Source organism: Hypanus sabinus, chromosome 23, assembly GCF_030144855.1.
Source record: "Hypanus sabinus isolate sHypSab1 chromosome 23, sHypSab1.hap1, whole genome shotgun sequence".
Classification (NCBI taxonomy): Eukaryota; Metazoa; Chordata; class Chondrichthyes; order Myliobatiformes; family Dasyatidae; genus Hypanus; species Hypanus sabinus.
The window spans coordinates 61,013,957-61,158,135 of NC_082728.1; the positions used below are offsets into that span (position 1 = coordinate 61,013,957).

The window sequence follows — 144,179 nt, forward strand, 5'->3', positions numbered from 1 at the left end:
AAGTGTGAGGTTATCCACTCTGGGAGTAAGAACAGGAAGGCAGATTATTATCTGAACAGTGTAGAGTTAGGTAAGGGAGAAATACAAAGAGATCTAGGAGTCCTTGTTCATCAGTCACTGAAGGTGAATGAGCAAGTGAAGGCTAATGGAATGTTGGCCTTTATTAACAAAGGGAATTGAGTACAAGAGCCAGGAAATCCTCTTGCATTTGTACAGGGCCCTGGTGAGACCACACCTGGAGTATTGTGTACAGTTTTGGTCTCCAGGGTTAAGGAAGGACATCCTGGCTGTTGAGGAAGTGCAGCGTAGATTTACAAGGTTAATTCCTCGGATGTCTGGACTGTCTTATGCAGAGAGGTTAGAGAGACTGGGCTTGTACACGCTGGAATTAAGGAGATTGAGAGAGGATCTGATTGAAACAAGATTATTAAGGGATTGGACAAGATAGAGGCAGGAAATATGTTCCAGATGCTGGGAGAGTCCAGTACCAGAGGGCATGGTTTGAGAATAAGGGGTAGGTCATTTAGGACAGAGTTAAGGAAAAACTTCTTTTCCCAGAGAGCTGTGGGGGTGTGGAATGCACTGCCTCGGAAGTTAGTGGAGGCCAATTCTCTGGATGCTTTCAAGAAGGAGCTAGATAGGTATCATGGATAGGGGAATCAAGGGATATGGGGACAAGGCAGGAATCGGGTATTGATCAGCCAGGATCTCAAAATGGTGGTGCAGGCTCAAAGGGCCGAATGGTCTACTTCTGCACCAATTGTCTAATTGTCCAAGTCTTTCTGCAGATTCCCTGCTTCCTCAACATTACCTGCCCTTCCACTTTATTATCTGCAAATTTCCATTCTTTGCCTTCTGCCGGTCGATCTTCTGTTAATGCTAGTACTGTATCTTTCCTGTAATACCATGGGGTCTTGTTTAGCAGCCTCGTGTGCAGCACCTTGTCAAAGGCCTTCTGAAAATCCAAGTAAACAACATCCACCAATTCCTTTGTCTATCCTGCCTGTTATTTCCTCAAAATATTACAACAGATTTGTCAGGCAAATTTCCCCTTAAGGAAATCGCTTTATCGTGTGCTTTGAAACCACATCCTTAATAATGAACTCCCAACATCTTCCCAACCACTGAAGGCAAGCTAACTGACTTATAATTTCCTTTCTTCTACCTCCCTCCCTTAAAGAGTGGAGTAACACTGACAATATTCCTGTCCTCTGGAATCTAGATATTCTTTAAAGATCATAACTAATGCTTCCACAATCTCCTCAGCTACTTCTTTCAGAACCTAGAGTGTAGTCCATCTGGTCCAGGTGACTTAAACTACCTTCAGAAATTTCAGATTCCCAAGCACCTTCTCATTAGTAACAGCATCAACACTCACTTCTGCCCCCTGACACTTGAATTTCTGGCATACTGCTAGTGTCTTCCACAGTGAAGTCTGAAGCAAAGTGCTTATTAAATTTGTCGGTATTTCTCTATCCCTCATTATTACCTCTGTGGTGTCATTTTCCAGAGGTCTAATATCCACTCTCGCCTTTTTATATACTCTATATATCTGAAAAACTTTTGGTGTTCTCTTAGATATTTTTGGCTAGTTTACCTTCCTATTTCATCATTTCTCATTTTTTTAGTTGCTTTCTGTTGGTTTTTAACAGCTTCCCAATTCCCTAACTTCCTACTAATTTTTGCTATATTTTATGCCTTCTCTTTTGCTTTTATGCTGTCACCTGCAGCTGCCACATTGTCCTTTTAGAATACTACTACATCTTTGGGATGTATCTATCCTGCACCTTCCGAGTTGCCCCAGAAGCTCCAGCCATTGCTATTCTGCCATCTTTTTTTAAAAGATTTTATTTTTTAACCAACAGAGCCACATCACCCTACCACATTTGGTAGGTCAAATGTGATGGCAGAATATAGTATTAATGGTAAGACTCTTGGCAGTGTGGAGGATCAGAGGGATCTTGGGGTCTGAATCCATAGGACACTCAAAGCGGCTGCGCAAGTTGACTCTGGTTAAGAAGACATACGGTGTATTAGCCTTCACCAATCATGGAGTTGAATTTAGGAGCCAAGAAGTAATGTTGCAGCTATATAGGACCCTGGTCAGACCCCACTTGGAATACTGTGCTCAGTTCTGGTCACCTCACTGCAGGAAGGATGTGGAAGCTATAGAAAGGGTGCAGAGGAGATTTACAAGGATGTTGCCTGGATTGGGGAGCATGCCTTATGAGAATAGGTTGAGCCTTTTCTTCTTGGAGTGAAAGTAGGATGAGAGGTGACCTGATAGAGGTGTATAAGATGATGAGAGACATTGATCGTGTGGGTAGTCAGAGGCTTTTTCCCAGGGCTGAAATGGTTGCCACAAGAGGACACAGGTTTAAGGTGCTGGGGAGTAGGTACAGAGATGTCAGTGGTATAGAGTGGCGAGTGCATGGAATAGACAATAGGTGCAGAAGTAGACCATTCGGCCCTTCAAGCCTGCACCGCCATTTTGAGATCATGGCTGATCATCCACTATCAATACCTGGTTCCTGCCTTGTCCCCATATCCCTTGAGTCCCCCATCCATAAGATACCTATCTAGCTCCTTCTTGAAAGCATAAGACAGTCCTGTCATCCCAGGAATTAACCTTGTGAATCTACGCTGCACTTCCTCTACAGCCAGGATGTCCTTCCTTAACCCTGGAGACCAAAACTGTACACAATACTCCAGGTGTGGTCTCACCAGGGCCCTGTACAAATGCAAGAGGATTTCCTTGCTCTTGTACTTAATTCCCTTTGTAATAAAGGCCAACATTCCATTAGCCTTCTTCACTGCCTGCTGCAGTTGCTTATTCACCTTCAGTGACTGATGAACAAGGACTCCTAGATCTCTTTGTATTTCTCCCTTACCTAACTCTACACTGTTCAGATAATAATCTGCCTTCCTGTTCTTACTCCCAAAGTGGATAAACTCACACTTATTCACATTAAACATCATCTGCCCACTCACCCAGCCTATCCAAGATCTAAATTGTAAACAGCTGTGGTCCCTATACCAAGCCCTGTGGCACCCCACTAGTCACCACCTGCCATTCCGAGAAACACCCGTTCACTGCTACCCTTTGCTTTCTATCTGCCAACCAGTTTTCTATCCATGTCAATGTCTTCCCCCCAATGCCATGAGCTTTGATTTTACCCACCAATCTTCTAAGTGGGACCTTATCAAATGCCTTCTGAAAATCGAGGTACACTACATCCACTGGATCTCCTCTGTCTAACTTCCTGGTTACATCCTCGAAAAACTCCAATAGATTAGTCAAGCATGATTTACCCTTGGTAAATCCATGCTGGCTCGGCCCAATCCTATCACTGCTATCTAGATATGCCACTATTTCAACTTTAATAATGGACTCTAGCATCTTCCCCACCACCTATGTCAGGCTGACAGGTGGATAGTTCTCTGTTTTCTCCCTCCCTCCTTTCTTAAAAAATGGGATAACATTAGCCATTCTCCAATCCTCAGGAACTGATCCTGAATCTAAGGAACATTGGAAAATGATTACCAATGCATCCACAATTTCCAGTGCCACCTCCTTTAGTACCCTAGGATGCAGACCACCTGGACCATGGGATTTGTCAGCCTTCAGTCCCATCACCGTTTCCTTCCTAATGTCAATCTGTTTCATTTCCTCTGTTATCCTATGTCCTTGGCCCATCCATACATCTGGGAGATTGCTTGTGTCTTCCTTAGTGAAGACAGATCTAAAGTACTTATAAAATTCTTCTGCCATTTCTCTGTTTCCCATAACAATTTCACCCAATTCATTCTTCAAGGGCCCAACATTGTTCTTAACTATCTTCTTTCTCTTCACATACCTAAAAAAGCTTTTGCTATCTTCCTTTATATTCCTGGCTAGCTTGCGTTCGTACCTCATTTTTTTCTCCCCATATTGTCTTTTTAGTTAAGTTCTGTTGTTCCTTAAAAACATCCCAATCATCTGTCCTCCCACTCACCTTAGCTCTGTCATACTTCCTTTTTTTTTAATGCTGTGCAATCTCCGACTTCCTTTGTGAACCATTGTGGCCCCTTTCCCCCCTTTGAATCCTTCCTTCTCCGGGGGATGAACTGATTTTGCACCTTGTGCGTAATTCCCAAGAATACCTGCCATTGCTGTTCCACTGTCTTTTCTGCTAGGCTATCCGTCCAGTCAACTTTGGCCAGCTTCTCTCTCATGGCTCTATAGTTTCCCCTGTTCATCTGCAACACTGACACCTCCGAGCTGCCCTTATCCTTCTCAAATTGCAGATAAAAACTTATCATATTATGATCACTACCTCCTAATGGCTCCTTTACTTAAAGATCGCTTATCAAATCCTGTTCATTACATAACACTAAATCCAGAATAGTCTTGTCCCTGGTCAGCTCATGTACAAGCTGTTCCAAGAATGCATCCCGTAGGCACTCTACAAACTCCCTATCCTGTGGTCCAGCACCAACCTGATTCTCCCAGTTCACCTGCATGTTGAAATCCCCCATAACTACTGCGACATTACCTTTGCCACATGCCAATGTTAACTCCCTATTCAACTTGCACCCAATATCCATGCTACTGTTTGGTGGCCTGTAGTCAACACCCATTAGGGTCCTTTTGCCCTTACTGGTCCTCAGTTCTATCCACACAGACTCTACTTCTCCTGACCCTATGTCCCCCCTTGCAAAGGACTGAATCTCATTCCTCACCAACAGGGTCACCCCACTCCCTCTGCCCACATTTCTGTCCCTCCGATAGCATGTATACCCTTGTACATTCATTTCCCAGGTCTGATCTCCCTGCAGCCATGTCTCCATTATCCCAACAACATCATTGTTACCCATTCGCACCTGGGCTTCAAGCTCATCTGCCTTATTTCTGGCACTTCGTGCATTCAGATATAGAATTTTTAACCCATTTCTCCTCTCTCTCTTTGAATCGCTGCCTATTGTGCTTAACCCAGCTCCCCGAACTCCCATCGGGCTATACGCCCCGAGAATTTTGTTGTCCTTCCTGAATTTACTTATTCTTTCAACACATTTAACTCCATGTTCCATCAGACCATCCCTCTGTACATGTGTCCTCCTTATCACTTGTTCCACCTCACCTTTCTCTACTACACACTTAATATTCCGGAACCGTGTAGTCCTCACCTGTCCTTTATTCTTCCTCTCGCTATCCTCTCTCCCATTCTGGATCCTCGCCCCCTGCAAATTTAGTTTAACCACCCCCCCTAAGAAGCACTAGCAAACTTTCCTGCAAGTATGTTAGTACCGCTCCAGTTCAGGTGTAAACCGTCCCTTCGGAACAGATCCCACCTTCCCTGGAACAAAGCCCAATTATCTACAAACCTGAAGCCCTCCCTCCTGCACCATCCTCTCAGCCACGTATTAATCTGTATAATCCTTCTGTTGCTTGCCTCACTTGCACGTGGCACAGGTAGCAATCCTGAGATTGTTACCCTGGAGGTCCTGCTCTTTAGCTTTGCACCTAACTCCCTACGCAGTTGATCATCACCAAGTCATAGGTATATGGACAGGACAGGGGTGGAGGGTTATGTGCTGAGTGCTGGTAGGTGGGACTAGGTGGGATTAAGAGTTTGGCATGGACTAGGAGGGCCGAGATGGCCTGTTTCCATGCTGTGATTGTTATATGGTTATAATAGACTCCCGATAAAGTGCTGTTTAGATCTACCATCTCCATGCTCACCATCAGTGCAGATCAAAGGATCAGGCAGCCTCTTCAACAGGTCAATTAAGTTTTAACAAGAATAAATGGAGATGCATTCTTTGATCAGATCCAGAGTTACAGATTTTATGATTTTAGGAGTGTTTTTGTAATTGCTCAAACTACTATGTTTTTAACTAAATAAGATGACATGTCCATTGTTTATCATAAATGCAAGCAGGCCTCTAGTGATCTGCTGATGATTGGTGCATTTCAACATTCAGTGGAGGAAGGCAAACTAATGTTTGTACAATACCTAATGCACTGGTTACCACTCAGGATAATTCCCAAGAATGAGAAGCAATGACCAGCAACAGGAGGTGACCCTCAGCTCCAGCAACACGCTCTCTGATCCACACTCTCCCTGTGACCACCTGGATTTACAGGTTACTGAAAATTACAGTTAAGGTGGTAAGAAAACCTGGGTATAGTTGCTGGGAATGAGAAAGGAAAGGTTGCAGTGGCATTCTTGAGATGATGGAACCTACCATAGAATCAATAGGCCAAGAAGACTATGAGAAAGTTAAATAAACATGCTGCTGGAATCGGCACTAACATTATACCTAGAGGACAGCTCTGGTGCACCAGGACATTGGACTGATGTTCACCCAGTGTGAGAGCTGATGCTGGGCAGCTCCATGCAAGTGTTGGGGGCTCCTGATAGTGCTGAGTGCAGGCCGGTGCTTCCCACCCTTCAGTTCTCCTCAACTCAAACTACTTACTCCCTGGTAGCATGCTCGATAACCACCAGCAGGAGATAACCAAGACATCCAGGCAGTTTAACATGTTCTTTTTTATATTTAGATTCAGCAAAGTAACAGAAACAGGCCTTCCAGTCCAATGAGCCAGCACTGCTCAATTACACCCATGTGACCGAGGAGGAAACCAGAGCTGACACAGTGAGAACGTGCAAACTCCTTCCAGTGGCAGAATTAAACCTGGGTTGCTGGTGTTACACTAACCACTATAGTAAGTGCACAATGCAGCCCAGAGCCACCACTTTGCACAACATACCTAGCTGGGAGCAGTCTGGCCAGGAACCCTGCGGTTCTCTCCACACTAAACTGTACTGCAGTAAAACTCAATTCATTATTGGGTAGTGCTGGGTTACCAGCCAAGAAGTGTAGAACTTTAAATTTTAAAAAGACCTTGATAACAGGCTGCTATTCTGAAACATGTCAACATTAAGGAAAAGAATATGCTGGAACTTTGGGAAAACAATAGGGCTAGGTGGGATTCCAATAAGAGAATAGTTTGCTGCACCTTCAATGATCTTTGCATCCTTGTCAAAGGGTGGCAAATGTTATTCCTTTGTTCCAGAAAGGGGATAAGGATAACCCTGGGAATTAAAACCCAGTCATAGACAAGTATTCCTAGAGACAGGAACTATGCATGTTTGGAAAAGCCTAGTCTGGTTAGGGACAATCAACATGGTTTTGTGAGGTCATGCTTCACAAGTCCAATTGACAAAGTAACAAATTGGTAAAGAGAGCAGTGGATGTGGATCTCAGCAAGGCATTTAAGGTTTCCCATGATGGGCTCACTCAGAAAGTTAAGAGGCATGTAGCCCAGGGAAACTTGGCCAAGTGGATACAGTTGGTGCCGCCAACATGGCGGCCTGTCTCCCAGATCAGCTCAACTGCTTTTACACTGTTTGATGTCGCCAACTCTGAGCCTCCGAGGAAAGCCACCGCTACAACCTGGTCATCTGAGGCTGAGATATGCAGATGTTTCCAATGAGTGGACAGTGGCAAGGCTGTGGGACCAGATGGCATCCCAAGGCGGGTACTCAGGATGTGCGCAGCACAACTGGCAGTTGTTTACTGACATTTTTAATCTCTCCCTCCGCTAGTGTAGAGTGCTGTCCTGCTTCAAATTATCCACCATTGTCCCTGTATCAAAGAAGTCCATGGTATGGAGTTTAATGCTGAGAAGTGTGAGGTTCTACATTTTGGCAGGAATAATCCAAATAGAACATACAGGGTAAATGGTAGGGCATTGAGGAATGCAGAGGAACAGAGAGATCTAGGAATAACTGTGCATAGTTCCCTGAAAGTGGAGTCTCATGTAGATAGGGTGGTGAAGAGGGCTTTTGGAACGCTGGCCTTTATAAATCAAAGCATTGAGTACAGAAGTTGGGATGTAATGCTAAAGTTGTACAAGGCATTGGTAAGGCCAAATTTGGAATATTGTGTACAGTTCTGGTCACCGAATTATAGGAAAGATATCAATAAATTAGAGAGAGTGCAGAGACGATTTACTAGGATGTTACCTGGGTTTCAGCAATTAAGTTACAGAGAAAGGTTGAACAAGTTAGGTCTCTATTCATTGGAGCGTAGAAGGTTGAGGGGGGATTTGATCAAGGTATTTAAAATTTTGAGTGGGATAGATAGAGTTGACGTGAACAGGCTGTTTCCATTGAGTAGGGGAGATTCAAACTAGAGGACATGATTTGAGAGTTAGGGGGCAGAAGTTTAAGGGAAACACAAGGGGATATTTCTTTACTCAAAGAGTGATAGCTGTGTGGAATGAGCTTCCTGTAGAAGTAGTAGAGGCCAGTTCAGTTGTGTCATTTAAGGTAAAATTGGATAGGTATATGGACAGGAAAGGAGTGGAGGGTTATGAGCTGAGTGCGGGTAGGTGGGACTAAGTGAGATTAAGGGTTCGGCACAGCCTAGGAGGGCCAAGATGGCCTGTTTCCATGCTGTGATTGTTATATGGTTATATGGTAACACGCCTGAATGACTGGCATCCTGTTGCACTCTCCTAAATAAAAAAGATCTGCTCTGGGACCCCTCCCTTTGTGATTTTTATAAATATCTTGATGAGGAAGTGCAAGGGTGGGTTAGTAAGCTTGCAGAAGGCAAAGTTTTGTAGTGCTGTCAAAAAGGTCACAAGTTACAACAGAATATTGATATACAGCTGGGCTGAGAGGTAGCAGACATCTGGATTAAACCAAGGACAAACAAAGGCAGCGTAAAGGATTAATAGCAGAATTCTTAAGTGTAGAGAATGGGGTTCACATCCATAGATCCCTCAAGTTGATAGGGTGGTTACAGAGGCATGTAGTGTATTGGCCTTAATTATTCAAGGGACTGAGTTCAAGTGCCATGAGGTAATGTTGCAAATCTTATAAAAGCCTGGTTAGACCATACTTTGAATACTGTGCTCAGTTCTGGTGGCCTGATTATAGATGGATGCAGAGGAGATCGACCAGCATGCTGTCTGGTTTGGAGACCATGCCTTAGGTTGAGCAAGACAAGGCTTTTCTTTGGAGTGAAGGAGAAAGAGGTGGCTTGATAGAACTATACAAGAGAAGAGCATAGATTGAATGAACTGATAGTAGCCAATAAAAAGTTATGGCCAAGTGGAGTGGCCATTATCGGAGTGAGTGTAACTTATGAACTGAGGTTTTGTTGTGAAGAGGCAGAATAAGCTGACCACGTATGGAGAGAGAGAGCAGCTTTTTAGCTGGTTATGATGGTGCCAAGCTGCAGTCTGAGATCATGGCACAGACTTCGGTGTTTCTCATTTTTAATTAAGTTTGTAGGGATGTTTTTGGGATAGAAAGCGACAGAGTTAGGGGGAAGTTAGAGGTCAGATTACTTGATTCATCCATTTAGATGGAGAGTTGGAGGCCTTTCCAACCATTCTGCCAGCAACCCACTGATTTAACCCTTGCCTAACAATGGGACAATCTACAATCACAAACGATTTGGAGGAAACAAATTTAGAAGAGATTTCAGAGGCAACAAAGGGTAGTGAGCATCTGGAACAAACTGCCAGACGATGTGGTTAAGTACAATTACAACATTAACAAGTACATGGAGGGAAGAGGCTTGGGTTGTGAGCCAAATGCACAGCATGGGATCACATTTACCTCGGAACACGTGATTGTGCCATTCTTGTAGGCCATTATCTCATCACAACTAGAACAGGCTTTTAAACCCACAATTTACTTTGACTGCACCCATTGCCTGCCACATGCAGCCTAAGTACAATAAGACTATGCTCACATTTGTTTAGTTTGTGCACAAAGGTGTGAAGGATGAAGGCAGTTGTATTTGGAGTATTTTTATTTGCATCACAAATCACATCCAAATACAAAGTCCAAAATGCCAGAATTAAGTCTGAAGTCACAAGAAAAACAAACACTCAGTACTTTACATCACAGGGACTAAATGACGCGTGCCTTTTCCAGCAGGCCTCATGTTTTGAGCACCTATGGACCATTCAAATGTAAAGTGCCAATACAAAATGGTGAAGCTCAAAGTTTAATTTTACAATAAAATCAACATTTATTCAATCTGCAGCTGAGATAATGAGGTGAACAGTGGATTTACCCCAGCACAAGGCTAGACACTCCACCAGGTGGGACTTTCTTGGGCCTTAATGATTTGGGTTGAGCAGACTCTGCTGGCCTGGGCACACTCTCTCCTCTCTTTCCCTGGGCTTCAGTTTGGGTTTCAGTTTCAGCTGGAGAAGAAAAACAAAAATTAGACTGAGAATTTGTAGTTCTACTTGAATTAGAAAACTTTCAATCCTATTTATTAAACTATGTGAACGGTTATACCATCATAGCAGTGCAAAATGAGAAGGCAATACACAGCATTCAGGAAGGACAATGCAGGGGGAATTCTACAGAAAAACAAAACCAACAGCATCCACATCCGCTTCAATTTGAAAATCCTTTGGGATTTAGGTATAGTGATATGATGGCACTTCACAAGACAGGTTTACAGAGCAGGAGCTAGCAGTGAGAACTCAAAGTTAAGGAGCAAAAGGAGAGGTGACTTGATAGAAGTGTACAAGAGGCACAGATGCTGTGGAAGCCAGAGACCTTCTTCCAGGACAGAAATGGCTAATGCAGTGGTGATTGGAGGGAAGTATCAGGGTGGGGGTGGATGTCATAGGCAAGTTCTTAACACAGGGTGTATGTGGAACACCTTGCCAGAGGCAGATACATTGGGAGGTGATTCCCAACATGGGGTGGTTACCTGTCCTAAGGGGGCATTAGGGAAACTAGGTCATTGGGGGCATTCATGAATCTTGGGGGGGGGTGAGGGGGAGAAAAAAGGGTTGGCAGTATGCAGCACCCCAACTTGAGACATGAGACCTAATCAACTATTCATAGAGCAGGCACTTTCAAAAAGCCACCAGAAAATAGAAAGAACCATAGCTCTGCAGACAGCGAGCACTCCTCACAACGTCTGAAACTCAGCAATCTCATCTGACCTTACCCAACCCAACAGACATTATGGGGATGCATAAATTAGTAACCAGGGTGTCCAACAGTTCATCTCAACTCATGCAATTTAACAGTTGATAATTTAAATACACCCTCTCAACTTTCTCTACAAATCTACAGAAAACAGGCTGTGCAATGATACAGCGCTGGCGGTAACCCAATGGTGAAACAGAGCCAGTGAACCTGTTGACCCAAGGATTGAGGTGTCCAAAGTGACCCTTCTTCATACGTGTGACCAAGAACCATCTTTGGGAATTATGAGACCCCACATGATTGGTCAATCGTGCTAACTAGACTAGTATAAAGGTAGTTTGCTGAACACCAACCAGACTAACAGATTCCAATCACAAATCCTTGTCATCTTCGCCTCACTGCCCCTTTGCATGTTGCTATCATTGTTCCATCCATCACTGCTGCTGTCAATATTTGATAGGCATTCCTAGTTAGTGTTTTTATTTTAATTTAGCCCTGTTAATGATGGATAAATATATACAATGCTATCTCCGAGTCTGGAGGCAGTGAGGCCTTTGATTCTAATCCTGTTAAGAAACAGGAACTACAGAAAGTGTGTCAACACGATTTTACACACCTGGGGTATGGTTTTACTCTGTTTCTGTTGGATCGGTGATGCCCCATGTGTCTTACTTGTCATACTGCACGAATGAAGCCATGAAACCATCAAGATTGCAGGAACACTTCTGTAAAAGACACCCTGAAAAAGCTACTTCTGGTAATACTGTTCCAGAAGATGAAAGCAATGCTTGAAAAGCATTGCACACAAGTCTTTCCCCAAGAAAGCAAAAAATGACTTTGATAGTGGTCTCATTGCTTCTTATAATATTTCCAAAGTGATAGCAATGTGGAAAATATCAGAATTAGTGAAGGATTAATAATGTCTGCTGTATCAGAAGTGCTCATCACTTCACAAAATGAATTCCAGTTTTTTTTTAAATCAATTCCTCTGAGTAATAACTCTACAGTTTGTTGCATTGATGAAATAAGTGAAGTCACTGAGAATCAACTATGCACAGAGCCACAAAACAATTTGAAATACCACTGGACAAGTCAACTGTGCAAGACAGCAAGTCATTACTGATGGCATAAATACGATTTATCAAAAATGGAAAAGTTTTAAGAGATTCTCTTTTGTAAAAAGAGAAAATCAGAATCAATTTACAATGAGCTCAATATACTGAGAATAGAAGTCTGATTAGGAACATTTCTTATGCAACAGACAGAGCACCATATATGACAGGTAACCATGCGACTTCAGTGGCATTTATGACAAAAGTCCCAAGTCCATTTGCAATCCATTGTGCAATTCATCTTCAACATCTTGTAGCCAAAAACCTGACTTTTTTCCCCCAAGCACGACCCTTGCAATATCTATCAAACTTAAAGCTCATCCATTAAATAGCAGACTATTTCACCAGTTAGGCCAAGATAATGATGCAGAGTTTGAATGCTTGCTTCTTCACACAGAAGTGCATTACCTGTCAAAAAAAAGCCTGCTGTTTAAAGTGTTTCTTTGATCTTTTTGACACTAGTTAACTGAGCAAAAATTCAACAAGAGCTTGGGAAACAAGACTGAACTTTTATGTGAAGATATGGCATACCTAGTCAATCTGTATGACAAAATGAATGTTCTAAATACGAAACAGCAGGGTGGGAATTTCTATTTAATCCAGGCAAAAAGTGCAACTGTCCACCCTTATCAGAAATTTGGAAATATAAAGCAAAACATTGTAGAATATTCTCAGTTTCCCTGCATGGAAAGTGTGGTGAACTACATATAACTGTTTGGATGCGCCGCCCCCCCGCCCCGCTGACTGCTCCTGTGGCTCCTCCCACAGACCCCGGTATAAAGGTGATTGTGGTGAACTACATATACCTGTCTGGACACACCCCCCGCTGACTGCTCCTGTGGCCCCTCCCACAGACCCCTGTATAAAGGTGATTGTGGTGAACTACATATACCTGTCTGGACACACCCCCCGCTGACTGCTCCTGTGGCTCCTCCCACAGACCCCTGTATAAAGGCGATTGAGGTGAACTACATATACCTGACTGGTCACGCCCCCCGCTGACTGCTCCTGTGGCCCCTCCCACAGACCCCGGTATAAAGGCGATTGAGGTGAACTACATATACCTGTCTGGTCACGCCCCCCCCCCCCACTGACTGCTCCTGTGGCTCCACCCACAGACCCCGGTATAAAGGCGATTGAGGTGAACTACATATACCTGACTGGACACGCCCCTGCTGACTGCTCCTGTGGCTCCTCCCACAGACCCCGGTATAAAGGCGATTGAGGTGAACTACATATACCTGACTGGACATGCCCCTCTGCTGACTGCTTCTGTGGCTCCTCCCACAGACCCCGGTATAAAGGCGATTGAGGTGAACTACATATACCTGACTGGACACGCCCCTCTGCTGACTGCTCCTGTGGCTCCTCCCACAGACCCCGGTATAAAGGCGATTGAGGTGAACTACATATACCTGACTGGTCACGCCCCCCCCTGCTGACTGCTCCTGTGGCTCCTCCCACAGACCCCTGTATAAAGGCGATTGAGGTGAACTACATATACCTGACTGGACACGCCCCTCTGCTGACTGCTCCTGTGGCTCCTCCCACAGACCCCGGTATAAAGGCGATTGAGGTGAACTACATATACCTGACTGGACACGCCCCTCTGCTGACTGCTCCTGTGGCTCCTCCCACAGACCCCGGTATAAAGGCGATTGGAGACACAGCCCCGGTCTCAGTCTCCAGGATGTTGTGTGGTGGTCACTTGCTGCTTGTTCTTTCTTTCAGCCAATAAAAGCCTATATCTCGCCTCACTTCTCCGAGAGTTATTGATGGTGCATCAATTTTATTGGCTGGAAGTTTTAAAACATGGAAAGTATTTTACGTCCGGAAAAATTAGATGTGGACCCCCAAGTTACAGAAGCAGCTCTTGCCTTTGAACTCTGACTTGCATGCTTCCAATCATACTTGGAAGTGATTCCAGTGACTGAGCCTGCCACAGTGTACAAAATCCTCCTATCCAGAGTCAGTCCAAAAGTATTCTCCCTCATCAGGGACCTGCCGACCTACCAAGGGGCACTGGACGCCCTCAAAAGACAGTACCTGCGGCCAGTGAACACAGTCTACGCAAGACATCGCTTAGTGATGCAGCGACAGCGAACCGACGAGTCGAGCGGGGAGTTTCTCCGAGACACACAGACACTCGTGCGGGCCTGCGACTGCAGGGGACTGACGGCGGAACAACATGCGCAGCTGCTAGTACAAGACGCCTTCGTTACGGGGATCAGGTCAGTGTACGTGCGCCAGCGGCTGCTGGAAAATGCCGATCTTACCTTACGCTCAGCGATCGAGATGGCCGACACGCTGGAGGCTGCTCTGAACAACACTGACGCTGTCCAGCCGTGCGATCCCCCGGCGGTTCTGTGGACGCTGCAGACCCCACCACCCGCGAGCGAATCTACCACTGCCGCTGCCAGTCGCGAGTCCACGAGCTCCCCGAAACCAACCACAGCTGCTGCCAGTCACAAGTCCGTACAGTGTTACTTCTGCGGACTCGAAAAGCACCCCCGAAAACACTGCCCGGCCCGAGAAGCTACCTGCTCCAGCTGCGGGAAGGGCCATTTCGCCAAGGTCTGTAAGTCGGAACTACGAGCGGGGTTGGGCAGCGCTGCGTGTGAGGCATGGGGGCCGCCATCTTGATCGTCGCCATCTTGCCTGCCTGCCTCGTGCGAGACATGGGGGCAGCTATCTTTGTCGGTGCCACCTCGCCCCGCCCCCGACCCATGGGTGCTTACTGGGCACCAAGACGGTGGTTCAACTCTGGCCTCTGTAACCCTTGACCAAAGCGCCCCACACCAGCTTGCAAGGTCCATGATGGACATCCTGGTGGAGGGGCACAGGACTAGCTGCCTGTTTGACATGGGCAGCACGGAGAGTTTTATTAACTGGGACACGGTGCAACGCTGCGGACTCGTGACACGGCCGGTAAGCCAGAGGGTCACCATGGCTTCTGGGTCACTTTCCACAGACATTACTACAATGTGTAGCAACATTGGTGGTGCAGGGCACAGAATATCGGGAGTTTGTGCTACTGGTCATGCCTCAACTGTGCGTGCCTGTGCTATTGGGGCTGGACTTCCAGAGCCACCTCAAAAGTGTGACTATGGCATATGACGGGCCCCTCCCACCACTCACCATCAGGAACCTTCAGTTTTGTGGGACTTCATCATATACCCCGCTACTAACCACACACACCGACCCACACATCCCACCCAACACCATGCCAACGGCCGCGCTACTGACACCACTTGCAGTCTCTCCACCCTCAAGATCCCTCCCCCACTGCTGTTCGCCAACCTGACCCCCGACTGTAAACCTGTGACAACTAAAAGCAGGAGGTACAGCGGCTGCTCAGGGAGGGGATCATTGAGCCAAGCACAGGTCCTTGGAGGGCCCAGGTGGTTGTTGTTCAGACCGGGCAGAAAAATAGGATGGTCGTGGACTATAGCCAGACCATCAATAGGTTCATGCAGCTTGACGCGTACCCCCTACCCCGCATCGCAGATATGGTCAACCAGATAGCTCAGTACAAGGTGTACTCGACAATAGATCTGAAATCCGCTCATCACCAGCTCCCCATCCGCCCAGAGGACCGCCCCTACACCGCCTTTGAGGTGGGCGGCAGGCTCTATCACTTCCTGCGCATCCCCTTCGGTGTCACGAATGGTGTCTCTGTCTTCCAGAGGGAAATGGACCGGATAGTGGACCAGTACCAACTGAAGGCCACGTTCCCATTTCTGGATAACATCATCTGTGGTCACGACTGGCCGGATCACAACACCAACCTCCAACGATTTTTCCAAGTGGCCAAAGCCCTGAACCTTACTTATAACAGGGACAAGTGTGTGTTCGGAACCACCCGACTTGCTATCCTTGGGTATGTCATGGAGAACGGGGTCATTGGCCCTGATCCCGACCATATGTGCCCCCTGTTAGAACTCCCTCTTCCCACCACCCTCAGACGGTGCCTGGGCTTCTTTTCCTATTACGCCCAATGGGTCCCCCATTACGCAGACAAGGCCCGCCCCCTGGTCAAGTCTACCACATTTCTCCTCTGCGGAGGCCCACGCGGCCTTCAGCCGCATTAAAGGGGACATTGCCAAAACAACGATGCATGCAGTAGACGAGACCATTCCCTTCCAAGTAGAGAGTGACGCCTCCGATTTCGTGCTGGCTGCTACCCTCAATCAGGCAGGCAGGCCAGTAGCATTCTTTTCTCGTACCCTTCAAGGCTCTGCAATTCAGCACTCCGTGGTGGAGAAAGAAGCCCAGGCCATAGTGGAAGCTATTAGGCACTGGAGGCACTAACTTGCTGGCAAAAGGTTCACCTTGCTGACCGACCAGCGCTCGGTTGCATTCATGTTCAGCAACCAACAGCGGGGCAAAATCAAAAATGATAAAATTTTGCGGTGGAGAATAGAACTCTCAACCCACAACTATGATATCCTGTACCGGAAGGCTCAATGAGCCCCTTAATGCCCTATCCCAGGGAGCGTGTGCCAGCGCACAGCTCAACCAGCTATACGCCCTCCATGGAAATCTTTGCCACCCGGGGGTCACCCAATTTTACGAAAGCCCGGAACCTGCCGTACTCCCTGCAGGAGATCAGGACAATGACCAGGGACTGCTAAGTCTGCGCTGAGTGCAAACCGCACTTCTACTGTCCTGAAAAGGCACAACTTATCAAGGCCACCCGCCCCTTTGAGCGACTGAGTGTTGACTTTAAGGGCCCTCTTCCCTCCACCGACCGCAATGTATACTTCCTCAACATTATCGATGAGTACTCGCAGTTCCCCTTTGCCATTCCCTGCCCTGACACCACTGCCACGTCCGTCATAAATGCCCTGCGCCAGCTCTTCACTCTGTTCGGATATCCCTGCTATATCCACAGTGATAGAGGGTCCTCCTTTATGAGTGACGAGCTGCGCAAGTACCTGCTGGCTAGGGGTATTGCTACTAGTATGACCATGAGCTATAATCCCCGGGGAAATGGACAGGTGGAGAGGGAGAATGCCACAGTGTGGAAGGCCACACTTTTAGTCCTCAAGTCAAAAGGGTTGCCGGTCTCTCGCTGGCAGGAGGTCCTCCCCGAGGCACTCCACTCCATCCGCTCCCTGTTATGCATGTCCAACAATGCCACCCCTCATGTGCACCTATTTTCTTTTCCCAGGAAGTCTGTCACTGGGACCACCCTGCCGGCTTGGCTGACATCCCCAGGGCCAGTGCTGCTCCGGAAACATGCGAGGAGCAATAAGTACTCCCTGCTGGTCGAGAGGGTTCACCTACTTCATGCGAACCCCCAGTATGCCTACGTGGTCTTACCTGATGGGCGGGAGGACACGGTCTCCATCCGCAACCTGGCGCCTGCAGGAGCAGCAGACCCCTACCCCGAACACTCCACAGTAACTATGAACCCTGTACCCGAGGTGACACCGTGCACACCAAGCCCAACACAGACTCCTCATGACACTCCTATACCGGGCGTCTCACACATGCATATACTGGGTGCCTCGCACACGCATGAGGGATCACTGACGCCTAGTGGGCTGACACCTCCAGTCAGGCAGGAACCAGCACAACCACCGTCTCCGGTGCAATCACAGCCGGTGCTACGTAGATCTCAGTGACAGATTCGACCACCTGATAGACTTAACCTGTAAATATACTTGTAAGAAACTTCGCCCCATGGGGACTCTTTTAAAACAAGGGAGGGGGGTGAATGTGGTGAACTACATATACCTGTCTGGACATGTCCCCCTCTGCTGACTGCTCCTGTGGCTCCTCCCACAGAACCCTGTATAAAGGCGATTGGAGACACTGCTCCTCCCTCAGTCTCCAGGATGTTGTGTGGTGGTCAACTGCTGCTTGTTCTTTCTTCCAGCCAATAAAAGCCTACATCTCGCCTCACGTCTCCGAGAGTGATTGATGGTGCATCAGAAAGTATGGCACCATCTTTCACAGATGGTGATTTGCTAGAGTAATGCTTATACCTACAGCTACTGAAGGATTTTCAGAATTGATTTAAGGATTTGAATGATCTGGAAATTACAGACTGGGTAATTAATCCAACTCTTTGCAAAGTAGAACAGGAAGAGAGCTTGCAAGAAAAAGTTATTGAAGTTCAGAATGAAGAAGCAAAAATTTCAGCTTTTCTGGTATGTGGCTAGACTGCTGTATAAGTGCTTTAGGGGTGTGTTGGGCTTAAAGGTTGGGAAACAGTGCATTGGGGCATTTAAGAAACTCAATGCATTGGACGATAGAAATGGAGGACAAGTTTTTAGCGTTAGATTGATCTTAGAGTAGGTTTAAAGATTGTCTCTACATTGTGGCCCATTATCTACGTATGGAACTCTGAACCTACTGCCATAAGGGGGACACATGGAGTTTTAATAGAATCTTTCCCCCTGAGCAAAGACTGGAGTGTCCAGGATATAACTGTTACAATTTTTTTTTTAAATCATAGGCCCTCTGGAGATTTTGGGCCATTACTGCACCACATCCTTCTGCAACTGGGACAAGTTGAGAACAGAAACTGTTTGGACACTTGCACAAGAACTGAACCAGCCATGGATACAGAACCTGGGGTAAAATGTAGAAAGTGTCCTAAAGGCACATTGGCAACAGCTTGACTGGATTTTGTCCACCATTTCCAGGAACTGGAGGTAAAACCATCTAGTTTAAGTCACAGTCAAAGCAATCACTTGGTTGAATGTGCTTACTTTGGTTAAGATATCCAAGTGTGCATCTAGCTAAACACTTACTAGGCAATGCATTTGGGATTACTTGGATCAGTGAGTTTAAAGGATTACGACTGTGCATACTATTAGCAAACAGGATTGTTGAATGAGATGGTACTTTTGGATTAAAGAAATTTAGTCAAGTAATCTTGTCTCCCGTTCTCTCACCCATCCAAATCCACAGAACTTATTGAATTGATAATGCTTAATATACAATACAGACTCACAATGAATGCACGATGGAGAAGGAGAACTTGCTTCAATGTCAGATGTGGGTTTGGCTGATTATACACAAGCTAGTGCAGAAAGTTGATCGGAATTTCATCAGAACTTAAAAGTTTTTAAAAGTATGGTTAAAACTTTGGGGGGGAGAGAAGGGGGCAAGGATGGAAATACAAGGCATAAATAAAGATGAGGTGTGAGAGGGAAAAGTAGTCTGTGATAGGCTTGGGACCAAGATTGTGCAGGTTGGAAATGCTGACAGGAGCCCCAAGAGCTACTGGTGAATGATAGTATGATAGTCAACCTTGCCTGTTCTGTCCTGGAAAGTATAAATCGAGGGAGGTGAATCAGGCTAGCAGAGATTAGCACTGGAATGGGAGCTGAAGAACCAAGCAGCTGCTGTTAATCTGTCGAGCGGTGATCACAAAGTGGGGAATATCAAATATGGAGTGGGAAGTCTCACCTGAGCAAAGGATCCAGAGAAACTGGGAGAATGAAACAGATTACTTGCAAAATGCAAGGTTGGAGATGGTGTAGTCGTGTTGTGGGAATCTGTGGGCTTGTATGGCAGCCAGAGGTCATGGTATACATTGGTACCAATGACACTGTGCAGGACCTCTACCCCTCTCCTGCCTAGAAGTTTAGGGAGTTAGGAAGGAAGCTGAACAGCAGGACCAAGATGGTAATCTCTGGATTACTCCCAGTGCCATGAGATAGAGAAGGTCAGAACAGGAAGATAGAGCAGATGAATGAGTGGCTGAGGAGATGGTGCAGGGGCCAGGGTTTCAAGTTCTTGGATCATGGAATTTTTTTTTAGGGAAGGGGGAAGTTTGCTAATTCTATTGGGGAGGGTTTAAACTAGGTTTCCAGGTGGGTGGGAACTGGTGAAGAGGCAGAGGATGGGTTGGCCGGCATACAAATAGTGACAGCTTGTAGGCTGTTTATGAGGAAAGATAGGGCAGATGATAGAGCAAAGAAGCACTCAGCCAGATGGTTTGGGGTGTCTTATTTTAATGCAAGGAGCATCGTGAGCAAGATGGACCAACATAGAGCGTGGATCAAAACGTGGAACTATGATGTTGTGGCCATTACAGAGACTTAGATGACTTGGGCAGGAATGGTTTTAGGTGTTTTAAGTAGTACAGAAAAGGATGTAAAAAGGTGAAAGAGTGGCATTGCTGATCAGGGATAGTATCATGACTACAAAAAAAGGAGGCAGTCATGGAGGGATTGTCAACTAAGTCACTCTGGGTTGAAGTCAGAGGCAACAAGTACTGGGTGTTTTTTTTCTTAAATAGACACCCCCCCCCCCCATAGTAACAGAGACATTGAGCAGACAGGGAAGCAGATTCTGGAACAGTGCAATAATAGGGTTGTGTTATGGGTGACTGGCATTTCCTTAGAGCAAGGGTTTTAGATGGAGTGTAGTTTGTTTGTGTGTTCAGGAAGGTTTCCTGACACAATATGTAGATAAGCCAACTAGGCTGTACTTTATCTAGTATTGGGAAATAAACCTGGTCAGGTGTCAGATCTCTCCATGGGAGTGCATTTTGGAGGTAGTGATCATAATCTCCTTTACCATAGTGCTAGAGAGGGATAAGAGCAGAATTTGGGAAAACATTTAATTGGGGTAGGTAGGGGGAGGAACTTGGGGGACACAAACTGGGAGCAAATGTTCTCAGGGAAATGCATGGCAAGAATATGGCAAATATTCAGGGAATATTTGCATGGCATTCTGCATAGGTATGTTCCATTGAGGCAAGGAAAGGATGGTAGGGTTACAGAACCATGGGGTACAAAGGATGTAAAAAAATCTATACAAGAAAAGCTTACAGAAGGTTCAAGAAACTAGATACTGTTAGAGCTCTAGAAAAATTACAAGGATGCTAGGAAGGAGCTCAAGAATGAAATTAGAAGAGGTATAAAGAGCCATGGAAAGGCCTTGGCGAGCAGGATTAAAGAAAACCCCAAGGCATTCTACAAGTATGTGAAGAGCTAGAGGATGAGCTGTGTGCGAAAAGGACCAATCAGGAGCAAGAGTGGAAAAGTGCATAGAGTCGCAGAGGTACTTAATGAATTCTTTGCTTTAGTGTTCACCAGTGAAAAGCACCTTGACAATTGTGGGGACGACTTAGAGCGAACTGAAACACTTAAGTGTATAGACATTAAGAAAGAAGATGTGCTGGAGCTTTTCAGAAGTATCAAGTTAGACAAGTCTCTGGGACCGGCTACTGTGGGAAGCAAGGGAGGAGATTGTCGAGCCTCTAGCGATGATCTTTGCACCATCAATAGGGACAGGAGAAGTACCAGAGGATTGGAAGGTTGCATATGTTGTTCCCTTGTTCAAGAAAGAGTAAAATAACCCAGGAAATTATGGTGAGTTGGCCTTCATCAACCAGGGGATTCAGTTCAAGAGCAATGAGGTAATGTTACAGCAATACCAGATCTCAGTTAGACCCGACTTAGAGTACAGTGTTCAGTTCCGGTCGCCTCATTACAGGAAGGATGTGGATGCTATAGAAAAACTGCAGAAGATATTTACAAGGATGTTGCCTGGATTGGAGGGCATTCCTTATGAGAATAGACTCAGTGAACTTGGTCTTTCCTCCTTGGAGTGATGGAGGTTGAGAGGCATTGATCATGGTCATAGCCAGAGGATTTTTCCCCCAGGGCTAACATGAGAGGGCATAGTTTTAAGGTGTTTGGAAGTAGGTACGGGGGGGGGGTGGTGTCAGAGGTAGATTTTCCCCACACAGAGTGGTGGGTGTGTGGAATGCACTGCCAGCAAAGATGGTAGAGATGGATACAATAGGGTCTTTTAAGCGACTCTTAGATAGGTACATGGAGCTTAGAAAGAGCTCTGTGCAGTAGGGAAGTTCGAGGTAGCTTCTAGAGTAGGTTAGATGGTCAACACAACATTGTGGGCCAAAGGGCCTGTAACGTGTGGTAGATTTTCTATGTTCAGAGTCAGGTGGGAACTGAGCAGGTATGTTTCAAACCAGCCCAGATGGACTGAAAGGTCTGGTTGGCCTTTATTAAAGTGAACAGCCCTCAGACTATTCTGGTGTGGGATTGAGGTGGTCAAGCACTGGATGGATACATTGATAATGAGCAGAATGGAAGCAAGAACCTTCCAGCAACTTTGGAAACTGCAAAAGGCAGAGGAAAGGAGTCAAGCACGTAAACAGGAAAGGGCAGGGCAAAAGGAGAAACCAGAGTCTCAGAAGGACAAGTTATGGGACAAGAGCAGGCTGAAGCAATGAGCATACCAGGAAATGAGGATATGAAGAGGGGGACATTTTTCAAATAGAATGTAGATCATTATAGCACAGTAACAGGCCAATCTGCCCAAAATGTTGTGCCAAGCTAGCTGAAAAGCAAATCAAAAACACCCAAACACTAATCCCCATCTACACCATGTCCATATCCCTCCATCTTCCTTGCATCCATGTGCCTATCCAAACTTCACTTAAAAGCCTCCAATGTGTTGCCTCTACCACCATGCCAGGCGGTTTATTCCATGCATCCGCAACTAGAGTGGAAAAAAACAACTTGCCCTCACATCCCACTTAAACCTACCCACTCTCACCTTCAATGCATGCCCTCCAGCATTAAGATATTTCAGCCCTGGGAAACAGATACTCTCTGCCTCTCAATCTGGTAAACCTCTCAGATCTGCCATCAGCCTCTGGTGCTCCAGGGTAAACAATGTGTTTATCCAGCCTCTCATGATAGCACATGCTCTGTAAATCAGGTATCATCCTGATAAACTTCTTCTGCACCCTCTAAAGCCTCAATATCCTTCCCATAGTGGGGCAACCAGAACTATATGCAAAACTCTAAATGTGGCCTAATCTAACCAAAGTTGCAACATAACCCACTTGACTTTTGAACTCAATGCTTCAACTAAAAGCAAGCATTCTATAAGCTTTCTTAATCGCCTTCAATGAACTATGAACTTGGATCCCAAAGATCACCCTGCTCAGCAATACTGCCTTCTTGCATTTGCCCTACCAAGGTATAACATCTCCCATTTATCTGGGTTAAATTCCATCTGCCATTTCTCTGCCCACTTTTGTAACTGATCTACATCGTGCTGTATTTTTGCCAGTCTTCTACACCATCTACAACTTCACCAATCTTGGTATCATCTGCAAATTTACTAACCCATCTAAATTTTCATCCAGGTCATTTACATACATCACAAACAGCACAGTTCCCTGTGGAACATTACTAAATACAGACCAGCTTGATAAAGTCCCTTCAACCACCCTGTAAAATACATGAGCCAGTTCTGAATCCAAAAGCCAATTTGCTGCACATCCCATGCATCTTAATCTTCTGGACAAAGTCCTGTCAAATACCTTACTAAAATCCAAGTAGACAATATCCACTAGTATACCCTACCCTCAATCTCCATCACCTTGTCAAAAAACCAGATCAAGTTGGTAAGGCATGATCTGCCATGCACAAAGCCACGCTGGCTCTACCTAATTAGGCCATGGGTTTCCAAACACTCATATATCCTATCCCTAAGAATATTCATTACAACTTCCTTACAACTAACGTGAGATTCATCAGTCTATGCAAAGGGTCTACGTGAGATGCAAAGGGACTAGGGCAGGGGTCGGCAACCCGCGGCTCCGGAGCCACATGCGCCTCTTTCATCTCTGTGCTGCGGCTCCCTGTGGCTTTGGAAAATAAATGATGAGTATTTAATTAAAATGTATTTTATGTTAGTTTGTTAGTTTTTGAAATGTAATTCTAAATTTGAAGATTATGGTGATCTTGTATAATCTAAATAAAACGTGTTTTTTGTCGCTATTAATATACGTCACCACTGCCGATGCCTGACTCCCGCCAGTGCGCGATTTCTTTAATTTTTTGATCCAAGGTAGGCTAATTATGGAGAATTCGAAAAAAAGAAAAGTGACTGAAGAAAACAGAACATTTAATGATACATGGGCAGATTCATTTGCTTTCAGTGCTGACGAGACTGGTTTACCGGTATGCTTAATATGCAATGAGAAACTAGCAAACAACAAAAAGTCAACAGTCGCAAGACATTTCCAGAATAAACACGCAGCCTTTGCTCAAAAATATCTGGATGGAGATGAGAGAAAAAAGCCGTTTCGGAACTGATGCGGAAGGTTGATCTGAGCAAAAATCATTTCAAGAAGTGGATGAAGTCTGGAAAATCAACTACATATGCTAGTTTTGTTGCCACTCAGGAAATAGTCAGGCACGGGAAGCAGTTTACAGATGGTGAATATATAAAAGAATCTTTCATTAAGATTTCAGAACATCTATTCACGGACTTGAAAAACAAGAGTGAAATTGTGCAGAAAATCACGGATATGCCCCTCTCTGCAAAGACCGTCAATGACAGAACCATAAAAATGGCAGAAGACATCACAAGACAGCAAATTAAAGACATCAATTCAGCTGAGGCCTACTCAATTGCCTGTGACGAGTCTAAAGACAAAGGTGATATTGAACAAATAGCGCTGTTCTGCCGGTATGTAAACTCTGCCAGGCCACAGGAAGAAATGATTGAGTTGATACCTCTAAAAGGCCAAGCACGGGGGGAGGACATCTGTGAGGCTGCCTTGAATTGTTTAAGAGCCAAAGGAATAAAGACCACCCACCTGGTGTCAGTAGCTACTGATGGGGCACCAAGTATGACAGGAGCGCACAAGGGATTTGTGGCTTTACTGCGGAAGTCGCTGGACAGAAAGCTGCTGACTTTTCACTGCATCTTGCACCAAGAGGCACTGTGCGCTCAAACATTTCCTCCGGAATGCACAGAAGTAATGGATGTTGTCATTCAGATTGTCAATAAAATAATGGCAAAAAGTTTAAATCACCGTCAATTCCGTTTGTTACTGGACGAGCTGGAAAGCGCATATTCTGATCTCCTGCTACACAACAAAGTCTGGTGGCTGTCAAGAGGGGAGGTGCTGAAACGCTTTGTCGCGTGTCTGGAAGAAGTGAAAACTTTCCTGGGCAGCAAAGGGCTCACCTTTCCTGAGCTGGAACAGCCAGAGTGGCTGGAAAAGCTACACTTCATGGTAGACATGACAGCGCACCTGAACACACTGAAAACAGCTCTTCAGGGGAAAGCACGCACAGCCCTGCACATGTTGGAGGATGTTTTGGCATTCGAGCGCAAGTTGACAGTGCTTGCCAGCGATTTACAGAAAGGCACATTGACTCACTTCCCCAATTTGAGAGAGTTCAAACAAGGTCATGACATGATAAATTTGGAGTATTTACATTCTGCAATCATCGCAATGCAAACATCATTTGGGAAACACTTCTGTGAGTTCAGAGAGGAAAAAAAACACATTATCCTTCCCGGTCACTCCCCTAAGCATCGATCCATCCCTACTGAATACGACTGCATTGGCAGGTGTGAGTCAACCTGATCTTGAGATGGAACTGGCCGACATAGCCGACAAAGACATATGGGTGTCCAAGTTTAGACGCTTGACAGCAGACCTTGAAGATGTTACCCATCAGAAGGCCGTTCTTGCTCAGAATCACAAATGGAGTGATATTGAAAACCTCCCAAAACCGGACAAACTTGTGTTCGAAACGTGGAATGCTATCCCCGACATTTATGTAAACATTAAAAAGTATGTGCTTGGAGTCCTGTCGATCTTTGGATCCACATATGTATGTGAGCAGGTGTTCTCCAACATGAACTTTATTAAAAACAAACATCGCGCACGCCTCACAGATGACAGCTTGCGATCCTGTGCAAAGATGAAGGTGATGTCATACAGCCCTGATGTGCAGACGCTGTGCGCCGAGGTCCAGGAGCAGAAATCCCATTAACCAATTATGATAAATATTTCAATTGCCTATTATTTTACATATATTCATATTTTTTCATTGTTCAGTGAAATAGTCCTTTTATTTTTCAGGTTGACAGCTAGCTGACGTTATTTTTGGTTTGCTGCTGGTGGACAATTTAAGTTTGGCGTTTTTCATAAATACAAGGACTCAAATAGACATTGAGTATTTTACTTAAAAGTAACCTTCAACCCAACGTCTTTACAGAGTTCAAAATAGTTTTGTTGCATGCAGAAATGTAATTTCGTTTTCTCTGCAAGAGTTCATCGATTTCATAAATGCAACACATTATAGTTTGTTTATACATAGCATAAAGGCAAAAAAAATGTTGTATGCAGTGTTATTTCATTTTAAATGTCAAACGGGTTTTCTGGCTCCCAGTGTTTTCTTTTCTGTGGGAAACGGGTCCAAATTGCTCTTTCAGTGTTAAAGGTTGCCGACCCCTGGACTAGGGAGTCCTTGTGCAGAACACCCCAAAAGTCAACTTGCAGGTTGAGTCAGTGGTGAGGAAGGTAAATGCAATGTTAGCATTCATTGCAAGAGGTCCAGAATACAAGAGCAAGGATGTGATGCTGAGGCTTTATAAACTACTGGCAAGGCCTCACCTCAAGTATTGTGAACAGTTTTTGGCTCCTCATGCAAAAGATGTGCAGGAGGGTCCAGAGGAGGCTCACAAGAATGATTCCATGAATGAAAGGGCTATCATATGAAGAACATTTGATAGCTCTGGGTCTGTACTTGCTGGAAGAAGAATGAGGGGATCTTACTGAAACCTGTTTGAATGTTGAAAGGCTTAAACAGAGTAAATATCGAAAGGATGTTTCCCCATGCTGAGGGAGTCTGGAACAAGGGGGCAAGGCCTCAGGACATAGGGGCTTCCATTTAAAACAGAAGTGCAGAGAAATTTCTTTAGTCAGAGAGTGGAGAATTTGTGGAATTTGTTACCACAAGCAGCTGTGGAGGCCAGGTCTTTGGGTATATTTAAGGCAGAGCTTAATAGGTTCTTGATTGGACATGGCATCAAAGATTACGGGGAGACGGCCGAGTGGAGCTAAGGAGGGGGAAAAAAGGATCAGCTATGATTGAATGGCAGAGCAGACTCAATGGGCCAAATGGCCCAATTCTGCTCATGCCTTTTGATCTATAGTTCCCAGGATTTTCCCTTGCTCCCTTCTTAAATAGAAATACATTAGCCATCCACTAGCCCTGCTGCAGGGAGGTTATAGAAAGAGCTCATTTAATTGTGCAATTCCAGATGACTGCTCCACAAGAAATGTTCATTTATAGTGCCTATAAAAAGTATTCACTCCCCCAGAAGTTTTGTTTTTTAATATAAACACTATCACAGTGGATTCAATTTGGCTTTTTTGACACTGATAACAGAAAGACTCATGTTTTCACTTTGACAACTCTACAGAGTAATCCAAATTAGAAATATAAAACAAATTGCCAAGTACTCACACCCTTTAATATGACACCAAATCACCACTTGTGCAGCCAATTGGCTTTAGAAGTCACATAATTAGTTAAGGAGTCATATATATTTTTTATATATATATCTGTGTGCAGTTGTGTTTCAATTGCTTGTAGTAAAAATACACCTGTATCTGGAAAGGTCCAACTCTGATGAGTCAGTATCCTGGCAAAAACTACACCATGAAGCCAAAAGAACACTCAAAGCAACTCCACAAAAAGGTTATTGTAAAGCATAAGTCAGAAGATGGTTGCAAGAAAATTTCCAAGTCACTAAATATCCTTTAAGTACAGTTAAAGTCAATCACGAAGTGGAAAGAATACGGCACAGCTATCAATCCCCCTCTAAAGCAGGGCATCCTCAAGAACTGAGTGACTGTGCAAGAAGGGGGACTAGTGAGAATTAGAATTTTATTTATTCTATCCATCTCACAAGGGAGAGAAAAAACCTTTATGTTGCATCTGTCACTATGTACATGCAGTAAGGAAGTGGGAGGATATTGCCAAAACACTAAGATTGTAACATAATTGTTTTGTATTCATGTATGTACAGTTAGATATGTACTCAGATCAATGTGTATTAACAAATCTGATACTCTGGTAAAAGAAGCTGTTCCAGAGCACGTTGGTCCTGACCATTTGCCAGATGGAAGCAGCTGAGGTAGTTTGTCATTGGGATGGCTGGAGTCCCTGATGACCCTTCGGGCCCCTTTTAGGCACCTGGTGCAGTAAGTGTCCTGAAAAGAAGAAAGTTCACATCTACAGATGCACTGGGCTGTCCACAGCACTCTGCACAGTGCCCTGCGATTGAGGGCAGTACAGTTCTCTTACCAGGCAGTGACGCAGGGGCCAGGGTGGTCTTAATGGTGTTCCTGTACAAAATCCTGAGAGTTTGGGGACTCGTGCCAAACACCTTCAGCCATGTTTGAGGTGAAAAAGCTGCTGTTGTGCTTTTTTCACCACACAGCCAGTCCAGGTGATCCTCAATGTATATACTAAGGAATCTAAAACTACTCACCGTCTCATCTACAGTCCCACTGATGTCAATAGGGGCTAGCCCGACTTTCTCCTGTAATCCATGAGCACTTTCTCCTCCCCAACACTGAGGGAGAGGTTGCTTTCTTGGCACCATGTCTGTAGACTGTCTCATCATCGTTGGAAATAAGGCCCATCAGTGTCATCTTGGAACTGTGCATGGATGTACCAGGGAGTAGAGGAGGGCTCTTGTGTTGAGAGTCAGAGGGACAGAGGTGAGGGTGCCCATCCTTACCACCTGCCAGCGATCCAGCAGGAAGCCCAGGATTCAGCTGCACAAGGCAGCAGAGGTCTCTGATCTTGACAAGAGGAACGATGGAGTTAAATGCTGAAATGTAGTCTAAGAACAGCATTCTAACACAAGCATCCCTCTTATCCAGGTGAGCGAGGACATGTAGAGTGCTGTGGCTATGGGATCTTCTGTTGACCAGTTGTGTCAGTAGGTGAATCGTAGGGGGTCCAGTGTGGGTGGTAGTCCTTGACCAGCCTCTCAAAGCAACAGGGTGCCATTCATTCAGGCATACCACCTTGTGTTTTTTTTTGGTACAGGGTCAATGGTGGTTGAAGCAGAAGGGCATTAGACACCACAAGAGGGAGAGATTAAAATGTCTGAACACGCCACCCAACTGTGCCACAGAGTACTTTGAGGGAGGCCACCAAGAAACCTATGACATCTCTGGAGGAGTTGCAAACTTTAGTGGCTGAGATGGAAAGACTGGGTGCTTCATGGGAGCAGCAGAGAAAGCCACTACTGGGAGAAAAAAAAATCTCATGAAATCTCAGCTAGAGTTTGCCAGAAGGCATGAGGTCAGCAAGAAGGTTCTATGGTCTGATGAAACCAAATTTGAATATTTTGGCCAGGCTGTTCGGCATTAGCCAACCACTACAAATCAGAAACATACCATTTCTACTGTGAAGCATGGTGGTGGCTATATCAAGCTGTGGGGATGCTTCACTGCAATAGGCCCTGGAAGGCTTGTGAAGGTAGAGGGCAAAATGAATGTGGGGAAATCCTGGAGGAAAACCTGATGTAGTCTACAAGAGAGCTGCAACTTGGGAGAAAATATGTTTTCCAGCAAGACAATGACCACAAGCATGCTAATGCCCTGGAGTAGTTAAGTCAGAGTCCAGATCTCAAGCCAATTGATAATTCGTGGCTGGACTTGAAGAACCCTGTTCAGTCACGATCCCCGTGCAATCTGACAGTTTGAGTAGTTTTGTAAAGAATTGGGGGGGAGGGGGGAGAAATAATTGTACTGCCCAGATGTGCAAAGCTAATAGAAACCTATCCACAGACTCAAGGCTGTAATTACTGCCAAAGGTGCATCTAGTAAATACTGACAAAGTTAATAATTGTAATAAATTTAGACCAATTTGTAGAAATTTGTTTTCACTTTGACACAAAAGTGTCTTTTCTGTTGACCAGTGTCAAAAAAGCCAAATTAAATCCACTGCAATTCAATGTTGCTAAACAATAAAACATGAAAACTTCCAGGAGAGTCATGAATACTTTATAGGCACTGTACAATTCCAATCCATGGAAAGGAGTGCAGGGACAGAATTGCAGTCACATACCTTCCCGCAGAAAGGAAAAGAAAGGCTTACATTGCAGACTGTACCTCGACACCACCCCCAGGCTTTACAGCAATCCTAACTCAGTGACCACCATGACATACCACAAGGTAGTGCTTGTCATGGGGAATTTGACTGAGGCAAGATTACCAGATTTGTGCAAAATAGGTGAAGGACCAGAGAATTGGTTAAAAATGAATGGAATGGACCGGGGGGGGGGGGGGGGGGGTGGAATGGAGCCATAAGGAATGGAGTGTATTGTTAAGGAACAGCTTCTGCTCTGAATAACATACTGATATCAGAATGCAAAATACCTGCTCAGGAATTTAATATGTCAAGTTAAGGGTTTGATAAAAGTCATTGACCTGAGAATATCCCCACCTTTTAGGGATGCTGCTATGTTGACTCATTAACAAGGAATACATTACAGGCAGTCCGAGTTATGAACATCCCATTTACAGACAACTCATACTTACGAACTGAGGGAGGAGAACACCATTCCGCCATCGGATCACGACGCTGTCCACCATTTTAAGTATTTGCCGTTAACACTGTTGTGTGTAACTTTGTATTTGGCTTAAATATTTCTTAGCAAGATTCACCCTGACCCCCCCCCCCTTTCCAGTCGACATTGCCCACACTTGTCCCATTTAACCTGTCTCAGTGCGGTGGAGTTTAGCACCCGGAGCAGCACAAGACCTGCCACCCGCGGCTGCTGCTGTATTTTTCTTAATTAAGTGCAATCGTGAACAATAGCCAGATCAGAAATGCTGATCAAGTCAACTAGTTCCTAAATAGAACTCTGATAGGCCAATTAGATGGTTCACTGCTGCTCAGTGATAGAACATAAAATCAGCAGTTTTCTGTTCCATTGACGGAAAATGATCGTGTTTGAAAATAAAGTGGAAATAATAAAGCCATTGGAAAGAGGTGAAACACCATCGATAATTGGAAAAGCTTTGGGCTACAGTCAGTCAACGAATGGAACAATTTCAAAGGATACAGGTAAAGGATAAAGTGAGAATAATGAAGCATGTGAAAGGCCCGATGAAAGCTACAATTATTACTAAGCAGCGTAGTGGTTTAATTGTAGTGTTTTATATGCATAGAAAGGTAAAATATATACTATATACCAAAACAAATGTTTGACGCTAAATAATACCGGATGTACCTGTTCCGCTTACATACAAATTTGACTCAGGAATGGAACAGTTTGTAACCCGGGGACTGCCTGTACCCAATTATTCTACATGGAGAACACTGGTGCACAACAGGAGATAACAATTCTCACCCAAATACATGGCCCAAGTGAATGGAACCATATGGGCAGGCTCCAGACCTGATCAGATGCCACTGAGCTCAGGGTGTGAGCTTCCTTATCACATGGTGTGATGTGTACGCCAAGGGTGGGTTTGATTAGGATGGGACAACATGAGATACCTTTTCACCTAGAAGGGTCTTGGCAGTGGTGAATATCTGACATGCAAATTTCCATAATTCTATACAAGTATCTGCACAGTTCAAAACTGTATAATGCTTAACCAAATTCCTTGACAATAAATTTTAGATAATGATTTGCAATGGAACAGATCTAAATTTTTAGAAAATTCTTGATATATCACCATTATGTTTCATAATGTGTTGTCAGGGGCAAGTAGAAAAGAGATTGTAAGCAACAAACTTATGCAGATTGATGAAGCAGGAAATGGTTCTCCAGAAGAGTTATTGAAGCAGTTATACCTTTGAACATATTGGTCATCAATTACAAATACTTCTTCATATTTTTCAGACAATTCAGTCAGAAGGAAGGTGTAGTTACTGGATATGGCAATACAACTTGTAGATATGCACACATGTAGCAACAACTTTAATACAACCAGAATAAGGTAGCCACATTCCTCAGAAAAATGAAATGGGCAAGACTTAAATCAGAACATATGCAAATATTCAGGACTGGTTAGAGAAGTGTCCATCACGGAGGGCCAATGAGCCATTAACATAGAAAATCTACAATGCTGTGCCAAACATGTACGTACTTGAGAAATTACCCAGGGTTACCCATAGCCCTCTATTTTTCTAAGCTCCATGTATCTATCCAGGAGACTCTTAAAAGACCCTATCATATCCACCTCCAGCAACATTTGACACACACACCACTCTCTGCGTAAAGAAGAGTAATGACCTGGAAGAGGAAAGAGGGTTGGGTTAGTAAATTTGCTGATGACACAAAGGTTGGGTGTGTTGTGAATAGTGTGAAGGGCTGTCAGAGGTTCCAATGGGACATAGATAGGATGCAAAACTGGGCTGAGAAGTAGCAGATGGAGTTCAACCCAGATAAGTGGGAGGTGCAAACACTTTGAAATCTGCAGATGCTAGAACATCACAAGCAACACACAAAATGCTGGTGGAACACAAGCAGGCCAGGCAGCATCCATAGGAGGAAGCACTGTTGACATTTCAGGCCGAGACCCTTCGTCAGGACTAACTGAAAGATAGTAAGAGATTTGAAAGTAGGAAGGGGAGGGGGAAATCCGAAATGATAGACGACAGGAGGGGAGGGGGTGAAGCTAAGAGCTGGAAAGGTGATTGGCAAAAGGGATACAGAGCTGGAGAAGGGAAAGGATCATGGGACAGGAGGCCTACGAAGAAAGGGGGAGGGGGGCACCAGAGGGAGATGGAGAACAGGCAAAGAATGATGGGCAGAGAGAGGGAAAAAAGGGGGAATAAATATATCAGGGATGGGGAAATAAGGGGAGGGGCAAGTAGCACTTGTTCCGCTTACAAGGATAAGTGCCGGGGGAGATCGGTGGGAAGGGATGGGATGCCGAATGGACAAGGAAGTCATGTAGGGAGCGATCCTTGTGAAAAGCAGAAGTGGGGGGGAGAGGGAAAGATGTGCTTGGTAGTGGGATCCCGTTGGAGGTGGCAGAAGTTACGGTGAATTATACGTTAGACCTGGAGGCTGGTGGGGTGGTAAGTGAGGACAAGGGGAACCCTATTCCGAGTGGAGTGGTGGGCAGATGAGGTAAGAGCAGATGTGTGTGAAATGGGAGAGATGCGTTTGAGAGCAGAGTTAATGGTGGAGGAAGGGAAGCCTCTGTTTAAAAAAGGAAGACATCTCCTTCGTCCTGGAATGAAAAGCCTCATCCTGACAGCAGATGCGACAGAGACGGAGGAATTGCGAGAAGGGGATGGTGTTTTTGCAAGAGACAGGATGGGAAGAGGAATAGTCGAGGTAGCTCAGAGTCAGTAGGCTTATAGTAGATATCAGTAGATAAGCCATCTCCAGACATGGAGACAGAAAGATCAAGAAAGGAGAGGGATGTGTCAGAAACAGACCAGGTACATTTGAGGGCAGGGTGAAAGTGTGAGGTGGCTCATTTTGGTAGGTCAAATATGATGGCAGAATATAGTATAAATGGTAAGACTCTTGGCAGTGTGGAGGATCAGAGGGATCTTGGGGTCCGAGTCCACAGGAAGGTTTTTCACTCAGAGTGGTTGGTGCATGGAATGCACTGCCTGAGTCAGTGGTGGAGGCAGATACACTAGTGAAGTTTAAGATGCTACTAGAAAGGTATATGGAGGAATTTAAGGTGGGGGGTTATATGGGAGGCAGGGTTTGAGGGTTGGCACAACATTGTGGGCCGAAGGGCCTGTAATGTGCTGTACTATTCTATGTTCTATGACACTCAAAGCTGCTACACAGGTTGACTGCGTTAAAGCATATGGTGCATTGGCCTTCATCAATAATGGGATTGAGTTTAAGAGACAAGAGGTAATGTTGCAGCTATATAGGACCCTGGTCAGACTCCACTGTGCTCAGTTCTGGTCGCCTCACTACAGGAAGGAGCCATAGGAAGGGTGCAGAGGAGATTTACAAGGATGTTGCCTGGATTGGGGAGCATGCCTTATGATAATAGGTTGAGTGAACTCGGCCTTTTCTCCCTTGAGCGACAGAGGATGAGGCGACTTGAGAGGTGTATAAGATAATGAGAGGCATTGATCATGTGGTTAGTCAGAGGCTTAACCCCAGAGCTGAAATGGCTAGCAAGAGAAGGCATAGTTTTAAGGTGCTTGGAAGTAGGTACAGAGGAGATGTCTGGGGCAAGTTGTTTTTATTTATTAAAACGCAGAGAGTGGCGAGTGCGTGGAACGGGCTGCCGGCTGCGGAGGTGGAAATGATAGGGTCTTTCAAGAGACACTTGGATGACTACATGGAGCTTAGAAAAATAGAGGGCTATGGGTAAAGCCAAGGTAGTTCTCAGGTAGGGAGATGTTCAGCACAGGTTTGTGGGCCGAAGGGCCTGTATTGTGCTGTATGTTTACTGCTTCACTAACTTTAAATTGCTGGTCATTTGGAGGTCAGTTAGAGCTCTGCAGAGCACCTTTTCAAAATATATACTCACCAAATGGCTTACTGAGGCAGAAATTGTTAAGGTTTTTTTGGCTACCGTGGAAATGCCGTTGCCAACTTTAGCAAAACTGCATCCCTCAAGGGAAATGCATGGGCTTCCTGAGGACCATGATGACCAAGGTAGAGAAGATACAGAAATAAACATGTCCAGTTACCTGCTGATATCTTGACAAACGTAGCAAAATACAGATAAATGTGATGTTTCACAATCATTTCCTTCATTTCCCCCAAGGAATTATTTCAGAAAGAAACACATCAATACCTTTGAAAGTGAAACTGACTTCCCCACTTGTTTTTATGAAGAATAATGTCTAACCTATGTGCACAAGCAACACACCCAATAAAAAATCCCCAGATCCATCATGTTCCACTATATTAGAGACAAGAAGCAACTATGGATCAAATGAAAAATAATGAAATGCAAAACATTATGTAGTTATTGTTACTTTTCTAAGTGCACTGAATCACCAGTTTTGTACACTACTGGTAGAGTGCAGTACGAGACAGTATAGTGATTCAATCTTATGGCAGAGCCCTTGAAAATTATATTAATTTCCTTCCTCGGATTCACAAATTACTTGAAAGGGGGGAAAACGCAAAAAGAAACCAAAGTGGATAACCTGGCATTATTTTTTGCATGACATCCCTTTCCACTAGAGTGCAACAAATGCCCAGTTAGATAATAAACTTACTAGTGCCACCTCAGCAATACCTGACAGCTAATTAACCCCAACCTAATCATGGGACAGTTTACAATGACCAATTAACCTATCTAATAGTGCGATTTAGAAAGCTGCAAGAGCCCCTCACATATCTGTATCAGCTTTGTCATGCTAATCTCTGCTACAAAATTGTAGAACTTTAAATAGATCAAATCATGAAATTTGGAGTACTGTTTCCCATAAGACCATAAAACATAGGTCCAGAATTAGGCCATTCTGCCAATTAGGTCTGCTCCACCATTCCTCTGGCTAAAGAAATTCTTCATCTATTCTAAAGAGATCTCCTTCTATTTGGAGGGTGTGCCTGCTGGTCCTAGAATCACCCCCACAACAGTGTCCTCTCCATTTTAACAATGAGCATTAAGAAAACAAGGAGCAAACTTGATCTGGCTTAAGACTGATGACTAAGGCTAGCAGCAAGAGCACTTTTCAAATTAGAGCAGAATACTACCAAACTTGTTATATGCTACACAAAATGCTACGATGTACATTACAAAATACAAAATGAAAGTTTAGTTGCATAGCTACATTTCAATACCATGTATTATCCACTTTTAAATCAACAGGTTTTTAAATTATATAGACCAAACTACAACAACCTAAAATTAGAAGTGGTAAACAGAGTGTTACATTTGAAATATGGACAAAATGATCCCTGCTGGAAATAATACTGGGTTACAGGGTCATTAAAGAACAAAAATGTTGCAGAGATGGTGCCTAGAGAAAGACTTGGAGTTCTGCCAACAACTCCAGTCTCATCCAAGGCTGAAGCTAACGGTTTCATGTTCACTACATGTTGAAAGAAAACTGCAGTAACGATGAACCGCTGCAAACTGATGCCATCTTTTTGTTGAACTTTGAGGCAGACACAAGGTCCATGGCATTGAGATACACATACCAAACAACTGACTAACAAGCTCCGTTAGAGAAAGATGTAAAGATTCAAGGATGTTCTCAAAACAGTGACAAAATGTAGCATACCTCAGAGTCCCTGGGCCATGAAGCATAATAGTACTGAGAACAAGTCTGCACATGAAGCCCGCAAAAATCACACCTCAAACAATCCACCCCCTTGCCCTGTTGGACCATCGATGCAAGAGTTCTGCAGCTCCATGTTAGCCTCCATCTTCTTCGAAGCCAAAGTGGGAGTAAATATTGCTCAGAATCAGGTTTATCACTGACATACACTTCTGCAGCAACAGTGCAGCAAAGACAAAAATTACAAATTACAAACGAGTGTAGCGCAAAGAGGAATAGAAAGGTAATCTCATTGACAGTTCAGAAACCAGACCACTGAAAAGAAATAAGCCAATCCTAAGATGTTGAGAACACCTCCTCAGGCTCCTGTGCCTCCTCCCTAATAGGCAGGATGTTAAGTGTTTGTGTCATTGTGATAAACAGGACAATTTAACACGGTTCTCCTACAATAGTTGAACTGTTTCCATCAATTGAACCACCCTGCTTTCCCAATGACATCGCAATAAAACTGATGTTTCAAAACCAAAAGCAAATTCCAAGACCTGTGCAGACCACATTGTCCATGACATTCTACTTAATTTCAGAAAACAAAGTTTACTTGGTTACAAAACAATTAATTCATGGAAATTGGAAGTTTAAAAAAAAGCCCAGCCATCTCTCTTCTCACACGTGCAGAACACAAAATAGGTTCTAATGTATAGTGCATGCAATTGTTACCTGACACTCCTAATTGCCAGTGCGAACTACAAAAGGAGAAAGAAAGTTTGTTAGCAAAGGTAGCAGCAGTTTCATGATTCAATTAAATATTTCAGGTAAACAGTTCTGAAGGAAATGGCAACCAATTTGAGAATGTGGTTAGAATCTGGCCAAATATTTACAGAATTCTAGGTTTCACCCATTATCCAAGCAAATTTACAATTACTCATGTACACCATTCATATAAACCACATGAAAAATTACAACCTTCCCACAATACAGCAAAAACCACCAAGGGTTCAAAATCAAAGAAATAGCTTCAAAGTCAAATCCCAAGACATCATAAATTGAAAATTAAGGTATTCCTCTAAGCTTCTTTCCACACATTCCTCACAGACAAATAGTTTTGTCAACATGCCTGTTAGAGCAGCAAATTAGATCAATTTGAATAGCTAGCTGTTTTGTGAGGATGTTCTACTGTTTGGAATTATCCAAATACTTGCTTAGCAGGAATGTGCAAAGTTTGGGATTCAGTACTTCTTCTGATATTCTTATAACAGGAGTTTAAGACGACAATACCAGGAATATCATTTTGACCTCAAGGAAACACTTCGGGAAATTAGTGCAGTGGAACAATGAGATATTTAAATATTTCTCATTCTTAGTACTATCAGGGGATAAAAAGATTGCAAACTATTTAAGGATATTCAAGGCCAAGATGATTAATTCTTGTGTCACAGGTTAATCCAGGCTTTATGGGCAATAAGGATAAAAAAAGAAGTGGTCAACAGCCAGCTCAACCAAGTAGCAGAACAAGCGCAAGAGGTTTTGCCATTTCTGATGCATGGTAGAGGATTCTAAAATGCAGAGTGGCCCAATTCCCCACTTATTTTCAGTTAATCCTGGGCATATTGTCCAACAGTAGGACTCGTCTCAGACTTCCAGTCAGACAGAGCTTGTCACTGTACAGCATCAACATCTAGAACTGCTTCATGCAGTTCTTAAATAACTATTTTCACCCTACTGGAGTTGGACAGGAAAACTAACATGTTCAAAGGTAGCAGATTCTCCTGTTGGTCCAGAAAATGCCCCTCACCTCTAAACTTTTTATTTTCACCCTCAAGTGGTAATTATTTTGGTCTTGAAGATGTGCTCCAATTCCTGCCAATTGAAAAACTGTTGTACAAAGGCCAACACTTTAGTCCTGTGCAAGCCTGATCTTTCCAGCGTGGAGAAAAACAAACAGTAAATCACTGTTAAATGGCATACAAAGTACAGAAGCTGTCATTCTGTCCTGAGCTTTTCTACCAAGATCACAACCAATCTGTACTTTAGCTCCATCCACGTCTTAAGTCACATAATCAAATACATTTATATACATTCAAAATGTTTAATTTTTCCAAAAACGTTCACATATCCTTTGAAACAGCTTATTAGGAATACCAACTAGCTACTAGTCCTACAGTGAAGAAAGTGGCAAAACAAAAATGGTTGTCCATCCCTCCATCCCCCAGATACTGTTTGACCCACTGTTTGTCCAACAATGTTTTTGCTTTAGATTACAGATCTGGTTTCTTGTGTCTCTAGGCAAGGAGGTAGTGCTAAAGTATATTTCCAAAAGTCAATCCATCTTTTCATTGCAATTGGCAAGTGGCTCATTAGTATTTTATTTTAAAATTAAACATCAATTGTACTTTTCTTATTTTACTTTCAACATGTACTCCAGTCAAACAGCTCAGTAATTTTGCATCTCAAATGCCTTAAAGCTTCTTATGGTTGAACCAATAGCCCTAGTGATATCAAGATGCATCAATCAAAATTATGCACTCCAAACTACCACAGTGAATACCTCATACAATGGAAAAAGCATTCTTGAACTGCACCTGCCTGATATTAAAAATGACAGGACACCTTATGAGTGGGCCCAGACATTTCTCCTACACACACTTAGTTTTACAATGAATCAGCAACTGGGACAGTAGGTGCCCATCATTGTTTAACTTTGAAAATGATAAACCTGGAGAGAATGTATGGATAAACTCTGCCATATGGAGGCTGGCCATTCAGTGTCAGATTCTGGCATTGCAGTCAGAGAGAATGTTCAATATTCAGACAATACAAACAAGATAATAGCACATCACCACTTTTTCTTGTATTTACTACTCTTGGAATCACGGCAGACGCAAAACTGCTGTGAATCCATTATTTGTGTGGAAGGTTGTTGTACAAGACAAAAACATCAAAAATAAAGTGCAGCCATGCACTGAAATGGCAGTGAAATGCATGCTCAAAGAAATAGAAAATTCATTCAGCATTCCTGGCAAGAAGCTCACACTCCAGAAAAAAAATGCACTAAGTTGGTTAGCTAAAGCACAATTGAATTCATGTTAAATACATCACAGGATTACCAGAAAACTTTTGGACAGCTCAAAATATTAGCAAGTAAAGCATTCAGTAACCAGCCAATCTATACTCGAAATGTGTATGCCTTAGAACAATTTTGTACATTTAATCCAAACTAAACAGTTCACTGTTAAAAAAATTCCTGTATTATTCTTAAAGCAGAGATCACTAATTTCTGCAAAGTAAAAAAAAAATCACAAAGCAGCATTCTTTCTGAACATGATTAAAAAAAATGCAGAAGTTATCTGTGACAGCTTCTAAGACAGCCCTAGCAACTGGAACCAAAGACGTGGAATCTTTTGCAGCAACTTAAAACATGGAATTGTTTATGTTTTATTTAGAGATACATCATGGAACAGACTCTACCTGACCAACAAGCCACATTGCCCAACCCACCTATTTAACCCTAGCCTAAACACAAGACAATTTACATTGACCTATTAACCTACTGACCAGTAGATCTTTGGAAATCGGGAGAAAACCAGAGCACCCAGAGGAAACCCACGCACTTCAATGTCCCGAGCTGTAATAGGATCATACTAACCGCCATACCCACACACAATTCATAAGACAAGTTGAATAAAATGCATTGCATTGAGCCAAGTCACAGGACATTAGAAGCCCTTTTTAAAAATCCTTCCCCTTAAAGGAAATAAGGCAAGTATTGAATGGCTATTGCTACACCCTGAAGCCTATACAGAATAGCAAACTGGAAAACTGGTTTCAGTATTTCCAGTTGAAGCATGCTGTATGCTCAGAAGCTGCAAGGCACGTCCAGGAAATGAGTGCTGAGCAACCGCTGCACTCATTGATACATATTCTTCTAAAACTTCAGTACTCATTAGGATCCTTTTACTAGCAAGCAGCCACACAATGCACAGAAACCACCAGCATTCCCTGTAAAATCCACCATGTGATGGCCAAACTCAACTTGCATTTCTTGTTGCAAAAGAACAGCTCCAAAAATCAGATTTAATTCTCAAAGTTGCCTAATACACCTCAACTATAATAAAACTGCACTCTGTTTAGCCACATTTATGTGGACATTGAGAAACAGTCTGCCTTTGAAATCTCCTTTTTCACATCCCTATCCCTTATCAAGACCTCAAACCCATAATTCTACCCCTTACTGTCACTGTTGCATTAGCTCATTTTGCGCTACTATATTTTTCATTATCGAGCTCACTGTCTATTACTTTGTACACTGTTTACTCTGCAGGCTTCACATAAGGAATTCCATTGTACCCTAGTGTTCGAGTGTAATCTGTAACGAATCTGAACCTGGCTACCCACAATGAAGGTAATCAGGCGCATTTTGACCTTCCTGTGGAATAACCCGCCAACAATCACAGGAAGTACATTATTCCATGCATTGGCTCCAACCCTAATTAGGCATAGACTGTTTTCTAAATTGGGAGAAAATTTAGAAGTCAGAGGTGCAAAGGTTCTTGGGAGTCCTTGTGCAGGAGTTTATAAAGGTTAACTTGCAGGTTGAGTTGATGGTAAGGAAGGCAAATACAATGCTAGCATTCATCTCGAGAGGACTAGAATATCTAATATGCTAACAACTATTTAATACAATAAGGACTGGAACATGGTAATAACTACGATTTAATGCTGAGGCTTTATAAGGCTGTGGTCAGACCAGACGTGGAGTATTGTGAGCAATTTTAGGCCCCTTTTCTAAAAGACGGGCTGGCATTGGTGAGAGTTCAGAGGAGGTTCATGAGAATGATCCCAGGAATGAAAGGGTTAATGTACTATGAAGCGTGATGGCTCTGGGCCTGTACTTGGAGTTTCGAATAATTTGGGGGGGGGGATCTCGCTGAAACCTATCAAATATTGATGTTTCTTATGGTGGGGGAGTCTAGGGTCAGAGGGCACAGCCCAGAATAGAAGGCTATCCCTTTAGAATAGAGATGAGGAGGAATTCCTTTAGCTAAAGGTGATGAGCCTGTGGAATTCATTGCCACAGATAGCTGTGGAGCCAAGTCATTGGGTATATTTAAAGTAATTTGATAGGCTCTTGATTGGTAACTGCATCAAGAGTTATGTGAAGAAGGCAGGAGAATAGGGTTGAGAGGGATAATAAATCAGCCATGAAGTAATGACAGAGCAGACTTACTTTAAATTTAGTTAATCTAAAAAGGTAGAAGTTTTGTATAAATAGTAATACTTTAAGTCTAAAAACCAATACTGAAGGCATTTTTACCTCCATGAACTCCGGAAGAGAACAAAGGCCTTTCGTGAGCCATTTTAGATTCAGTTATAATCACTACAACAGAAGATTAAGGGACAGTGCTGTTTACATACAAATTACCAACTGAAAATTCACAATACAGAGACTGGAACAGAACCAATACAGTTAAAGTAATATACACCAACTATACATACCTGAAGACCCACTTAAATCTGAAAAATACCCCTTGTTAGGCAAAATAAAACTGTATTAAATGTACAAAGTCTCGGTTCAGGTTGTTAACAGCAGCATCAGCTCATGCACATGCATACTTCAGTAAATTACTGCTGACTTGAGCAAAACTAAATTGATCTTGCTCGCAAATTTGCTATAATTAGGACCATGGTTGAAATTTATAAGTAAATCACATCTGAAAAAAGTAAATTACTGAAGCTGTATATTCGAAGTTAAAACAAAGCAAGTTCAGAAAACAAGCATGAATATGAGAAAGTCTGCAGATGCTGAAAATTACAAACATCTTAAAGGTCTCAGCCCAAAACATTGATGGTTTATTCATTTCCACAGATACTGCCTGACCAGAGTTCCTCCAGCACTGTTGCTCAGAATACAAGGTGGTCTGTCAGCAGAGAAAATTCATCATTCCAGGCTGATGCATTTTCATCAAGGCTGTTCTGATAAGTCATTAAACAGAAACATCAACTTCATGCAGTGAACTGTGGAAGCGTAAGGAACATACAGAAAACTCACTGTTAATTTAGAATCATACTTACAGGAACCTGGGCTATTTTCACTTTCCCCAGTTGCAATATCCTAAGTGAGAAAACAATGTTATTAACCTTAATGTCACAATTTTCAAAAAAAAAAACACCTTGTGGGCAACAATGAATTTCTAACAAGTATCATGAACGAACTCTCACTTTTAAGTAATGAAATTTACAAGTGCACCCAAGAGGCTGTGGGAGAAATGACAAATGTGAACACTACATACTGCAGATGATGGTCCAGGTCTATGCAATGTGGAGTCCTCAAATGCTACAAATTTGAGACACTGCAATAAAATTTATGCAAGGGGAAACATGGAAAGAGCCAGTTCACCTAATCAGGGACAAATGTGAGTAAAGTTTTCCCAGTACCAAAGAAAACAAACCAGAAATCCAAATGACATTAAATCAATTTTCAATAGGACTGGTACAATTGACCATAACACTATAAAAGAAAATTCCATTCTAAATACTTACACCTTTTCAGAACTACTGTATATCAATATCAATATCCCCTGGTTAAAAATATTTCCCTCCCCATCCCCTCTTCTCACCTGCCTATCATTTCCCCAGGTCCCTTCCTCCTTCCTTTTCTCCTATGGTCCACTCCACTTCCATCAGATTCCTTCCTTACCTTTCCCACCCACTTGGCTCCACCCATTACCTTTAAGCTAGTCTCCAATCCCTCCTCCCATCTTTTTACTCTGGCATCTTCCCTTTTTCTTTGCTGCCCTGGAGGAGGATCTCAACCCAAAATATCAACTGTTTATTCATTTCCAGATATTGCCTGACCTGCTGAGTTCATTCAGCATTATGTGTATTGCTTTTGATTTCCAGTATCTGCAGACTGTTTACCATATTTTAATGCAAGTTATGTTTAGTTTAAAGTCTGAAAAGACAACACCTGCAATAGAGAGATATAGGAGAGATTGGGAAATTTTTTTTTTTTTTTTTTTTTTTTTTTAAAATCGGCTCAGTGGTGTCACAACAACCAATGTCAGCAAGAGCAAGGTGTTGATTATTGATTACAGGTGGAGGAAAACCAGAGATCCACAAACCAGTCCTCATTAGAGGATCAGAGGTGGAGGGGGTCAGTAACTTTAATTCCTCAATGTTTTCATTTCAGAGGACTGGTCTTAGACCCAGCACATACATGCAATTACAAAAAAAGCATGACAAAGCCTCTTCCTCCTTCAGTCTGCAAAGATTCGACATGACATCTAAAACTTCGACAAACTTTGATACATCTGTGGTGGAATGTACATGCACTGGCTGCACCACAGCCTGGAAACACCAGTGCCCATGAATGGAAAATCCTACAAGTGGTACATCTCTGGTGAAGCCCTCCCAACCATTCACCATATCTACATGAAGCTTTACCACAGGAAAGCAGCATCATCAGGGACACCAACTACCCAAGTCATGTTCTCCTCTCACTACTGCCATCAGGTACAGGTAGCCTCAGGGCTCACCACCAGGTTCAGGAACAGTTATTACCACTCAACTATCAGGCTCAAACTAAAAGGTGATAACTTCACTTGCTCCATCATTGAAACTGGTCCCACAACCTACAGACTCTCTTTCAAGGACTCATCTCATGTTCTCAATATTTATTATTTTTGTACTTGCACAGTTTGTTGTCTTTTGCACACTTGTTGAACACCCAAGTTGATGCACCCTTCCATTGATTCTATTTTGGTTGTTATTCTATATATTGAGTATGCCCACAAGAAAACGAATCTCAGGATTGTATATGCTGAGATGTACTTTGATAATAAATTTACTTTGAACATTACTCCTGTGTCTGGAATCTGCACAACCAAGTGAGCTGATACTTGAAGCATCATATTAATTATAAAATTGTAGAAACAAGGTTAATTATAGAGACAGAATGATATACATGAAGATTACGGTATTTTCATAACTTGTCCAAGAGATAGTGAAGGCTCATCCTGGAAATGAAGTGAGGTAATAAAGATACTTCAATTAGAGTTCATAATATCAAAAGGTGGAGATATTTAAACAAATGTAAATACATACTTCGAGAAAAGTGACTTAATATAGATGAATAAGCAAAGATGCCCAGGCTGAAGCAGGCATTCAGCAAGAGCTCTCTGCACTACTAGATGCTTTATATTAAATGTACAAGGAAAAGCATAAAGAGAAAATCAAGCAGATACTGAGGCAGGTAACAGGAATACAAGTGAAAACCACGACCAATGTAAAAAGGTACGCCAAGGATACTTAGCCTTGATTGTCACAGGACAAATGTGGAAATGGAATGGTTTGAAAAGATGGCCTGGTGTATTGTGTGCATTGTTTTGCAATAAGTGGACAAAAATTTATAGAAAATTACCACTACTCAACAGGATACAAAGGGGAAAAGGCTTGTGGTCCAAAATAAAATGTAATTTCACCCGGAGAGCCCTGGCTAATTAACAGTCAGCATTGTTTATAAAATGGGAGTATTTGGACAAAAGAGCCAGGTGCATGAATAAAAACAGCAAGATACTACAGATTGCCAAAAAAAATACAATGTTGCACATGTGCCTTATGGAGGAAAAAGGTGCATGGTTTAGGCATTGCAGATACGATGCAGAAATGCATACAATTTCTCTAAATGTTCTGGATGGTCCAATAAAAGGATCCACTATACAATATGCAGTAAGCTTTGGCCACCTCACTATTACAGTTGAACTAATGATATGGCATGCTAGGGACTTCAATGTGCTATTGACAATGAGTTGTCTACCTGGCCCCAGAGGAACAATGTTTCATTTGGCTTTATTCACTTAAGGTTGAATGATAATTAAACTTGAAAAGAATGGCAGATTTTTCAGACTAAAGGATGTGATTCCTCCCCCCCCCCCAAAAAAAAAACACTTGGATGTTACACCATAAAGAGTTTTTGTAAACTATGAAATTTCATCTGCTTTCTATCCAAATGGGCCAGTCAACTGAGGAGATGTTTAATTAACATCCAACCCAATCAAGTGTACTGAGACATTGAAATACCAAGGAAACATTTCTCTGGATGAAATTAAAGATCAGGTTCTATAAATCATTGAGCTGTCCGAGATATGTCAGTTATCCCTCAAATAGGAAAAACATTCGTCATTTAAAATTGCCATTTATGGAAGTTTCCAGTGTACAAATTTGCCCAAAGAAATTTCAAGAAACTACAGAAAACAAATTGTGCAAGGATGTAAATTTCAATACTGTACTGCATTTCTCTTTCATCAAAATAATTGAAAGTTCTAATCACACCTGCCATTCCCGAACTGGAACACTTCTTGTTGCTACTTCCTGTCTGTCAATTTCCAATTTTAAATTACTGCATCCACACTTTACACTGCTTGAGGGATTTAAACAAATTTTTAAACCAAATCCACCACATCCATAGGTTATCCTACATCTATGCTAGAAGATAACTGGATTCACATTTGAAGATATTTTGTCAAATAATTAACCTTCATGAAAATCATTTAAATGCTTAAAAAAATGAAATGCAAACTGTGACATTAATCACATGTTCAATTCTCAGATAGATGACTAAAACACCATGGTATCTATAATAACCCTGCACTGTTCAACCATTGCCATGCAACTAACGGAAATCAAAGTCACCCACATCTATCTCCCCAGTGAAATAACCTGCCAACAAACCATCAAACAAGAGAAAATCTGCAGATACTGGAAATGTGAGCAACACACAAAACACTGGAGGGACTCAGCAAACCAGGCAGCCTCTGTGGAAAAGTACAGTTGATGTTTCAGGCCAAAACCCTTTGGTAGGTTTCAACCTGAAACTTCAGCTGTAATTTCTCTACCAACACCCCCCACCCCCAAATAGATACTGCTTGGCCTGTTGAGTTCTTCCAGCGTTTTGCGTGTGTAACAAACACAAACTGGCCTGGATTTTTTTTGTACATAATAGTTTAAACAGACCACTCAAATTGTACCCACTTCCACATGGAGACTCAAAACACTAGACCATGTGCCTAACCCTACTGAGGAAAATGACAAATGAACTGGTACAGCAATATATATTAGGTAACCAATATAAATGTAACAAATTAATATTGGTTAATTTAATTTACACAGGCTAAATATAACCATTTACACTGGACAATTTTCTTCAAGTGTTGCTTCCCCAGAATTTTCTTTGTTTATGATAGAGACTTAAGCCAAACACAAACATAATTTCAGACTATTTGTATCAAGTAGAAATTCGGTGAAACAAGAAATTAACTTTTATTGAATATAGTGATACATTAATTACATAATGGTGCTGTCACTTAGCAATAGTTAAACTAAGCTAAAAATATTTTGTTGATGTTTCTACTCAGTGCCTGAGGTTTCTCACTTAAGTGTCCAACAATAATCTGCCGCATCGATACATTCACCCCAATACTGTTTTTCCATGACCACAATATCCTGGCAAAACCTTTCCCTATGGTCACTGACACCGCCAAGATTTGCAGGGAATTAGTCTAAATGGAATGCTGAAAATCTGTCTTTAGTGACATGTTACACTTCATGGTTTTGTATGCTTGAAGCATTTTGTCAACCAGTTGCATGTACTTTGGTGCTCTGTATTTGCCTCAATTTTCAGTAACATCCTTGAACATCTTCCATGCGATTTTCTCCTGTCCCACTAGCAGCACTTCAAATTGATGACCTGCTTATTTGTGGACCAACAAAAATGGCTTCCTTAATTTTGGTATCAGTTATTCTGACTTGAATTATGAAACCCTAATGTTGGCACTTTTTTTTTAAAAAGTGTGTGATAGAGAAATTATAGTGATTTTCATGATCAACAGCCCAAAATCCTCAAGATATACCCAAAAGTATGTAAGCAAAATCTTGGTTGTCCAGTGTTACTTGACAAAAGCAGTGCATGATTTACAAGAATGGTACCAAGACAGATCAATCATTTTCTGAAACAGCAGACTAGTGTTATTTTAATTGAGGCCACACTGGGTATGAGCCAGTAGCAGGATTTAACGATAATCTATTTATCCAAATTTGCTTACAAAAAATTGCAAGATGTTCTAAAGTAGGAGGGCTGATACAAAACATCTGGCCAAAACAAGCACGTCTGTTTAAGGGAGGAGAATTCAAATTATAATTGCCCATACGCCACACAGGATTTGGATGACAAAGGGAGATGTGTCAAACTTTCAAATTATTTAACCTCAGATCATCCCTCATCATACACGTCTAAACACACTAGACCAGAGGTACCCAACCTTTATGCCATGAACTCCCTACCATTATCAGAAGGGCCCATGAAGCCCAGGGTGGGAGCCCTTGCACTAGACCAAGAAAACTGACCTTTCTGATGGATGCAATCTCTGCATTAATGTCATTAAAGTTTTGTGGTTATCGACCATCTGGTTTACCACAGTTTTATATTTTTCCTATCAATTCAAAAAGCTTTCATTGTTAGCCTTTTAATGTAATAAAACTTCTAAAGGCATTTGCTGTAGATTGAAAAGCACATTAGACAACAGATTCCAGCATCTGAAGTTGCGAAACAACAAATTAATCTACAAACAATTGAAGAACATCTTAAATAAGACATGGAGAAGCTTGGTATGGAAATTAATGCTTGCATTCCAATCACTGAAAACATGGCCAATGGGACAATGAAAATCCTCTAATCAGATTGATCATTGAAATACCCAAACAACTAGCATCGAATTGAACAGTGATTTGTGTAATAAATTATCTCAACTCACTTCACATACAGGAACAACCTAGAAGTGCAGTTATTGCAAGTATTCAGCATTGGTACCAAAGAATAATATTCCTGGATTATATTGAATGTACCACAGCTCTGAGGGGCTGAAGGGTGCGGGGTAGCCCCCTCCTTTGTGAGAATTGCAAGATCACTATTGATTTGAGTCAGGAGACCCAGGAAATGAGAGAGAGACGTGCAGAATGTCTTGACTTTCCCCTGGCGATATAAAGCTACGGGAAACGACCATTGTCTCTTGGAGACGGACTTGTGTATTGCAATACTGTGCTACATGGAAGCCCTCAGGCAAAGTGGGCTGGTTGAGGGAGGGATTCCATCACCCCCAACCTGAATGACATCTGAGACCCTGTGAGTCAGGATAAAAGAGGGTCTGTGGGAACAGCCCCTCAGACGCACCAGAAGAAACGCTAGCGATCCTGTAATAGCGGAAGCTGGTGGGGAGGCCACGTGTGTTCGGTTCCATTTGCCCCAGAACCGGTGCCCTTTACCACGGAAAAACGGCTTTTAGCTAACAACGGGGAAACCAACTCCCAACGACTTTCGAAGGATTAACATCATAAAAGGACTGGGCAAGTTTTAACCCGTCTTTCTCTCAAACCAAAATGCTGCAACTTGAACGAACGAACAGTGACTTTTATATTTCCAGACAATACATTATCCCCTAGACAACGATAGAGCTATTTCTTATTGATTATTATTATACCCGCGCTTTAAGATTTAGTATTGATGACGTATATTATCTGTATGTTTGCATTGATATTATTTTTGTGTATCTTTATCAATAAATACTGTTAAAAATAGTACCATCAGACTTCAACGAACCTCTCCATCTTGGCTGGTAAGTGACCCAGTTACGGGGTTCGTAACAACTTGGGATTCTCGTCTCGGGATTTGATACCAAATTGGAGGGCCAGTGAATCGGGCTTGCAAGTCCAAACTTGGATCTGGTTACGCGGGTAGCCAGACGGTAAAATAGCAAAGATGGACGTGGGTGAATTTATAGAAAACCCAACTCTGGAGGCGGCCACCAAATCAGACTTGATAAATTTGGCGAAGGGGTTAAACCTTGCAGAGGTGAGGTTGTCAATGAAAAAGTGGGAGGTGCTAAGGGCAATAACTCAGTATTATATTGGGAAGAATGTGTTTGCAGCTGAGGTATTGGAAAATATTCCTGAAAAGGTACCAGCTAGTGGGATGGCTCAGTTAGAGTTGGAGAAATTAAGGTTGGAACATGAAATTACAGTAAAGCAGCTGGAAGCAGCTGAGAAGGAGAATGAAAGAGCCGAGAGACAGGGAGCATGCACTCCAGCTAAAGGAGTTAGAGGTGAAACGGGAGCAGGAAAGAGCTGAGAAACAAGGAGAGCATGAAATTCAGTTAAAACAGCTGGAAGCAGCTGAGAAACAGAAGGAGAGAGAGTATGGGAAGGCAGAGAAACAAAGGAAACATGACTTGGAGATGGACAAGTTAAGGCAAGGGCGAAGAGATCAAGGGTCGGACCAAGAGGAGCGGTTTAATGTTAGTCGGGCGTTGAGGTTAGTACCTCCGTATGAGGAGATGGATGTTGATAGTTATTTCTTGCTTTTTGAAAAGGTGGCAGTGAATCAGAAGTGGCCCAGAGATCAGTGGGTGGCGCTGTTACAAAGTGTGTTAAAAGGGAAGGCACAGCAGGCGTATACGGCATTGGCCATGGAGGAGGAAGAGGAGGAGAGTTATGACAACGTAAAAGCGGCCATTCTCCGGAGTTATGAGCTAGTACCGGAAGCGTATAGACAAAAGTTCAGAACTTTAAAGAAAGGGTGGAATCAGACATATACCAAGTTTGCCTATGAGAAGGGTGTGCTCTTGGACCATTGGTGCACAGCAGAGATAGTGGAGGAGGATTATTGGCGTCTCAGGGAGTTAATTCTGATTGAGAAATTTAAAGATTGTGTTTCGGAGGATATCCAGATGTATTTGAATGAGAAGCCGAATAAGTCCATCTCAGAATTTGCTAGGTTCGCAGATGAATATGCCCTAACCCACAAGACAAAGTTTTCCTTGAATAAAAGTTCCCAGAGAGACCGTGGGAATGATCGAGAAAGCCCGTCGGCTGAGGCAGAGGTCCCGCCGGGAGCTAGTGGTAAGGTTGAGGGGGAAAGGCCAGACGGCCAGAGATTTCCGGGCTTGACCTGTTTTAATTGTGGAAAGGGGGGGCATATTGCATCTAGGTGCTTTGCTCCGAGGAAAGAGACAGGAAAAGAGAAAGCAGCAGTCCCTATCGGATGTGCTGTGGTAATCAGTAAATCGACAAGAGAGCCCCGGGTAGACAGAGTACGAGAAAGGTCTGAGACTTGTCTGTCAAACGGAACCGTGTCTGTGAGGGAGGGAGACACACCAGTTCCAGTACGGATCTGGAGAGATACGGGGGCTGAGCTATCGTTGATCAGCAGTAAGGTACTAGATTCTGGTCGCAAGACAGGAATGGTAGCTGTGCAAGGAATAAGCAAAGAAACGGAAATGGTGCCCTTACATAGGATCATTATGGATTGTGAGCTGGTGTCTGGACCAGTTGAAATAGGGGTGCGATCAGAATTCCCGAGAACTGACACGGACGTCCTACTTGGTAACGATTTAGCCGGTGGTAAGGTTTGGGCAGCAACGACGCTGACAAGCCGGCTGGTGAGTGTTGTGGGCCCGCCCCTAGATTCTAAGATCTATCCCGCATGCGCGATCACTCGCAGCATGTCGAGAAAGGCAGCTGAAAAAGAGAGCAGTTTAAATCCGGCCAGTTTTGATTTGGCCGAGACATTTTTACCGACCCTGTACCATGAGGGTTTAGAGGGTGGTAAGACAAAGAGTAGCAAAGTGAAAGAGTAAGGGAGAGGAGGTAGACCTGCCCTTAGCGAGGAGAAAAGTTCTAGAGTCAGAAAATAAAGATGAGGAACAGATAGAGCGGTTAAGAGGTCCAGAGTTGGACAGGGATGATCTGTCTGGGTTGGCAGAACTGTTTGAAGAAGTTGAAAATTCTAAAGGTGTTCCTGATAACGAAATGAGGGCAGTCCTAGATGAAAAGGGTGCCCTTACCTCGAAGGAGTCTGCTGGGTTGGCAGATGAGGTTGTTTCAGCCCGCGGGGTTGAGTTTACTCAGGAAGGGAGTTGCCCAGAGAGTAGCTGGGAGAATCAGGGGAATTTAGAATTTGGACCGGGTACGGGTATTGAAAGCCTGAAAGAGGCAAATGTCCCATTTGAGTGTGTCCCAGATGTGGATGCACGTGGTACTGAACCTAGTAATGAAGCTCAGAAAAAGTCGGAGGTATTTGATTCAGTTGAAAGGGAAGGCCGTCCTTGTGGGTCAGATAGACGTGGTTCAGTGAAGAAAGGGTTAACCTTGGTTATAGTGGGAAGTGAGAGTTCCCAGGTGTTTGTGCTCAAAGGTGTGTTAAAAGTTAATGCAGATATCAAAAGTGGGGAGATAAATATTATTGTTGAAGGAAACGGGAAATATGTAGTTCCCAAATCGAATGAAGAAAATTTAAAGCCTGCGGATCGCTTACAGATTGAGTCAATAGCAGAAGTAGACCATTCGGCCCTTTGAGTCTGCACCGCCATTCTGAGATCATGGCTGATCATTCACCATCAATACCCAGTCCCTGCCTTGTCCCCATGTCCCTTGATTCCCCTATCCATCAAATATCTATCTAGCTCCTTCTTGAAAGCATCCAGAGAATTGGCCTCCACCGTCTTCTGAGGCAGTGCATTCCACACCTCGGAAGATGACGGGGCCCTCCACGCTATTGTTATTCCAGAGTGTGATGTGAAAAGGCAGAATTTGAAACGCTGCTTGAACAAAGAGTTTGAACTGAAAACTCACAGCCTGAAGGGTCCTGAAGAGAAAGCTAGCAACTTGGGTAAAATTAAAGAATTGGGTGGAAATTCAGAAGATGGTCTAAGTTTGGGACACGGTGTTGATAAAATAAATCCTATGAAGCGGGCGAAAGCCTATTTCGCCAGGGTACCCAAGCTCCCCACGTGGGAACTAACCGGAAAAGAGGCGACAGTTAATGGGGATGCCATTTTTAAATGGCAAAAGCCGGTCTTACAGGATTTCGACAAAGCCTGTGAATAATAAAGACAACCCCATGGAAGCCTGCCTGTTTAGTTTGAAAGCAACAGAAAGATCAGTATTTGCATGAACTTTACTTGTTGATACACGTAAGCTAAGATCACAACTCCTTAGTTTGTTTGCTGAAGAAATAAAAATAGGTGGTTATTAAATTGAAGTCTGATGCTACAAGACTTTAGTAAGGTACAAGATATTAAGATATTAAAGGAAGTGACACTGTAATCGTTAACTGTTTAGATGCTGAATTGAATGTATAACTGTATTACTCTGTAGTGAAAAGGAAAAGCTTTTGTATTGTGTTAGATTCTAAAATCCTGTAAGACTCTGTACTACTTCGTTTTCACCGCTGGTGAAAACGCGTTGAAGAAAGGGGGTGTTATGAATGTACCACAGCTCTGAGGGGGCCGAAGGGTGCGGGTTGCCCCCTCCTTTGAGAATCGCAAGATCACTATTGATTTGGGTCAGGAGACCCAGGAAATGAGAGAGAGACGTGCGGAATGTCTTGACCCCCCCCCCACCCCACTGCAATATAAAGCTACGGGAAACGGCCATTGTCTCTTGGAGACGGACTTGTGTATTGCAATACTGTGCTACGTGGAAGCCCTCGGGCAAAGTGGGCTGGTTGAGGGAGGGATTGCATCACCCCCGACCTGATTGACATCTGAGACCCTGTGAGTCAGGATAAAAGAGAGTCTGTGGGATCAGCCCCTCCAGACGCACCAGAAGAAATGCTAGCGATCCCGTAATAGCGGAAGCCGGTGGGGAGGTCACGTGCGTTTGATTCCATTTGCCCCGGAACCGGTGCCCTTTACCACGGAAAAACAGTTTTTAGCTAACAACGGGGAAACCAACTCCCAACGACTAAGGATTAACATCATAAAAAGACTGGGCAAGTTTTAACCCGTCTTTCTCTCAAACCAAAATGCTGCAGCTTGAACGAACTAACAGTGACTTTTATATTTCTGTCGGACAATACATTATTCCCTAGACAACGATAGAGCTATTTCTTATTGATTATTATTATACCCGTGCTTTTAGATTTAGTATTGACGACGTATATTATCTGTATGTTTGCATTGATATTATTTTTGTGTATCTTTATCAATAAATACTGTTAAAAATAGTACCATCAGACTTCAACGGACCTCCCCATCTTGGCTGGTAAGTGACCCAGTTACGGTGTTCGTAACAATTACAACATCATTTAAAAATCTAGTATCTCATGATCTTGAAGTTATCGAACCAAAATGACATACATTTCTAGAGGGAAATTAATAACAAGGAGAAGCATCTTTGAAGTCTTAATGTCTTCAGGTCCAGCGTATGTTAGAAAAAGCCATAAAAAGTTGCACTTCATTACAATAGTAACCAAAAAGAAACATCAATCCTGAACATTGCTTAGTAACACTCAGAAATGGCAACTTACTGAATTTGCAGTATTCAGGGAAGATGAGAATTCTGTTACCAGCAGAGTAAATTACAGTGAAGATCACAGGACTACACTAGTCCCCCTGCTATTGCATTAGATTAAAACTCCTGACAAATGGCTCAGTAAAAAGTCAAGAATTGTACAATTGCCCCAAGACAACTTCAACCCAGTATGCACTTTAAGGTACCCTGCAGCAAAAGTTACACATCTCAAAACTTGTCAAGTGATATCACGCTTGTTTACCAGAGTTTTGGGAGGTGTTTTCACAGTGTCAAAGATGCCACTTGTCTTGCCACCAGGAGGATTTCTCCGTTGCTTTAGATCAGGTGCTTCAGTGGCAGCTGCCCCAAAGATACCACTACTTTTTCCACCTAGGAAAATAAATAACTTTCAAACTTCAAACTTAATACTTCAGAAACCTTCAGATTTCACATTGCTGAGTACCATCTATCGAAAAAACAAAGTACATGCTTAAAGGTTGGTTAATCACAAGATCAGAGAAGGAAATGTTTAGCTTGGGCACCACCCTGCTTAAAACTAGTCCTCTAGGCTTAGCCCATGATTAGCTTTAGCAGCACTACTAATCTGCTGGCAGGAAACACATATACAAATAGTGGCATTGTTTGAAGCCCACCATTAATATAGCCAAATCTTTAATGTGCACATTTACAATGATAGCTTTTCATGCACCCAAAATATCCGAGAAACACAGGGTAACAGAAACAGAGGCCATTCAGCAGTTTCAGGTCAGAAGCCTGTTCCACCATTCAATTTGATGACTGATTTGTATTTTAAACTTTATTATAAAAAGGTCAGGTGCACAAACAAACAGCAGCATCATGGCAGAGGTCATGAATAATGATCAGTCCTGATGAAGGGTCTTGGCCTGAAACACCAACCTGACTTGGCTTGAAACATTTCTGTAGATGCTGCCTGACCTGCTGAGTTCCTCCAGCATTTTAAACATCATTATGAAAAGTTACTTCAATTGGCAGATAAAGTACAGTTGCAGTGAAAGTTTGGGGCTCGTCATTCATCATTAAAGTCAAAATTGGAACACAACTTGCAGATGCTCAACTAGAATGAAATTAAGGAGCAATTAATTGACATAGATACCAAAATGCACAATGCATGATAGTATAGTGGTTAACACAACACTTTACAGTGCCAGTGACTGAGTTCATTCCTGCTGCTACCTGTAAGGCATTTGTCTGTTCTCCCTGTGACTGCATGGGGATCCCCCAGATGCTCCGGTTTCCCCCCACAGTGCAAAGGCTTATCGGTTGGTAGGGTAATTGGTCTTTGTAAATTGTCCTGTGATGAGGCTAGGATTAAATTGGGGGTTGGTGGGTGGTGTGGCTTGAGCAGCCTACTCCTCGCTGTATCTTAATCATGAGCTTGCAAAATCAATAGGCCAAAACATTTCAATTCTGCCAAGTTCAAGATTGTGTGCTTTAAGTGTTTCTATAAGGAGCCATTTTGCTCACTGTGGTCTGACCAAACCCTGTAAAACACTATTAGTCACCAGCAGCCAACCAGAAAAGGTCCCCTTTATTCCCACTCTTGGCTGACTGGCAGGAGACAAATCCTATCCACGCCAGTATCTTTCCTATAATACCATGGGACGTGGACTCACGGCTGCAGTTTCAGGCTCAATGCCCTCGTGTTTAACGATACTTGATCAAGGCGCTCTGGCACCGAACTCGATCTGCAGCTGTGGCCTGAACAAGCTCACTCAGTGGCTGTTGCAGCCATCAGCTGCAGGACCAGTTTCAATCAGCTTGACGGCTCACGGACGTAGACTCACTTTTGAGGATTATGCGGTTTGATGTTAATGTTTGTGTTATTTATTTGCACTTTGTCGTTTGCATCATTTGTTCTTTTTCCTCCCCTACGTATTTGATGGTCTTGTGTGTTTTTCAAAAAAACTGGTTCTATAATGTTTAGAAACATTGAAAACCTACAGCACAATGTAGGCCCTTCGGCCCACAATGCTGTGCCAAGGATGTACCAAAGTTACCCAGGTTACCCACAGCCCTTTATTTTTCTAAGCTCCATGTACCTATACCAAGAGTCTCTTAAAAAACCCTATTGTATCCTCCTCCACAGCCGGCAGTAGCCCATTCCACGCACTAACCACTCCGCATAAAAAAAACTTACCCCGATATCTCCCCTGTACCTACTTCCAAGCACCTTAAAACTGTCCCCTCTCATGTTAGCCATTTCAGCCTCGGGGGAAAAAACCTCTGACTATCCAAACGATCAATGCCTATCATCTTATACCTCTATCAGGTCACCTCTCATCCTCCACCACTCCATAGAGAAAAGGCCAAGTTCACTCAACCTGTTCTTGTAAGGCATGCTCCCCAATCCAGGCAACATCCTTGTAAAATCTCCTCTGCACCCTTTCTGTGTTTTCCACATCCTTCCTGTAGTGAGGTGACCAGAACTGATCACAGAACTCCCAAGTGGAGTCTGACCAGGGTCCTATATAGCTGTAACACTACCTCTCGGCTCCTAAATTCAGCCGCACAATTGATGAAGGCCAATACACTGTATGCCTTAACCATAGTCAACCTGCGTAGTAGCTTTAAGTGTCCTACGAACATGGACCCCAAGATCCCTCTGATCCTCCACACTGCCGAGAGTCTTACCATCATATATTCTGCCATCATAATTGACCTACCAGAATGAACCACCTCACACTTAACTGAACTCCATCAGCCACTTCTCAGCCCAGTTTTGCATCCTATCGATGTCCTGCTCTAACCTCTGATAGCCCTTCACACGATCTACAACACCAACTTTTGTGCCATCAGCAAACTTACTAACCCATCCCTCTACTTTCTCATCCAGGTCATTTATTTAAAAAAAAAATCACAAATGGGTCCCAGAACAGATCACCGAGGCACACCACTGGTCACCAACCTCCATGCAGAATATGACCCGTCTATAACCACACTTTTGCCTTCTGTGGGCAAGCCAATTCTGGATCCACAAAGCAAGGTCCCCTGGGATCCCATGCCTCCTTACTTTCTCAATAAGCCTTGCATGGGTTACCTTATCAAATGCCTTTCTGAAATCTATGTACACTACATCTACTGCTCTACCTTCAATGTGTTTAGTCACATCCTCAGAAAATTCAATCAGGCTCGTAAGGCACGACCTGTCTTTGACAAAGCCATGCTGACTATTCCTAATCATTATACCTCTCTAAATGTTCATAAATACTGCCTCTCAGGATCTTCATCTTACCACTGAAGTAAGACTCACTGGTCTATAATTCCCTGGACTATCTCTACTCCCTTTCTTGAATCCACAACCCTCCAATCCTCTGGAACCCCTCCTGTCCCCACTGATGATGCAAAGATCATTGCCGGAGGCTCAGCAATCTCCTCCCTCGCCTCTCAGTAGCCTAGGGTACATCTCATCCAGTCCCAGAGACTTATCCAACTTGATGCTTTCCAAAAGCTCCAGCACATCCTCTTTCTTAATGTCCACATGCTCAAGCTTTTCGGTCTGCTGCAAGTCATCCCTACAATCACCAAGGTCCTTTTCCACAGTGAGTACAGAAGCAAAGTATTCATTAAGTACCTCTGCTATCCCCTCCAGTTACATACACACTTGATTGGTCCTATTCTCTCACATCTTATCCTCTTGCTCTTCACATACTTGTAGAATGCCTTGAGGTTTTCCATAATCCTGCTCAACAAGGCCTTCTCATGGGTGCTTCTGGCTCTCATAATTTCATTCTTAAGTTCTTTCCTGCTAGATTTATAATTTTCTAGACTTCTATCATTACCTTTTTTTTTTGAACCTTTCATAAGCTTTTCTTTTCTTGACTGTATTTTCAGTCTTTGTACACCATGGTTCCTGTACCCTACCATCTTTTCCGTCTCATTGGAATGTACCTATGCAGAACACTACGCAAATATCTCCTGAACATTTGCCACATTTCTGCTGTACATTTCCCTGAGAACATCTGTTGCCAATTTATGCTTCCAAGTTCCTGCCTGATAGCCTCATATTTCCCCTTACTCCAATTAAACGCTTTCCTAACTTGTTTGTCCAATTCCTCTCCAATGCTATGGCAAGGAGATAGAATTATGATCACTATCTCCAAAATGCTCTCCCATAGAGAGCAGACACCTGACCAGGTTCATTTCCCGGTACCAGATCAGGTACAGCCTTATCTACATATTGTGTAAGGAAACCTTCCTGAGCACCCTAACGAACGCCACCCCATCTAAACCCCTTGCTCTAGGAAAAAGCCAATCAACATTGGGAAATTAAAATCTCCCACCACAACAATGACATTTCTTTGTTTTGCAGCTGTGTGCAGAAAGACAAATCTCAAGGTTGCATGCTCTATGCAAACTTCAATAAATGTACTTTGATATTGAATGAAAATTGTGTTCTTAATAAAGTATAAGTATAAGCACATATATATTGCTAGGGTGCCCAAGACTTCTGAACTTTATCTTAACTTTAACTTCTGTATATCATGTCTTTCCAGTTACCAAATAACACTTAATACTACTGAGCTAATACAAGTTTCCCAACTATCTTCCCATTTTAACCAATATACAGTACTGTGCAAAAGTCTTAAGTACCTTAATATACATGTGCCCAAGACTTCAAACACTGACATTCACCTGCAAGACGACGATAGCATGGTAGTGCAATTGCTTCGTCAGCAATCACCGGCAAGATTCCTGGTGCTGTAATTATAAATGTGATTGACTGTACTGCTTCAGAAAGCAGGCATCAGTTTTAATGGGACAAATGGCAAACTCCTCTGTGCCATAATAAATCAATACAAGGTTACAGAACTTTGAATGCAAACTATTCTTGCATGGGTAACTATTCTTACCCTTACTCATCTGTATCACCTGTTAGAAGATATTAGGATTAAACAGAATGACTGCTTGCTGAACACAATCCATTCACTTACCAAATGACATGCTACAGAAACTTTACTTACAGGCCACCACTAAGCACAAGCCAAAACAAGCACAGGTACAGTTTGGAGTGAAGTTGTCCAACTCAGACTAGTTTCAAAAGACCTCAGTGCTTAAGGTGAGATTATAAGGCATAGGCATCTCCCGGTATATTTACTATTCTGAGTACCAAACAATGCACTCACCTGGTGGGTTGCTTCTCCTAGCCACAGGTTGATTTTCCAATGGTGGCCCAAAGATATTGGATGCAGTTTTGCTTGGACGGGAATGCACTGGTTTGACATTTTCCTCCACCCCGAATGAGATACTGGATCCACCACCTGGAGGCTGCAACACCCTGCTTGCAACAAAAAAAACTTCCCATAAATGTATTATCTTTTAAATTCTTCACGAAAGACCATTATACACAGACAGCCCCTAAAATGACAAATTCCTTGCATGTGGTACACTTAGTCCCTCAGCTCAGAGGAAATATCATTTTAAAACTGAACCCTTCTGGCCCCTCTTGCTACATCAGGAAAAGAATTTGTAAAAGCATAATTTAAACAAGCTAAATATTAAATTCAACCATTCATGTTGCCAGTTTACCTCCATAAAGCAAGTAGGATAAATCCCAATTACTACACTGCTTACTATCCTTCCTTTCATTTACTTATACGAATTTGTTCTCCTTTCAAGCAGATTGCACCTTAAGAGATGTATGACCCGATCTGGTATAGGCTGCTGTAAGTCTTGGAGCAGATGGAGATTCTTGAAGAGGTGGATCCACGTCAGGTCAGCCATCACAAGGATCAGGGCCACTATTTCTTTATCCACCTTTTGTGGACTTTGAAGACAAAAGAGCATATGCTTGTTTCGCCTGATTTTACCTCATGATCTGACCAGAAACAATCGTGGTGCATGCTGCCAGATTATTGTTCCTTTGGTGAATTGGTCTGAAACACAAAGAGCCTCACCACTTCTGAGCAGCAACAAAGATTTTGCTCAGTGTCTGAGATCATGTATGTCCTTTGTTTTCTCACGCTCTTTCAAAATTTCTCACTTTGTCCAAGTCTGGCAAGTGAGGTTGGAGAAGGGAAGGATGGACAGTCTGGCTTGTTCTCAGTCTCTGGCCCATTACCAGGTCTGATGGACTGCAGCCATTCACAAGAGAAGCAGTGTGACAAGTTAGCTGTGCTTTGTAGGGGTCTTTTACCTTCAGTAGAAAACATTTAATTTGCTCTGCTCTTTCCACCTCTATTTGCCAGTGGGTATTGTAGACTGCCTGTCTGGTGATATAACTCAGTCCCTAGTAAAAGGTTTTGAATTATGGACCGTTGTTTGACACATGGTGAGTGAATAGTTTTTGTCAAACTGCCTCTCTACCAGAGGACTTCAGGTTTAGACCCAGGGAATAATTGTCAGTTTACTTAAAAGTACATGCTGTTTATTAGCAAGCTTGCATTGCTCAGTTGAACCAGAGTCCCTGCTCAGAGAGCCTGGGAAAACATGCAACCCAAGTGAGCCCCACAAGGACTGTGGGGATGGTGTTACCACATACATACTGATTGTTGATAGACATCCTTGGCAGCTTTCCCATGCAATAAGCACTTTGTTCATTAGTTATCTTTGCAACATTATTAGCCAAGCTGAAAATATCAGGTTTTAATTCTACATACAATTCCTCACTTTCAGGTGCTGAGAATGTAGAGGACAGCTTGGACATATCTGAACACTCTACGAGTAGTAACCCACAGTAAGACAGCCGTCCCTTTTCAGCTCAAAGATGTCTTTGTCGCACAATTTCCAGACTTTCCATGGCAAATTGCAGGCAGGGGGTTCAGCAAGATTTTGGTGCAGTTTTCTGCTTGCTTCACATTGCTTAACATAATATCCCAGCTGCGTTCTCAGTACAGACCACCACAGATTGGTGACATTTTTTGATGTTCTAGGTGGATTTCACCGATGATTTTGGCATGCATAAAAGCAGGGATGATGAGTCTGGAGGCCTTTAGCCACTATCAATGGTGAGCGTCTCTCTTTCAAGCCAGTAAGGTCTGAGTTCACGAGTTCCTTTTGTAACAGCTGGTCATCCATGCTCACCGTATTGATTTCCAATTCAGCACAAATTTCATCCAGTTTACTCCGATGCAGGAAAACTTTCAGGTACCTGAGCTAAGTGGATGTTAGCATCTTCCATGAGGGAAGAGTCAGCTTCTGTCCACTCATGGCATCCTCGGGAGAGTGTCTGGTGTTGTGAAAGAGTTGCCGGGGACATACACTCATTCTGAATCTTTTATAGATGTGGAGGCAAGTTATCCAAGTGTTTCAAGCTGAGGAGGCTGACAAGTGGCTTGTGGTTTGTTTCAAGTAGGAATTTAGTGCCTAACAAATAGCAGCTGAAGCGTTCACATGAGAGCCAGTGTCTGCTTTTCAATTTGAGCGTAACGCTCTTCAGTTGGAGCCAGTGCTCTTGCTGCACATGCCACCAGTTTCCATACACCACTGCAGTTTTGTATGAGCACTCCCCTAGGCCAAAGGAAGAGACCCCAGTTGGTTTGTTCAGATCAAAGCTCCACTTTAAGTGATGAGAATGCGTCCCAGGTCCAAGCATTTCTGAGAGGGGAGGTCACACAGAGGCTTTGTTTTCCCTGCCAATCTGGAACGGACTTTCCTGACTGACTTACCATGTCAAGCAAACTGCACATCTGATATATTCGTAGGTTGGTCCACGTTCTGATCTCCTGCCAGTTTGTCTGAATCAGGTTGCAGTTTCTGAGGACAGATAGGGGCCTAAGAACTTCACCTCCAACTTTGTAAATTCACATTTTTTGTTCAGGTGATTCCAGCCTGTTTTAGCTTCTCCAAGGAAAATTCCACTCATCAGGTTCCTCACTTGAGGCTCCGACAATGAGTCCATGTGGCAGGCTACTCTTTCCAGTTCCTCCAAAATGTGGTTTAACCACATCTGAAAGAGTTCGGGGCTGAAGAAATGCCAAGAGGGAGTCTCTTGAAGGCACAACATCCATGTGATGGGATAAAGGTTGCGAGTTTCTGTGATTCAGGAGCTTCCATCTAGTTTGGAGAAGAATTTGTTTCACCCAGCATACCCAATGTGTGCTCAGAGGGCAGAAACAATGCCAGCAGTTAGTAAGCCCATTCACTGTCAAGCACCTCCATTCTCTCAAGTTCAGCTTTGACTACGTTCAATGGAACTAGTATACGCCTCGCTGTGGTTAGGGAACAGAGCATCATTCCTGGCCTCAATTGTATCTTCTTTCAGTACTTCCAGGCTTGTGAACAACTCTGGATATTTCTGCCACTGAACATTTAGTGAATCCAACCTTGCAATGAGGTTCAGCTACTCTATGGCATGTTGTCCCAGTAACTACTGCAGATATTTGCTCCACTTTCCTGGTTGTTTATTTTTTCATTTATTTGGACTGCAAAATCTTCTTTCCTCTCCAAGAGTGACAATTTCTCTGCACTTCCCCAGGCGAGTGACCCACAGATTAGTGCATCATCTTTTGGGTGTAGCTTGAAGGTGTTACCTCGCAGTTCTCAGCTCAGCTTCAAGGTGCACACAAGTAGCAACTAGTGGAGGCAGTTTAGGTCGATGTACTCTGGATATTTTTCATAAATATGCAAACAAGAACAGTCTTCTTACTGGGGATTTCACTTGCTCCATATTATGACAATCAACCACTTCTGACATCAGGTTCAACACTGAGGCAGTGCAGAGCACATCACTCAACTGATAACCCAATGTGAACTCCTCACGTGGGAGCCGCTAGCTGAGCAGATTGTAATAACACCATTAACTACCACTACATTTATTATCACAAACAAGAGACTCTGCAGGTGCTGGAAATCCAAACACACACTAAATGCCAGAGGACAGTCCTAATGAAGGGTTTTGGCCCAAAACATGGACTGTACTCTCTTCCATAGAGGCTGCTTAGCCTGAATTCCTCCAGCATTTTGTATGTTGACGATATAAAAACATTTGATTTGTTTTGCCTTGTAGGAAGCAATGAATAAGGGATGAGATCTTCTGAAAAAAATCAAGTGTCCAGAAAGGGGTGTCCAAGTGGAAGGGGAGTACGGCAGGAAAATGGATGAGGTCCTATAAAGAGAATATAGGCAGCTAGGTAGAAAACTGAAAAGTAGGACCTCAGGGGTAGTAACCTCTGGATTGCTGGCTGTGCCACATGCCAGTGAGTCAGAACCAGAATATGATTTACAAATGAATGTGGCTGACGAATTGGTGCAGAGGGGAGGGTTACGTTTCTGGATCACTAACATCTCTTCTGATCTGTGCAAAAAGGACAGGTTACACCTGAACTTGAGGGTGACCTATACCCTTGAGGGTAGATTTGCTAGAGCTGTTAGGGAGGCTTTAAACTAGTTTGGCAAAAGGGTGGAAATGATGATAGGTCAGAGGATGGGGCAGTTGGTGAACAGGCACACAGAGCTTGTGAGGAAGGATAAGCAGTTGTTGGGGCAAAATTGCAGTCAGTGGAATGGGTTGAAGTGTGTATTTTTAATGCAAGTATCTGCAACAAGGGTAATGAACTTAACAGCATGAGTCAGTGGAGGAAACTGCAATGTTCTGGCCGTTATGGAGACTTGGCTATCACAAGACTGAGTGCTAATGTTCCGGAGTTTAAGCTATTTCAAAAGGAATAGGGGAGGACGGGAGGTAAAGGAGCTGGGAAAAGTGGCACTGCTAATGATGCAGAAAGGGAGGACGTTGTTTCTACTACAGGTGTTTCCAAGCCGAGGTCCATGGACCCCTTGCTCAATGGTATTGGTCCACGGCATTTATTGATGTTTTTTTGGATCGGGACAAGGGTAGCATGAGAGCTAAATTCAGAAGGAAGGCAGTTTTAAAAAAACTTTTGAGTACAAGGGTGAGACTGCGCAGGCACGTGATGTAGACAGGACAGCATGGAGAGTTTAAAAAGGAAGGGGATTTCTAACAGTTGTTTTTTGGATCAGGACAAGAAAGGCAGAGTGAGAGCTAAATTTCGAAGGCAGTTTTATAAAAAAAACTTCGAGTACAAGGGTGAAACTGCGCAGGCACATGACGTAGACAGGACAGCGCAGAGAGTTTAAGACCACCCTATACAGCGGGCAATGGAGTGAGTGGCAGCAGAGTGCAGGGCTTTGGTTCAATGGGTTTAGGTTGTAATGGGAAGAGGTGAGAGAGCGAGGCACCGACTCTTTCCCCTTGGCGAATCAGCCCAGCCAGACAGAGGAACAGCAGGGCTCACATGGCTAACAGTACGAGCTAATGGTTTAAAAAGTTCGTATGTTTGGCGATGTAAGTGGGAGAGTAGACCTATCTTTCCTTGTTTCAGTCCTGTAGAATTAGGTAGCAAGTCTGCAGGGTCAGTGCTTTGTTCAGGGTGTCAGATGTGGGAATCCTGGGAGACCTCCAGCCTCCCTGATGGCCACATCTGCACCTCAGAGACTGTGTTAGGGATCTGGAGCTGCAGCTTGATGACCTACTGCTTATTGGGGAAAGTGAAGAGGTGATAGACAGGAGCTACAGAGAGGTAGTCATCCCTCGGCTACAGGGGTCAGAAAACTGGGTGGCTATCAGCAGAGGGGAGGGAAATGCCCAGATAGTGGAGAGCACCCCTGTGGCTGCCTCCCTCAGCAACAAGTACATCACTTTGGATGCTGTTGAAGGGGATGACCTGAAAGGGACGGCCTTGGTGACCGAGTTTCTGGCACTGTTGTGCAGGAGGGAAGGAGGCAAGAGAGGAATGCAGTAGTCATAGGGGACTCCATAGTCAGGGGAACAGACAGGAGATTCTGTGAGCCTGATAGAGTTACCTGCATGGTGTGTTGCCTCCCAGGTGCCAGGGTACAGGATGTCTCAAATCAGGTCCAGAATATTCTGAAGGGAGAGGGTGAGCAGCCAGCTGTCTTGATACATGTTGATACCAATGAAATAGATAGGAAAAGGGAGAAAGTCCTGAAGAGAGATTTCCAGGAGTTAGGAAGGAAGCTGAGAAGCAGGACCTCCAGGGTAGTAATCTCAGGATGGCTACCTGTGCCACGTGCCAGCGAGGGCAAGAATAGTAGGATCAGGCAGATGAATGTGTGGCTGAGAGACTGGTGCAGGGGGCAGGGCTTCAGATTCTTGGATCATTGGGATCTCTTCTGGGGGAAGTATGACCAGTTCAAAAAGGGTTACACCTGAACCCGAAGAGGACCAATATCCTAGCGGGAAGGTTTAATAGAGATGTTAGGGAGGGTTTAAACTAATTTGGCAGGGGGATGGGAGCCAGAATGATAGAGCAGAGGAAGGGAAAAACAGAAATAAATCTAAGATAGTGAGTAGTAAAGATGTCAGGGAGGACAGGCAGGTGATGGGACAAATTTGCAGCCATTGGGATGAGTTGCAGTGCAATCAAAGTAAAAAGTACCAAATACTGGACTTGAGGAGTAATACTTAAATGCACGTAGCATAAGGAATAAGGTGGATGATCTTGTCGTACAGCTACAGATTGGCAGGTATGATGTTGTGGCCATCACTGAGACATGGCTAAAGGATGCATGTCTCTGGGAGCTGAACGTCCAAGGATACATGGTGTATCGGAAGGATAGGCAGGTAGGCAAGAGGGGGTAACATGGCTTTATTGGTAAGAAATGATATTAAATCATAAGAGGTGCAGAATCTTCATGGGTTAAGCTAAGAAATCACAGGGGTTAAAGGACCCTGATGGCAGTTATATACAGGCCTCCTAACAGCTGCAGTGATGTGGACTACAAATTACAACAGGAAATAGAAAAGGCTTGCCAGAAGGGCAGTGTTATGATAATTGTGGGGGATTTTAACATGCGAGTGGATTGGGAAAATCAGATTGGCACTGGATCTCGCACAAGATGGCTTTTTAGAACAGCTTGTTGTTGAGCAAAAATTAGTGGGAAGCCAGGATTGGGAAGTTTTTAAAAAACTTAAAAAAGGAAACTAAGAAGGTCATTAAGAGGGGAAAAGATGAACTATGAAAGGAAGCTAGCAAATAATATCAAAGAGGATACTAAAAGCTTTTTCAAGTATATAGAGTAAAAGACAGTGACAATAGATATAGGACCGATAGAAAGTGATGCTGGAGAAACTGTAATGGGAGATGAGGAGATAGCAGAGGAACTGAACAAGTATTTTGCATCAGCCTTCACTGAGGAAGACATCAGCACTCAGACACTCCGAGTCAGGGAAAAGAAATATGCGCAGTCACAATTACGACAGAGAAAGTACTCAGGAAGCTGAATAGTCTAAGGGTAGATAAATTTCCCGGACCAGATGGAATGCACCCTCATGTTCTGAAGGAAGTGGATGTGGAGATTGCGGAGGCATTAACAATGATCTTTCAAAAGTCAATAGATTCTGGCATGGTTCCGGAGGACTGGAAGATTGCAAATGTCACTCCACTATTTAAGAAGGGGGCAAGAAAGCGAAAAGGAAATTATAGACCTGGTAGCTTGACATCGGTGGTTGGGAAGTTGTTGGAGTCGATTGTCAAGGATGAAGTTACGAAGTACCTGGAGGCATATGACAAGTTAGGCAGAAGTCAGCATGGCTTCCTTAAAGGAAAATCCTGCCTGACAAACCAAGTGCAACTTTTTGAGGAAATTACAAGTAGGCTAGACAAGGGAGATGCAGTGGATGTTATGTATTTGGATTTTCAGAAGGCCTTTGACAAGGTGCCGCAAGAGGCTGCTAAACAAGATAAGAGCCCATGGAATTACGGGAAAGTTACACAAGTGGACAGAGTGTTGGCTGATTGGCAGGAAACAGAGTGGGAATAAAGGATCCCATTCTGGTTGGCTGCTGGTTACCAGTGGTGTTCCACAGGGGTCCGTGTTGGAGCCGCTTCTTTTTACGTTGTATATCAACGATTTGGATTATGCACTAGATGACTTTGTGGCTAAGTTTGCTGATGATACAAAGATAGGTGGAGGGGCTGTTAGTGCTGAGGAAACGGAGTCTGCAGAGAGACTTGGATAGATTGGGGGAATGGGCAAAGAAGTGGTAAATGAATAACAATGTTAGAAAGTGTACGGTCATGCACTTTGGTAGAAGAAATAAACGGGCAGACTATTATTTAAATGGGGAGAGAATTCAAAGTTCTGAGATGCAAAGGGACTTGGGAGTCCTCGTGCAGGATACCCTTAAGGTTAACCTTCAGGTTGAGTCGGTGGTGAAGAAGGCGAATGCAATGTTGGCATTCATTTCTAGAGGTATAGAAAATAAGAGCAGGTATGTGATGTTGAGGCTCTATAAGGCACTGGTAAGACTTCACTTGGAGTACTGTGTGCAGTTTCGGGCTCCTATTTAAGAAAGGATGTGCTGACGTTGGAGAGGGTTCAGAGAAGATTCACTAGAATGATTCTGGGAATGAGAGGGTTAACATATGAGGAATGTTTAACTGCTCTTGGACTGTACTCCTTGGAGTTTAGAAGAATGAGGGGTTCTTCTGAGGTTAGAAGACCTCAAACATTTCAAATGTTGAAAGGCACGGACAAAGTGGATGTAGCAAAGTTGTTTCCCATGGTGGGGGTGTCTAGTACGAGAGGGCATGACTTAAGGATTGATGGGCACCCACTCAGAACAGAGATGTGAAGAAATTTTTTTAGCCAGAGGGTGGTGAATCTGTGGAATTTGTTGCCACAGGCGGCAGTGGAGGCCAAGTCATTAGGTGTATTTAAAGCAGAGACTGATAGGTATCCGAGTAGCCAGGGCATCAAAGGTTATGGTGAGAAGATGAGGGAGTGGGACTAAATTGGAGAATGGATCAACTTATGATAAAATGGCAGAGCAGACTCAATGGGCCGAATGGCCGACTTCTGCTCCTTTGTCTTATGGAATCCCTGGGTGACTAAGTTAGTGTGGGGTTGGGGGAGGGTGAAAATAGTCACACTATAGGGAGTAATCTATAAACCCCCCGTGTGCCACCCCCATAGTCAGAGTCACTGAAGAACAGATTGGGAGACAGATTTTGGAAAGTGCAAAAATAACATCCTATTGTCATGGAGGATTTCAAAAGGAGGAAGAAAGTTGGTTTAGGAAACAAGGATGGTATATGGCTCTAGACAGTAACAAGATAGCCAAGTAGGAGCTAAAAGACGGGGTATGAAAAGGCGTAGAAACTTAGAAAGCATAGAAAACCTACAGCACAATACAGGCCCTTCGGCCCACAGCGCTGTGTTGAACAAGTCCTTACCTGAGAAATTACCTTGGGCTACCCATAGCCCTATTTTTCTCATCATCATGTACAGTACCTATACCAGGAGCCTCTTAAAAAGCTCTATTGTATCCGCCTCCACAGCTGCCGGCAGCCCATTCCATGCACTCACCTGTCTCTACGTAATAAAAACTTACCCCCGAGATCCTATCTGTACCTACTTCCAAGCACCTTAAAACTGTCCCCTCTCGTGTTAGCCATTTCAGCCCTGAGAGAGCCTTGACTATCCATAGGATCAATACTTATCATTTTATACACCTCTATCAGGTCACCTCTTATCCTATGTCACTCCAAGAAAAGGCTGAGTTCACTCAACCTATTCTCATAAGGCATGCTCCCCAATCCAGGCAACATCCTTGCAAATCTCCTCTGCACCCTTTCTATAGTTAGTGAGGCGACCAGAACTGAGCAGAGTACTCCAAGTGGGGTCTGACCAGGGTCCTATATAGTTGCAACATTACCTCTTGGTTCTTGAACTCAATCACACAATTGATGAAGGCCAGTGCACCATATGCCTTAACCAGTCAACCTGCACAGCAGCTTTGAGTATCCTATGGACACAGAACTCAAGATCCCACTGATCCTCCACACTGCCAAGAGTCATATCATTAATACTATATTCTGTCAACATAATTCATCTACCAAAATGAACCACCTCACACTTATCTGGGTTGAATTCCATCTGCCACTCCTCAGCCCAGTTTTGCATCCTATCAACATCCTACTGTAACCTCCGACAGCCCTCCACACTATCCACAACACCCCCAACCATTGTGTCATTAGCAAATTTACAAACCCACCCCTCCACTTTCTCATCCAGGTCATTTATAAAAATCACAGAGTAAGGGTCCCAGAACAGATCCCTGAGGCACACCACTGGTCACCAGCCTCCATGCAGAATATGACCTGTCTACAACCACTCTTTGCCTTCTGTGGACAAGCCAGTTCTGGATCCACAAAGCAAGGTCCCCTTAGATCCCTTGCTTCCTTGCTTTCTCAATAAGCCTGGTATAGGGTACCTTATCAAATGCCTTGCTGAAATCTATATACACTACATCTACTGCTCTACCTTCAATGTACATCCTAGTCACATCCTCAAAAAAGTTAATCAGGCCCATCAGGCACGACCTGCCTTTGACAAAGCCATGTTGACTATTCCTAAGCATATTATACCTCTCCAAATGTTCATAAATCCTGCCTCTCAGGATCTTCTCCATCAACTTACCAACCACTGAGGTAAGACTCACTTGCCTATATTTCCTGAGCTATCTCTACTCCCTTTCTTGAATAAGGGAACAACATCTGCAACCCTCCAATCCTCTAGAACCTCTCCTGTCCCAATGATGATGCAAAGATCATTGCCAGAGGCTCAGCAATCTCCTCCCTCACCTCCCACAGTAGCCTGGGGTACATCTCATCCGGTCCCAGCGACTTATCCAACTTGATGTTTTCCAAAAGCTCCAGCACATCATCTTTCTTAATGTCTATATGCTCAAGCTTTTCAGTCCACTGCAAGTCATCCCTACAATTGCCAAGATCCTTTTTCGTAGTGAATATTGAAGCAGAGTATTCATTAAGTACCTCCTGCTCCATACACATCCTTCCACTGTCGCACTTGATTGGTCCTATTCTCAGACGTCTTATCCTCTTGCTCTTCACATACTTATAGAATGCCTTGGTTTTCCCTTAATCCTGCTCACCAGGGCCTTCTCATGGCCCCTTCTGGCTCTCTTAATTTCATTCTTAAGTTTCTTCCTGCTAGCCTTACAATTTTCTAGATCTCTATCATTAACTAGTTTTATTAAATCTATCATAAGCTTTTTTTCTTCTTGACTAGATTTTCAACAGTCTTTGACACCACGGTTCCTGTACCCTACCATCTGTTCCATCTCATTGGAACATACCTATGCAGAACACCACGCAGATATCCCCTGAACATTTACCACATTTTTGCCATACATTTCCCTGAGAACATCTGTTAGCTTCATATTACACCTTGCTCCAATGAAATGACTTGGCAAGTAGGATATAGGAAACCCCCAAGGTGTTCTACATGTATGTGAAGTACAGCAGGTCGGCCAGCGGCAGGACAGAACTGATCAGGGATAGCATAGAAGGCGGGTAGGTCTTTAATATTTTACTTTAGTGTTCACAGGTGAGAGGGAACTTGACGACTGTGAATTTTACAAATGAGGAAGTGAAGAATAGGTTACAAGTTTGCAGATGACATGAAGGATGGTATAGTTGTGGATAGTGTAGAGTGTTGTAAGTTGCAATGGGACATTAACAGGACACAGAGTTGGGCTGAGATGCGATAGGTGGAGTTCAACCCAAAAGAGTGTGAAGTAATTCATTTTGAAAGGTCAAATTTGAAGGCAGAATACAGGATTAATGGCAGGATTCTTAGTAGTGTAGAACAGAGGAATCTTAAATCCATGTCTATAGATCCCTCAAAGTTGCTATTAAGTTGATAGGGTTGTTAAAGCAGCATATGGATGTTTGCTCTCATTATTCAAGGCACTATGAGGCAATGGCACAGCTCTAGTATTGTGGGAGAAAGCTGACGAGCTGAGGGCATGGATTGACACATGAAATTATAACATTTTAGCCATTAGTGAAACTTGGCTACCGGAGTGGCAGGACTGGCAGCTTAATGTTCCAGGGTTCCAATGTTTCAGATGTGATAGAGACAGAGGGATGAAGGGTGGGGGAGGTGGCATTGCTAGTCAGGGAAAATGTTACAGCAGTGCTCAGGCAGGACAGATTAGAGGGCTTGTCTACTGAGACCATATGAGTGGAGCTGAGAAACAGGAAAGGTAAGACATCATTGATGGGGTTGTATTATAGACCACCCAATAGTCAGTGAGAATTGGAGGAGCAAATCTGCAGAGAGATAACAGACAACTGCAGGAAACAAAATTGTGATAGTAGGGGATTTTAATTTTCCACATATCGATTGGGACTCCCATACTGTTAAGGGTCTAGATGGGTTAGAGTTTGTAAAACTTGTCCAGGAAAATTTTCTAAATCAATATAGAGGTACTGACTAGAGAGGATGCAATATTAGATCTCTTATTAGGAAACGAGTTATGACAGGTGACAGAAGTGTGTGCAGTGGAACACCTTGGTTCCAGTGATCATAACACCATTAGTTTCAACAATCATGCATGAAGATAGATCTGGTCCTCAAGTTGAGGTTCTAAACTGGAAAAAGGCCAAATTTGAAGAAATGAGAAAGGATCTAAAAAGTGTGGATTGGGACAGGTTGTTCTCTGGCAAGGATGTCATTGGTAAATGGGAGGTCTTCAAAGGAGAAATTGAGAGATTGAATGCTCCTGTCAGGATTAAAGACAAAGTGAATAAGAATAAGGAACCTTGGTTCTCTAGGAATATTGGAATTCTAATAAAAAGGAGAGATGCATGACATGTATAGGAAACAGGGAGCAAATAAAGTACTGAGTATAAAAAGAGTAAGAAAATACTTAAGAAATCAGGAGGGCTAAAAGACAACATGAGGTAAGTTTGGCGGTCAAGGTGAAGGATAGCTTCTACAGGTATATAAGAGAGCAGTACAGCACAGGAACAGGCCTTTCAGCCCACAATGTTGTGCTGAAACAACTAAATTAATCTCTTCTGCCCACGCAATGTCCATAATTTCCATTTTCCTCACAATCATATTAAAAGCAAAAGGATAGTAAGGGATAAAATTGGTCCTCTTGAAGATCAGAGTGGTTGGCTATGTATGGAACCAAGAAATAGTGGGGGGGGGATCTTAAATGGGTTTTTTGCATTTATTTACTAAGGAAACTGGCATGGGGTCAATGGAAATAAGGGAAACAAGTAGTGAGGTCATGGAACTTATACAGATTGAAGAGGAGGAGGTCCTTGCTATCTTGAGGAAAATCAGAGCAGATAAATCCCCAGGACCTGACAGGGTATTCCCTCGGACCTTGAAGGAGATGAGTGTTGAAATTGCAGGAGCCCTGGCAGAAATATTTTAAATGTTGGTATCTACAGGTCAGGTGCCAGAGGATTGGAGGATAGCTCATGTTGTTCCATTGTTTAAAAAAGGCTCCAAAAGTAATCCATGAAATTATAGGCTGGTAAATTTAACATCGGTAGTAGGTAAATTATTGGAAGGAGTACTCAGAGATAGGATCTGCAAGTATTTAGATAGATAGGGACTGATTAGGGAGAGTCAACACTGCTCTGTGTGTGGTAGGTCATGGTTAGTTAGTTAGGAAGATTCAGTCGCTAGGAATACATGGTGAGGTAGCAAATTAGATTAGACACTGGCTCAATGGGAGAAGCCAGGGAGTGGTAGTGGAGGATTGCTTCTCTGAGTGGAGGCCTGTGACTAGTGGTGTGCCACAGGGATCAGTGCTGGGTCCATTGTTACTTGTCATCTATGTCGATGAACTGGATGATAATGTGGTAAATTGGATCAGCAAATTTGCTGATGATACAAAGATTGGAGATGTAGTAGACAGTGAGGAAGGTTTTCAAAGTCTGCAGATGGATCTGGACCAGCTGGAAAAATGGGCTGAAAAAATGGCAGATGGAGTTTAATACAGACAAGTGTGAGGTATGCACTTGTCAAGTCACTTTTATTGTCATTTTGACCATAACTGCTGGTACAATACACAGTTAAAAAATGAGAATGTTCAGTGTGATGGTGTTGGAGGTACTGCTCGTGATCCAGACTGATTGAGCTCTCCCAGTCAGGAAGTCTAGGATCCAGTTGCAGAGGGAGGTGTTCAGGCCCAGTAGGCTCAGCTTTCCAATCAGTTTCTGAGGGATTATTGTGTTGAATCCTGACTGAAGTCTATGAACAGCATCCAAACGCATGTCTTTTTTTTGTGTCCAGGTGGGTTAGGGCCAGGTGGAGGGTGATGGCAATGGTGTTGTCTGTTGAGCGGTTGGGATGGTACGCAAACTGCAGGGGGTCCAGTGAGGGGGGCAGCAGGGTCTTGATATGCCTCAAGACGAGCCTCTCGAAACACTTCATGATGATGGATGTGAGTGCAACGGGACAGTAGTCATTGAGGCAGGAAACTGAAGACTTCTTTGGCACGGGGACGATGGTGGCGGCCTTGAAGCACGTTGGAACAGTGGCGCTGCTCAGCGAGATGTGGAAGATGTCAGTGAGAAGACCTGCTAGCTGGTCTGCACATCCTCTGAGCACTCTACCAGGGATGTTGTCTGGTCCAGCAGACTTCCGTGGGTTGACCCTGCACAGGGTTCTTCTCACATCAGCCACAGTGAGACACAGCACCTGGTCATTCGTAGGAGGGGTGGACTTCCTCACCGCCACACCATTTTCCACCTCAAAATGGGCATAGAAGTTATTCAGCGCATCTGGGAGGGAGGCATCACCCACACGATCAGGTGATGTTGTCCTATACAGGCAATCCCCGAGTTACGAACATCCAACTTACGGACAACTCGTACTTACGAGCCAAGGAAGGAGAATGCCGTCCACCATTTTAAGCCAGATCGCGACGCCATTCACCATTTTAAGTCATTGCCATTGTCACTGTGTTGAGTGTTAACTTTGTATTTGGCTTAAATTTTTCTTAGTAAGATTCACCCTGACCCCGCCACCCCCATTCCAGTCAGCTGATGGTGCAGTGAGATCAGCAATGGGCTAGAGAACAGAGGTTCCAGAGTTTGATTTAGTGACAGACCGCTCCTGTACCGGGTTGATTATCGATCCAGTGACTCCTGTACCATCCGTGCCAGGTTGATGTCAAGTTCACAACTCGACCTTGTAAAAAAAACACTGCCACCTCCAGTTTAAACTCCCACTCGGAGTATTGTGGAAGATCAAATACCCAAACCCAGCACAGCCCCCATTTGTCCCATTTAACCTGTCTCAGTCCGGTGCAGTTTAGCACCCGGGAGATTTAGTGCTGTTGTCCTTAGGACCCAGCAGACCTCAGGAGCCCGGGATCTACCGCCCGCTGTGTTTCTGTTCCATTGACAGGAAGCGATCACGATTGAAAATAAAGTGGAAATAATAAAGCGTTTGGAAAGAGGTGAAACGCCATCGGTCATTGGAAAAACATTAGGCTACAGTCGAACAATGATTGGAACAATTTTAAAGGATAACGGATAAAGTGAGAATAATGGAGCATGTGAAACGCCCTGCCCTGATGAAAGCTACAATTATTACTAAGCAGCGCAGTGGTTTATTTATTGGAATACATAATACATAATTGGAATATATAAGTGTTTTATATGCATAGAAAGGTAATATATACTAAGACAAACATTTGACTGACGCTAAATAACAAACACGAGGAAATCTGCAGATGCTGGAAATTCAAACAGCACACACAAAATGCTGCTGGAACACAGCAGGCCAGGCAGCATCTATAAGGAGAAGCACTGTCAATGTTTCGGGCCGAGACCCTAAATAATACCGGATGTACCTGTTCTGACTTAGGTATAAATCCGATTTAAAGACGGACTCAGGAACGGAACCCGTACATAACCCGGGAACTGCCTGTAATTGGTGATGTCCTGGATGCCCTTCCACATGCACCGTGTGTCACTGCTGTCCTGGAAGTGGCTGTGAATTTGCCGGGCGTGTGGACGCTTTGCCCCTCTGATGGCCCGGGACAGTTTGGCCCTTGCTGTTGTTAGGGCTGCCTTGTCGCCTGCTCTGAAGGCAGAGTCATGGGTCCTCAGCAGCGCATGCACCTCTGCGGTCATCCATGGCTTCTTGTTAGCACGTATAGTGATGGTCTTGGACAGAATAACATCAATGCACTTGCTGATGTTGTCGCTGATGCTGTGTACTCCTCTAAGTTGGTAGAGTCGCCACCAGTTGCAGCCTCCCTGAACATGTGCCAGTCAGTGTGCACAAAGTGGTCTTGAAGAGCAGAGATGGCTCCTGCTGGCCAGGTTTTCACCGCTTCTGAACTGGTCTGGAGTGCCTGATGAGCGGTCTGTATGCTGGAATTAGCGTAACAGATGTAGAAGGAAAAACCAAGGTAGAACATACCAGGTAAATGGTAGGGCACTGAGGAGTGCAATAGAACAGAGGGATCTGGGAATACAAAAGTTCCCTAAAAGTGGCATGACAGATAGATAGGGTAGTAAAGAGAGCTTTTGGTACATTGGCCTTTATAAATCAAAGTACTAAGTATATGGAATGTTATGGTGAGGTTGCATAAGGCATTGATGAGGCCGAATTTGGAGTATGTGTGCAGTTTTGGTCATCAAATTACAGGAAGGATATTAATAAGGTTGAAAGAGTGCAGAGCAGATTTACAAAGATGTTGCCGAGACTTGAGAAACTGAGCTACCGAGAAAGGTTGAATAGGTTAGGACTTTATTCCCTGGAGCGTAGAAGAACGAGGGGAGACTTGATAGAAGTGCATAAAATTATGATGGGTATGCACTGACTGAATGCAAGCAGGCTTTTTCCACTGAGGCTAGGGGAGAAAAAAAACCAGAGGACATGGGTTAAGGGTGAAGGAGGAAGGGTTTAAAGGGAACATCGGGGCAGAGAGCTTCTTCACACAGTGGTGGGAATGTGTAATGAGCTGCCAGATGTGGTAAATGCAGGCTCACTTTTAACATTTAAGAAAAACTTAGACAGGTATATGGATGAGAGGTGTATGGCGGGATATGGGCCAGGTGCCAGTCAATAGACAATAGACAGTAGGTGCAGGAGTAGGCCATTCTCCCATTCTAGCCAACACCGCCATTCACTGCAATCATGGCTGATCATACACAATCAGTACCCTGTTCCTGCCCTCTCCCCATATCCCTTGACCCCTGCTATCTATAAGAACTCTATCTAGCTCTCTTGAATGCATCCAGAGACTTGGCCTCCACTGCCTTCTGGGGCAGAGCACTCCACATATCCACCACTCTCTGGGTGAAAAAGTTTTTCCGCATCTCTGTTCTAAATGGCCTACCCCTTATTCTTAAACTGTGGCCTCGCCCATCAGCGGGAACATGCTTCCTGCCATGTTTCCAATCCCTTAATAATCTTGTATAACCATATAACAATCACAGCACGGAAACAGGCCATCTCGGCCGTCCTAGTCCGTACCGAACTCTTAATCTCATCTAGTCCCACCTACCCACACTCAGCCCATAACCCTCCACTCCTTTCCTGTCCATATACCTATCCAATTTTACCTTAAATGACGCAACTGAACTGGCCTCTACTACTTCTACAGGAAGCTCATTCCACAGCTATCACTCTGAGTAAAGAAATACCCCCTCGTGTTTCCCTTAAACTTCTGCCCCCTAACTCTCAAATCATGTCCTCTCATTTGAATCTCTCCTACTCTGAATGGAAACAGCCTATTCACGTCAACTCTATCTATCCCTCTCAATTTTAAATATCTCGATCAAATCCCCCCTCAATCTTCTACACTCCAATGAATAGAGACCTAACTTGTTCAACCTTTCTCTGTAACTTAATTGCTGAAACCCAGGTAACATCCTAGTAAATCGTCTCCGCACTCTCTCTAATTTATTGATATCTTTCCTATAATTTGGTGACCAGAACTGCACACAATATTCCAAATTTGGCCTTACCAATGCCTTGTACAATATTAACATTACATCCCAACTTCTGTACTCAATGCTTTGATTTATAAAGGCCAGCGTTCCAAAAGCCTTCTTCACCACCCTATCTACATGAGACTCCACCTTCAGGGAACTATGCACTGTTATTCCTAGATCTCTCTGTTCCTCTGCATTCCTCAATGCCCTACCATTTACCCTGTATGTTCTATTTGGATTATTCCTGCCAAAATGTAGAACCTCACACTTCTCAGCATTAAACTCCATCTGCCAACGTTCAGCCCATTCTTCTAACCGGCATAAATCTCCCTGCAAGCTTTGAAAACCCACCTCATTATCCACAACACCTCCTACCTCAGTATCATCGGCATACTTACTAATCCAATTTACCACCTCATCATCCAGATCATTTATGTATATTACAAACAACATTGGGCCCAAAACAGATCCCTGAAGCACCCCGCTAGTCACCGGCCTCCATCCTGATAAACAATTATCCACCACTACTCTCTGGCATCTCCCATCTAGCCACTGTTGAATCCATTTTATTACTCCAGCATTAATACCTAATGACTGAACCTTCTTAACTAACCTTCCATGTGGAACTTTGTCAAAGGCTTTGCTGAAGTCCATATAGACTACATCCACTGCCTTACCCTCGTCAACATTCCTCGTAACTTCTTCAAAAAATTCAATAAGGTTTGTCAAACATGACCTTCCACGCACAAATCCATGCTGGCTACTCCTAATCAGATCCTGTCTATCCAGATAATTATTAATACTAGCTCTAAGAATACTTTCCATTAATTTACCCACCACTGATGTCAAACTGACAGGTCTATAATTGCTAGGCTTACTTCTAGAACCCTTTTTAAACAATGGAACCACATGAGCAATACGTCAATCCTCTGGCACAATCCCCGTTTCTAATGACATCTTAAAGATCTCCGTCAGAGCTCCTGCTATTTCTACACAAACTTCCCTCAAGGTCCTGGGGAATATCCTGTCAGGACCCGGAGATTTATCCACTTTTAAATTTCTTAAAAGCGCCAGTACTTCCACCTCTTTAACTGTCATAGGTTTCATAACTTCCTTACTTGTTTCCCACATCTTACACAATTGTTTCAATCAGATCCCCTCTCATCCTTCTAAATTCCAGTGTAAACAAGCCCAGTCCTGTCATTCCGGGAATTAACCTTGTGAACCTATGCTGCACTCCCTCAATAGCAAGAATGTCCTTCCTCAAATTTGGAGACCAAAACTGCACACAATACTCCAGGTGGGGTCTCACCAGGGCCCTGTACAGCTGCAGAAGGATCTCTTTACTCCTACACTCAATTCCTCTTATTATAAAGGCCAGCATGCCATTAGCTTTCTTCACTGCCTGCTGTACCTGCATGCTTGCTTTCATTGACTGATGTACGAGAACACCTAGATCTCATTGTACTTCCCCTTTTCCTAACTTGACTCCATTTAGTCTACCTTCCTGTTCTTGCCACCAAAGTGGATAACCTCACATTTATCCACATTAAACTGCATCTGCCATACATTTGCCCACTCACCCAACCTGTCCAAGTTACCCTGCATTCTCATAACATCCTCCTGACATTTCACACTGCCACCCAGCTTTGTGTCATCAGCAAATTTGCTAATGTTACTTTTAATCCCTTCATCTAAATCGTTAATGTATATTAATGATAAATATTAGTCAGTAGGACTAGGCAGAAAAATGGTTTGGCACAGCCAAGGGCCAAAAGGCCTGTTTCTGTGCTGTATTGCTCTATGGTTCTCTACAACACGCTGGTTATGCCACACTTGGAATATAATGTTTGGTTTTGTTTGCCTCGTTATAGAAAGCTTCCACAACTTTTAGAGAGGATGCAGATGAGATTTACCAGGATGATGCTTGGACTAGAGGGCATGTCTTATGAAGACAGCTTGAGCAAGTTAGGGATTTTCTGTTTGTAGTGGAGAATGATAGGTGTCTTGATAGAGGTGTACAAGGTAAGAGGCACAGATAGAGTGGATAGGCAGAAACTTTTTTTCCCCAGGGCAGAAATAGCTAATACAAGGGAGCATAATTTTAAGGTGATTGGAGGGAATCATGGGGGTGGGGGAATGTCAATAGTTATGCTCTTTACACAGAGTGCTGTGTACGTGGAATGCCCTGTTAGGGTGATGGTAGAGGCAGAAACTCTTAAATGGCACATAGATGATAGAAAAGTAGAGGACTATAGGGAAGGATTAGATCAATCTTGAAGTAGGTTAAAAGGTCGGCACAATATCACAGGCCAAAGGAGTTGTGCTGTAATGTTCTATGCATCAGGGGATCTCCTCTCCATATCCATGCTCCATGTCGAACCCACACTACCCACTTCCATTTCTTATCCAAGATAAATAGAAAACCCCTAGTAGACCCGTTGTTTCTACCTGTGCTTGTCCTATTCAATTTGCTTCTTCAGACCTTCATTTATCCAATTCCCATCCACCTATATCCAGGATTCCTCTCACACCTTTGACCATTGAGAATTTCCAATACCCTGCCCCAACTGCCTCCCATCAGAACACTGTCTTTAGATACCTCCACAGTACATTTAGGATCTCCTGCTTTTTTCTGGGACAAACACCCAATCTGTTCCCTTTAACACTCAGCCACCTAGCAGAACGACTTTGATTACTCTTACTTTCTATAAATCATAGGAACAGCCATGGGCAATTGCCTGGGCCCTGGCTTCATGATGGCTATGCAGAACAGTCCTTGTGCCAAACATACACTGTACTGCTCCCAAGTGTCTACGAACTCCACTGCTGCCACTTCTTGGACTCATGCACAACTTGTCACTCTATTCACTTTTGCCACAAACTTTAAATTCATTGAGTATTTCTGGCACCTCCCTTCTTTTTCCTAGATCTGTCGCCAACTCGCGAAGTTAACTATCCACTGATATCTATTATAAACTTTTGGACTCTCACAGCTATCTCAACGACACCTGGACTCACCTCCTCCTACAAGAACACCCCCCCCCCCCCCCCCGGTCCTAGCTTCAGTCTCTGCTACACCCATTTGCAAGATGAAATGTTCTACCAAACTGAGGCCAGATGCAGATTAGATGAACACCACCTCACTCTGCCTTGGTAGAGTGATAGCTACTTTCCCACCCCCACCCCTTATCCCACCAGCCCCATTACCTCTTCTCTTCCCCTTCCCACCCTCTCAATCTGCCCATCACCCACACCTTTTCCCTCCTTAGACCACAAGACAGTAAGATATTGGAGCAGAATAAAGCCATCTGGCCCATCAAATTTGCTCCACCATTTCATCATATCTCATCCATTTTTCCTCAGCTTCAATCTGCTGCTTTTACCTCTCCTGCCAATACTCCTTCCCCCCCCCCCCCCACCAGTATTTCTTCATGCCCTGACCAATCAGGAATCTATCAACCTGTCTTAAATAAAGACTTGGCCTCCACAGCTGCCTGCAGCAACAAATCCCACAGATTCACCACTCTGGTTGCAAACAAGAGAAAATCTGCAGATAGTGGAAATGTGAGCAACACAAATGCTGGAGGAACTCAGCAGGCCAGGCAGCGTCCAGGAAAAGAGTACAGCCAAGGTTTTGGGTCAAAACCCTTCAGCAGGACTGGAGAAAGAGCTGACTAGATTTAAAAGGTGGGGAGAGGGGAGAGAGATAAACAAGTGATAGGTGAAAACTGAAGGAGGAAGGATGAAGTAAAGAGCTGGGAAGTAAATTGATGAAAGAGACAGAAGACCATGGAAGGAAGGGGCAAGGAGCACCAGAGGGTGGTGTTGGGCAAGCAAAGAAATAAGGTGAGAAAGGGAAAAGGGGATGGGAAACGAAGGCAGGGAGTGGGGGCATTATCGAAAGTTCGAGAAATCAATGTTCATGCCATCAGGTTGGAGGCTACCCAACTGGAATATAAGGTATTGTTTCTCCAACTCAAGCACGGCCTCATCACAACAGTGGAAGAGACCATGGATAGACATATCAAAATGGGAATGGGAATGGGAAGTGGAATTAAAATAGGTGGCTACTGAGAGATCCCGCTTTTTCTAACAGACGAAACTTAGGTGCTTGGTGAAGCAGTCTCCCAACCTGCATCTAATCTCACTAATATACAGGAGGCCACTCTGGGACCACTGGATACAGTATACAACTCCAACAGACTCACAGGTGAAGTATCACGTCACCTGGAAGGACTGTTTAGGGCCGTAAATGGTAGTGAGGGAGTTGGTGTAGGGGCAATTATAAGTGATAAGGATAAGTGCCAGGAGGAAGATCAGTGGAGAGGACGAATGGACAAGGGAGTCACGTCGGGAGTGATCCCTGTGGAAAGCAGAAGTTGGGGGGGGGGTAGAGGAGGGAAGGATGTGCTTGGTGATGGGATCGCATTAGAGATTATGGAAGTTTCGGAGAATTACATGCTGGGTGTGGAGGGTGGTAGGGAGGACAACAGGAACCCTATCCCTGGTAGGGTGGATGGAGGATGTGCATGAAATGGAAGAGATGCAGTTGAGAGCAAAATTGAAAGTAGAGGTAGAAAAGCCCCTTTGAAAAAGCAGGCCATCTTCATTCTAGAAAGAAAAGCCTCATCAGATGCTGTGGAGAGGGAGGAATTGAGAGAGGGGGATGGCATTTTAAGTATAGTCCAGGTAGCTTCGAGTCCATGATTTCTAATAAACATCAGTGGAGACAGACAGTGAGATCAAGAAAGGGGAGGGAGGTGTTGGAAAATAGACCAGGTAAATTTGAGGGCAGGATGGAAGTAGGAGGCCAAGTGGATGAAGTCAATGAGTTCAGCATGGCTGCAAGAAGCAGCATCAATGCAGTTGCGATGTAATGTAGGAAAAGTGCGAGACAATCACCAGTGTAGGCTTGGAACAGAGTGTTCCACATAGCCGACAAACAGGCAGGCGTAGCTGGGACCCATGCAAGTGCTTGCAGCTACACTTTGTTTGAAGAAAGTGGGAGGAACTAAAGGGGAAATTTAGAGTAAGGACAAGTTCCATTAGGCAGAGGAGAGTGGTGGAGGGGAATGGGGAACTCTGACTAAACAAATTTCTTCATTTCTGTTCTAAAAGGACACCCCTCCACTCTAAGGCTGTGTCTTCTAGTCTTGAATTCCACCCTAGGAAACATCCACTCTATCAAGGCCTTCCACCATTCAATAGGTTTCCAATTAGGTCATCCCTCACTCTTCTGAATTCTAGTGAATACAAGCCCAGAGTTATCAACACTTCATATGACAAGTCATTCAATCCTGGTATCATATTTATGAACCTCCTTTGAACTCCAGTTTCAGTACATCCCAAGATAAAGGGGTCAAAAACTGCTCACAATACTCCAAGCGAGTCCTCATCACTGCGGTAAAAAGTTTCAACATTACATCCTTGCTTTATATTCTAGTCCTCTTGAAATGAATTCTAACATCACATTTACCTGCATCACCACAAACAACCCCAAAATTAACCTTTAGGGAATCCTGCACAAGGACTCCCAAGTCACCTTGCACCTCAGATTTTTGTATTTTCTATTTAGAAAATAATCAGCCTTTTCATTTCTTCTACCAAAGTGAATGACCACACTTCTGGCACTGTATTCCTCTGCTAGTTATTTGCCCACTCTCCAATTCTATCCAATATCCTCCCTACTTCCTCTAAACTACCTGCCCCTCCACCCATCTTCATGTCATCTGCAAAATTAGCCAAGAAACCATCAATTCAGTCACCCAAATTATTGACATGCAACATAAAAAGAAGTGGCCCCAACAGAGCCCCTGAGGACCACCACTGGTCATTGGCAGCTAAGCAGAAAAGTCTCCCTTTATACCCACTTTTCCTCCTGCTAATCAGCCACTGCTTTATCCATGCTAGTATATTTTCTGTCATACCATGCTTGTTAAGTAGCCCTGTGTGACACCTTGTCAAAGGCCTTCTAAAAATCCAAGTACAGAACATCAACTGAATTTCCTTTGTCCATCCTGCTTGTTATTTCTTCAAATTTCAACAAATTTGCCAGGCAAGATTTTCCCTTGAGGAAACCATGCAGACTACAGCCTATTTTATTATGAGCCTCCAAGTAGCCCAAAACTACATCCTTAACAATCAACTCCAATATCTTCCGAACCACTGAGATCAGACTAATCGGCCTTTAATTTCCCTTCATGAAGGGTGGAGTGACATTTGCAATTTCCCAGAAAACAAACCATTCCAGCATCTTCCCTCCCATCCTACCTTTTATTCCATGGTCAATAGTCCTCTTATTAAACTCTTCTTCAGCATAGTTACTTAGCCTCCCATCACCTCATAGCTGCTTGCATCATTCCCATTCTTCACCTGCCTGTGGTCCCCCTCACCTGGATCCAGCTAATCAAACCACCAACTTTTGCACAATACCTCCCCCACCCCAACTTTTTTTTTGTATATAAAGTATGCTGGCCATCTCCCCTTTCCTTCCAGTTCTGAAAGGTCTTGACTAAAATTTGTCCATTTCCTTCCTCAGGTGGTGGCTGACCTGAGTTCCTGCAGCAGTGTATGTTACTTCTGAAATATCCCCTTTCTGAAATCATGGCTTTCCCTCTGCCATAGTCAATGGAACTCATGCATTTCCTCAGGTTCCCATGTCTGCTCTCACCCATGATCAATCTGAATAGAGGAGTTCCCTCAACCTCACCCTTCACCCCACCAGCTTCATCTAGCATACTTTATCACTTCGGTCAGCTCCAATGGGATCTGACTAGCTAACATCATCCCCTTTTCCACAGGGACCACTATATGATTCCCAGGTCTGCTCAGCTCCATCATTCAAGGGTTCCATCATGGATCTGGTTCCATCATCTGCCAGTGTCTTCACCCTCCCTTTCAGGTCCATCTGCCATTCCCTCCTCATATTTACACCTATTAACTATCAGCTTGTCTCAACATTTTGTACTCTGTCCTCTACTTCACTGACCAATCTACTTCCACTTATGCTTCCCCCCCCCCCACCTTCACTCTTACGCACTTTCTAGCTTCCCTCTGTACACCAAATCCTGATTCAGTGTCTCAGTTTGAAATGCCAATCAGCCTTTTGCCTCCACAAATGCTGCCTGACCTGCTGAGGTACTACAGCAGTTAGCTTTTGCTCTAGATTTCAGTACCTGCAAATGTACTCATCTTCAATGATACCCTGCCAAATGGGAATATAATCACATAATTCTCTCTTCATCTACCCAGAGCCAGTCACAGTCAGGGCATCACCAGTAATAACTTCTCTGCCCATACCTCTGGTAACACTCACTCACTATGGATCCTCACCTACATGCTGACCCTCAACACTGGACAGCAGATGACACTATTCAAATGTTCAAAGTTCAATGCAAACTATCAAAGTACATAAATGTTACCACATCCTACCTTGAAATTCATTTTCTTGCAGGCCATTACAGGAAAATAAATAAATAAGACCATAAGGCATAGGAGCAGAATTAGGCTAACTGGCCCACTGAGTCTGCTCTGTCATTCAATCATGGCTGATCCTCATTTTTTCTCCTCCTCAACCCCAGTTCTCGACCTTCTCCCCATAACCTTTGAAGCCATGGCCAATCAAGAATCTATCAATCTCTGCCTTAAATACACCTAACCTCCACAGCTGCATGTGGCAACAAATTCCACAAATTCACCACCCTTGGGCTAAAGAAATTCCTCTACATGTTTTTTTTTAATATAAGTATGCTATCTATCCCGAGGCTGTGCCTTCTCGAAAAAGTCTCGCCCACCAAAGGAAACATTCTTTCTACATCTACTCCGTCTAGGCCTTTCGACATTCGAAAGGTTTCAATGAGATCCCTCCTCATCCTTCTGAATTCCAGTGAGTACAGACCCAGAGCCAACAAATGTTCCTCGTATGATAACCCTTTCATTCCTGGAATCATCCTTGTGAACCTCCTCTGGACCCTCTCCAATGCTAGCACATCTTTTCTAAACTGAGGGGCCCAAAACTGTTCACAATACTCAAGGTGAGGTCTCACCAGTGCTTTATGAAGCCTCAGCATCACATTTATGATCTTCAGACCTCAAATGAATGCTAACATGGCATTTGCCTTCCTCACCACCGACTCAACCTGCAAGTTAACCTTCAGGGTGTTCACGGACTCCAAGTCCCTCTGCATCTTAGATTCCTAGATTTTCTCATTGTTTACAAAATAGTAGACACATTTCTTTCTACTACCAAAGTGCATGACTATGCATTTTACAATGAAACATTGTATTTCATTAGCCACTTTCTTGCCCATTCTCCTAATCTGTCCAAGTCCCTTTGCATCCTACCCGTTTCCTCAGCATTACCTGCCCCTCCACCAATCTTTGTATCATATACAAACTTGGCAATAAAGCCATCTATTCCATCACCCAAATCATTTACATACAGCATAAAAAGTGGTCCCAACACCAACCCCTGGAAAACACCACTAGTCACTGGCAGCCAACCAGAAAAGAATCCTTTCATTCCCAATCACTGCCTCCTACCAATTAGCCAATGCCCTAACCTTGTTAGTAACTTCCCTGTAAAACTATGGCCTCTTAACTTGGTAAGTAGTCTATGTGGCACCTTGTCAAAGGCCTTCTGAAAGTCCAAATACACAACATCCACTGCATCCCCTTTATCCATCCTACTTGAAATCTCTTCAAAAATTTCCTACTCCAAAGAATTCCAACAGGTTCATAAGGGAGGATTTTCCCTGAAAGAAGCCATGCTGACTTCATACTATCTCATCCCATGTCAGCAAGTACTCCATCACCTCATCCTTAACAAAGATTGACAAACACCAGTGTACAAAAGTCAAGCTGAGAACACAAAGTTTAAAGAGCCCTTGAAATGAGTCTGTTTTCGAGAAGTAGTGAATGAAGTGATGAATGCAGTTATCCTTGCCAAGTTCAGGAGCCTGATAGTTGTAGGGTAATAACTGTTCCTGAACTTATTGGCGCAGGACCCAAGGTTTCTGTACCTGCTGCCTGAAAGTTGTAGTGAGAAGCAGGCAGGGCTTGGGTGGTGGGAGTCTTTGATGATGGATGCTGGTTTCTTACAGCAGTGCTCCATGTAAGTGTACTCAACGGTAGGGAGGGCTTTGGTTGTGATGCATTGGACTGTCCACCATTTTCTGCAGCCTGTTCTATTCCTGGTCATCAGTGTTTACATATCAGGCCATGATGCAAGCAGCTAGGATACTCTTCAATGAGAAACTTTTATAGATTCACAGTTGTGGGTGACATGCCAATCTATAGAAACTTTTAAGAAAGTAGAGGTACTGTCATGCCTTCGTTGTGAAAACACTTGTGTGCTGGCTTCAGGACAGATCCTCTTAATGTTGCTATCAAGTTACTGACCCTCGCCGGCTTTGTTCCCTTAACGTGGACTACCGAGAACTTAATTTTGCATCACCTTTCACCATAGAAAATACCTGCAATATGCCAAAAATTCTTAAGTCTCAGGGGGCAGAAGCGACTGCAGTTACTACCAAGAAAACATGGTTAGGAAGCTGAAGGGTCTCAAAGTGCATAGGTCACCTGGACCAGATGGATTACACCTGAACAGATTGATTAGTAATCTTTCAAAAATCACTAGATAATGGAATGGTTCTGGAGGACAGGAAAATTGCAAATGCTACTCCACTCCAAGAATGGAAGGAGACAGAATAAAGGAAACTGTAGGCCAGTGAGCCTGACCGCAGTGGTTGGGAAGATGTTGGAGTTCGTTATTAAGAATGAGGTTTTGGCTACTTGCAGGCACATGATAAAATAGGCCATAAGTCAGCATGGTTTTCTTAAGACATGTCAGAATTCTTTGAGGAAATAACAGACAGCATAGACAGTCAGTGGAGGTTGTTAACTTGGATTTTCAGAAGATCTGAGACAAAGTGCCACACTCGAGGCTGCTAAACACAGTAAGAGCACGTGATATTACAGGAAAGATTCTAGCATGGATAGAAGATTGGCTTACTGGCAGGAGGCAAAGAGTGGGAATAAATGGGGTATTTTCTGACTATCTGCAAGTGACTAGCGCGTTCCACAGGGATCAGTGTTGGGACCGCTTCTTTTCACATTATAGATCAATGATTTGGATGATTGAATTGATGGCTTTCTGGCCAAGTTTGCAGATTATACAAAGATAGGAGGGGCAGGTCTTGTTGAGTAAAAAGGGGGTCTGCAGAAGGACTTCAACAGATTAGCAAAATGGGCAAAGAAATGGAATATAGTGTACAGTCATGCATTTTGGTTGAAGGAGTAAAGATGGAGACCAGGCAAATTTAGAAATCAGAGTTGCAAAGAGTCTTGGGAATCCTCATGCAGGATTCCCCAAAAGGCAATTTGCAGGTTGAGTAGGTAGTGAGAAAGGCAAATTCAGTGTTAGCATTCATTTAAAGAGAACTACAATACAACAGCAAGGATGTAATGCTGAGGCTTCATAAGGCACTGGGGAGGCCTCATCTCGAGTATTATGAGGTATTGGTCAGACTGCAACTGGAATATTGAGTAGGTTTGGGCCACTTATCCAAAAAAGATGTGCTAGTATTGGAGAGGATGATCCTAGAACAAAACAGTTTATGTATGATGGCTTTAATGCCTGTACTCTGGAGTTAAGAATGCCAAGAGATCTCATTGAAACCTAGCAAATATTGAAAGGCCGAGACAGTGGATGGGGAAAGGAGGATTCCTATTGTGGGCAAGGCCTGAGGGGACAACCTCAGAAAACATAAGATCCCTTCAGAATAGAGATGAGAAGGAAATTCTTTAGCTATAGGATGCTAAATCTGTGGAATTCATTAACACAGACAGCTGTGAAGGCCAAACCATTGAGTATATTTAAAGCAGAGGTTGATAGGTTCTTGATTACAACAAGAAAAAGTCTGCAGAAACCGAGCAACACACAAACTCTGGAGGAATTCAACGGGCCAGACAGCACCCAAGTAAAAAAGCAAAGTTGATGTTTCAGGCCAAAACCTTTCAGCAGGATTGGAGAAAAAAAGTTGAGAAGTGGGAGGAGGGGAGAGAGAAATGCCAGCTGAAACTTGAAGGGTGGGGGGGGGGGGGAAGAGATGGATGAAGCAAAGAGCTAGGAAGTTGTTTGGGGAAAGAGACAGAAGACCATGGAAGAAGAAAGCAGGAGAGGAGCACCAGAGGGAGGCAGTGTGCGGGCAAGAAGAAAAAGGGGCAAGGGGATGGGAAATGGTGAATTGGGAGCAGAAGCATTACTAGAAGTTTGAGAAATCGATGATCATGCTGTCAGGATTGAGGTTACCCAAACAGAATACAAGATGTTATTCCTCCAACCCAATTGTGGCTTTATCAACACTGGAGGCAGCCATGGATGGACATATCAGAATGGGAATGGGAAGTGGAATTAAATTGCTGGCCATTGGGAGATCCCACTTGTTCTCCTAGTCTTCCAATCTATGTTGGGTGTCCCCGATATACACACCGGGAGCACCGAACACAGTATACGACTCCAACAGACTCTCAGGTGAAGTGTCGCCTCACCAGGAAGGACTGTTTGGGGCCCTGAATGGTCATGTGAGGAGGTGTAGGGGCAGGTGAAGCACTTGTTCACTTGTTCCACTTGCAAGGATAAGTGCCAGGAGGGAGATCAGTGAGGAGGGACAAATGGACTAGGGAGTTGCGCTGGGAGTGATCCCTGTGGAAAGCAAAAAGTGGGGGGGGGGGGGGGGAAGAGATGTGCATGGTGGTAGGACCCAGGTGGAGGTGGCAGGTTCTTGATTAGTAAGGGGAGAAGGGGGTTGAGAGGGTTAATAAGTCAGCCATGATGGAATAGTGCTGCAGATTTGATTGGCCAAATATCCTAATCCTGCACCTTATGACTCATGCACCCTGGCTTCTACCTCCTGGACAATAATCAGCTCTTTCCTTTTGTAGATGTTGAGTGCTGTGGCATCAATTAACCAGTTTTTCATTCCCCCACTTGTAGTCATATCCTAACTAGGTTTATTAATCTATGCTCAGAGCTGTTCCAAATTCCATAATGCTCATCCTGGTTTTCAAATTACTCAATTTTACAATACCCACCCCCTTCCCCCACAATATCTCTGCAATCTCTGAACCCACACCACTATTTCTCCAATGTTAGAGGCCGCTCTATTAAGGGAGTGGCTGCACTAAAGGCAGGAACAGCAACAGTACAAGCCACTACCTAAAACTTATAAAACAGAAAATAATCATTAGATCAGGCAACATCTGTTGAAAGAGACAGGAGTTAAAATTTCAGTTTTGAAGACCTTTCAGAGATGGGAAATAAAAGCAGTTTCCTTTTTAAATTGGAGGCTGTGAGGAGGGACAGATAAGACAAAGGTAAGGATCGGCCAGGGCTGCTATGGGGCTGAGCTATAAATGAAGCCATCCTACTGATGACAGCAAGAAATAATACAAAAAAGGAATTTGAAAACTGCAAAATGCAGAGCTGCACAGTTCCTTTGTGTTCTTTGCAACTGCCTTTAGAATCTATTAAGCAAATGAAAGCATCTACTGCCAATTCCGGCAACAGATGCGCCATCTCTAGACCAATCTTATAATCTTCACTGCACACACCCTATGGCAAATACAAGCTATCTGCTTTAGGAACTCAGCTGGTAGGGCAGTATTCATAGAGGAAAGGAACAGCCAACATCATCAACTCTACATCAGGCTCAAGTGGAGAGGGGAGATGGCCAGTATAAAGAGGGGGAATGGGACCCTTTCGAAAACTTGCGGGAATATTTATAGGTCACATCCCACATTTATTCTCATCTATTCTAATAGCCACATCCATGAAGAACTCCAATATGCCTTTCATTAATCCATGTCAATCATTCAATCTTCTATCCTTCTCTTGGTGCTGTTATTAAATCCATTCTAGATCCCAGAATTTTCCCTACTCATAACATCATGCTGATAAGTCAGTTTTCTAATTTTTTTCTCCCTCAAAAAGTACGATCACATTTCTTAGCCCCCATTTACTAGTAACCAATAACCCCTCTAGTTGCTGAGCCTGTATATTAAATCCAAAAGGAAACTCAGTAAAGCACGTTTGTTCATGCGAACTCACAATCTTTAATTAAGTGTTTATTACAAGCAAATTAGCAGACTGCTTTTTGACCAACACCTAGGCAGTGCACAAAGCTTTTCAATCAAATACCACCTTTACATGTCCAATAATGTAGACGTTAATTAATAAAGTTACTCAGGTTTCCAACCTACCACGAGAGCAATCAGCCGCTTAAAATAAGCCGAACGAATGTGGTTGGATATGTCTGAATACTGCAGGTTTACAGTGATAGACAATGAAAGGGGGACCCACCCATCGGTCTGGAACAGGGCCATTTCATGAATTTGAGTGGGTCATCGGTAAACTCCACACAGTCACCGACTACATAAGCAGCAGGAGAGCTTTATTTAAAAAAATAATTAAAGATGGTCAGAATTTTGCCTTTAAGGGTAGAGACTGCCGAGATGGTTTCTATTGTCAGAACCAACCATATTCTGTACGTGCACAAGGAGCCGTTATTACACTTAGCTTTCCACGGGTTTACAGGATGGTTAGTTTTTACCCAATTAGTGCTAATGTCAAGTCTGCTGCGGCGTCGTTTTAATGCTGTACATGCAATTCGTCAAGCAGTGGTCGCCCGATACCCCGGGTACCATCAGCTGTCACAGGTAACCGGCACAAAATGTATCTGCCCAAAGGAGACGGCTTGGCTTGGCTCGACTGCAACAATGCAGCTCCGTCTGGTCGCTGAGGGCAACAACGCCCAGACCCGACAGGGCCACCCCCTGCCGGACGGGGCGAACAGCCGCCTAACCAACCCCGTCTCCAGGGCAACCGCGGCTCGGCGGCCTCTCCCCACCCTCCGTCGGAATACCTGGAACTGCTGCGACCTGTGGAGTCCAGGCCTTGGAAGGTGGTTGTGGTGGTCATGTCTCCCGCTCCGCAATCACCCAACTGCCGGCCGCCGCCGCCGCCGCCGCTTTATTTACCGACCGCGTGCGCTCTGATTGGCGCGGGCGCCGGAGCCCAGGCTTCCCGCTCTCCCATTGGCGGGGAGGGCCAACCGTACGCCGCCTCGCGAGCGGCGATTGGCTATTGGCGCTGCCAGTCATGTCCCGGGGGAGGCTTTGTTCGGGATGAGATGATGTAATGAGTAAACGGGCGCGTCTCCCCAGCACAGGACAAAGGGGTAGAGTGGCCGCGGCAAGGGACACCTCTGTCAAATTCTCGCTGGATGACCACAATTACACTGAACACATGCCCTTGGGGAAAAAAACAGGCGTGTGTTGGTTTGTTTGTGGACACAGTTTTTACACTACACCTAAAAATACTCATTTAAAACCGAAACACCATCAGCAATGTTCTACACTACAGTAGAATTGAACCATAACATTGATTGTGAAGAAGTTTAATTGCTGTGATTTAATTGATTGGTAAGCGGTAAATTTCTACCCTCTTCAGCTAAATGAGAAACATTGTATAGCGACCGCCACGACGGTCTGTGTTTCATGATTGGAAATAATGGCCACCGCTCCCTGGATCACCCCTAGATTATCAAAAATCTATACAACTACTGTGTTTTGAGGGAGAGTTCAATCCAGACTCGCAATTCAATTGAATTGACTTTATTTCTTACATCCTTCTCATACATGAGGAGTAAAAATCTTTATGTTACATCTCCGTCTAAATGTGCAATCATAGTAATTTATAATAAATAGAACAGTCAATGTAATATAGAGTACACTCAGATCAGTGTGAGTTCATCAGTCTGATGGCCTGGTGGAAGAAGCTGTCCTGGAGCCTGTTGGTAACAGCTGGAATAGATTGTGGTTGGGGTGACTCGGGTCCCCAATGATCCTACGGGCCCTTTTTACACACCTGTCCTTGTAAATGTCCTGAATCATGGGAAGTTCACGTCTACAGATGCGCTGGGCTGTTCACAACACTCTCTGCAGAATCGTGTGATTAAGGGAGGTACAGTTCCCATACCAGGCAGTGATGCAGCCAGTCAGGATGCTCTCAATTGTGCCCCTGTAGAAGGTTCTTCGGATTTGGGGTCCCATACCAAACTTCAACCATCTGAGGTGAAGGAGGTGCTGTTGATCTTTTTTCACCACACAGCTGATGTGTACCGACTACGTGAGGTCCTCGGTGATGTGGATGCCGAGGAACTTGAAGCTGTTCACCCTCTCAATCCCAGATCCATTGATGTCAATAGGGGTCAGCCTGTCTCCATTCCTCCTGTAATCCACAACCAGCTCCTTTGTTTTTGCAACATTGAGGAACCACTGTGTCAGAGAGATGACTTCTTCCCTGTAGGCCTCCTCGTTATTGTTTGAGATAAGGCCAATCAATGTAATGCTGTCGGTAAATTTAATTAGCAGATTGGAGCTGGAGATGGCAATACTGCCATAGGTATAGAGGGCGTAAAGGAAGGGACTCAGTACGCAGCCCTCTGAAATCAAAACTTCCACCTCATCTTCAAGTTAAATGGTCATCCCGTACTTTTAAACAAGAAAAAAAACAGCCTTTTTACATCCATCACAGCCTTGTCTTTTCCACTTTGAAAAATCTCCTCTTTCACTCGTCTAAGCTCTAGTGGATGCAACCTTTCCTATCCAATCTTGCTTTATAAGACAACCACCTACGTTGTGTATCAGTACACTGTTCTTACATCCTGAAATAAAGTCACAATTCTAAAGTCTAACCTTCATATTTTTGATTTTAATTCCTCTTGCAATAAGCAGTAACATCCTTTTATCTTTCCTAATTATTTGCATGGTAGCCTGTTGCAAATCAGTTCTGGTGGTGCCACACCCCTCTGCAGTCTCTCACTGTGTAGATGTAATGCATCTATATTTTTCAAAAATGGACAATTCCACCTTTTCCTTCAGATCTTCGCCTACTCTCTTAACTGATGGCCACTTTGTAGCCTCCTTATATCCTCTTCATAACTTGTTTCGTTGTGTCATCTGTGAATCAGGAATCATTACCCTGGTGCCTTTGTTTATTTTAAACGGTAGAAGACCCCGGCAATTGCCCCATTTGCTACATTGAAATGTAGAAAATGTAGGGTCTAATGTATGGAAATGCTAGTAGGCAGGTGTTTTAGGTGAGAGGGGTAGAAAATGTATGGCCTATAGGTCTATAAATGCCACCAGGCAGGTGTTTTAGATAAGCTTAAAGGAGGTAAACAGAGCAAGCTTTTTTTACACGAAGAGTGTTTAATGCCCGGAGTGCACTCGCAGGGGTCGTGGGAGAGGCAAATAGTGTCAGGTGTTTAATGCCCAGAGTGCACCCCCAGGGGTCGTGGGAGAGGCAAATAGTGTCAGGTGTTTAATGCCCAGAGGGCACCCCCAGGGGTCGTGGGAGAGGCAAATAGTGTCAGGTGTTTAATGCCCAGAGTGCACTCCCAGGGGTCGTGGGAAAGGCAAATAGTGTCAGGTGTTTAATGCCCAGAGTGCACCCCCAGGGGTCGTGGGAGAGGCAAATAATGTCAGGTGTTTAATGCCCAGAGTGCACCCCCAGGGGTCGTGGGAGAGGCAAATAGTGTCAGGTGTTTAATGCCCGGAGTGCACCCCCAGGGGTCGTGGGAGAGGCAAATAGTGTCAGGTGTTTAATGCCCGGAGTGCACTCCCAGGGGTCGTGGGAGAGGCAAATAGTGTCAGGTGTTTAATGCCCGGAGTGCACTCCCAATGGTCGTGGGAGAGGCAAATAGTGTCAGGTGTTTAATGCCCAGAGTGCACCCCCAGGGGTCGTGGGAGAGGCAAATAGTGTCAGGTGTTTAATGCCCAGAGTGCACTCCCAGGGGTCGTGGGAGAGGCAAATAGTGTCAGGTGTTTAATGCCCAGAGTGCACCCCCAGGGGTCGTGGGAGAGGCAAATAATGTCAGGTGTTTAATGCCCGGAGTGCACCCCCAGGGGTCGTGGGAGAGGCAAATAGTGTCAGGTGTTTAATGCCCGGAGTGCACCCCCAGGGGTCGTGGGAGAGGCAAATAGTGTCAGGTGTTTAATGCCCAGAGGGCACCCCCAGGGGTCGTGGGAAAGGCAAATAGTGTCAGGTGTTTAATGCCCAGAGTGCACTCCCAGGGGTCGTGGGAGAGGCAAATAGTGTCAGGTGTTTAATGCCCAGAGTGCACCCCCAGGGGTCGTGGGAGAGGCAAATAGTGTCAGGTGTTTAATGCCCGGAGTGCACTCCCAATGGTCGCGGGAGAGGCAAATAGTGTCAGGTGTTTAATGCCCAGAATGCACTCGCAGGGGTCGTGGGAGAGGCAAATAGTGTCAGGTGTTTAATGCCCGGAGTGCACCCCCAGGGGTCGTGGGAGAGGCAAATAGTGTCAGGTGTTTAATGCCCGGAGTGCACTCCCAGGGGTCCTGGGAGAGGCAAATAGTGTCAGGTGTTTAATACCCGGAGTGCACTCCCAATGGTCGCGGGAGAGTCAAATAGTGTCAGGTGTTTAATGCCCAGAATGCACCCCCAGGGGTCGTGGGAGAGGCAAATAGTGTCAGGTGTTTAATGCCCGGAGTGCACTCCCAGGGGTCGTGGGAGAGACAAATAGTGTCAGGTGTTTAATGCCCGGAGTGCACTCCCAGGGGTCATGGGAGAGGCAAATAGTGTCAGGTGTTTAATGCCCAGAGTGCACTCCCAATGGTCGTGGGAGAGGCAAATAGTGTCAGGTGTTTAATGCCCGGAGTGCACTCCCAATGGTCGTGGGAGAGGCAAACAGTGTCAGGTGTTTAATGCCCGGAGTGCACTCCCAGGGGTCGTGGGAGAGGCAAATAGTGTCAGGTGTTTAATGCCCGGAGTGCACTCCCAGGGGTCATGGGAGAGACAAATAGTGTCAGGTGTTTAATGCCCGGAGTGCACTCTGAGGGGTCGTGGGAGAGGCAAATAATGTCAGGTGTTTAATGCCCAGAGTGCACTCCCAGGGGTCGTGGGAGAGGCAAACAGTGTCAGGTGTTTATTGCCCAGAGTGCACTCCCAGGGGTCGTGGGAGAGGCAAATAGTGTCAGGTGTTTAATGCCCAGAGTGCACTCCCAGGGGTCGTGGGAGAGGCAAATAGTGTCAGGTGTTTAATGCCCAGAGTGCACTCCCAGGGGTCGTGGGAGAGGCAAATAGTGTCAGGTGTTTAATGCCCGGAGTGCACCCCCAGGGGTCGTGGGAGAGGCAAATAGTGTCAGGTGTTTAATGCCCGGAGTGCACTCCCAGGGGTCGTGGGAGTGGCAAATAGTGTCAGGTGTTTAATGCCCAGAGTGCACTCCCAGGGGTCGTGGGAGAGGCAAATAGTGTCAGGTGTTTAATGCCCAGAGTGCACCCCCAGGGGTCGTGGGAGAGGCAAATAGTGTCAGGTGTTTAATGCCCGGAGTACACTCCCAATGGTCGCGGGAGAGGCAAATAGTGTCAGGTGTTTAATGCCCAGAATGCACTCGCAGGGGTCGTGGGAGAGGCAAATAGTGTCAGGTGTTTAATGCCCGGAGTGCACTCCCAGGGGTCGTGGGAGAGGCAAATAGTGTCAGGTGTTTAATGCCCAGAGTGCACCCCCAGGGGTCGTGGGAGAGGCAAATAGTGTCAGGTGTTTAATGCCCGGAGTGCACTCCCAGGGGTCGTGGGAGAGGCAAATAGTGTCAGGTGTTTAATGCCCAGAGTGCACCCCCAGGGGTCGTGGGAGAGGCAAATAGTGTCAGGTGTTTAATGCCCAGAGTGCACCCCCAGGGGTCGTGGGAGAGGCAAATAGTGTCAGGTGTTTAATGCCCGGAGTGCACTCCCAATAGTCGTGGGAGAGGCAAATAGTGTCAGGTGTTTAATGCCCAGAGTGCACCCCCAGGGGTCGTGGGAGAGGCAAATAGTGTCAGGTGTTTAATGCACAGAGTGCACTCCCAGGGGTCGTGGGAGAGGCAAATAGTGTCAGGTGTTTAATGCCCAGAGTGCACTCCCAGGGGTCGTGGGAGAGGCAAATAGTGTCAGGTGTTTAATGCCCAGAGTGCACTCCCAGGGGCCGTGGGAGAGGCAAATAGTGTCAGGTGTTTAATGCCCAGAGTGCACCCCCAGGGGTCGTGGGAGAGGCAAATAGTGTCAGGTGTTTAATGCCCAGAATGCACCCCCAGGGGTCGTGGGAGAGGCAAATAGTGTCAGGTGTTTAATGCCCGGAGTGCACTCCCAGGGGTCGTGGGAGAGGCAAATAGTGTCAGGTGTTTAATGCCCAGAGTGCACCCCCAGGGGTCGTGGGAGAGGCAAATAATGTCAGGTGTTTAATGCCCGGAGTGCACCCCCAGGGGTCGTGGGAGAGGCAAATAGTGTCAGGTGTTTAATGCCCGGAGTGCACCCCCAGGGGTCGTGGGAGAGGCAAATAGTGTCAGGTGTTTAATACCCAGAGGGCACCCCCAGGGGTCGTGGGAGAGGCAAATAGTGTCAGGTGTTTAATGCCCAGAGTGCACTCCCAGGGGTCGTGGGAGAGGCAAATAGTGTCAGGTGTTTAATGCCCAGAGTGCACCCCCAGGGGTCGTGGGAGAGGCAAATAGTGTCAGGTGTTTAATGCCCGGAGTGCACTCCCAATGGTCGCGGGAGAGGCAAATAGTGTCAGGTGTTTAATGCCCAGAATGCACTCGCAGGGGTCGTGGGAGAGGCAAATAGTGTCAGGTGTTTAATGCCCGGAGTGCACCCCCAGGGGTCGTGGGAGAGGCAAATAGTGTCAGGTGTTTAATGCCCGGAGTGCACTCCCAGGGGTCCTGGGAGAGGCAAATAGTGTCAGGTGTTTAATGCCCGGAGTGCACTCCCAATGGACGCGGGAGAGGCAAATAGTGTCAGGTGTTTAATGCCCAGTATGCACCCCTAGGGGTCGTGGGAGAGGCAAATAGTGTCAGGTGTTTAATGCCCGGAGTGCACTCCCAGGGGTCGTGGGAGAGACAAATAGTGTCAGGTGTTTAATGCCCGGAGTGCACTCCCAGGGGTCATGGGAGAGGCAAATAGTGTCAGGTGTTTAATGCCCAGAGTGCACTCCCAATGGTCGTGGGAGAGGCAAATAGTGTCAGGTGTTTAATGCCCGGAGTGCACTCCCAATGGTCGTGGGAGAGGCAAACAGTGTCAGGTGTTTAATGCCCGGAGTGCACTCCCAGGGGTCGTGGGAGAGGCAAATAGTGTCAGGTGTTTAATGCCCGGAGTGCACTCCCAGGGGTCGTTGGAGAGACAAATAGTGTCAGGTGTTTAATGCCCGGAGTGCACTCTGAGGGGTCGTGGGAGAGGCAAATAATGTCAGGTGTTTAATGCCCAGAGTGCACTCCCAGGGGTCGTGGGAGAGGCAAACAGTGTCAGGTGTTTATTGCCCAGAGTGCACTCCCAGGGGTCGTGGGAGAGGCAAATAGTGTCAGGTGTTTAATGCCCAGAGTGCACTCCCAGGGGTCGTGGGAGAGGCAAATAGTGTCAGGTGTTTAATGCCCAGAGTGCACTCCCAGGGGTCGTGGGAGAGGCAAATAGTGTCAGGTGTTTAATGCCCGGAGTGCACCCCCAGGGGTCGTGGGAGAGGCAAATAGTGTCAGGTGTTTAATGCCCGGAGTGCACTCCCAGGGGTCGTGGGAGTGGCAAATAGTGTCAGGTGTTTAATGCCCAGAGTGCACTCCCAGGGGTCGTGGGAGAGGCAAATAGTGTCAGGTGTTTAATGCCCAGAGTGCACCCCCAGGGGTCGTGGGAGAGGCAAATAGTGTCAGGTGTTTAATGCCCGGAGTACACTCCCAATGGTCGCGGGAGAGGCAAATAGTGTCAGGTGTTTAATGCCCAGAATGCACTCGCAGGGGTCGTGGGAGAGGCAAATAGTGTCAGGTGTTTAATGCCCGGAGTGCACTCCCAGGGGTCGTGGGAGAGGCAAATAGTGTCAGGTGTTTAATGCCCAGAGTGCACCCCCAGGGGTCGTGGGAGAGGCAAATAATGTCAGGTGTTTAATGACCAGAGTGCACCCCCAGGGGTCGTGGGAGAGGCAAATAGTGTCAGGTGTTTAATGCCCGGAGTGCACTCCCAGGGGTCGTGGGAGAGGCAAATAGTGTCAGGTGTTTAATGCCCAGAGTGCACCCCCAGGGGTCGTGGGAGAGGCAAATAGTGTCAGGTGTTTAATGCCCGGAGTGCACTCCCAGGGGTAGTGGGAGAGGCAAATAGTGTCAGGTGTTTAATGCCCGGAGTGCACTCCCAGGGGTCGTGGGAGAGGCAAATAGTGTCAGGTGTTTAATGCCCGGAGTGCACTCCCAGGGGTCGTGGGAGAGACAAATAGTGTCAGGTGTTTAATGCCCGGAGTGCACTCTGAGGGGTCGTGGGAGAGGCAAATAATGTCAGGTGTTTAATGCCCAGAGTGCACTCCCAGGGGTCGTGGGAGAGGCAAATAGTGTCAGGTGTTTATTGCCCAGAGTGCACTCCCAGGGGTCGTGGGAGAGGCAAATAGTGTCAGGTGTTTAATGCCCAGAGTGCACTCCCAGGGGTCGTGGGAGAGGCAAATAGTGTCAGGTGTTTAATGCCCAGAGTGCACTCCCAGGGGTCGTGGGAGAGGCAAATAGTGTCAGGTGTTTAATGCCCGGAGTGCACCCCCAGGGGTCGTGGGAGAGGCAAATAGTGTCAGGTGTTTAATGCCCGGAGTGCACTCCCAGGGGTCGTGGGAGTGGCAAATAGTGTCAGGTGTTTAATGCCCAGAGTGCACTCCCAGGGGTCGTGGGAGAGGCAAATAGTGTCAGGTGTTTAATGCCCAGAGTGCACCCCCAGGGGTCGTGGGAGAGGCAAATAGTGTCAGGTGTTTAATGCCCGGAGTGCACTCCCAATGGTCGCGGGAGAGGCAAATAGTGTCAGGTGTTTAATGCCCAGAATGCACTCGCAGGGGTCGTGGGAGAGGCAAATAGTGTCAGGTGTTTAATGCCCGGAGTGCACTCCCAGGGGTCGTGGGAGAGGCAAATAGTGTCAGGTGTTTAATGCCCAGAGTGCACCCCCAGGGGTCGTGGGAGAGGCAAATAATGTCAGGTGTTTAATGCCCAGAGTGCACCCCCAGGGGTCGCGGGAGAGGCAAATAGTGTCAGGTGTTTAATGCCCGGAGTGCACTCCCAGGGGTCGTGGGAGAGGCAAATAGTGTCAGGTGTTTAATGCCCAGAGTGCACCCCCAGGGGTCGTGGGAGAGGCAAATAGTGTCAGGTGTTTAATGCCCGGAGTGCACTCCCAATGGTCGTGGGAGAGGCAAATAGTGTCAGGTGTTTAATGCCCAGAGTGCACCCCCAGGGGTCGTGGGAGAGGCAAATAGTGTCAGGTGTTTAATGCCCAGAGTGCACTCCCAGGGGTCGTGGGAGAGGCAAATAGTGTCAGGTGTTTAATGCCCGGAGTGCACTCCCAGGGGTCGTGGGAGAGGCAAATAGTGTCAGGTGTTTAATGCCAAGAGTGCACTCCCAGGGGTCGTGGGAGAGGCAAATAGTGTCAGGTGTTTAATGCCCAGAGTGCACTCCCAGGGGTCGTGGGAGAGGCAAATAGTGTCAGGTGTTTAATGCCCAGAGTGCACTCCCAGGGGTCGTGGGAGAGGCAAATAGTGTCAGGTGTTTAATGCCCAGAGTGCACTCCCAGGGGTCGTGGGAGAGGCAAATAGTGTCAGGTGTTTAATGCCCGGAGTGCAACCCCAGGGGTCGTGGGAGAGGCAAATAGTGTCAGGTGTTTAATGCCCGGAGTGCACCCCCAGGGGACGTGGGAGAGGCAAATAGTGTCAGGTGTTTAATGCCCAGAGTGCACCCCCAGGGGTCGTGGGAGAGGCAAATAGTGTCAGGTGTTTAATGCCCGGAGTGCACTCCCAGGGGTCGTGGGAGAGGCAAATAGTGTCAGGTGTTTAATGCCCGGAGTGCACTCCCAGGGGTCGTGGGAGAGGCAAATAGTGTCAGGTGTTTAATGCCCAGAGTGCACCCCCAGGGGTCGTGGGAGAGGCAAATATTGTCAGGTGTTTAATGCCCGGAGTGCACTCCCAGGGGTCGTGTGAGAGGCAAATAGTGTCAGGTGTTTAATGCCCGGAGTGCACCCCCAGGGGTCGTGGGAGAGGCAAATAGTGTCAGGTGTTTTTTGCCCAGAGTGCACCCCCAGGGGTCGTGGGAGAGGCAAATAGTGTCAGGTGTTTAATGCCCGGAGTGCACTCCCAGGGGTCGTGAGAGAGGTAAATAGTGTCAGGTGTTTAATGCCCGGAGTGCACTCCCAGGGGTCGTGGGAGAGGCAAATAGTGTCAGGTGTTTAATGCCCAGAGTGCACTCCCAGGGGTCGTGGGAGAGGCAAATAGAGTCAGGTGTTTAATGCCCGGAGTGCACCCCCAAGGGTCGTGGGAGAGACAAATAGTGTCAGGTGTTTAATGCCCAGAATGCACTCCCAGGGGTCGTGGGAGAGGCAAATAGTGTCAGGTGTTTAATGCCCAGAGTGCACTCCCAGGGGTCGTGGGAGAGGCAAATAGTGTCAGGTGTTTAATGCCCGGAGTGCACTCCCAGGGGTCGTGGGAGAGGCAAATAGTGACAGGTGTTTAATGCCCAGAATGCACTCCCAGGGGTCGTGGGAGTGGCAAATAGTGTCAGGTGTTTAATGCCCAGAATGCACTCCCAGGGGTCGTGGGAGAGGCAAATAGTGTCAGGTGTTTAATGCCCAGAATGCACTCCCAGGGGTCGTGGGAGAGGCAAATAGTGTCAGGTGTTTAATGCCCAGAGTGCACTCCCAATGGTCGTGGGAGAGGCAAATAGTGTCAGGTGTTTAATGCCCAGAGTGCACTCCCAGGGGTCGTGGGAGAGGCAAATCGTGTCAGGTGTTTAATGCCCAGAGTGCACTCCCAGGGGTCGTGGGAGAGACAAATAGTGTCAGGTGTTTAATGCCCAGAGTGCACCCCCAGGGGTCGTGGGAGAGGCAAATAGTGTCAGGTGTTTAATGCCCAGAGTGCACTCCCAGGGGTCGTGGGAGAGGCAAATAGTGTCAGGTGTTTAATGCCCAGAGTGCACTCCCAGGGGTCGTGGGAGAGGCAAATAGTGTCAGGTGTTTAATGCCCGGAGTGTACCCCCAGGGGTCGTGGGAGAGGCAAATAGTGTCAGGTGTTTATTGCCCGGAGTGCACTCCCAGGGGTCGTGGGAGATGCAAATAGTGTCAGGTGTTTAATGCCCGGAGTGCACTCCCAGGGGTCGTGGGAGAGGCAAATAGTGTCAGGTGTTTAATGCCCGGAGTGCACTCCCAGGGGTCGTGGGAGAGGCAAATAGTGTCAGGTGTTTAATGCCCGGAGTGCACTCGCAGGGGTCGTGGGAGAGGCAAATAGTGTCAGGTGTTTAATGTCCGGAGTGCACTCCCAGGGGTCGTGGGAGAGGCAAATAGTGTCAGGTGTTTAATGCCCGGAGTGCACCCCCAGGGGTCGTGGGAGAGACAAATAGTGTCAGGTGTTTAATGCCCAGAATGCACTCCCAGGGGTCGTGGGAGAGGCAAATAGTGTCAGGTGTTTAATGCCCAGAGTGCACTCCCAGGGGTCGTGGGAGAGGCAAATAGTGTCAGGTGTTTAATGCCCAGAGTGCACCCCCAGGGGTCGTGGGAGAGGCAAATAGTGTCAGGTGTTTAATGCCCGGAGTGCACTCCCAGAGGTCGTGGGAGAGGCAAATAGTGTCAGGTGTTTAATGCCCAGAGTGCACCCCCAGGGGTCGTGGGAGAGGCAAATAGTGTCAGGTGTTTAATGCCCGGAGTGCACCCCCATGGGTCGTGGGAGAGGCAAATAGTGTCAGGTGTTTAATACCCGGAGTGCACTCCCAGGGGTCGTGGGAGAGGCAAATAGTGTCAGTTGTTTAATGCCCGGAGTGCACCCCCAAGGGTCCTGGGAGAGACAAATAGTGTCAGGTGTTTAATGCCCAGAATGCACTCTCAGGGGTCGTGGGAGTGGCAAATAGTGTCAGATGTTTAATGCCCAGAATGCACTCCCAGGGGTCGTGGGAGTGGCAAATAGTGTCAGGTGTTTAATGCCCAGAATGCACTCCCAGGGGTCGTGGGAGAGGCAAATAGTGTCAGGTGTTTAATGCCCAGAGTGCACCCCCAGGGGTCGTGGGAGAGGCAAATAGTGTCAGGTGTGTAATGCCCGGAGTGCACCCCCAGGGGTCGTGGGAGAGGCAAATAGTGTCAGTGTTTAATGCCCAGAGTGCACCCCCAGGGGTCGTGGGAGAGGCAAATAGTGTCAGGTGTTTAATGCACGGAGTGCACTCCCAGGGGTCGTGGGAGAGGCAAATAGTGTCAGGTGTTTAATGCCCAGAGTGCACCCCCAGGGGTCGTGGGAGAGGCAAATAGTGTCAGTTGTTTAATGCCCAGAGTGCACTCCCAGGGGTCGTGGGAGAGACAAATAGTGTCAGGTGTTTAATGCCCAGAATGCACTCCCAGGGGTCGTGGGAGAGGGAAATAGTGTCAGGTGTTTAATGCCCGGAGTGCACTCCCAGGGGCGTGGGAGAGGCAAATAGTGTCAGGTGTTTAATGCCCAGAATGCACTCCCAGGGGTCGTGGGAGTGACAAATAGTGTCAGATGTTTAATGCCCAGAATGCACTCCCAGGGGTCGTGGGAGTGGCAAATAGTGTCAGGTGTTTAATGCCCAGAATGCACTCCCAGGGGTCGTGGGAGAGGCAAATAGTGTCAGGTGTTTAATGCCCAGAGTGCACCCCCAGGGGTCGTGGGAGAGGCAAATAGTGTCAGGTGTGTAATGCCCGGAGTGCACCCCCAGGGGTCGTGGGAGAGGCAAATAGTGTCAGTGTTTAATGCCCAGAGTGCACCCCCAGGGGTCGTGGGAGAGGCAAATAGTGTCAGGTGTTTAATGCACGGAGTGCACTCCCAGGGGTCGTGGGAGAGGCAAATAGTGTCAGGTGTTTAATGCCCAGAGTGCACCCCCAGGGGTCGTGGGAGAGGCAAATAGTGTCAGTTGTTTAATGCCCGGAGTGCACTCCCAGGGGTCGTGGGAGAGACAAATAGTGTCAGGTGTTTAATGCCCAGAATGCACTCCCAGGGGTCGTGGGAGAGGGAAATAGTGTCAGGTGTTTAATGCCCGGAGTGCACTCCCAGGGGCGTGGGAGAGGCAAATAGTGTCAGGTGTTTAATGCCCAGAATGCACTCCCAGGGGTCGTGGGAGTGACAAATGGTGTCAGGTGTTTAATGCCCAGAATGCACTCCCAGGGGTCGTGGGAGAGGCAAATAGTGTCAGGTGTTTAATGCCCAGAATGCACTCCCAGGGGTCGTGGGAGAGGCAAATAGTGTCAGGTGTTTAATGCCCAGAGTGCACTCCCAATGGTCGTGGGAGAGGCAAATAGTGTCAGGTGTTTAATGCCCGGAGTGCACTCCCAGGGGTCGTGGGAGAGGCAAATAGTGTCAGGTGTTTAATGCCCAGAGTGCACTCCCAGGGGTCATGGGAGAGGCAAATAGTGTCAGGTGTTTAATGCCCAGAGTGCACTCCCAGGGGTCGTGGGAGAGGCAAATAGTGTCAGGTGTTTAATGCCCAGAGTGCACTCCCAGGGGTCGTGGGAGAGGCAAATAGTGTCAGGTGTTTAATGCCCAGAGTGCACTCCCAGGGGTCGTGGGAGAGGCAAATAGTGTCAGGTGTTTAATGCCCAGAGTGCACTCCCAATGGTCGTGGGAGAGGCAAATAGTGTCAGGTGTTTAATGCCCGGAGTGCACCCCCAGGGGTCGTGGGAGAGGCAAATAGTGTCAGGTGTTTAATGCCCAGAGTGCACCCCCAGGGGTCGTGGGAGAGGCAAATAGTGTCAGGTGTTTAATGCCCGGAGTGCACTCCCAGGGGTCGTGGGAGAGGCAAATAGTGTCAGGTGTTTAATGCCCAGAGTGCACCCCCAGGGGTCGTGGGAGTGGCAAATATTGTCAGGTGTTTAATGCCCGGAGTGCACTCCCAGGGGTCGTGTGAGAGGCAAATAGTGTCAGGTGTTTAATGCCCGGAGTGCACCCCCAGGGGTCGTGGGAGAGGCAAATAGTGTCAGGTGTTTAATGCCCAGAGTGCACCCCCAGGGGTCGTGGGAGAGGCAAATAGTGTCAGGTGTTTAATGCCCGGAGTGCACTCCCAGGGGTCGTGAGAGAGGTAAATAGTGTCAGGTGTTTAATGCCCGGAGTGCACTCCCAGGGGTCGTGGGAGAGGCAAATAGTGTCAGGTGTTTAATGCCCAGAGTGCACTCCCAGGGGTCGTGGGAGAGGCAAATAGTGTCAGGTGTTTAATGCCCGGAGTGCACTCCCAGGGGTCGTGGGAGAGGCAAATAGTGTCAGGTGTTTAATGCCCAGAATGCACTCCCAGGGGTCGTGGGAGTGGCAAATAGTGTCAGGTGTTTAATGCCCAGAATGCACTCCCAGGGGTCGTGGGAGAGGCAAATCGTGTCAGGTGTTTAATGCCCAGAGTGCACTCCCAGGGGTCGTGGGAGAGACAAATAGTGTCAGGTGTTTAATGCCCAGAGTGCACCCCCAGGGGTCGTGGGAGAGGCAAATAGTGTCAGGTGTTTAATGCCCAGAGTGCACTCCCAGGGGTCGTGGGAGAGGCAAATAGTGTCAGGTGTTTAATGCCCAGAGTGCACTCCCAGGGGTCGTGGGAGAGGCAAATAGTGTCAGGTGTTTAATGCCCGGAGTGCACCCCCAGGGGTCGAGGGACAGGCAAATAGTGTCAGGTGTTTAATGCCCGGAGTGCACTCCCAGGGGACGTGGGAGATGCAAATAGTGTCAGGTGTTTAATGCCCGGAGTGCACTCCCAGGGGTCGTGGGAGAGGCAAATAGTGTCAGGTGTTTAATGCCCGGAGTGCACTCCCAATGGTCATGGGAGAGGCAAATAGTGTCAGGTGTTTAATGCCCAGAATGCACCCCCAGGGGTCGTGGGAGAGGCAAATAGTGTCAGGTGTTTAATGCCAAGAGTGCACTCCCAGGGGTCGTGGGAGAGGCAAATAGTGTCAGGTGTTTAATGCCCAGAGTGCACTCCCAGGGGTCGTGGGAGAGGCAAATAGTGTCAGGTGTTTAATGCCCAGAGTGCTCTCCCAGGGGTCGTGGGAGAGGCAAATAGTGTCAGGTGTTTAATGCCCAGAGTGCACCCCCAGGGGTCGTGGGAGAGGCAAATAGTGTCAGGTGTTTAATGCCCAGAGTGCACTCCCAGGGGTCGTGGGAGAGGCAAATAGTGTCAGGTGTTTAATGCCCAGAGTGCACTCCCAATGGTCGTGGGAGAGGCAAATAGTGTCAGGTGTTTAATGCCCGGAGTGCACCCCCAGGGGTCGTGGGAGAGGCAAATAGTGTCAGGTGTTTAATGCCCAGAGTGCACCCCCAGGGGTCGTGGGAGAGGCAAATAGTGTCAGGTGTTTAATGCCCGGAGTGCACTCCCAGGGGTCGTGGGAGAGGCAAATAGTGTCAGGTGTTTAATGCCCAGAGTGCACCCCCAGGGGTCGTGGGAGAGGCAAATATTGTCAGGTGTTTAATGCCCGGAGTGCACTCCCAGGGGTCGTGTGAGAGGCAAATAGTGTCAGGTGTTTAATGCCCGGAGTGCACCCCCAGGGGTCGTGGGAGAGGCAAATAGTGTCAGGTGTTTAATGCCCAGAGTGCACCCCCAGGGGTCGTGGGAGAGGCAAATAGTGTCAGGTGTTTAATGCCCGGAGTGCACTCCCAGGGGTCGTGGGAGAGGCAAATAGTGTCAGGTGTTTAATGCCCAGAATGCACTCGCAGGGGTCGTGGGAGTGGCAAATAGTGTCAGGTGTTTAATGCCCAGAATGCACTCCCAGGGGTCGTGGGAGAGGCAAATAGTGTCAGGTGTTTAATGCCCAGAATGCACTCCCAGGGGTCGTGGGAGAGGCAAATAGTGTCAGGTGTTTAATGCCCAGAGTGCACTCCCAGGGGTCGTGGGAGAGGCAAATAGTGTCAGGTGTTTAATGCCCGGAGTGCACTCCCAGGGGTCGTGGGAGAGGCAAATAGTGTCAGGTGTTTAATGCCCAGAATGCACTCCCAGGGGTCGTGGGAGTGGCAAATAGTGTCAGGTGTTTAATGCCCAGAATGCACTCCCAGGGGTCGTGGGAGAGGCAAATAGTGTCAGGTGTTTAATGCCCAGAATGCACTCCCAGGGGTCGTGGGAGAGGCAAATAGTGTCAGGTGTTTAATGCCCAGAGTGCACTCCCAATGGTCGTGGGAGAGGCAAATAGTGTCAGGTGTTTAATGCCCGGAGTGCACTCCCAGGGGTCGTGGGAGAGGCAAATAGTGTCAGGTGTTTAATGCCCAGAGTGCACTCCCAGGGGTCATGGGAGAGGCAAATAGTGTCAGGTGTTTAATGCCCAGAGTGCACTCCCAGGGGTCGTGGGAGAGGCAAATAGTGTCAGGTGTTTAATGCCCAGAGTGCACTCCCAGGGGTCGTGGGAGAGGCAAATAGTGTCAGGTGTTTAATGCCCAGAGTGCACTCCCAGGGGTCGTGGGAGAGGCAAATAGTGTCAGGTGTTTAATGCCCAGAGTGCACTCCCAATGGTCGTGGGAGAGGCAAATAGTGTCAGGTGTTTAATGCCCGGAGTGCCCCCCCAGGGGTCGTGGGAGAGGCAAATAGTGTCAGGTGTTTAATGCCCAGAGTGCACCCCCAGGGGTCGTGGGAGAGGCAAATAGTGTCAGGTGTATAATGCCCGGAGTGCACTCCCAGGGGTCGTGGGAGAGGCAAATAGTGTCAGGTGTTTAATGCCCAGAGTGCACCCCCAGGGGTCGTGGGAGAGGCAAATATTGTCAGGTGTTTAATGCCCGGAGTGCACTCCCAGGGGTCGTGTGAGAGGCAAATAGTGTCAGGTGTTTAATGCCCGGAGTGCACCCCCAGGGGTCGTGGGAGAGGCAAATAGTGTCAGGTGTTTTTTGCCCAGAGTGCACCCCCAGGGGTCGTGGGAGAGGCAAATAGTGTCAGGTGTTTAATGCCCGGAGTGCACTCCCAGGGGTCGTGAGAGAGGTAAATAGTGTCAGGTGTTTAATGCCCGGAGTGCACTCCCAGGGGTCGTGGGAGAGGCAAATAGTGTCAGGTGTTTAATGCCCAGAGTGCACTCCCAGGGGTCGTGGGAGAGGCAAATAGAGTCAGGTGTTTAATGCCCGGAGTGCACCCCCAAGGGTCGTGGGAGAGACAAATAGTGTCAGGTGTTTAATGCCCAGAATGCACTCCCAGGGGTCGTGGGAGAGGCAAATAGTGTCAGGTGTTTAATGCCCAGAGTGCACTCCCAGGGGTCGTGGGAGAGGCAAATAGTGTCAGGTGTTTAATGCCCGGAGTGCACTCCCAGGGGTCGTGGGAGAGGCAAATAGTGTCAGGTGTTTAATGCCCAGAATGCACTCCCAGGGGTCGTGGGAGTGGCAAATAGTGTCAGGTGTTTAATGCCCAGAATGCACTCCCAGGGGTCGTGGGAGAGGCAAATAGTGTCAGGTGTTTAATGCCCAGAATGCACTCCCAGGGGTCGTGGGAGAGGCAAATAGTGTCAGGTGTTTAATGCCCAGAGTGCACTCCCAATGGTCGTGGGAGAGGCAAATAGTGTCAGGTGTTTAATGCCCAGAGTGCACTCCCAGGGGTCGTGGGAGAGGCAAATCGTGTCAGGTGTTTAATGCCCAGAGTGCACTCCCAGGGGTCGTGGGAGAGACAAATAGTGTCAGGTGTTTAATGCCCAGAGTGCACCCCCAGGGGTCGTGGGAGAGGCAAATAGTGTCAGGTGTTTAATGCCCAGAGTGCACTCCCAGGGGTCGTGGGAGAGGCAAATAGTGTCAGGTGTTTAATGCCCAGAGTGCACTCCCAGGGGTCGTGGGAGAGGCAAATAGTGTCAGGTGTTTAATGCCCGGAGTGCACCCCCAGGGGTCGTGGGAGAGGCAAATAGTGTCAGGTGTTTATTGCCCGGAGTGCACTCCCAGGGGTCGTGGGAGATGCAAATAGTGTCAGGTGTTTAATGCCCGGAGTGCACTCCCAGGGGTCGTGGGAGAGGCAAATAGTGTCAGGTGTTTAATGCCCGGAGTGCACTCCCAATGGTCATGGGAGAGGCAAATAGTGTCAGGTGTTTAATGCCCAGAATGCACCCCCAGGGGTCGTGGGAGAGGCAAATAGTGTCAGGTGTTTAATGCCAAGAGTGCACTCCCAGGGGTCGTGGGAGAGGCAAATAGTGTCAGGTGTTTAATGCCCAGAGTGCACTCCCAGGGGTCGTGGGAGAGGCAAATAGTGTCAGGTGTTTAATGCCCAGAGTGCACTCCCAGGGGTCGTGGGAGAGGCAAATAGTGTCAGGTGTTTAATGCCCAGAGTGCACTCCCAGGGGTCGTGGGAGAGGCAAATAGTGTCAGGTGTTTAATGCCCGGAGTGCACCCCCAGGGGTCGTGGGAGAGGCAAATAGTGTCACGTGTTTAATGCCCGGAGTGCACTCCCAGGGGTCGTGTGAGAGGCAAATAGTGTCAGGTGTTTAATGCCCGGAGTGCACCCCCAGGGGTCGTGGGAGAGGCAAATAGTGTCAGGTGTTTAATGCCCAGAGTGCACCCCCAGGGGTCGTGGGAGAGGCAAATAGTGTCAGGTGTTTAATGCCCGGAGTGCACTCCCAGGGGTCGTGGGAGAGGCAAATAGTGTCAGGTGTTTAATGCCCAGAATGCACTCCCAGGGGTCGTGGGAGTGGCAAATAGTGTCAGGTGTTTAATGCCCAGAATGCACTCCCAGGGGTCGTGGGAGAGGCAAATAGTGTCAGGTGTTTAATGCCCAGAATGCACTCCCAGGGGTCGTGGGAGAGGCAAATAGTGTCAGGTGTTTAATGCCCAGAGTGCACTCCCAGGGGTCGTGGGAGAGGCAAATAGTGTCAGGTGTTTAATGCCCGGAGTGCACTCCCAGGGGTCGTGGGAGAGGCAAATAGTGTCAGGTGTTTAATGCCCAGAATGCACTCCCAGGGGTCGTGGGAGTGGCAAATAGTGTCAGGTGTTTAATGCCCAGAATGCACTCCCAGGGGTCGTGGGAGAGGCAAATAATGTCAGGTGTTTAATGCCCAGAATGCACTCCCAGGGGTCGTGGGAGAGGCAAATAGTGTCAGGTGTTTAATGCCCAGAGTGCACTCCCAATGGTCGTGGGAGAGGCAAATAGTGTCAGGTGTTTAATGCCCGGAGTGCACTCCCAGGGGTCGTGGGAGAGGCAAATAGTGTCAGGTGTTTAATGCCCAGAGTGCACTCCCAGGGGTCATGGGAGAGGCAAATAGTGTCAGGTGTTTAATGCCCAGAGTGCACTCCCAGGGGTCGTGGGAGAGGCAAATAGTGTCAGGTGTTTAATGCCCAGAGTGCACTCCCAGGGGTCGTGGGAGAGGCAAATAGTGTCAGGTGTTTAATGCCCAGAGTGCACTCCCAGGGGTCGTGGGAGAGGCAAATAGTGTCAGGTGTTTAATGCCCAGAGTGCACTCCCAATGGTCGTGGGAGAGGCAAATAGTGTCAGGTGTTTAATGCCCGGAGTGCACCCCCAGGGGTCGTGGGAGAGGCAAATAGTGTCAGGTGTTTAATGCCCAGAGTGCACCCCCAGGGGTCGTGGGAGAGGCAAATAGTGTCAGGTGTATAATGCCCGGAGTGCACTCCCAGGGGTCGTGGGAGAGGCAAATAGTGTCAGGTGTTTAATGCCCAGAGTGCACCCCCAGGGGTCGTGGGAGAGGCAAATATTGTCAGGTGTTTAATGCCCGGAGTGCACTCCCAGGGGTCGTGTGAGAGGCAAATAGTGTCAGGTGTTTAATGCCCGGAGTGCACCCCCAGGGGTCGTGGGAGAGGCAAATAGTGTCAGGTGTTTTTTGCCCAGAGTGCACCCCCAGGGGTCGTGGGAGAGGCAAATAGTGTCAGGTGTTTAATGCCCGGAGTGCACTCCCAGGGGTCGTGAGAGAGGTAAATAGTGTCAGGTGTTTAATGCCCGGAGTGCACTCCCAGGGGTCGTGGGAGAGGCAAATAGTGTCAGGTGTTTAATGCCCAGAGTGCACTCCCAGGGGTCGTGGGAGAGGCAAATAGAGTCAGGTGTTTAATGCCCGGAGTGCACCCCCAAGGGTCGTGGGAGAGACAAATAGTGTCAGGTGTTTAATGCCCAGAATGCACTCCCAGGGGTCGTGGGAGAGGCAAATAGTGTCAGGTGTTTAATGCCCAGAGTGCACTCCCAGGGGTCGTGGGAGAGGCAAATAGTGTCAGGTGTTTAATGCCCAGAGTGCACTCCCAGGGGTCGTGGGAGAGGCAAATAGTGTCAGGTGTTTAATGCCCAGAATGCACTCCCAGGGGTCGTGGGAGTGGCAAATAGTGTCAGGTGTTTAATGCCCAGAATGCACTCCCAGGGGTCGTGGGAGAGGCAAATAGTGTCAGGTGTTTAATGCCCAGAATGCACTCCCAGGGGTCGTGGGAGAGGCAAATAGTGTCAGGTGTTTAATGCCCAGAGTGCACTCCCAGGGGTCGTGGGAGAGGCAAATAGTGTCAGGTGTTTAATGCCCGGAGTGCACTCCCAGGGGTCGTGGGAGAGGCAAATAGTGTCAGGTGTTTAATGCCCAGAATGCACTCCCAGGGGTCGTGGGAGTGGCAAATAGTGTCAGGTGTTTAATGCCCAGAATGCACTCCCAGGGGTCGTGGGAGAGGCAAATAGTGTCAGGTGTTTAATGCCCAGAATGCACTCCCAGGGGTCGTGGGAGAGGCAAATAGTGTCAGGTGTTTAATGCCCAGAGTGCACTCCCAATGGTCGTGGGAGAGGCAAATAGTGTCAGGTGTTTAATGCCCGGAGTGCACTCCCAGGGGTCGTGGGAGAGGCAAATAGTGTCAGGTGTTTAATGCCCGGAGTGCACTCCCAGGGGTCATGGGAGAGGCAAATAGTGTCAGGTGTTTAATGCCCAGAGTGCACTCCCAGGGGTCGTGGGAGAGGCAAATAGTGTCAGGTGTTTAATGCCCAGAGTGCACTCCCAGGGGTCGTGGGAGAGGCAAATAGTGTCAGGTGTTTAATGCCCAGAGTGCACTCCCAGGGGTCGTGGGAGAGGCAAATAGTGTCAGGTGTTTAATGCCCAGAGTGCACTCCCAATGGTCGTGGGAGAGGCAAATAGTGTCAGGTGTTTAATGCCCGGAGTGCACCCCCAGGGGTCGTGGGAGAGGCAAATAGTGTCAGGTGTTTAATGCCCAGAGTGCACCCCCAGGGGTCGTGGGAGAGGCAAATAGTGTCAGGTGTATAATGCCCGGAGTGCACTCCCAGGGGTCGTGGGAGAGGCAAATAGTGTCAGGTGTTTAATGCCCAGAGTGCACCCCCAGGGGTCGTGGGAGAGGCAAATATTGTCAGGTGTTTAATGCCCGGAGTGCACTCCCAGGGGTCGTGTGAGAGGCAAATAGTGTCAGGTGTTTAATGCCCGGAGTGCACCCCCAGGGGTCGTGGCAGAGGCAAATAGTGTCAGGTGTTTTTTGCCCAGAGTGCACCCCCAGGGGTCGTGGGAGAGGCAAATAGTGTCAGGTGTTTAATGCCCGGAGTGCACTCCCAGGGGTCGTGAGAGAGGTAAATAGTGTCAGGTGTTTAATGCCCGGAGTGCACTCCCAGGGGTCGTGGGAGAGGCAAATAGTGTCAGGTGTTTAATGCCCAGAGTGCACTCCCAGGGGTCGTGGGAGAGGCAAATAGAGTCAGGTGTTTAATGCCCGGAGTGCACCCCCAAGGGTCGTGGGAGAGACAAATAGTGTCAGGTGTTTAATGCCCAGAATGCACTCCCAGGGGTCGTGGGAGAGGCAAATAGTGTCAGGTGTTTAATGCCCAGAGTGCACTCCCAGGGGTCGTGGGAGAGGCAAATAGTGTCAGGTGTTTAATGCCCGGAGTGCACTCCCAGGGGTCGTGGGAGAGGCAAATAGTGTCAGGTGTTTAATGCCCAGAATGCACTCCCAGGGGTCGTGGGAGTGGCAAATAGTGTCAGGTGTTTAATGCCCAGAATGCACTCCCAGGGGTCGTGGGAGAGGCAAATAGTGTCAGGTGTTTAATGCCCAGAATGCACTCCCAGGGGTCGTGGGAGAGGCAAATAGTGTCAGGTGTTTAATGCCCAGAGTGCACTCCCAATGGTCGTGGGAGAGGCAAATAGTGTCAGGTGTTTAATGCCCAGAGTGCACTCCCAGGGGTCGTGGGAGAGGCAAATCGTGTCAGGTGTTTAATGCCCAGAGTGCACTCCCAGGGGTCGTGGGAGAGACAAATAGTGTCAGGTGTTTAATGCCCGGAGTGCACCCCCAGGGGTCGTGGGAGAGGCAAATAGTGTCAGGTGTTTAATGCCCAGAGTGCACTCCCAGGGGTCGTGGGAGAGGCAAATAGTGTCAGGTGTTTAATGCCCAGAGTGCACTCCCAGGGGTCGTGGGAGAGGCAAATAGTGTCAGGTGTTTAATGCCCGGAGTGCACCCCCAGGGGTCGTGGGAGAGGCAAATAGTGTCAGGTGTTTATTGCCCGGAGTGCACTCCCAGGGGTCGTGGGAGATGCAAATAGTGTCAGGTGTTTAATGCCCGGAGTGCACTCCCAGGGGTCGTGGGAGAGGCAAATAGTGTCAGGTGTTTAATGCCCGGAGTGCACTCCCAATGGTCATGGGAGAGGCAAATAGTGTCAGGTGTTTAATGCCCAGAATGCACCCCCAGGGGTCGTGGGAGAGGCAAATAGTGTCAGGTGTTTAATGCCAAGAGTGCACTCCCAGGGGTCGTGGGAGAGGCAAATAGTGTCAGGTGTTTAATGCCCAGAGTGCACTCCCAGGGGTCGTGGGAGAGGCAAATAGTGTCAGGTGTTTAATGCCCAGAGTGCACTCCCAGGGGTCGTGGGAGAGGCAAATAGTGTCAGGTGTTTAATGCCCAGAGTGCACTCCCAGGGGTCGTGGGAGAGGCAAATAGTGTCAGGTGTTTAATGCCCGGAGTGCACCCCCAGGGGTCGTGGGAGAGGCAAATAGTGTCACGTGTTTAATGCCCGGAGTGCACCCCCAGGGGTCGTGGGAGAGGCAAATAGTGTCAGGTGTTTAATGCCCAGAGTGCACCCCCAGGGGTCGTGGGAGAGGCAAATAGTGTCAGGTGTTTAATGCCCGGAGTGCACTCCCAGGGGTCGTGGGAGAGGCAAATAGTGTCAGGTGTTTAATGCCCAGAGTGCACCCCCAGGGGTCGTGGGAGAGGCAAATAGTGTCAGGTGTTTAATGCCCGGAGTGCACTCCCAGGGGTCGTGGGAGAGGCAAATAGTGTCAGGTGTTTAATGCCCGGAGTGCACCCCCAGGGGTCGTGGGGGAGGCAAATAGTGTCAGGTGTTTAATGCCCAGAGTGCACCCCCAGGGGTCGTGGGAGAGGCAAATAGTGTCAGGTGTTTAATGCCCAGAGTGCACTTCCAGGGTTCGTGGGAGAGGCAAATAGTGTCAGGTGTTTAATGCCCAGAGTGCACCCCCAGGGGTCGTGGGAGAGGCAAATAGTGTCAGGTGTTTAATGCCCGGAGTGCACTCCCAGGGGTCGTGGGAGAGGCAAATAGTGTCAGGTGTTTAATGCCCAGAGTGCACCCCCAGGGGTCGTGGGAGAGGCAAATAGTGTCAGGTGTTTAATGCCCGGAGTGCACCCCCAGGGGTCGTGGGAGAGGCAAATAGTGTCAGGTGTTTAATGCCCAGAGTGCACCCCCAGGGGTCGTGGGAGAGGCAAATAGTGTCAGGTGTTTAATGCCCGGAGTGCACTCCCAGCGGTCGTGGGAGAGGCAAATAGTGTCAGTTGTTTAATGCCCGGAGTGCACCCCCAAGGGTCCTGGGAGAGACAAATAGTGTCAGGTGTTTAATGCCCAGAATGCACTCCCAGGGGTCGTGGGAGTGGCAAATAGTGTCAGATGTTTAATGCCCAGAATGCACTCCCAGGGGTCGTGGGAGTGGCAAATAGTGTCAGGTGTTTAATGCCCAGAATGCACTCCCAGGGGTCGTGGGAGAGGCAAATAGTGTCAGGTGTTTAATGCCCAGAGTGCACCCCCAGGGGTCGTGGGAGAGGCAAATAGTGTCAGGTGTTTAATGCCCAGAGTGCACCCCCAGGGGTCGTGGGAGAGGCAAATAGTGTCAGGTGTTTAATGCCCGGAGTGCACCCCCAGGGGTCGTGGGAGAGGCAAATAGTGTCAGGTGTTTAATGCCCGGAGTGCACTCCCAGGGGTCATGGGAGAGGCAAATAGTGTCAGGTGTTTAATGCCTGGAGTGCACCCCCAGGGGTCGTGGGAGAGGGAAATAGTGTCAGGTGTTTAATGTCCAGAGTGCACCCCCAGGGGTCGTGGGAGAGGCAAATAGTGTCAGGTGTTTAATGCCCGGAGTGCACTCCCAGGGGTCGTGGGAGAGGCAAATAGTGTCAGTTGTTTAATGCCCGGAGTGCACCCCCAAGGGTCGTGGGAGAGACAAATAGTGTCAGGTGTTTAATGCCCAGAATGCACTCCCAGGGGTCGTGGGAGAGGGAAATAGTGTCAGGTGTTTAATGCCCGGAGTGCACTCCCAGGGGCGTGGGAGAGGCAAATAGTGTCAGGTGTTTAATGCCCAGAATGCACTCCCAGGGGTCGTGGGAGTGACAAATGGTGTCAGGTGTTTAATGCCCAGAATGCACTCCCAGGGATCGTGGGAGAGGCAAATAGTGTCAGGTGTTTAATGCCCAGAATGCACTCCCAGGGGTCGTGGGAGAGGCAAATAGTGTCAGGTGTTTAATGCCCAGAGTGCACTCCCAATGGTCGTGGGAGAGGCAAATAGTGTCAGGTGTTTAATGCCCGGAGTGCACTCCCAGGGGTCGTGGGAGAGGCAAATAGTGTCAGGTGTTTAATGCCCAGAGTGCACTCCCAGGGGTCATGGGAGAGGCAAATAGTGTCAGGTGTTTAATGCCCAGAGTGCACTCCCAGGGGTCGTGGGAGAGGCAAATAGTGTCAGGTGTTTAATGCCCAGAGTGCACTCCCAGGGGTCGTGGGAGAGGCAAATAGTGTCAGGTGTTTAATGCCCAGAGTGCACTCCCAATGGTCGTGGGAGAGGCAAATAGTGTCAGGTGTTTAATGCCCAGAGTGCACCCCCAGGGGTCGTGGGAGAGGCAAATAGTGTCAGGTGTTTAATGCCCGGAGTGCACTCCCAGGGGTCGTGGGAGAGGCAAATAGTGTCAGGTGTTTAATGCCCAGAGTGCACCCCCAGGGGTCGTGGGAGAGGCAAATATTGTCAGGTGTTTAATGCCCGGAGTGCACTCCCAGGGGTCGTGGGAGAGGCAAATAGTGTCAGGTGTTTAATGCCCGGAGTGCACCCCCAGGGGTCGTGGGAGAGGCAAATAGTGTCAGGTGTTTAATGCCCAGAGTGCACTCCCAGGGGTCGTGGGAGAGACAAATAGTGTCAGGTGTTTAATGCCCAGAGTGCACCCCCAGGGGTCGTGGGAGAGGCAAATAGTGTCAGGTGTTTAATGCCCAGATTGCACTCCCAGGGGTCGTGGGAGAGGCAAATAGTGTCAGGTGTTTAATGCCCAGAGTGCACTCCCAGGGGTCGTGGGAGAGGCAAATAGTGTCAGGTGTTTAATGCCCGGAGTGCACCCCCAGGGGTCATGGGAGAGGCAAATAGTGTCAGGTGTTTAATGCCCAGAGTGCACTCCCAGGGGACGTGGGAGAGGCAAATAGTGTCAGGTGTTTAATGCCCGGAGTGCACCCCCAAGGGTCGTGGGAGAGACAAATAGTGTCAGGTGTTTAATGCCCAGAATGCACTCCCAGGGGTCGTGGGAGAGGCAAATAGTGTCAGGTGTTTAATGCCCAGAGTGCACTCCCAGGGGTCGTGGGAGAGGCAAATAGTGTCAGGTGTTTAATGCCCAGAATGCACTCCCAGGGGTCGTGGGAGTGGCAAATAGTGTCAGGTGTTTAATGCCCAGAATGCACTCCCAGGGGTCGTGGGAGAGGCAAATAGTGTCAGGTGTTTAATGCCCAGAATGCACTCCCAGGGGTCGTGGGAGAGGCAAATAGTGTCAGGTGTTTAATGCCCGGAGTGCACCCCCAGGGGTCGTGGGAGAGGCAAATAGTGTCAGGTGTTTAATGCCCGGAGTGCACTCCCAGGGGTCGTGGGAGAGGCAAATAGTGTCAGGTGTTTAATGCCCGGAGTGCACCCCCAGGGGTCGTGGGAGAGGCAAATAGTGTCAGGTGTTTAATGCCCAGAATGCACCCCCAGGTGTCGTGGGAGAGTCAGTCGAGGATGCCACGGACTGACATGTTGGAATGGAAACCGGAAGTAGCATTGAAATGTGTCCAGCAGGCGATCCCATTTTTTCTGGTGGATGTCGTGCGGGTGCTCGGCGAAGTCGTTTCCCAGTCTAGTCGGGTCTCACCGATATACAGGAGACCACACCGGGACTCACGGGTGGAGTGTCGCCTCATCTGAATGGTGGTGAGCGAGGAGGTGTGGGGCCAGGTGTGGCTTGGTCAGCCTGCAAGGAGAGAGATCCGCAGGAAGGGAGCAGTGTAAGGAGATACCATCGCGGAAAATGCAGAGGGGTGGAAAATATGCTTGGTGATGGGGTCCTATTGGAGATGGTACAAGTTGCAGAAGATTACGTGCACATCTTTCCCTCTCCCTCCCCCTACTTTCTGCAGGAATCGGTCCCTGCATGACACCCTTGTCCATTTGTCCCTCCCCACTGATCTCTCTCCTGGTATTTATCTCACTCACTACCATTCAGGACCGCAGACAGTCCTTCCAGCTGAGGTGACACTTCACCCGTGAGGCTGTTGGGTCACCTACTGTATCTGTTGCTCCTGGTGTGGTCTCCTGTATATCGGTGAGACCCAATGTAGTTTGAGAGACCATTTTGCGGAGCACCTATGCACTGTCCGCCAGAAAGAAATGGGATTTCCTGGTGGCCACCCATTTCAATTCTTCTTCCCAGTCCCATTCCAGCACGCCAGTCCACGGCCTCCTCTACTGGTACGATGAGGCCACACTCAGGTTGGAGGAGCAACACCTTGTATTCCTTCTGGGTAGCCTCCAACCTGATGGCATGAACATCGATTTCTCAAACTTCTGGTAATTGCCCCCTTCACCATTCCCCATTCCCATTTCCCTCTCTCACCTTATCTCCTTACTTCATCACCTCTTTCTGGGGCTCCTCCCCCTTCCCTTTCTGCCATGGACTTTGTGGTGAACTACATATACCTGTCTGGATACCTGAATACCCCCGCTGACTGCTCCTGTGGCTCCTCCCACAGACCCCTGTATAAAGGCGATTGAGGCCTGAGCCCGGCCTCTCTGTCTCCAGGATATAGTATGGTGGTCAACCACTGCTTGTTCCTTCTTCCAGTCAATAAAATTGATGCACCATCAATAACTCTAATGCACCATCAGTCTTCTACCCTCTCCTATCAGATTACCTCTTCGTCAGCCCTTTATCTCTGTCACCAATCAACTTCCCAGTTCCTTACTTCACCCCTCCCCTCTCCTGGTTTCACCCATCACATTGTGCTTCTTCCTCCCCTCCCCCCAACCTTCTTACTCTGCCTCTCCTCCTTTTCCAGTCCTGATGAAGGGTCTCGACTGTTGACTCCTTTCCACTTTGCTGAGTTCCCGCGTGTGCTGCTTGGATTTGCAGACTCTGCAGACTTTCTTGTGTTTGTTGCTGATGGGATTATTGGGCAGCAGCTGCCAACGAAAGGAAGGTGGATGGAAGTGGAGAGTCCGTTGCTGGAGTGGGACCCTGAGGCTTTGACTTGTGAATCCTTGAAGAAGAGCAGAGAGGTCCCTTAACTCTTTAATCGTCCTGCGACTACTCAGGTGGACAAATTGCTTAATAACTGCATAGTTGAGACATAAATTAGGTAACTGACGCATAGTAATTAAATAAAATAGACAGTATGCTGGTTCCCGGTTTTGGTAATTTGCATACTTAAATTGTGAATATAATTTTCAACCAAATAGAAGGGGGGAGGTTCAACACATTTGGAAAAATATAGATAAAGTCAAATCAAAGAGTGAAAAAAAGACAAAGTTTAGATAGGAATGAGAATTTAACTTTGGACAAGGTGGAGATAAATTTGAACAATGGTGTGGTGAATATGGGACTGAAGGTATTACTTCTGAATGAAACAAGATAGATAAGCTTTATAGCACCGTTAGAATTTGATAGGTATAACATTGTGGGCATCAGTCATGGCTGAAAGAACATCACTGGGATCTAAACATCCAAGGGTACACATCCTATTGAAAAGACGGGCAGGCGAGCAGAGGGGGAGGGTAGTTCCATTGGTTAAAAAAATTAAATCAAATCCTTAGCAAGAAGTGCAAGGATGAGAAGATGAAGAATACTTGTGGGTGAAGTTGGAAAATTGCGAGGACCTTCATGGGAGTTCTCGTCAAGCCTCAAATAGTAGCCAGGATGCAGGGTACAAACTACAGCAGGAAATAGAGAAAAGTATGTAAGAAAGGCAATGGTACAGTGGTCATGGGGTCTTCAATATGCAGATCAACTAGGTTGGAACTAAGTTTTAAGAGAAGGAATTTGTAGAATGCTTACAAGTTCACTTTTTAGAGCAGCTTGAGCTCACCTGGGGAAAGGCAGTTTTGGATTTGGTGTTCAGTAATGAAGCAGAACTGATTAATTCACAGTTCAAAGGCACTGATGATAATATGACAGAATTTGAGACAAGGAAACCAAAATCAGATACATTTGTATTACAGTTAAGTAAGGTGACTACGGAGACTTGAGAGATGAGTTGGCCAAAGTTGGTTCAAAGAGGATCATAGCAGGGATGACGGTACAGCAGCAATGGCTGGAGTTTCTGGGAATAATCGGAAGATACAGGATATTTTCAGCCCAAGGGTTCTAAAGGAAGAATAAGGCAATAGTGGCTGACAAAGGAAGTCAAAGGTAACATAAAAGCATTATATAGCAAAAATTATCGGGAGGTTGGAGGATTGGGAAGCTTTTAAAAACCAGAAAACAACTGAAAAAGCAACAACAGGAGAAAAGATGAAACACAAAGGCAAGCGAGCTGATAATGGAAAGAATACAAAGTTTTTTCAGTTATACTCAGTGAAGAAAGGCAAGAGTGGACATTGGGCTGCTAGAAAATTACATTGGCGAACTAATAATGGAGAACAAAGAAATTTTGGATGAACTATTTTGTGCCAGACTTCACTGTAGAAAACACCATGGCTAATTCAAGAGTGTCAGGGTCAGATCTGAGTGTAGTCACCATTGCTAAGGAGAAGGTGGATAAAGATGGCCAAGATGGACAACATCCCAGGGTCCTGAATGAGGTAGCTGAAAAACATCTTGAAGGCATCTTTCAAAAGTCACTAGTGTTACGCCTGCAGCCCCCTCCTTTCTGAGAATCACAAGATCACTATTGATTTGGGTCAGGAGACCCAGGAAATGAGAGAGAGAGACGTGCGGAATGTCTCGTTCCCCGGCGATATAAAGCTACGGGAAACGGCCATTGTCTCTTGGAGACGGACTTGTGTATTGCAATACTGTGCTTCGTGGAAGCCCTCAGGCAAAGTGGGCTGGTTGAGGGAGGGATTGCATCACCCCCGACCTGATTGACATCTGAGACCCTGTGGGTCAGGATAAAAGAGGGTCTGGGGAACAGCCCCTCAGACGCACCAGAAGAAACGCTAGTGATCCCGTAATAGCGGAAGCCATTGGGAGGAGGCCAAGTGCATTCGGTTCCATTTGCCCGGAACCGGTGGCTTTTACCACGGAAAAACGGCTTTTAGCTAACAACGGGGAAACCAACTCCCCCGACTCAAAGGATTGGCATCATAAAAGACCTGGGCAAGTTTAACCGTCTCTCTCTTAAACCCAAAACGCTGCAGCTTGAACGAACTAACAGTGACTTTTATATTTACATTGGACAATACATTATCCCCTAGACAACAATAGAGCTATTTCTTATTGATTATTATTATACCCGCGCTTTTAGATTTAATATGGATGACGTATATTATCTGTGTGTTTGCATTGATCTTATTTTGTGCCCCTTTATCAATAAACACTGTTAAGAATAGTACCATCAGACTTCAACGGACCTCTCTATCTTTGCTGGTAAGTGACCCAGTTACGGGTTTCGTAACAAAATTGGGATTCTCGTCTTGAGATTTGACACCAAATTGGGAGGCCAGTGAATCGGGCTTGTAAGTCCAAACTTGGATCTGGTTACGCGGGTAGCCAGACGGGAAACCAGCAAAGATGGGCATGGGTGAATTTATAGAAAACCCGACTCTAGAGGCGCTAGAGGCGGCCACCAAATCAGACTTGATAAGTTTGGCGAAGGGGTTAAACCTCGCAGAGGTGAGGTTGTCAATGAAAAAGCGGGAGGTGCGAAGGGCAATAACTCAGTATTATATTGGGAAGAATGTGTTTACAGCTGAGGTGTTGGAAAATATCCCTGAAAAGGTACCAGCTAGTGGGACAGCTCAGTTAGAGTTGGAGAAATTAAAGTTGGAACATGCAATTCAGTTAAAGCAGCTGGAGGCAGCTGAAAAGGAGAATGAAAGAGCCGAGAGACAGGGAGCATGCGCTCCAGCTAAAGGAGTTAGAGGTGAAACGGGAGCAGGAAAGAGCTGAGAAACAAGGAGAGCATGAACTTCGGTTAAAACAGCTGGAAGCAGCTGAGAAAGAGAAAGAAAGAGCTGAGAAGGAGAGGGAGGCAGAGAAACAGAGGAAACATGACTTGGAGATGGAGAAGTTACAGCAGAAGCCACAAGTTCCGGGGTCAGACTGAGAGGAGCGGTTCAATGTTAGTCGAGAGTTGAGGTTAGTACCTCCGTATGAGGAGATGGATGTTGATAGTTATTTCTTGCTTTTTGAAAAGGTGGCAGTGAATCAGAAGTGGCCCAGAGATCAGTGGGTGGCGCTGTTACAAAGTGTGTTAAAAGGGAAGGCACAGCAGGCGTATACGGCATTGGCCATGGAGGAGGAAGAGGAGGAGAGTTATGACAACGTAAAAGCGGCCATTCTCCGGAGTTATGAGCTAGTACCGGAAGCGTATAGACAAAAGTTCAGAACTTTAAAGAAAGGGTGGAATCAGACGTATACCGAGTTTGCCTATGAGAAGAGTGTGCTCTTGGACCGTTGGTGCACAGCAGAGACAGTGGGAGAGGATTATTGGCATCCCAGGGAGTTAATTCTGATTGAGGAATTTAAAGGTTGTGTTTCGGAGTATACCCTGATATATTTGAATGAGAAGCCGAATAAGTCCATCTCAGAATTTGCTAGGTTCGTAGATGAATATGCCCTAACCCACAAGACAAAGTTTTCCTCGAATAAAAGTTCCCAGAGAGACCGTGGGAACGATCGAGAAAGTCCAACGAGTGAGGCAGAGGTCCCGCCGGGAGCTAGTGGTAAGGTTGAGGGGGAAAGGCCAGACGGCCAGAGATTTCCGGGCTTGACCTGTTTTAATTGTGGAAAGGGGGGAGCATATTGCATCTAGGTGCTTTGCTCCGAGGAAGGAGACAGGAAAAGGGAAAGCAGCAGTCCCTACCAGATGTGCCGTGGTAATCAGTAAATCGACAAGAGAGCCCCGGGTAGACAGAGTACGAGAAAGGTCTGAGACTTGCCTGTCACACGGAACCGTGTCTGTGAGGGAGGGAGACACACCAGTTCCCGTACGGATCTGGAGAGACACGGGGTCTGAGCTATCGTTGATCAGCAGTAAGGTACTAGATTCTGGTCACACAATGGGAATGGGAGCTGTGAAAGGAATAGGAAAAGGGACAGAAGTGGTTCCCTTACATAAGATCATTATGGATTGTGAGCTGGTGTCTGGACCAGTTGAAATGGGGGTGCGATCAGAATTCCCGAGAACTGACGCGGACGTCCTTCTCGGTAACGATTTAGCCGGTGGTAAGGTTTGGGCAGCAACGACGCTGACAAGCGGCCCCGCCCCTAGAGTCCCAGATCTATCCCACATGCGCGGTCACTCGCAGCATGTCGAGAGAAGCAGCTGAGAAAGGGAGCAGTTTAAATCCGGCCAGTTTCGATTTGGCCGAGACGTTTTTACCAATCCTGTACCACAAGGGTTTAGAGGGTGGTAAAACGAAGAGTAGTAAAGTGAAAGAGGGTAAGGGAGAGGAGGTAGACCTGCCCTTAGCGAGGAGAAAAGTTTTAGAGGCAGAAGATAAAGATGAGAAACAGCTAGAGCTGATAAAAGGTCCAGGGTTGGACATGGATGATCTGTCTGGGTTGGCAGAACTGTTTGAAGAGGTTGAAAATGCTAGAGGTGTTCCCGATAATGAAATGAGGGCAGTCCTAGATGAAAAGGGTGCCCTTACCAAGTCTGCTGGGTTGGCAGATGAGGTTGTTTCAGCCCGCGGGGTTGAGTTTACTCCGGAAGGGAGTTGCCCAGAGAGTAGCTGGGAGAATCAGGGGAATTTAGAATTTGGACCGGGTACGGGTATTGAAAGCCTGGAAGAGGCCAATGTCCCGTTTGAGTGTGTCCAAGATGTGGATGCATGTGGTACTGAACCTAGTACTGGAGCTCAGAAAAAGTCTGAGGTATTTGATTCAGTGGAATGAGACGGCCGTCCTTGTGGGTCAGATAGACTTGGTTCAGTGAAGAAAGGGAAAACCTTGGTAATAGTGGGAAGTGAGAGTTCCCAGGTGTTTGTGCTCGAAGGCGTGTTAAAAGTTAATGCGGAGCTCAAAGATGGGGAGATAAATATTATTATTGAAGGAAACGGGAAATATGTAGTTCCCAAATCGAATGAAGAAATTTTAAAACCTGCGGATTACTTACAGATTAAGCCGAGAGATGACGGGACCCCCCACGCTATTGTTATTCCAGAGTGTGGTGTGAAAAGGCAGAATTTGAAATGCTGCTTGAACAAATAGTTCAAACTGAAAACTCACAGCCTGAAAGGTCTTGAAGAGAGGGCTAGCCACCTGTGTAAAATTAAAGAATTGGGTGGAAATTCAGAAGATGGTCTAAGTTTGGGACACGGTGTTGATAAAATAACTCCTATGAAAGAAGCGGGCGAAAGCCTATTTCGCCAGGGTACCCAAGCTCCCCATGTGGGAACTAACCGGAAAAGAGGCGACGGTTAATGGGGATGCCATTTTTAAATAGTAAAAGCTGGTCTTACGGGATTTCGACAAAGCCTGTGAATAATAAAGACAACCCCATGGAAGCCTGCCTGTTAAGTTTGAAAGCAACAGAAAGATTAGTATTTGCATGAACTTTTATGGATACACATAAGCTAAGATCACCACTCCTTAGGTTTTGTTTGCTGAAGGAAAGAAATAAAAATAGGTGGTTATTAAATTGAAGTCTGATGCTACAAGACTTTAGTAAGGTACAAGATGTTAAGATATTAAAGGAAGTGACACTGTAATCGTTAACTGTTTAGATGCTGAATTGAATGTATGACTGTATTACTCTGTAGTGAAAAGGAAAAGCTTTTGCATTGGGTTAGATTCTAAAATCCAGTAAGACTCTGTACTACTTCGTTTTAACCGCTGGTGAAAACGTGTTGAAGAAAGGGGGTGTTACGCCTGCAGCCCCCTCCTTTGTGAGAATCACAAGATCACTACTGATTTGGGTCAGGAGACCTAGGAAATGAGAGAGAGACGTGCGGAATGTCTCTTTCCCCGGCGATATAAAGCTACGGGAAACGGCCATTGTCTCTTGGAGACGGACTTGTGTATTGCAATACTGTGCTACATGGAAGCCCTCAGGCAAAGTGGGCTGGTTGAGGGAGGGATTCCATCACCCCCAACCTGATTGACATCTGAGACCCTGTGGGTCAGGATAAAAGAGGGTCTGTGGGATCAGCCCCTCCAGACGCACCAGAAGAAATGCTAGCGATCCCGTAATAGCGGAAGCCGATGGGGAGGCCACGTGCGTTCGGTTCCATTTGCCCGGAACCGGTGGCTTTTACCACGGAAAAACGGCTTTTAGCTAACAACGGGGAAACCAACTCCCCCGACTCAAAGGATTGGCATCATAAAGGACCTGGGCAAGTTTAACCCGTCTCTCTCTTAAACCCAAAACGCTGCAGCTTGAACGAACTAACAGTGACTTTTATATTTCCATTGGACAATACATTATCCCCTAGACAATGATAGAGCTATTTCTTATTGATTATTATTATACCCGCACTTTTAGATTTAATATTGATGACGTATATTATCTGTATGTTTGCATTGATCTTATTTTGTGCCCCTTTATCAATAAATACTGTTAAAAATAGTACCATCAGACTTCAACGGACCTCTCTATCTTTGCTGGTAACCCAGTTACGGGGTTCGTAATACTAGATTCTGGAATGGTTCCAAGAGACTGAAATTTGCAAATGTCACTCTACTTTTTAAGAAGTGAGAGAAGCAAAAGACAGGAAATTATAAGCTGGTTAGCCTGACTTCAGTAATAGGTAAAATTTCAGAGCCCATTATAAGGATGAGGCTTCAGGGTACTTAGAATCACACCAAAATGAGCTGGTTAGCATGGTTTCCTTAAGGAAACAAATCTTGCCAACAAATCTGTTTAAATTCTTTGAGGAAGTAACAAGCAGGATAGACAAAGGAGAAAGAGTACATGTTACCTACTTTGATTTTCAGAAGGCCTTTGACAAGGTGCCACACATGAGGCTGCTAAACAAAAGAGAAACCCATGATATTACAGGACAGATACTAGCATTGGCTAGCTGGCAGAAGGTAAAGAAGGGGAGTTAAAGAGGGCCCTTTTGGGTTGGCCGCTGGTGACGTGTGTTGTTCTGCAAGGGTCAATGTTCAATCCACTGCTTTTCCTGTTATGTGTTAATGAACTAAAGGATGAAATTGATGGCTTTGAGGCCAAATTTGTGGATGATACAAAGATGGGTGGAGGGCAGACGGTTTTGAATCGGCAGAAGGATTTGGACATGTTGGGAGAAGAAGTTCAGATAGAATACAGTGTAGTGAGATGTATGGTCATTCACTTTGGTAGAAGAAATAAAGACAAAGACTATTCTCTAAAACCAGGTGCATGGGCACTTGGGAGTCCAGGTGCAGGATTCCCTGAAGGCTAACTAGCAAGTTGAGCTGGTAGTAAGGAAGGCAAATACAATGTTAGCATTAATTTTGCATGAACTGGAATATAAAGGCAAGGATGTAATGCTGAAGCTTCATAAGACATTGGTCTGGCCTCATTTAGAGTATTATGGGCAGTTTTAGGCCTTGTATCTAAGGATATGTTGGCATTGAGAGGGTTTAGAAGAATGATTCCAAGGATGTAATAGTTAACAGACTCTCAACCTGTACTCACTGAAGATTAGGATTAAGAGCTGAAATGTACTGATTATTGAAAGGGCTGGATTGAATGGACATGGAGAGGATGTTTTCAATGGTGGTAGAATCTGGGATCAGAGGACACAGCACAAGGATAAAAGGGTATCTCTTCACAGCAGAGACAAGTCGGAACTTCTTTAGCAAAAGGGTAGTGAATCAGTGCAATTCATTGCTATAGACGGTTGTGAAAGCCTAGTCAGTAGGTATATTTAAAACAGAGGTTGATGGGCTCTTAATTAGTAAGGGTGTCAATGGGAAGAAGACGGGAGAATACGGTTGAGAGAGAAAAATAAATCAGCCGTTATTGGCAGACTCAATAACTCAAGTGGCCTAATTCTGCTCCTGTGTCTTATGAGCATCAAAGGAGTTGCTCTGCCAAGTTGTTCACCTGGGTGATGTGTTGCTACCATTTGTGAACATGAATGCCCCAGGATCACATGGTGCAAGTACACCTCCTTGAAAAAAATAGCTGATCTTTTGTGTTCCAACAATGTCAGCTAGTGTAGCGGTGTGCTACACGCAGCGCTAAAATTACGACACGGAGTCGGTAACTGCAGTCGAAGGAAAAAACTTTATTCGAAAACTTCAGCCTCACTTTTAAGCCTCCCTCAACCGGCCCTCCATGGCGCAGAGGCTCCAAAGCTCTGTGCTCGCAAACCCCCGTAGGCTATCTAATTGTGAGTCGGTTCGGATGCGTCAGGAAATGGGTCGCCACATAACCCCCCCCCAGAACCGGCGATACACCCCCAATGTCCACAGTCTGGGCCAGAACCTGCTTGGGAGGTCGGCCTCTGCGCCGAGGCGCCGGAAACTCGGCCGGTTGCGCCAGGTCCACATGGGCCGGTTTGAGTCGGTCCACCGTGAAAACCTCCTCTTTCCCCCCAACGTCCAGCATGATCGTGGACCCGTTGTTCCGGAGCACCATAAACGGCCCCTCGTATGGCCGCTGCAGCGGTGGCCGATGCCTGCCCCTTTGTACAAACACAAACTTACAGTTCTGCAGGTCTTTGGGTACGCAGGTCGGGTGCCGCCCGTGCTGTGAAGTGGGTATGGGGGCCAGGTTACCGAGCTTCTCGCGTAGTCTGCCCAGGACTGCTGCGGGTTCTTCCTCTTGCCCCCTTGGGGCTGGTAGGAACTCCCCGGGGATGACCAGGGGCGCGCCGTATACCAACTCGGCCGACGAGGCGTGCAGGTCGTCCTTGGGCGCTGTGCGGATGCCGAGTAGGACCCAGGGAAGCTCGTCTGCCCAGTTGGCTCCTCGCAGGCGGGCCATGAGGGCCGACTTCAGGTGACGGTGGAAACGCTCCACTAGCCCGTTCGACTGTGGGTGGTAGGCAGTGGTGTGGTGCAGCTGAGTCCCCAAAAGGCTGGCCATAGCTGACCACAGGCTGGAGGTGAACTGGGCGCCTCTGTCGGAGGTAATGTGGGCTGGTACACCAAAGCGAGATATCCAGGTGGTGATCAGTGCTCGGGTGCAAGATTCGGAGGTGGTGTCGGTGAGCGGGACTGCCTCTGGCCATCTTGTGAACCGGTCCACGATAGTCAGGAGGTGCCACGCTCTGCGTGACACTGGCAGGGGGCCCACGATATCCACATGAATGTGGTCGAAACGCCGGTGGGTGGGGTGGAACTGCTGCGGCAGAGCTTTGGTGTGCCGCTGCACCTTGGCCGTCTAGCAGTGCATGCACGTTTTGGCCCATTCACTGACCTGCTTGCGGAGTCCGTGCCAAACGAACCTGCTGGAAACCATCCAGACAGTTGTCCGGATGGAGGGATGCGCCAAGTTATGAATGGAGTCGAAAACACGGCGCCGCCAGGCTGCGGGGACGACCGGACGGGGCTGGCCGGTAGCGACGTCACAGAGTAGGGTCCTCTCACCTGGGCCTACGGGGAGGTCCTGGAGCTGCAAACCGGAGACTGCGGATCTGTAACTCGGAATCTCCTCATCCGCCTGCTGTGCCTCTGCCAGCACCACAAAGTCTACCCCTTGGGAAAGGGCATGAACGGTAGGGCGAGAGAGCGCATCTGCCACGACATTGTCCTTACCCGAGACGTGCCGGACATCCGTCGTGTATTCAGAGATGTAGGACAGGTGGCGTTGCTGGCGGGACGACCAGGAGTCGGACGCTTTCGTAAACGCCAAGGTAAGCGGTTTGTGGTCCATGAACACGGTGAAGGGCCGACCTTCTATAAAGTACCTGAAATGCCGGATTGCCAGGTAGAGCGCCAACAATTCCCGGTCGAAAGCACTGTACTTAAGCTCGGGTGGTCGCAGGTGTTTGCTGAAAAACGCCAGGGGTTGCCAGCGACCTGCGATGAGTTGCTCCAGCACCCCACCGACTGCTGTGTTTGATGCGTCCACTGTGAGGGCGGTAGGGGTGTCCATTCTGGGATGTACTAGCATTGCGGCGTTCGCCAAAGCTTCCTTCGTTTGAACGAAAGCGGCGGCGGACTCCTCGTCCCAGGTAATGTCCTTGCTCAGACCCGACATCAGGGCGAACAGGGGGCGCATGATCCGGGCAGCTGAAGGGAGGAAGCGGCGGTAGAAATTGACCATACCTACGAATTCCTGAAGGCCTTTGATTGTGGTGGGTCGGGGAAAGAGGCGGACCGCATCTACCTTAGCGGGCAGAGGGGTTGCCCCGTCTTTAGTAATCCTGTGGCCCAGGAAGTCAATGGTGTCAAGCCCGAACTGGCATTTGGCGGGGTTGATTGTAAGACCGTACTCACTCAGTCGGGCGCAGAGTTGACGGAGGTGGGACAGATGCTCCTGACGACTGCTGTTAGCTATGAGGATGTCATCCAAATAGATGAACGCGAAGTCCAGGTCCCGTCCCACCGCGTCCATTAACCGCTGGAACGTCTGTGCGGCATTCTTCAGGCCGAACGGCATGCGGAGGAACTCGAAAAGGCCAAACAGGGTGATGAGAGCCGTTTTGGGGACGTCGTCAGGATGCATCGGGATTTAATCGTACCCTCGGACAAGGTCTACCTTGGAGAAGATCCGTGCGCCGTGCAGGTTTGCTGCAAAGTCCTGAATGTGCGGCACAGGGTAGCGGTCCGGTGTGGTAGCCTCATTCAGCCTGCGGTAGTCGCCGCACGGTCTCCAGCCTCCCGTCACTTTGGGCACCATGTGCAGGGGGGAGGCCCATGGGCTGTCGGACCGCCGGATGATCCCCAATTCCTCCATCCTCTGGAACTCCTCCTTCGCCAGTCGGAGCTTGTCCGGGGGAAGCCGCCGAGCGCGGGCGTGGAGGGGTGGTCCCTGGGTCGGGATGTGGTGCTGTATGCCGTGCCTGGGCATGGCCGCTGTGAACTGCGGTGCCAGAACCGATGGGAACTCCGCCAGGACCCTGGTGAAGTCGTTGTCGGACAGCGTGATGGAGCCGAGGTGAGGGGCTGGCAACTGGGCTGCACCCAGGGAGAACGTCTGAAAGGTCTCGGCGTGTACCAGTCTCTTCCTGGGCAGGTCGACCAGTAGGCTGTGAGCCTGCAAAAAATCCGCACCCAGAAGCTGTTGGGCTACGGCGGCCAGTGTGAAGTCCCACGTGAACTGGCTGGAGCCGAACTGTAGCTGCACCTGACGGGTGCCATAGGTCCTTACTGTGCTGCCATTCACGGCCCTCAGGGGGGGACCCGGTGCCCTGCTGCGGGTGTCGTAACTCGTCGGAGGTAAAACGCTGATCTCAGCCCCAGTATCGACCAAAAACCGGTGTCCCGACCTTCTGTCCCACACATACAGGAGGCTATCCTGATGGCCAGCCGCCGTAGCCATCAGCGGCAGCTGGCCCTGGCGTTTCCCGGGAACTTGCAGGGCGGGCGACAACAGCGGGCTTCTGCGCCCCACCGCTGGTGGTAGAAGCACCAGTGTTCATTGGGCCGGGGGTTAGCGGGCTCTGCGGCCGGGCCTGGACTGGTTTGCTGCCGGGAGCGTGGCTGGGAGATCTTCCACAGCAAGTCCGCCCCGCCCGGGCTGCCACCTTCCAGGGGTCACTGAAATCCGCGTCGGACAGCAGCAGGCGTATGTCCTCGGGCAGCTGCTCCAGGAATGCCTGCTCAAACATGAGGCATGTGTGTCCGTCGGCCAGAGACAACATCTCATTCATTAAAGCCGATGGAGGTCTGTCGCCCAAGCCATCCAGGTGCAGTAAACGGGCAGCCCGCTCGCGCCGTGAGAGTCCGAAAGTCCTGAGGAGCAGGGCTTTGAATTCCGTGTACTTGCCGTCTGCCGGGGGCGACTGTACGAACTCCGCGACCTGGGCCGCTGTGTCCTGGTCGAGGGAGCTCACCACGTAGTAGCAGCGGGTGTGTTCTGAGGTGATCTGCCGAACGTGGAATTGGGCTTCAGCTTGCTGGAACCATAGGTCCGGGCGCTGTGTCCAGAAACCCGGCAGTTTCAACGAAACCGCATGAACAGAGGCGGCGTCGGTCATTTCTGGTCCAAAAATCGTTTGGACTGTCGGGGTCACCAATTGTAGCGGTGTGCTACACGCAGCACTAAAATTACGACACGGAGTCGGTAACTGCAGTCGAAGGAAAAAACTTTATTCGAAAACTTCAGCCTCACTTTTAAGCCTCCCTCAACCGGCCCCCCATGGCGCAGAGGCTCCAAAGCTCTGTGCTCGCAAACCCCCGTAGGCTATCTAATTGTGAGTCGGAAATGGGTCGCCACACTAGTATATTTTCTTCAAGGATGTACCCCTGAAGCAAGACCACCGGCAGTGCAGGAGCTGAAGTTGGATGGCGCTTTGTCTAGGTGGAGATCTGATGGGATTCCCTTCTATCTCATACCCTAAGGCATCTGGAAAAGGAGGTCCTGTACTGACCACCTCTATTTTGCATCCATACATCTCCTGTACGTCAGGGGCCCTGTTGTTGTAGCCATGCTCAGTTTATGCCTACGGCTCTTTAACACATGGGTGGGATCCACTGGCTGTGGAGAAAGAGAAATTCCACAATCATTCCTGGGTTCGGATGGTGGGATGTGAGTTAGTTTTGCATCCATCTTCTCTGCCAGGAGTATATGAAGAAGTTGTCAAAGGAGAGGGACAGTGGTCAAGCTCTTTGTGAGGAAGACTGATCTGGGTGATGCCATAAAGATCTGAGTTCAAGGAGAAGAGGGCACGTTGAGAATCCTGTAGCAAATGGGATCCTCTAGTGCTAGAAATGAGATCATGAATCCAGATCCTATGAAATTTATATTGGGTCTTACCCTTCTATTCACTGAAGAAATGTCAGGTGGTACATATAAAGCTTGTGAGTTATTGGTCCCCACTGATCTGGTGGAAATACTCAACTCAGTCTGCACTTAGTGCTCTCTTCAGATCTCTCTGGAGTTGGTCATTTATTTACTCTCTTTAAGACCCATCTGCAAGTTTCCCAGGTTTTGCGGCACAGTCTGATTCTCACTGTCAGGCAACGGCATCAGCAAGGACACGTCCATCGGGTTCTGTGGAACTCGCTGAGGCATGGCAGATCGCCAAGAGCTTGAGCGCTGTACTCCTTGGCAGTCGAACCTCACGAACCAGAGGGTTCTTCTAGTTACTATTATGATCAGGCCAGGGGAATAAAACTGCTCCAGTGGGGAGTACGGGGAGTGAACCGTGTGGCCAGTGTCATACCGTGTGTCACACTGTTTCAGGGGTGTGAACCGTGTGGCCAGTGTCACACCGTGTGTCACACTGCTTCAGGGGAGTGAACCGTGTGGCCAGTGTCACACCGTGTGTCACACTGTTTCAGGGGAGTGAACCGTGTGGCCAGTGTCACACCGTGTGTCACACTGCTTCAGGGGAGTGAACCGTGTGGCCAGTGTCACACCGTGTGTCACACTGTTTCAGGGGAGTGAACCGTGTGGCCAGTGTCACACCGTGTGTCACACTGCTTCAGGGGAGTGAACCGTGTGGCCAGTGTCACACCGTGTGTCACACTGCTTCAAGGGAGTGAACCGTGTGGCCAGTGTCACACCGTGTGTCACACTGTTTCAGGGGAGTGAACCGTGTGGCCAGTGTCACACCGTGTGTCACACTGCTTCAGGGGAGTGAACCGTGTGGCCAGTGTCACACTGTGTGTCACACTGCTTCAGGGGAGTGAACCGTGTGGCCAGTGTCACACCGTGTGTCACACTGCTTCAGGGGTGTGAACCGTGTGGCCAGTGTCACACCGCGCGTCACACTGCTTCAGGGGAGTGAACCGTGTGGCCAGTGTCACACCGTGTGTCACACTGCTTCAGGGGAGTGAACCGTGTGGCCAGTGTCACACCGTGTGTCACACTGTTTCAGGGGTGTGAACCGTGTGGCCAGTGTCACACCGTGTGTCACACTGCTTCAGGGGAGTGAACCGTGTGGCCAGTGTCACACCGTGTGTCACACTGCTTCAGGGGAGTGAACCGTGTGGCCAGTGTCACACCGTGTGTCACACTGCTTCAAGGGAGTGAACCGTGTGGCCAGTGTCACACCGTGTGTCACACTGTTTCAGGGGAGTGAACCGTGTGGCCAGTGTCACACCGTGTGTCACACTGCTTCAGGGGAGTGAACCGTGTGGCCAGTGTCACACTGTGTGTCACACTGCTTCAGGGGAGTGAACCGTGTGGCCAGTGTCACACCGTGTGTCACACTGCTTCAGGGGTGTGAACCGTGTGGCCAGTGTCACACCGCGCGTCACACTGCTTCAGGGGAGTGAACCGTGTGGCCAGTGTCACACCGTGTGTCACACTGCTTCAAGGGAGTGAACCGTGTGGCCAGTGTCACACCGTGTGTCACACTGTTTCAGGGGAGTGAACCGTGTGGCCAGTGTCACACCGTGTGTCACACTGCTTCAGGGGAGTGAACTGTGTGGCCAGTGTCACACTGTGTGTCACACTGCTTCAGGGGAGTGAACCGTGTGGCCAGTGTCACACCGTGTGTCACACTGCTTCAGAGGAGTGAACAGTGTGGCCAGTGTCACACCGTGTGTCACACTGCTTCAGGGGAGTGAACCGTGTGGCCTTTGTCACACAGTGTGTCACACTGCTTCAGGGGAGTGAACCGTGTGGCCAGTGTCACACTGTTTCAGGGGAGTGAACCGTGTGGCCAGTGTCACACCGTGTGTCACACTGCTTCAGGGGTGTGAACCGTGTGGCCAGTGTCACACCGCGCGTCACACTGCTTCAGGGGAGTGAACCCTGTGGCCAGTGTCACACCGTGTGTCACACTGTTTCAGGGGAGTGAACCGTGTGGCCAGAGTCACACCGTGTGTCACACTGCTTCAGGGGAGTGAACCGTGTGGCCAGTGACACACCGTGTGTCACACTGCTTCAAGGGAGTGAACCGTGTGGCCAGTGTCACACCGTGTGTCACACTGTTTCAGGGGAGTGAACCGTGTGGCCAGTGTCACACCGTGTGTCACACTGCTTCAGGGGAGTGAACCGTGTGGCCAGTGTCACACTGTGTGTCACACTGCTTCAGGGGAGTGAACCGTGTGGCCAGTGTGACACCGTGTGTCACACTGCTTCAGGGGAGTGAACCGTGTGGCCAGTGTCACACCGCGCGTCACACTGCTTCAGGGGAGTGAACCGTGTGGCCAGTGTCACACCGTGTGTCACACTGCTTCAGGGGAGTGAACAGTGTGGCCAGTGTCACACCGTGTGTCACACTGCTTCAGGGGAGTGAACCGTGTGGCCAGTGTCACACCGTGTGTCACACTGTTTCAGGGGTGTGAACCGTGTGACCAGTGTCACACCGTGTGTCACACTGTTTCAGGGGAGAGAACCGTGTGGCCAGTGTCACACCGCGCGTCACACTGCTTCAGGGGAGTGAACCGTGTGGCCAGTGTCACACTGTGTGTCACACTGTTTCAGGGGTGTGAACCGTGTGGCCAGTGTCACACCGTGTGTCACACTGCTTCAGGGGAGTGAACCGTGTGGCCAGTGTCACACTGTGTGTCACACTGTTTCAGGGGTGTGAACCGTGTGGCCAGTGTCACACCGTGTGTCACACTGCTTCAGGGGAGTGAACCGTGTGGCCAGTGTCACACTGCTTCAGGGGAGTGAACCGTGTGGCCAGTGTCACACCGTGTGTCACACTGTTTCAGGGGTGTGAACCGTGTGGCCAGTGTCACACTGTGTGTCACACTGTTTCAGGGGTGTGAACCGTGTGGCCAGTGTCACACCGTGTGTCACACTGTTTCAGGGGAGTGAACCGTGTCGCCAGTGTCACACCGTGTGTCACACTGCTTCAGGGGTGTGAACCGTATGGCCAGTGTCACACCGTGTGTCACACTGTTTCAGGGGAGTGAATCGTGTGGCCAGTGTCACACCGTGTGTCACACTGCTTCAGGGGAGTGAATCGTGTGGCCAGTGTCACACCGTGTGTCACACTGCTTCAGGGGAGTGAACCGTGTGGCCAGTGTCACACCGTGTGTCACACTGCTTCAGGGGAGTGAACCGTGTGGCCAGTGTCACACCGTGTGTCACACTGCTTCAGGGGTGTGAACCGTGTGGCCAGTGTCACACCGTGTGTCACACTGTTTCAGGGGAGAGAACCGTGTGGCCAGTGTCACACCGTGTGTCACACTGTTTCAGGGGAGAGAACCGTGTGGCCAGTGTCACACCATGTGTCACACTGTTTCAGGGGAGTGAACCGTGTGGCCAGTGTCACACTGCTTCAGGGGAGTGAACCGTGTGGCCAGTGTCACACCGTGTGTCTCACTGCTTCAGGGGAGTGAACCGTGTGGCCAGTGTCACACCGTGTGTCACACTGCTTCAGGGGAGAGAACCGTGTGGCCAGTGTCACACTGCTTCAGGGGTGTGAACCGTGTGACCAGTGTCACACCGTGTGTCACACTGCTTCAGGGGAGTGAACCATGTGGCCAGTGTCACACCGTGTGTCACACTGTTTCAGGGGAGTGAACCGTGTGGCCAGAGTCACACCGTGCATCACACTGTTTCAGGGGAGTGAACCGTGTGGCCAGTGTCACACCGTGCGTCACACTGTTTCAGGGGAGTGAACCGTGTGACCAGTGTCACACTGTGTGTCACACTGCTTCAGGGGAGTGAACCGTGTGGCCAGTGTCACACTGTGTGTCACACTGCTTCAGGGGAGTGAACCGTGTGGCCAGTGTCACACCGTGTGTCACACTGCTTCAGGGGTGTGAACCGTGTGGCCAGTGTCACACCGCGCGTCACACTGCTTCAGGGGAGTGAACCGTGTGGCCAGTGTCACACCGTGTGTCACACTGCTTCAGGGGAGTGAACCGTGTGGCCAGTGTCACACCGTGTGTCACACTGTTTCAGGGGAGTGAACCATGTGGCCAGTGTCACACCGTGTGTCACACTGCTTCAGGGGAGTGAACAGTGTGGCCAGTGTCACACCGTGTGTCACACTGCTTCAGGGGAGTGAACCGTGTGGCCAGTGTCACACCGTGTGTCACACTGCTTCAGGGGAGTGAACCGTGTGGCCAGTGTCACACGCGCGTCACACTGCTTCAGGGGAGTGAACCGTGTGGCCAGTGTCACACTGTGTGTCACACTGTTTCAGGGGTGTGAACCGTGTGGCCAGTGTCACACCGTGTGTCACACTGCTTCAGGGGAGTGAACCGTGTGGCCAGTGTCACACTGTGTGTCACACTGTTTCAGGGGTGTGAACCGTGTGGCCAGTGTCACACCGTGTGTCACACTGCTTCAGGGGAGTGAACCGTGTGGCCAGTGTCACACTGCTTCAGGGGAGTGAACCGTGTGGCCAGTGTCACACCGTGTGTCACACTGTTTCAGGGGTGTGAACCGTGTGGCCAGTGTCACACTGTGTGTCACACTGTTTCAGGGGTGTGAACCGTGTGGCCAGTGTCACACCGTGTGTCACACTGTTTCAGGGGAGTGAACCGTGTGGCCAGTGTCACACCGTGTGTCACACTGCTTCAGGGGAGAGAACCGTGTGGCCAGTGTCACACTGCTTCAGGGGTGTGAACCGTGTGACCAGTGTCACACCGTGTGTCACACTGCTTCAGGGGAGTGAACCATGTGGCCAGTGTCACACCGTGTGTCACACTGTTTCAGGGGAGTGAACCGTGTGGCCAGTGTCACACCGTGCGTCACACTGTTTCAGGGGAGTGAACCGTGTGGCCAGTGTCACACCGTGCGTCACACTGTTTCAGGGGAGTGAACCGTGTGGCCAGTGTCACACCGTGTGTCACACTGCTTCAGGGGAGTGAACCGTGTGGCCAGTGTCACACCGTGTGTCACACTGCTTCAGGGGAGTGAACCGTGTGGCCAGTGTCACACCGTGTGTCACACTGTTTCAGGGGAGTGAACCGTGTGGCCAGTGTCACACCGTGTGTCACACTGCTTCAGGGGAGTGAACCGTGTGGCCAGTGTCACACCGTGTGTCACACTGCTTCAAGGGAGTGAACCGTGTGGCCAGTGTCACACCGTGTGTCACACTGTTTCAGGGGAGTGAACCGTGTGGCCAGTGTCACACCGTGTGTCACACTGCTTCAGGGGAGTGAACCGTGTGGCCAGTGTCACACCGTGTGTCACACTGCTTCAAGGGAGTGAACCGTGTGGCCAGTGTCACACCGTGTGTCACACTGTTTCAGGGGAGTGAACCGTGTGGCCAGTGTCACACCGTGTGTCACACTGCTTCAGGGGAGTGAACCGTGTGGCCAGTGTCACACCGTGTGTCACACTGCTTCAGGGGAGTGAACCGTGTGGCCAGTGTCACACCGTGTGTCACACTGCTTCAGGGGTGTCAACCGTGTGGCCAGTGTCACACCGCGCGTCACACTGCTTCAGGGGAGTGAACCGTGTGGCCAGTGTCACACCGTGTGTCACACTGCTTCAGGGGAGTGAACCGTGTGGCCAGTGTCACACCGTGTGTCACACTGTTTCAGGGGAGTGAACCGTGTGGCCAGTGTCACACCGTGTGTCACACTGTTTCAGGGGAGTGAACCGTGTGGCCAGTGTCACACCGTGTGTCACACTGCTTCAGGGGAGTGAACAGTGTGGCCAGTGTCACACCGTGTGTCACACTGCTTCAGGGGAGTGAACCGTGTGGCCAGTGTCACACCGTGTGTCACACTGCTTCAGGGGAGTGAACCGTGTGGCCAGTGTCACACGCGCGTCACACTGCTTCAGGGGAGTGAACCGTGTGGCCAGTGTCACACTGTGTGTCACACTGTTTCAGGGGTGTGAACCGTGTGGCCAGTGTCACACCGTGTGTCACACTGCTTCAGGGGAGTGAACCGTGTGGCCAGTGTCACACTGTGTGTCACACTGTTTCAGGGGTGTGAACCGTGTGGCCAGTGTCACACCGTGTGTCACACTGCTTCAGGGGAGTGAAACGTGTGGCCAGTGTCACACTGCTTCAGGGGAGTGAACCGTGTGGCCAGTGTCACACCGTGTGTCACACTGTTTCAGGGGTGTGAACCGTGTGGCCAGTGTCACACTGTGTGTCACACTGTTTCAGGGGTGTGAACCGTGTGGCCAGTGTCACACCGTGTGTCACACTGTTTCAGGGGAGTGAACCGTGTGGCCAGTGTCACACCGTGTGTCACACTGCTTCAGGGGTGTGAACCGTATGGCCAGTGTCACACCGTGTGTCACACTGTTTCAGGGGAGTGAATCGTGTGGCCAGTGTCACACCGTGTGTCACACTGCTTCAGGGGAGTGAATCGTGTGGCCAGTGTCACACCGTGTGTCACACTGCTTCAGGGGAGTGAACCGTGTGGCCAGTGTCACACCGTGTGTCACACTGCTTCAGGGGTGTGAACCGTGTGGCCAGTGTCACACCGTGTGTCACACTGTTTCAGGGGAGAGAACCGTGTGGCCAGTGTCACACCGTGTGTCACACTGTTTCAGGGGAGAGAACCGTGTGGCCAGTGTCACACTGCTTCAGGGGAGTGAACCGTGTGGCCAGTGTCACACCGTGTGTCTCACTGCTTCAGGGGAGTGAACCGTGTGGCCAGTGTCACACCGTGTGTCACACTGCTTCAGGGGAGAGAACCGTGTGGCCAGTGTCACACTGCTTCAGGGGTGTGAACCGTGTGACCAGTGTCACACCGTGTGTCACACTGCTTCAGGGGAGTGAACCATGTGGCCAGTGTCACACCGTGTGTCACACTGTTTCAGGGGAGTGAACCGTGTGGCCAGTGTCACACCGTGCGTCACACTGTTTCAGGGGAGTGAACCGTGTGGCCAGTGTCACACCGTGCGTCACACTGTTTCAGGGGAGTGAACCGTGTGACCAGTGTCACACTGTGTGTCACACTGCTTCAGGGGAGTGAACCGTGTGGCCAGTGTCACACTGTGTGTCACACTGCTTCAGGGGAGTGAACCGTGTGGCCAGTGTCACACCGTGTGTCACACTGCTTCAGGGGTGTGAACCGTGTGGCCAGTGTCACACCGTGCGTCACACTGCTTCAGGGGAGTGAACCGTGTGGCCAGTGTCACACCGTGTGTCACACTGCTTCAGGGGAGTGAACCGTGTGGCCAGTGTCACACCGTGTGTCACACTGTTTCAGGGGAGTGAACCGTGTGGCCAGTGTCACACCGTGTGTCACACTGTTTCAGGGGAGTGAACCGTGTGGCCAGTGTCACACCGTGTGTCACACTGCTTCAGGGGAGTGAACAGTGTGGCCAGTGTCACACCGTGTGTCACACTGCTTCAGGGGAGTGAACCGTGTGGCCAGTGTCACACCGTGTGTCACACTGCTTCAGGGGAGTGAACCGTGTGGCCAGTGTCACACCGTGTGTCACACTGCTTCAAGGGAGTGAACCGTGTGGCCAGTGTCACACCGTGTGTCACACTGCTTCAGGGGAGTGAACCGTGTGGCCAGTGTCACACGCGCGTCACACTGCTTCAGGGGAGTGAACCGTGTGGCCAGTGTCACACTGTGTGTCACACTGTTTCAGGGGTGTGAACCGTGTGGCCAGTGTCACACCGTGTGTCACACTGCTTCAGGGGAGTGAACCGTGTGGCCAGTGTCACACTGTGTGTCACACTGTTTCAGGGGTGTGAACCGTGTGGCCAGTGTCACACCGTGTGTCACACTGCTTCAGGGGAGTGAACCGTGTGGCCAGTGTCACACTGCTTCAGGGGAGTGAATTGTGTGGCCAGTGTCACACCGTGTGTCACACTGTTTCAGGGGTGTGAACCGTGTGGCCAGTGTCACACTGTGTGTCACACTGTTTCAGGGGTGTGAACCGTGTGGCCAGTGTCACACCGTGTGTCACACTGTTTCAGGGGAGTGAACCGTGTGGCCAGTGTCACACCGTGTGTCACACTGCTTCAGGGGTGTGAACCGTATGGCCAGTGTCACACCGTGTGTCACACTGTTTCAGGGGAGTGAATCGTGTGGCCAGTGTCACACCGTGTGTCAAACTGCTTCAGGGGAGTGAATCGTGTGGCCAGTGTCACACCGTGTGTCACACTGCTTCAGGGGAGTGAACCGTGTGGCCAGTGTCACACCGAGTGTCACACTGCTTCAGGGGAGTGAACCGTGTGGCCAGTGTCACACCGTGTGTCACACTGCTTCAGGGGTGTGAACCGTGTGGCCAGTGTCACACCGTGTGTCACACTGTTTCAGGGGAGAGAACCGTGTGGCCAGTGTCACACCGTGTGTCACACTGTTTCAGGGGAGTGAACCGTGTGGCCAGTGTCACACCGTGTGTCACACTGCTTCAGGGGAGTGAACCGTGTGGCCAGTGTCACACCGTGTGTCACACTGCTTCAGGGGAGTGAACCGTGTGGCCAGTGTCACACGCGCGTCACACTGCTTCAGGGGAGTGAACCGTGTGGCCAGTGTCACACTGTGTGTCACACTGTTTCAGGGGTGTGAACCGTGTGGCCAGTGTCACACCGTGTGTCACACTGCTTCAGGGGAGTGAACCGTGTGGCCAGTGTCACACTGTGTGTCACACTGTTTCAGGGGTGTGAACCGTGTGGCCAGTGTCACACCGTGTGTCACACTGCTTCAGGGGAGTGAACCGTGTGGCCAGTGTCACACTGCTTCAGGGGAGTGAACTGTGTGGCCAGTGTCACACCGTGTGTCACACTGTTTCAGGGTGTGAACCGTGTGGCCAGTGTCACACTGTGTGTCACACTGTTTCAGGGGTGTGAACCGTGTGGCCAGTGTCACACCGTGTGTCACACTGTTTCAGGGGAGTGAACCGTGTGGCCAGTGTCACACCGTGTGTCACACTGCTTCAGGGGTGTGAACCGTATGGCCAGTGTCACACCGTGTGTCACACTGTTTCAGGGGAGTGAATCGTGTGGCCAGTGTCACACCGTGTGTCACACTGCTTCAGGGGAGTGAATCGTGTGGCCAGTGTCACACCGTGTGTCACACTGCTTCAGGGGAGTGAACCGTGTGGCCAGTGTCACACCGTGTGTCACACTGCTTCAGGGGAGTGAACCGTGTGGCCAGTGTCACACCGTGTGTCACACTGCTTCAGGGGTGTGAACCGTGTGGCCAGTGTCACACCGTGTGTCACACTGTTTCAGGGGAGAGAACCGTGTGGCCAGTGTCACACCGTGTGTCACACTGTTTCAGGGGAGAGAACCGTGTGGCCAGTGTCACACCGTGTGTCACACTGTTTCAGGGGAGTGAACCGTGTGGCCAGTGTCACACTGCTTCAGGGGAGTGAACCGTGTGGCCAGTGTCACACCGTGTGTCTCACTGCTTCAGGGGAGTGAACCGTGTGGCCAGTGTCACACCGTGTGTCACACTGCTTCAGGGGAGAGAACCGTGTGGCCAGTGTCACACTGCTTCAGGGGTGTGAACCGTGTGACCAGTGTCACACCGTGTGTCACACTGCTTCAGGGGAGTGAACCATGTGGCCAGTGTCACACCGTGTGTCGCACTGTTTCAGGGGAGAGAACCGTGTGGCCAGTGTCACACCGTGTGTCACACTGTTTCAGGGGAGAGAACCGTGTGGCCAGTGTCACCCCGTGTGTCACACTGTTTCAGGGGAGTGAACCGTGTGGCCAGTGTCACACCGTGCGTCACACTGTTTCAGGGGAGTGAACCGTGTGGCCAGTGTCACACCGTGCGTCACACTGTTTCAGGGGAGTGAACCGTGTGACCAGTGTCACACTGTGTGTCACACTGTTTCAGGGGAGTGAACCGTGTGGCCAGTGTCACACCGTGCGTCACACTGTTTCAGGGGAGTGAACCGTGTGGCCAGTGTCACACCGTGCGTCACACTGTTTCAGGGGAGTGAACCGTGTGGCCAGTGTCACACCGTGCGTCACACTGTTTCAGGGGAGTGAACCGTGTGACCAGTGTCACACTGTGTGTCACACTGATTCAGGGGAGTGAACCGTGTGGCCAGTGTCACACTGCTTCAGGGGAGTGAACCGTGTGGCCAGTGTCACACCGTGAGTCACACTGCTTCAGGGGAGTGAACCGTGTGGCCAGTGTCACACCGTGCGTCACACTGCTTCAGGGGAGTGAACCGTGTGGCCAGTGTCACACCGTGCGTCACACTGTTTCAGGGGAGTGAACCGTGTGGCATGTGTCACACTGTGCGTCACACTGCTTCAGGGGAGTGAACCGTGTGGCCAGTGTCACACTGTGTGTCACACTGTTTCAGGGGAGTGAACCGTGTGGCCAGTGTCACACCGTGTGTCACACTGCTTCAGGGGAGTGAACCGTGTGGCCAGTGTCACACCGTGTGTCACACTGCTTCAGGGGAGTGAACCGTGTGGCCAGTGTCACACCGTGTGTCACACTGCTTCAAGGGAGTGAACCGTGTGGCCAGTGTCACACCGTGTGTCACACTGCTTCAGGGGAGTGAACCGTGTGGCCAGTGTCACACCGTGTGTCACACTGCTTCAGGGGAGTGAACCGTGTGGCCAGTGTCACATCGTGTGTCACACTGCTTCAGGGGAGTGAACCGTGTGGCCAGTGTCACACCGTGTGTCACACTGTTTCAGGGGAGTGAACCGTGTGGCCAGTGTCACACTGTGTGTCACACTGCTTCAGGGGAGTGAACCGTGTGGCCAGTGTCACACTGCTTCAGGGGAGTGAACCGTGTGGCCAGTGTCACACTGCTTCAGGGGAGAGAACCGTGTGGCCAGTGTCACACTGTGTGTCACACTGCTTCAGGGGAGTGAACCGTGTGGCCAGTGTCACACTGCTTCAGGGGAGTGAACCGTGTGGCCAGTGTCACACCGTGTGTCACACTGTTTCAGGGGAGTGAACCGTGTGGCCAGTGTCACACTGCTTCAGGGGAGTGAACCGTGTGGCCAGTGTCACACCGTGTGTCACACTGTTTCAGGGGAGTGAACCGTGTGGCCAGTGTCACACTGCTTCAGGGGAGTGAACCGTGTGGCCAGTGTCACACCGTGTGTCACACTGCTTCAGGGGAGTGTACCGTGTGGCCAGTGTCACACTGTTTCAGGGGTGTGAACCGTGTGGCCAGTGTCACACCGTGTGTCACACTGCTTCAAGGGAGTGAACCGTGTGGCCAGTGTCACACCGTGTGTCACACTGCTTCAGGGGAGTGAACCGTGTGGCCAGTGTCACACTGTTTCAGGTGTGTGAACCGTGTGGCCAGTGTCACACCGTGTGTCACACTGCTTCAGGGGAGTGAACCGTGTGGTCAGTGTCACACCGTGTGTCACACTGCTTCAGGGGTGTGAACCGTGTGGCCAGTGTCACACTGCTTCAGGGGAGTGAACCGTGTGGCCAGTGTCACACCGTGTGTCACACTGCTTCAGGGGTGTGAACCGTGTGGCCAGTGTCACACCGTGTCTCACACTGCTTCAGGGTTGTGAACCGTGTGGCCAGTGTCACACCGTGTGTCACACTGTTTCTGGGGAGAGAACCGTGTGGCCAGTGTCACACTGCTTCAGGGGAGTGAACCGTGTGGCCAGTGTCACACTGTTTCAGGGGAGTGAACCGTGTGGCCAGTGTCACACTGCTTCAGGGGAGTGAACCGTGTGGCCAGTGTCACACTGTTTCAGGGGAGTGAACCGTGTGGCCAGTGTCACACTGTTTCAGGGGAGTGAACCGTGTGGCCAGTGTCACACCGTGTGTCACACTGCTTCAGGGGAGTGAACCGTGTGGCCAGTGGCACACCGTGTGTCTCACTGCTTCAGGGGAGTGAACCGTGTGGCCAGTGTCACACCGTGTGTCACACTGCTTCAGGGGAGAGAACCGTGTGGCCAGTGTCACACTGCTTCAGGGGTGTGAACCGTGTGACCAGTGTCACACCGTGTGTCACACTGCTTCAGGGGAGTGAACCATGTGGCCAGTGTCACACCGTGTGTCGCACTGTTTCAGGGGAGAGAACCGTGTGGCCAGTGTCACACCGTGTGTCACACTGTTTCAGGGGAGAGAACCGTGTGGCCAGTGTCACCCCGTGTGTCACACTGTTTCAGGGGAGTGAACCGTGTGGCCAGTGTCACACCGTGCGTCACACTGTTTCAGGGGAGTGAACCGTGTGGCCAGTGTCACACCGTGCGTCACACTGTTTCAGGGGAGTGAACCGTGTGACCAGTGTCACACTGTGTGTCACACTGTTTCAGGGGAGTGAACCGTGTGGCCAGTGTCACACCGTGCGTCACACTGTTTCAGGGGAGTGAACCGTGTGGCCAGTGTCACACCGTGCGTCACACTGTTTCAGGGGAGTGAACCGTGTGGCCAGTGTCACACCGTGCGTCACACTGTTTCAGGGGAGTGAACCGTGTGACCAGTGTCACACTGTGTGTCACACTGATTCAGGGGAGTGAACCGTGTGGCCAGTGTCACACTGCTTCAGGGGAGTGAACCGTGTGGCCAGTGTCACACCGTGAGTCACACTGCTTCAGGGGAGTGAACCGTGTGGCCAGTGTCACACCGTGCGTCACACTGCTTCAGGGGAGTGAACCGTGTGGCCAGTGTCACACCGTGCGTCACACTGTTTCAGGGGAGTGAACCGTGTGGCATGTGTCACACTGTGCGTCACACTGCTTCAGGGGAGTGAACCGTGTGGCCAGTGTCACACTGTGTGTCACACTGTTTCAGGGGAGTGAACCGTGTGGCCAGTGTCACACCGTGTGTCACACTGCTTCAGGGGAGTGAACCGTGTGGCCAGTGTCACACCGTGTGTCACACTGCTTCAGGGGAGTGAACCGTGTGGCCAGTGTCACACCGTGTGTCACACTGCTTCAAGGGAGTGAACCGTGTGGCCAGTGTCACACCGTGTGTCACACTGCTTCAGGGGAGTGAACCGTGTGGCCAGTGTCACACCGTGTGTCACACTGCTTCAGGGGAGTGAACCGTGTGGCCAGTGTCACATCGTGTGTCACACTGCTTCAGGGGAGTGAACCGTGTGGCCAGTGTCACACCGTGTGTCACACTGTTTCAGGGGAGTGAACCGTGTGGCCAGTGTCACACTGTGTGTCACACTGCTTCAGGGGAGTGAACCGTGTGGCCAGTGTCACACTGCTTCAGGGGAGTGAACCGTGTGGCCAGTGTCACACTGCTTCAGGGGAGAGAACCGTGTGGCCAGTGTCACACTGTGTGTCACACTGCTTCAGGGGAGTGAACCGTGTGGCCAGTGTCACACTGCTTCAGGGGAGTGAACCGTGTGGCCAGTGTCACACCGTGTGTCACACTGTTTCAGGGGAGTGAACCGTGTGGCCAGTGTCACACTGCTTCAGGGGAGTGAACCGTGTGGCCAGTGTCACACCGTGTGTCACACTGTTTCAGGGGAGTGAACCGTGTGGCCAGTGTCACACTGCTTCAGGGGAGTGAACCGTGTGGCCAGTGTCACACCGTGTGTCACACTGCTTCAGGGGAGTGTACCGTGTGGCCAGTGTCACACTGTTTCAGGGGTGTGAACCGTGTGGCCAGTGTCACACCGTGTGTCACACTGCTTCAAGGGAGTGAACCGTGTGGCCAGTGTCACACCGTGTGTCACACTGCTTCAGGGGAGTGAACCGTGTGGCCAGTGTCACACTGTTTCAGGTGTGTGAACCGTGTGGCCAGTGTCACACCGTGTGTCACACTGCTTCAGGGGAGTGAACCGTGTGGCCAGTGTCACACCGTGTGTCACACTGCTTCAGGGGTGTGAACCGTGTGGCCAGTGTCACACTGCTTCAGGGGAGTGAACCGTTTGGCCAGTGTCACACCGTGTGTCACACTGTTTCAGGGGAGTGAACCGTGTGGCCAGTGTCACACTGCTTCAGGGGAGTGAACCGTGTGGCCAGTGTCACACCGTGTGTCACACTGTTTCAGGGGAGTGAACCGTGTGGCCAGTGTCACACTGCTTCAGGGGAGTGAACCGTGTGGCCAGTGTCACACCGTGTGTCACACTGCTTCAAGGGAGTGAACCGTGTGGCCAGTGTCACACCGTGTGTCACACTGCTTCAGGGGAGTGAACCGTGTGGCCAGTGTCACACTGTTTCAGGTGTGTGAACCGTGTGGCCAGTGTCACACCGTGTGTCACACTGCTTCAGGGGAGTGAACCGTGTGGCCAGTGTCACACCGTGTGTCACACTGCTTCAGGGGTGTGAACCGTGTGGCCAGTGTCACACTGCTTCAGGGGAGTGAACCGTGTGGCCAGTGTCACACCGTGTGTCACACTGCTTCAGGGGTGTGAACCGTGTGGCCAGTGTCACACCGTGTCTCACACTGCTTCAGGGTTGTGAACCGTGTGGCCAGTGTCACACCGTGTGTCACACTGTTTCTGGGGAGAGAACCGTGTGGCCAGTGTCACACTGCTTCAGGGGAGTGAACCGTGTGGCCAGTGTCACACTGTTTCAGGGGAGTGAACCGTGTGGCCAGTGTCACACTGCTTCAGGGGAGTGAACCGTGTGGC

At 47.6% G+C, this 144,179-nt stretch overlaps 1 protein-coding gene across 4 annotated transcripts; it reads right to left on the minus strand.

Annotated features, from left to right (window-relative positions):
* Window positions 1-9,798: 9,798 nt before the first annotated feature.
* jpt1b (Jupiter microtubule associated homolog 1b) lies at window positions 9,799-90,254 on the minus strand. 4 transcript variants are annotated; one of them, XM_059948984.1, is made up of 7 exons: window positions 90,098-90,254; window positions 58,590-58,744; window positions 53,687-53,814; window positions 42,157-42,196; window positions 41,399-41,461; window positions 36,805-36,830; window positions 10,080-10,216 (listed from the first exon to the last, which is right to left on the minus strand). In XM_059948984.1, the coding sequence occupies exons 1-6, from the start codon at window positions 90,151-90,153 to the stop codon at window positions 36,814-36,816; spliced, it is 459 nt and encodes a 152-aa protein (XP_059804967.1). In that variant the 5' UTR covers window positions 90,154-90,254; the 3' UTR covers window positions 10,080-10,216; window positions 36,805-36,813. The 4 variants fall into 4 exon arrangements, with proteins under 4 accessions (XP_059804964.1, XP_059804965.1, XP_059804966.1 ...); XM_059948981.1 differs by lacking the exon at window positions 36,805-36,830 and having other exon boundaries at window positions 9,799-10,216; XM_059948982.1 differs by lacking the exon at window positions 36,805-36,830 and having other exon boundaries at window positions 9,799-10,216; window positions 58,590-58,741; window positions 90,098-90,253.
* Between the last annotated feature and the right edge of the window lie 53,925 nt (window positions 90,255-144,179).

Bases quoted from the DNA above. Each gene is read 5' to 3' on its own strand.
- jpt1b (XM_059948981.1), bottom strand. From the start codon at position 90,153: ATGACCACCACAACCACCTTCCAAGGCCTGGACTCCACAGGTCGCAGC. The intron at 42,197-53,686 runs GTAAACAAGCGT...TTTCTCACTTAG, and splicing joins AAACACCTCCCAAAACTCTG to GATATTGCAACTGGGGAAAG. The intron at 10,217-41,398 runs GTAAAAATGCCT...TTTCTTCTCCAG, and splicing joins CTCTTCCGGAGTTCATGGAG to CTGAAACTGAAACCCAAACT.